Source organism: Cotesia glomerata, linkage group LG4 (assembly GCF_020080835.1).
Source record: "Cotesia glomerata isolate CgM1 linkage group LG4, MPM_Cglom_v2.3, whole genome shotgun sequence".
In the NCBI taxonomy this organism is placed as follows: Eukaryota; Metazoa; Arthropoda; class Insecta; order Hymenoptera; family Braconidae; genus Cotesia; species Cotesia glomerata.
The window spans coordinates 18,438,193-18,572,248 of record NC_058161.1 but is presented as its reverse complement, the minus strand read 5'-3'; the positions used below and the strand labels follow the sequence as shown (position 1 = coordinate 18,572,248).

The following is a 134,056-nucleotide window of genomic DNA, read 5'->3' as shown; positions in this document are numbered from 1 at the left end:
ATATATAAAATATATAAATATATGAAAAATTGATGTGGGTACTCAAATGAAAGGTCTTGATGAGTGTAACGTCGAGAGGAGCTTATATCTTTAAAAATGTTAATAGTTTACCAAATACAAGATTATTTCTAAATTATTGACATTTTTAAAGATATAAGCTCATCCCGATGTTACAATCATCAAGAGGTTTTATTTGAGTACCCAAACGCATTTTTGATATATTTTTCATATATCCATATATATAATACATATTAAATGTATAAAATATATAAAAAATTGATGTAGGTACTTGAATGAAAGGTCTTGATGAGTGTAACATAAAAATGAGCTTATGTTCTAAAAAATGTTAATAATTAAGAAATTTAATTGTATTTTGTCAGCTTATGACATTTTTTAAGATATAAACTCATACCGATGTTACACTCATCAAGAGCTTTCATTTGAGTACCCACATCAATTTTTGACATATTTTTCATACATACATATATATAAAATATATAAATATATGAAAAATTGATGTGGGTACTCAAATGAAAGGTCTTGATGAGTGTAACGTCGAGAGGAGCTTATATCTTTAAAAATGTTAATAGTTCACCAAATACAAGATTATTTCTAAATTATTGACATTTTTAAAGATATAAGCTCATCCCGATGTTACAATCATCAAGAGGTTTTATTTGAGTACCCAAACGCATTTTTGATATATTTTTCATATATTCATATATATATATATATAATATATATATATATATATATATATATATATATATATATAATATACATCAATATATAAAATATATGAAAAATTGATGTGGGTACTTAAATGAAAAGTCTTGATAAGTTTAACATCGAGATGAGCTTATTTCTTTAAAAATGTCAATAGTTCACCAAATACAAGATCATTTCTAAATTATTGACATTTTTAAAGATATAAGCTCATCCCGATGTTACACTCATCAAGAGCTTTTATTTGAGTACCCACACGCATTTGTTCTTACTTTTCATATATACATATATATAAAATATATAAATATATGAAAAATTCATGTGGGTACTCAAATGAAAGGTCTCGATGAGTGTAACATCGAAATGAGCTTATATCTTTGAAAATGTCAATAGATCACAAGATACAAGGTCATTTCTTAATTATGTATCTAGAGATAGAGCATTTTAGAATTCAGCCTAAATACTTATCATAAATATTGACTATTGATGAGAATGATATGAAACCTTGAAAAGGCACAACTTCAGGTAAAAACCCATTTTATGATATAAATACACTGGCCACAAAATTTTGCTTATTCTCTTAATAATATCTATAATAAATGAGACTTATTGTTATTATAAAGAAATTTCTTAGTTATTTTTTAAACTTTTTATTAAAATCTATATTCCAAATAAAAGATCTTTATATATTGTGGCTTACGCCATTGGGATACCCTTTTTTTCTGATGCATGATGGACAGTTGCGATTAGCAACCGAAAAAAAATTAATAGATATCAAATTAACAAATCATCTATGACGCTGCAAGAAATATGTTTATAGTCTCAGTTTCTCACAAATTAAATTACCTATTCAATCAAAGCTATCTGCCTCTTTAAGTTTAATAATTCACTCAATTGACGCAAGTGGGACGTAATAAAACAGTGATTCACTACTTTCATTTTATAGACGTACTGTTTTAACTATCATTCTTAAATTTATTTAACTAAAATTTACATTTTTGTCATAATCAATTTCGCGTAAATATATATAAATTATTTTTTTCAATGACGCAAGTCATCACTAATTTCCCATAAAAATAATTTATGGAAGCGCGCGCGTAATAAAAGTAAATACGCTATTTTTTATGTGAAAAAATCTATTAATTTCTTTAATATAGTCGGTAATTTTTCTCCAGTTGCGTCATAGCTGAGTAAATAAAAAATCTTAGATGCTATTATATTTAATATTGAGTTTATTTTTTTTTCGAGTTAATCTGCTGGGAAAAGAGTTAAACGCATAAAATTTTTTTTTTTAACTAATTATAAATTCATTAAGGAGAACCACGTGAAGTAATAAAATTTTTAAAACTTCCTGAAAATTTGTAAATTCTATCTACGTAGCCTAATAATTAATGAAAAAATTGAAAAACAGTAAGTTTCCAGGATATTTAATCAAATAATTAGGTTTGAAAATTGTAATTTTTACATGTAGGTAAATGGAGACTCCACCAGCCGTGTATTTGGTTAAGAATTTAATGCAATAAACGATTTAAAATAATTTTATTTTCATTGAATTTAATTGAAAAAATAATAAGCTTTCGATTAAAACAATAAAAATAGTAGCTTTCCGAAAGTATTACGGAGATATTTTATATTTTTTATGAAAAATTACTCGGAACTTGCGTTCTTTAAAGTCTTGTATTTGACTTGGCAACACCGCTTGCGCAGTTACCCAGCGCATAAGTAACCGCTGTTTTTTAAATGCTAGAAGATCTTAGTGATTTTAGTTAGACAGTAAACATAAATAAATTTTAAGGTTAGGGAACTCTTGCGGTGTTGTCAAGTGTATACCGGTAATTCAGAGTGCTATATTTTTTATTAGTCAATTAAATATTAATAATTATTTAATGAGTAAATTTTTCGGAAATTTACTCAAAAATGTTATTAATTAATTTAAAAATTAATGTTAAGATGCATAGCAAAAGTATTTCTTCGTATTATTTTTTTATAGACATTCTATACACGACGAGGGTGATTAGATCTCCTTAAGGAGATCCACGCGAAGGAGTCAAATTTTAAAACTTCCTGAAAATTGTAAATTCAATTTACGTAGCCTCATAATTAATGAAAAAATTAAAAAACAGTAGGTTTCCGGGATATTTAATAAAATAATGAGGTTTGAAAATTTTAATTTTTACATGTACACGGAAAAAAATAAAATGTAATAAATGACAGTCGATTTATAATAAGTAATGATCAACTGCTAAAAATTACCATTTCAAACAGTAAAATCGTGATTTTACTATTTACTTTTCAATATTTAGCATTTAAATGTTACAATTTACTCTTTACATGGAAGAAAATACTATTTCAAACAGTAATATTCACTATGTAAATGTCTAAAATGTTAAAATATAATAATTAAGAATTCAGAATTTAATATTTATCATTTTGTACCTAAGAAATGATCTTATGATATGTAAAAAGTATAAAATAAAGTTAGTAAATTTCTAATACAAGCGACGTCAATATTTACAAAGTAAAATGGTAAATTTTAAACATAACGCTAAAAATCAAACTGTAATTATTGACTTGCTTGGATTGGTAAAATGTATATTTTAAAAGTATAATTTTTACTGTTTGAAACTGTAATTTTTAAAGATGAAAGAGTCGTTATTTACTATAGTGACAGCTACTAATCACTTATTTTGGATATTAAATTATAAATTGTAGCTTTTCTAATTTCTACATTAAGTTCTGTAATATTTATATTTTTGCCACCCCGATGTCCGCTTTACTGTTTGAAACTATAAAAATTAACCAGAATCCGAGTAAATATTACAGTTTACTTTTTTCCGTGTAGGTAAATGGAGATTCCATCAGCCGTGTATTTGGTTAAGAATTTAATGCAATTAACGATTTTAAAAAAATTTTATTTTCATCGAATTTGATTGAAAAAATAATAAGCTTTCGATTAAAACAACAAAAAAACTAGCTTTCCGAACGTATTACGGGAATATTTTATATTTTTTATGAAAAATCACTCGGAACTTGCGTTCTTTAAAGTCTTGTATTTGACTTGGCAACACCGCTTGCGCAGTTACCCAAAGCATAAGTAACCGCGGTTATTTCAATGCTAGAAGATCGTAGTAATTTTAGTTAAACAGTAAACATAAATAAATTTTAAGGTTAGGGAACTCTTGCGGTGTTGTCAAGTGTATACCGGTAATTCAGAGTGCTATATTTTTTATTAGTTAATTAAATATTAATAATTATTTAATGAGTAATTTTTTCGGAAATTTCCTCAAAAATGTTATTAATTAATTTAAAAACTAATTTTAAGACAACAAAAGTATTTCTACGTATTATTTTTTTATAGACATTCCTTACACCAGGAGGGTACTTGGATCTCCTTGTAATAATTACAGGATAAAGGAGGAGCAAAATGGGGTCCCTCATAAATTTATTAAAACAAAATTGCTTGCGATTTGAAGGAAAAATAAAATTTTATTTCAAAAAATTAAAAAAATATTTTTTTCTGAATTAATTTTCAAAATCTTTTTAAATTTTCTTGTTGCAACTTTTTTTTTATGGATTTATTCTCCTACGTGCTAATTTTTTTAGCCTAATTCACGAATTCAAGCGTCAAAAAAACATCATTAAATAATTTATCAATCATACCTGCTAATGATAATGGTAATGATCTCTCCACATTAAGATCAAGGCCTATATTTATAAATTTAACTGCCTACAGCGATATTAAATATCAACACTTACTTTTTTATTACTCCGCCAGAAACAACGTTATATATTCCATAACTTGATATTAACAGAAGCAATTGCATGTATAGTAAGCCTCGGGGACGGCAATTTTTAAAGAACTTCCTTCCAAGTTATCTGACACTCGACATTGATAGTCACTTATAAGTGCTCATATATGAGCATGCTTAAGCCAGTAAATTATTAATATTCCGGCATTGTAAGAATTTTAACACTTAATAAATAAAAAGATAAATATTATTACCATTATACACTCATATAGGTATGTTAATAAATTAACTAAATAAAAATAAAGCATAAAAATTTTATTTATACGCGGGTGTTTTTATTTTTTCGTGGTCTTCTGGTCACACTTTTGTAAACAACTAATATTAATATTTATCAAAATATTTTTATTGAATTATAAGATCATAAAAGGAAAATTATTGGACATATATTTGTTTTTTTTTTTTTAATAATAACAATATTTTCTTTTTTATTACGATGCGATCTATTGATAAGCGATCGATTAAACACACTGAAAAAAAAGTGTATAGTTAGCTGAATTATAACGCCACAATTGTAAAAATAAATAACTATAGATAAATAGTTATAATGACTATATTTTAATAAATATTTTTTTATTGTGTTAAACAAAAAATTAAGGGGTTACATGGGTTTCCTCCGGGAAAAAATGACCTATTTTCAACAATTTTTTTTTTAATAGAAAAAATGAATTATTTTATTCAAACTTTTTACTGTCTTAAAGATACATGTTCAATAAGGGATTACTGAAATTGAAAAAAAAAAAATATTAAAAACTCTGCTAATGTGACGTCATTTCCGGCGAGCTCTCGGAAAAAAGATGCGTCCGCGTGGACAGCAGAACTCCTAGCAAGATTATTTGAAATGAAATAAAAAAAATATGTGCTCTAGTTAAGACTTCAAACTAGGTCTTGAACAAAGGAAAAAAAAAAAAAAAATGAAAATTGGATTTTTGGCAGAGGTTTTCACAAAAAAATTAAAAATTTGGCTAAAATTTTGCGGCATTTTTTTTTTTTTAATAGTTGTAATTGAAAAAAAAAATTAGGAAAACGGTTGACCCTGAAGGCCATCCCTGCAACTTCCCGCTAATTCCATACTTAGGCGCTTAAAATTGCACCAATGACGTTTTTGAGCTCTTCGAGCTCAAAAATACAATTTATGGGTTATTTTGAGCTCTCCGAGATTGCTTTTCTATGCTTTAAAGCTCTTCGAGCTCAACAGTCTGATAGAGATTTGATGACACTATTTTTTGAATTTTTAAACCGCAATAACTTTTGAATGAATAAACCGATTTTTACGCGGTTGGCAGCATTCGACGCAGTTTTTCAAGCCTCACGAAGAATCTTAAATTTCAAATTGATCGCGCTAGGAATTTTGGAGTTATTCCGAAAAAACACTTTTTTCGGTTTTCTTTCGTTCACGATATCTCTCGAACGAATCAACCGATTTTGACCGGACTGGTGGCGATCGACGTGGTTTTTTGAGGTTGAGAGCTGATTAGTTTCTGGAAATGAACCATCGAGCCGTTTAAAAGTTATTCCAAAAAAACCACATTTAAAAAAAAATTTTTTTTCAGTTTTTTGAAGATTTCTCAAAATCTATTGATCTGAATCGGTCCAAATAGTTTTCAAAATTTAAGTTTGGTCAAGCCCTTTCGAATGGCACCAACCATGATAAAATCAGTCGAACCGTTCAAAAGTTATAAGCGGTTCACATACTTTCACACACACACACACACACACACACACACCGTGAAAACCTCGCGGGAATAGTCAGGGAAGCTTCCTGTGACCTTCAAACGTCGAGATCTGATGAAAACTCGATTTTTGCAAAACGGGGTGAAAACAATAACTTCCCGATTTTTGAAAATCTTCGATTTTCTTAGCGGGAAGTTAAAAATCCTTCGTTCAAGACCTTGTAAATTATATCTCGAAGACTTGTCTAAAATTTCATCAAGATCGGTTGAGTAGTTCTCGAGAAATCTTGACAACCGTCTTTGAAAACATAGTTTTGAGAAAAACGCGTTCAAAGTTTTGAGTGACAATACAACAGCGCCTTGAGCGCGCAACTTTTTAAAACTGTATCTCCGAAACTATTATTCGGATCGATTTGAAACTTTAGGGCAATATTCTAGAGATGTTGTAGAATTTAATAAAACAAAAAAAAATTGATTTTTTGAAACCGTGAAACCCATGTAACCCCTTAAAAGACTGAAAAATTATTACCATGTCGCAAATAGCTTAGTTGGAAGAGTCCTTGGTACAAAACCAGAAGAACCGGGTTCGATTCCCGTTCCGGGGTGTCCAAATATTGTACGCTTCAAAAGTGAAGCGTTGAGGTAGTGCTTTACTCTCGACATGTCAAAAAATATTTTATGTAATTATAAATTGGAAATCAATATAATAAAAAATTTTAGATATAAGAACTTCAATGAAATAATTAGTGATGCTATTTAACTAGATTGTCCTAATTAAAAAAAACCAAATTTTTCTCTCAGTGCAGCAATTACAAATGAAATTTTTTTTTTTCCTAAATCATATAATTTATTAACTTGATATTCCAATCATTAATAAATTATTTTATAACCGAGGTTTTTATAGTTTAAGGTCGCTACAGAACCAGTTACTTCTACGCATCGAGTGTAATAAATATATTTTCTTCTTAATATATTCGCTATGACTTGGAACTTTTTTTTTTTTTTTTCATTGTGTATTGTTTGATTGTCTGATACTTACTTGTATTTTTTATCATCGCCTAAAGAGTTTTCCGAGATTGGGCACCGGATGTAGAAAAACTCACTGAGTTAACTGGATAAATTTAATAGTAAAAAAAAAGTTATTGATGTTATTAGTCTAATGGTGACTTAAAATGTAAAAAATTGGGAGAAAAAATTAATTTAAGTAGTCTGTTTTAAATAATAGGGATTTAATCGTAGACTGTTGAAGTTTTTATGATTGATAATTTTTATTTAAAAGGATGCACGAACAATGGTTCAAGCCTGAGTGGTGTTGAAGATTTTTTTATAAAAAAATAATAGAAGACTTTTTATAAAACGGTAATTGATTACCTTTTAATGAACAATGAGTGATAAATCATAAAATTTTATCTTTTTAATAATTTGTTTAAAAGTGCATGCCTCATAACGCTTATTTATTTTTTAAGAAAAAAATAAATTGTATAATTGATTTTTGAAAGAAAAAAAAATTATTAATTTCTTATAGAGTACTTCATAATTTTTTTTGAATTATTGCCGCCTAATTTTCTTGTCATATGCACGCGCCCAAAAAAATCTAATAATATAATTGGTTGATCTCATTTTAACTTGATTAAGTAGCGCCATAGTTTTCACGTGAGAGAAATAAGAATAGTTATTTTTTGTACGTGTGTATCATTGTGAATTTTAATAAAAATTCATTTAAAAAAAAACTACGTAAGCTAGGCTACTGATATTAAATACGGCAGCAGTTAATCGAATTCTGGAACTAATAAAAAAAGCCCGGTCTCGATACATCTATTTTTTCGGGAGTTATCGTGTTTACATACAAAATCAGCGTACAGACATCCGGATGTCCACGTAAAATTTTTTTCGAAACGTTTTTTTTTCAAAGTAGCAACATAATAATTATTTTTATAAACTATAAGATGGATTAATTAAAGTGTTTTCTCGATGTACGTCTACTCATATTATTGTAAAAGTTCAATATTGTTGTGATAGAGGCATTTGAAGCTCACAAAATTGCTTGACCTTGACGAGTCAAGAGTAAAGCACTACCTCAAGCGCTTCGCGCTATGAGGCGTACAATTTTTTTTTTTTATTCTAGTTGCTTTTACAATGTCTATCAATATGTTGATTTTTTTATTATAATAATAAAAAAAATAAATTGACCTACTTAATTAAATAACATTAATTTTTATATAATAGCAAATTTTTTTTTTTTTTTTGACTAAAGAATCCTTGAAAAAAAAAATATTTAATTTGAATAATAGCATAAATATTTATAAAAACAAATAATAGCGCTCGGAGATAGATATTTAGTATTTGTATTGGTATTTATTTATCTCAAGGAGTTAACGGTAATTTTGTTTTGGATTAAAAATTTTTTCAAGAGCGACCACGACCAGCGACTACATAACAAGTTACTAATCTCAATAAGAATTACCTAATATACATATACATTTCACTAATAGTTTTAAAAGAATGTTGAGAAATTTTGCTTACGTCTTTGCTAAATAAAAAATGCTAATATTGCGACGCTTAAAAATTTCGAATTTTATTCTCCGTTACAATAATTCTTTTTACAATAAAATATTTATTGCAAAAAATTCTTTTTAAAAAAAAATCGATTATTTTTGTAAGCCCTGACAGAAATTTTTAAATTAAAATTTATTGGTAAAATTTTAAAGATTGATTTTTTTGTCACCTTTTGATCGTCTGAAAAGTTTGTTTATTTTGTTCGAGATAAGTCGTATAATAATCCCATAAATCTCGGATTAATATTTATTGATATCGAGGAATAAACTACGTTAAATATTTTGTTTCGTTTAATCATCAACAATTTTGTGTAAGTACGAGAGTGTAATGAGCTGACAGGAATGCGGAACTAGGTTATAAATGTTGTCTGTCAAGGTCATCGTCGAAAATATTCAATGAGATGATTATTAATTATTTATGAAATTTTTCGAGAAAGTAATGACTTTTTTTTTTGAAAAAAAAAAAAAATAAAAAAATGGATTTAAAAAGTGCAGCTCAAGAATTTTTTTTCTATATACGAAAATGGAAATTTTTTTTTTAATTTTAAAATTAAAAAAATGTCAGCTTCTAAAAGTTCATTCATTAATTTTGTAGAAAAATTCAATAATTTTGTAGAAAAGATGAAAATTAAAAAAAAAAAAAAATTTCAATGCTTTTCATTATCTTTAAAATTTTACTTTCATTTAAAAATAACTCAAATTAATAGAAAAAAAAAAAATTTTTTTTTAAATCGATTTTCTTTAAAATATTTCTTAAATTTTACTATTTGTCAAATAATAGACTTTCAAGGCGATTCAATTTAGTAATAAAATATATGAACGTTGCAGTTGTTTATTTATAAATGATGTCATTTTTTAATTAATTAATGCCATTTTTCTCTCTTTTACGGTTCACTTTTCACAATTATTATTTTTCCTATAATATTTATTCCTGTAATTATTCCTGTAATATTCATTTATTTCAAGTTCTGTACTTAAGGAGGTTAGAGCGTAACTTATGAGTCAAAATAATGTTTAAATTTTTTTTAACTTTCAGTCTCCTCAATATTCGTCAAAATTCTGTATCTTAATTTAAAATAATTTGAACAATTTAATAATTGATGATTTTTGCTTATTTAATAAAATACAGTAATAAAATGAATTTCGTATTTATTAATTGCCGGATTAAATAAACAGATTTGGCAACAGCGCGTTTGATTATACCTATTACAGAGATGTGGATGAGTGTGTGAGTTAAATATTTCTCTCTCTATAACTATATTTCTATCTTTTTCTTTTTTCTCAGCTGTTGACGCGACGTTGCCAAATCTTTATTCGAATAAATAGCTGACGATAAACGAGTCAAAAACATTAAATTAAACTTTAAATAATTCTAAAATTATATCGGTAGTGTATTATTATTAAATTTTTTTATATTTTACAATAATCCAAGTTTCTTGTGTATAGTTTTTCATTCGTTAAAGTTGGGAGGTTAATATTGAAAAAAATTAGGAAAACGGTTGACCCTAAAGGCCATCCCTGCAACTTCCCGCTCATTTCATACTTAATGACTTAATCGAACTGCCTATCAGTAATCTCAAGCACTCAAAGCCCGGGAAAAAATGAATTTGCCTAATCATATATAGTTATATATAATCACTTATATATAATTAGACCTGAAAATTGGCCAGATCTAATCATACATAATCATATATAATTAGATGTAATTATATATAATTATTTCTATAAAAATAAAAAAAATTTAACGTGAGCAGGAATCGAACCGGGGACCTGACGATTTAAAGACTAACACACTACCCGATTGCCTACAAGACTTACTGGAATAGTAAAGTTTGAAATATCTACAACTAATGAGAATCGAATATATAATCGATTTTTATAAGTTAAATTAATTAATACCGTTCCATTATTTCATCTACAAAAAACTATAGTTTAAAAGATTATTAATCATTGGAGTAGCAGACTCTGAGATGAAAACAGAGAACATTTTATAGTAATCACAAAATGCATATATAATTATATATGATTCATATATAATTATATATTATTCATATATAGTTATATATGATTCATATATAGTTATATATGATTCATATATAGTTATATATGATTCATATATAGTTATATATGATTCATATATAGTTATATATGATTCATATATAGTTATATATGATTCATATATAGTTATATGTGATTCATATATTATATATGATTTCCATATAGGTACACTGATATTGTTAGAAGGATTTGTTTATATATTTAATGAGCTTCATTAACTGTTAATAAGTGATTTTTTAACATCATGGGATTTAATATATATTTATTACCAGTTTATAAATTATTTATTAAATACGATTTATTAAATGTTAATAAATATTTGTTAACAGTTAACAAATATTTATTTAAAATCAAAAGCAAAAATAGCAATTTTCTTTTGACATTTTTTATAACCCGACAACTGGGATACATAACTGTAACACATGATAATAATTCAAATCACTAAATAAATTAACGTTTAGAATATTTAAAAATTTAAAAGATAATTATGAGCTGTGATAGAATTCGGTATGTTACAATAAACGTTATTATAATGTAATATAATTAATGAAAATAATTTATAAAGATGATTTTTGTTTATAAGCAATCTTCATATCATATGACATTGCAAGTGAAACAAATTCACTCAACAAAATATTTATTAAATATAATCATTGAAAAATGCTGCATCTAATTATATATTATTATATATTAATAAATGTAAATTTATAATTTACATTTGATTAGATATTATCATATATAGATTTATATATAATCATATATAGCTCTAGATAAATCAGGTCTAATTAGATCTAAACATATATAGATTTATATATAATCAAATATAGCCCTAGAAAACTCAGGTCTAATCAAATCTAATTATATATAGATTTATATATAATCATATATAGCCCTAGGTAACTCAGGTCTAATCAGATCTAATTACATATAGATTATATATTATCGTATATAGACCTAGATAACTCAGATCTGATCATATAGAGACTTATATAAAATATACATACAATATTTTAGTCTATATATGATTATATATATTTTATATAAAAATTTAGATATAATCATATATAATTATATATAATTCTATATATTCAATATATAATCATATATAAATATATATGATTAGGCAAATTCATTTTTTCCCGGGAGACTGCAAAAGTAAATTAGAACTATTTACACTCTTTGATAGATAAATGACGACACATCCAACCAAAAGGATGATTGAAGTTACGATGATGGATAGCCACCCATAAAACTCAAACATTTTTTCCAAAGGCGTTGCTAATCCACGATTGTGCGTTACTATCTTCTCATAGATGAAAAAAAATGGGTACGACGGATGAATATAATTCATTGTATCGAATACTTCATTATCGTTGATTAAAGTAGTCGGTATAAGATCTATTTCAATAATACCTCTCATTGGAAGTTCCAAAGAGTCAAGATTAATAGATAATAGCATAGCGTGAGTTATTTCTATTGATACGTCCAAATAATATACTAATGCTTTGCTAAGTAGTCCTTCATCTAAAGCAAGTACGGCAGTGACTTGTCGAATATCAGAGGCTCTAGTAATTAATCCATCAGCTTTTTTAATTATTCGATCGTGATGATCATTTATTTTTGCTGCTGCTCTGATCCTGTAGCCATTGAGATTTTTAGTACGATCAAAGAACATATCCTTGCAAAGCTCGGAACTTGCTAAAAATAAAATCTATTAGTTATGATTATAGATTAACAAACGAATCGGTTGATATGAAGTGCACTGAGAGAAAAAGCTTATTTTTAAAATAATCAGCAATGTAATAGGAAACAAAATTGTTGGAAATTCGAACAAATTTATTTCTGACTAGCAACCTTGCAATCACTATATGTGACTGCTGTAACTTGTGAACTATAAATAGATAAAATTTTGCTTTATTAAACAATGTATTTTGTTAAATTGCATTGTACTTTCTTAGCTATTGACGTTTTTAAAGGTATAAGCTCATCCCGATTTTACACTCATCAAGAGCTTTCATTGGAGTACCCACATGCATTTTGATATATTTTTTATAAATGAGTGATTCTCTGTAAGGATATTTTTTGCTGTCCGAGGGATTTTTTTATTAGAAAAATTGTTATTTTGTTACTAAAAAAAATTTATTACGAAAGTAAAAAAACATTTCTATTTGGAGCATTGAAAACTAAAATGAAATAAATTTTGGTTTTTTTGCTATAAATTCGTAAACCACCGAAATAACAGTCCCCTGGGCTGTCCCATTCCCAAAATTAAAACTTTAAGATTAAATTTTAAGTTATTCGTCCATAATATATAGTTTGATCTATAATGTTTATAAACTTAATTAGTTAACTAACAATCTTCTTCAATAAAAAATACCGAAAATTAATTTGTTTCATTAAATTCATTAAACCAAAGTTTGTCCCAGGCATTTTAAGAACAGTCCCCTGCCAGAAGTTCAAAGCCAAAAAAAAAAATTCAGCGTGTTATTTTACCTTTTGTAAGGTTTATAAGGACCTAACTAGCCTTGAGTTAATAACCAAAGTGCTGTTGATGCTTTATCGGCATTTTATTTAGTGTCAAAGCACCGTTTGTGCTGGAAATCTGCGTCTGGACCAGTTCAAAACTCAGTCCCCTGGCAACTATTTTTATTTATAATTTATTTATAAAATTGGATCCATAAGTCTTAATATTATTCTAATTAATGTAAATATTCATTGAGAACTTGAAAAATTGAATGCATTGAAATAGTTTGCTTGATTTTTCTCAATTTGATAAAAAAAAAAACAGTCCCCTGGCAAACAGTCCCCTGTGATGTTATATGGCAAAAGATACACAAATATCGAAAAAGCAAAAATTAAATCGGCTGTTTATTTAGTATGATTAAGCTGATAGTTTTGTAGCCCTTGTTAATTTTTAACTTCCCGCTAAGAAAATCGAAGATTTTCAAAATTCGGGAAGTTATTGGTTTCACCCCGTTTTGCGAAAATTGAGTTTTCATCAGATCTCGACGTTTTAAGGTCACAGGAAGCTTTCCTGACTATTCCCGCGATGGTGTCCGTGCGGCTGTATGTACATGTGTGTGTGTGTATGTATGTAAACTACTTATAACTTTTGAACGGCTTGACTGATCGGATCGAAATACATAGTGATCCAAAGAGTATCATTGCTATTAAATTTCGTGAAAATTTGAATCAATTCAGTTCGCTAGATTTTGAGAAATCTCAAAAATAAAATTTTCAAAAAATCGTTTTTTTGGAATAATTTCTAAACGGTTGCATCGATCAATTCCAAAAACTATTCCGCTTTTGAGTTTGAAAAACCACTCGATTGTCACCAGTCCCGTCAAAATCGGTTGATTCGTTCGAGAGTTATCGAAAACGAAAAATTTCAAAAAAAGTGTTTTTTTGGGATTACTTCGGAATTCCTCGTTCGATCGATTAAAACTTAAAAATCTGTTATGAGGTTTCAAAAACTGCGTCGAATGCCACCAACCGCGAAAAAATCGGTTCATTCATTCAAAAGTTATTGCGGTTTGAAAATTCAAAAAATAGTGTTTTATCAAACTTCCATCAGACTTTTGAGCTCGAAGAGCTCAAATGAATAAAGAAGATATCTCTTTGAGCTCGGAGAACTCAAAATAACACAGAAATTGTACTTTTGAGCTCGAAGAGCTCAAAAACAAAATAAGTGAAATGTTGAGCGTTTAAGTATGGAGTTAGCGGGAAGTTGCAGGGATGACCTTTGGGGTCAACCGTTTTCCTAATTTTTTTTCTTTTTTTGCAACAAATTTAAACACTTTTCATAAAAACATAAAAAAAAAAACCACGAAAAAAAGTTGTTTTCTTTTTTTTTTTTGTTAAAGATAATGAGGGTTTAAGAGCAAAAACCTGATCTTTTAATTTTTTCAAAAATTCAGAGCTTGATTTTTCAAAAAGCCAGTAAAAGCTTTTTTTCTTGGTTTTTCAAATTCATGTAAAGTAGGAAAAAAATTTTTTTATCGAAAAAACAATAATTAATTCTCATAGAAAATTTATCGGTTTTTAAAACCAACCCTCAATTTTTTCTATACAAAGTCCTAGATCTCAATGAGAAATTGGTCATCTCAAGGCTTATACAGCAACAAATTAAGACTGAATGAATCAGTTATCTAGTCCGTACAATGGTTAAAATCGGAAAAATTTTTTACAAGTTTGTAGACAAGGAAAAACCGAAAAACTTTTGAAAATTTATTTAACTTATATTAATTTAAAAAAAAAGTTAACTTTATATTAATTATTATCTTTTTTTAACTGTATTTTTTGATTGTAATCGAAGAAAAGAGAATTAATAAATCGTAACTTTTAGTGTCTTCTTCGGCTTCAAAATAGACCTGGGAAAATTTTTATAATTAGTCTGGGTCTGGATGTATTTGCTTAGTCATAAGGATGGAAAAATTCCGGAACGATAAGGTAATTAAGAAATACGATTACGTTTTTTCAATAAATAATAAGAAAAAAATCCACAATAGTTAAAAGGGTCTTGTTTAAAGGAGTACACGGAGAGAAAACAATAGACTTTATTTCTGTGTAGAATGGTAACCATTACTATAGCTAAATATTAAATTCAGCTGAAAAGTTTAGCTGTTACTAATTTATTTATTAAATTCATAGCAATTGTTTATGAAAAATACTCCTGGAAAAATTTTATTTTTGCTTTAATGTTTAAAAATCTTATTAACTATTAAAAATATGACTACCTCATTCAAGCATCTCGTCATTCATTGTTCATTACTAAACATTTTTACCTTTTACATTTTAATTTCATTTATAATTGTCATTTATAAACTATTATAAACATCATAGAAACAGAACCTGGAAATAAATATCTAGATTAGACTGCGTCAGAATAAAAAAAATTTTTTTTTTTTTGAGTAAATACACCTAAAAAGTTTCTTTGTTAGACCAAAAAAAAACTCCTAAAAGATGAGCTTGATATCTTTAAAATTGAGCTGGCGCATGGGGGGGGGGGGTCCCTTTTCCCATTTAAAATACATTGAAAAAAAACTTTTTTCTGTATTTTCATTGTAAATCGTCAAAAAATTTTTTTTTTCAAATTTCCCTTTTTGTTATCTTGTAGAAAATTAAATTCTCTACAAAAAAGGTCTCTTTCATTTTTTCGCTAAAATGCATAGGAAAAAAGTTACAGGGCTTTAAAAGACGAAAATTATAAAAAGTCAAAAATAACTTTTTTTTTATGTTTTCGACAACAAATTATTTTATTTCGTAAAATTCTTTACTTAATTTATCTATATTCAGTCTGTCAATTATATCTAAATTTGATCTATATATAGAAGAAAAAAAATATATTTATTTATATTATATTTTTATATTATATATGGGGCATTCCATTCCAAATCGACCACTTTTGAACCCGACCCTTTTCGATTTTTCTGAAATTTTGGTATCTTTCTCTACCCTATTGAAAACAATTTCCAGAATTTTTTCAAATTTTTTTACCCAACCAAAAAAAAGTTACAAGTTATTTAAAAAAGACAGCTTTTTTTTGTTAAATAACCATAACTTTTTTGAAAATTAACTTATTGGGATGATTTTTTTATTGAAATTTTTTTTTTAAATGTACTTTTTAGAAAAAAAATAAAAATAATAATTCGCATTCATATTCAGCGTTTTTTTTGAAAATTTTCGAAAAAAACGAAAATTTCGGGATGATTGACATTTTTGATTTTCGATTTTTTTTTTTTTTATAAAAAACTTCAGTATTTTCTGCGAATTTCCTGAAATTTTCAAAGTGAGATTTTTTTCTTTCTATTTTTTTTTTTTAAAGAAAAAAAAAATTTTTTTTGAATGTTTTTTGTTATATCACTGAAAATTTTTTAGCAGATTTTGAAAACTTTAAAATCTGAGAAAAAAAAATAAAAACAAACATTAAAAGTGACAATCATCGATAACGTTTGATTAATTTCCAATAAAGTTAGATAAAAAATTAAAAGAAACATTGAATTATTTTTTCGTATTTTATTATTTTCGTATTTAAAAATTCTATAAACAATAAAAAATTCTATTGTTTTCAATAGGGTAGAGAAAGATACCAAAATTTTAGAAAAATCGAAAAGGGTCGGGTTCAAAAGTGTTCGAATTGGAATGGAATGCCCCATATATAATATAAAAATATAATATAAATAAATATATTTTTTTTCTTCTATATATAGATCAAATTTAGATATAATTGACAGACTGAATATAGATAAATTAAGTAAAGAATTTTACTAAATAAAATAATTTGTTGTCGAAAAACAAAAAAAAAAGTTATTTTTGACTTTTTATAATTTTCGTTTTTTAAAGCCTTGTAACTTTTTTCCTATGCATTTTAGCGAAAAAATGAAAGAGACCTTTTATGTAGAGAATTTAATTTTCTACAAGATAACAAAAAGGAAAATTTGAAAAAAAATTTTTTGATGATTTACAATGAAAATACAGAAAAAAGTTTTTTTTCAATGTATTTTAAATGAGAAAGGGGACCCCCCCCCCATGTGCCAGCTCAATTTTCAAGATATCAAGCTCATCTTTTAGGAGTTTTTTTTTTGGTCTAACAAAGAAACTTTTTAGATGTATTTACTCAAAAAAAAAAAAAAGTTTTTTTATCCTGACGCAGTCTAATCTAGATATTCGTAAATTTTTCTAATGTAATGAAGTAAGATTTTATTTAAAAAAAAATACCCCCTTTTAAACAGAAATTTTCTTGAACAGCTAAATAATAGAACTACATATTTAAGATATAATGAATTAGACATTAAATAAATAATAGTTTAAGCGAACAATGAGTATACAAATTTCAAATAAAAGGAATGAAATAAATCAATTTTGAACACTTATCTAAGGAATATGTTACTTAAATTAAAGTAAGACAAATTATCGTTTGAACAAGATATTTGAATAGAAATGGCCCTTACTTAAAATAAAAGTAAACTAATAATAATAAATAAAATTTCACTTACTTTTCAATATCCGTACAGTGAAGGATTAAACTCTCTCACTCTGACTAATTGCCATAAGAGAGGGTGTAGAGCAGGTAATTGACTTAAAATTTACATTGCATATTATGACGCTCAGGTCAAAAATGCAGCTGTGGCGCCAGCCTTTACCGTAAGAACCTCTTCATCCACCCACAATCCATTACACAGGTAGCCTCATGCAATAAAAGATGCAGAAATTAAATGAAAATTTATGGTCTTTAACATTTACTCACTAATGAGATATTCGATATGCATTGCTATACTTAACTCTCAATGACAATGACAAACATTATAGAATCTTTGAATTGCTATTGGCCCTATCGAAGCACCTTCTCCATCGAATTTTTCTAATAAGGTAGAATCTCAGTTGCAAAATCATTTCTCATCGAAATTTTGTCTCGTGAGCATCAAAACTTCAAAAAATCCAAGTTTCGTTCAGTCATTTTCAATTTGTAATAAATTTGTGAATCAATAAGTAAAAGAGTTTTATTTTTGTCAACCAAAATCAAATACTGTGTTGTTAAAGTGTTCAACACATTATTAAAAGCTAGTTAAACTTAGTGTTTAACTTAAACAGTGTAAAGCAAATATAAATATCTACGTTTGTGTAAGAAGATTTTGTGGTTTTTAAAAGACGAAAAGTGCAACTCATTTATTATGGCCACTAGCAAGGATTTTGTTGATGCTATTGTGTCAGGAGATGTAAAAACCATGAAGAAAATGTTGAAGATGTTGAAGTCAAACAAAAATCATAGAAAGTTCAGTGAAGATTTAATATCATTAGCAATTAAAAAAAATCAAGTAGTAATTGCAAAATTGCTGATCAAACATAGTGTAAGTACTAATAAAAATGTAGAAAGATCCCTCACATCCTCCTTGTTTTACGCCATTCGACATAAGAATTTGAAAATTGTGAAAAGTCTTGTGAGAATGGGTGCTGACGTGAATTGTAAATCAAAATCGGGAATGACTCCACTGATGGCAGCTGCAGAACAAAGCAACTTAAAAATTTTATCATTTATTTTGGAACAAAAGCCTAATGTAAATGATACTGACGCTTTGGGAAATACTGCTTTGCACTATGTATTCAATTATGTGAATAAAATAGATCGATCAAGGTATTCTTATTCTTATTCTCCGGAGGGTAGTAATGATCAAGATAGAATTATGTTGTTACAAGAAGCTGGAGCTGATTTAAATGCTAAATGCTCGTTTAAAAACCATCCACATTTACTAACAATTCTGGATTTGGCAATCTACATGGGATCCACTGCAGCAGTTACTTATCTTCTCTACAGTAGTCCTGTGGGTCATAAGCAGATAGACTATTCCAAAATAGAACTAGCTGCTTTTGGCGAAAACGTCGTCGACGTGGATCTATGGACCGATGCAGAGAGCGTCGAGATGCTAAAAAAACTGAGTTCAAATCTTCAGTTTACATTAGCATTATTCATTATCAATCGGCACGAAATAGGCATTTGTGCAACCGAAGATACCCTGCAAAAAGTTCATGACTTTCTTAAAAAGGCGGAAGAGGATAATCCAAGATTCTTTGAATATTACCGTAAAGAACAGAAATCAATGATGGAGCATCGTCAATTTTTAGAAGACAAAAAAATGGGATCAAACGATATCACATATTGGAAGTTCATCACCGGGAACCGAGAAGACCTAGTGAAGCTTTTTAACAATGATGATTTTCTATCTCAAGAATTATTGAAGGAAATAGAAGAAGAAACGTGGACGGATTTTCGATTTTTTTATTATCGAGAACCATTGATGGAGAATTTTTTTTATGCAGTTGGGAAGAGCAAAGCTCTAGGAAAACTTACTGAGGAAGTCAGCAATCTGTTTAGGGCAGTGTTACCCTATGATTGCTGTAGGCATATTGTTCATTTAATGACAAATGATGAAGTGAAGAGTTCTTTAAAAAGTCTCAATTTGACTGACATTTTAGACAAATTTTAATATTAAAATGTAAATTGAACTTATCATTTTATATTTTAATCGAACTTTATCAGTGGAATAGGCCTACTGGGGAAACCACATTAAAAAAAAACGCGCCAAGTACACTACCTCAAAGGTGGCGTGGAAACGTGTACATATTATGACGATTATAATAATTATAACTCTTTGTTCATTAATTGAACATATATAATATATATACGTGACTGAATAAAGTAGTCAGTATTTGTCTCGGATAGCTTAACTGGTAGAGCCCTTGGCGCGTAACCGAGTGATCTGGGTTCGATTCCCAGTCTGGGCTGTCTGATTATTTTTTCAATTACGGAAAAATTCCCACTGAGTAGGTCCCCCCTTTCCCCTATCCGTTCTTTCCCAACTCCCTTAAAATTTGCTTTGATATGGCATAATTAATTGTTCGATTATTATAACTCTTTCAACTTTTTGAATCGTGATATCTCAAAAGCGGTGGCTTTTAGGAGAGAAGAAGTATGTAAGCATTTTTTATAGATAATTATCTGATTTACAATTTTTGTCTAAGCTAATTTTATGATAAAACTTACCGTTTTTTTTTGTTGCAGGTCTCGGATCGATGAAAACATTCCACATTTCATTTATAATAGTGTTTTGAACAATCCTACCAATTTTCAGCCGAGTGTGAATTTTTGTAACCTGACTCCTATTTTTTGGTCTAATTTGACCGGACTATCCCTCTCTGAAGTGTTAATTAATGTAATAAGATTGATTTAAAATACAATAATTTTCAAAGTTTAATTTACGTAAAAAGTAATGGTTAACTTCTTAATAAACTTTATTTTTTTAACATAAATTTCATTTTATCACTAGCCGTGAACACCTGCTTCGCTGGGTCATTTCTAATAGTGCAGTTATTTGTTGATATTAGAAAATTTTTTGAGATGTTTTAAAAGTTACGAAAACAATCCAGCATATTTTCGACCGATAAGAATACACTTTGAAGTTTTCTACTTTACTCGGAGTCATTCTTGATCATTCTAGAATTTTCTAAATCACTTTCATTCAATCAGAATCTAAACGTAAATTTTAGAACTTCCCAGATTAATTTAGAATTTTCTAGAACATTTTCATTTAATCAGAATCTAAACGTAGACTTTAGAACTTCCCATATCATTTTAAAACTTCTCAGATCATTCTAGAAATTTCTAGATCATTCTAGAATTTTCTAGAACTTTCTCATGCCATCAGAATCTAAACTTAAATTTTATAACTTCCTCAATCATTTTAGAAACTTTTAGAACATTTTCATTTTATCAGAATCTAAACGTAGATTTTAGAACATCCTATATCATTTAACCCTTCAGGACATGGGTGTTTTTTAGTGTCTCACTTGCACTGCAGCGACATCCATTATGTTAAATGTTGTTGCGTGAGAAAAAATCTCATAACCCATGTCCTGAAGGGTTAAAAACTTCCCAGGTTATTCTAGAAATTTCTAGATCATTCTGGAATTTTCTAGAACATTCTCATTTGATCAGAATCTAAACGTAGATTTTAGAACTTCTCATATCATATCAGAACTTCTCATATCATATCAGAACTTCTCAGATCATTCTAGAATTTTCTAGAACTTTCTCATGCGATCAGAATCTAAACTTAGATTTTAGAACTTTCTAGATCATTTTAAAATTTTCTAGAACATTCTCAATTGATCAGAATCTAAACGTAGAATTTAGAACTTCCCAGATCATTCTAGAATTTCCTAGAACATTCTCATTTGATCAGAATCTAAACGTAGATTTTAGAACTTTCCAGATCATTCTAGACGTTTCTGGATCATTCTAGAATTTTCTAGAACATTCTCATTTGATCAGAATCTAAACGTAGATTTTAAAAGTTCCCATATTATTTAACCCCCCAACAAACGGAAACGGATTGGAGCTCAATGCGATCCAATCCGATTCAATACGTTTTTTGAAACGGATTGAATCGTATTCAAAAGTATTGAATCGGATAGGGCAAATTAGAAGTAGAAGTTGAATTTACCGACAGAGCCGAATTAGTTACCATTCCTAATCAAGGTACTTTGGATTTTTTTTTTTTAAATACTTAGGAAATAGTATATTACGACCCAAGGCCAGAAAGTTGGATTTCCTGGCGCATGTCTGGTCGAGGGTTGTATACTATTTTTCTTGCTCTCCAACCGAAAGTACGCAACCCCGGGGAAGGGGTTTTGCTAGGGGTGAGGGGGGACGCCGCCCGACTTTTGCAAAGCCGAGGTTTTGCTGGTCGGGGCGGGCATAATAAAAAAGTAAAAATTAATAAATAAAAAAAAAAACAATTAAGAAATGACCTTGTATCTTGTGAACTATTGACATTTTTAGAGATTTAAGCTCACTCCGATATTAAACTTATCGAGACCTTTTATTTGAGTACCCACATCAATTTTTCATATATTTATATATATTATACATATGTATATATGAAAAATATATCAAAATGCATGTAGGTACTCAATTAAAAGCTCTTGAAGAGTATAACATCGGGATGATATATATTTTCAAAAATGTCAATAATTAAGAAATGACCTTGTATCTTGTGAACTATTGACATTTTTAGAGATTTAAGCTCACCCCGACATTACACTCATCGAGACCTTTCATTTGAGTACCCACATCAATTTTTCATATATTTATATAGATATATATATATATATATATATATATATATATCTATATATATATCTATATATATATATATATATATATATATATATATATATATATATATATATATATATATATATATGGGTGATTCTCTGTAAGGACGTTTTAAATCTGTACAAAATTGTCCGACCAAATTATTTTTGATTTTATTAGAAAAAAAATTAACAAGAGCTACAAAACTATCAGCTTAATCATAATTAATAAACAGCCGATTTAATTTTTGCTTTTTCGATGTTTGTGTATCTTTGGCCATATAACATGACAGGGGAATGTTTGCTAGGGGACTGTTCTTTTTTATCAAATTGAGAAAAATTAAGCAAACTATTTCAATGCATTCAACTTTTCAAGTCCTCAATGAATGTTTACATTAATTAGAATAATATTAAGACTTATGGATCCAATTTTATAAATAAATCATAAATAAAAATAGTTGCCAGGGGACTGAGTTTTGAAGTGGTCCAGATACATATTTCCAGCACAAACGGTGCTTTGACACTAAATAAAATGCCGATAAAGCGCTAACAGCACTCTGGTTATTAACTCAAGACTAGTTAGGTCCTTATAAACCTTACAAAAGGTAAAATAACACGCTGGATTTTTTTTTTGGCTTTGAACTTCTGGCAGGGGACTGTTCTTAAAATGCCTGGGACAAACTTTGGTTTAATGAATTTAATGAAACAAATTAATTTTCGGTATTTTTTATTGAAGAAGATTGTTAGTTAACTAATTAAGTTTATAAACATTATGGACCAAATTATATATTATGGACGAATAACTTAAAATTTAATCTTAAAGTTTTAATTTTGGGAATGGGACAGCCCAGGGGACTGTTATTTCGGTGGTTTACGAATTTATAGCAAAAAAACGAAAATTTATTTCATTTTAGTTTTCAATGCTCCAAATAGAAATGTTTTTTTACTTTCGTAATAAATTTTTTTTAATAACAGAATAACAATTTTTTTAATAAAAAAATGCCTGGGACAGCAAAAAACATCCTTACAAAGAATCACCCATATATTAAAAATATATCAAAATGCATGTGGATACTCAAATGAAAGCTCTTGAAGAGTGTAACATCGGGATGAACTTATTTCTTTAAAAACGTCAATATTTAAGAAAGTATAGTGCAATTTAACAAAAGTCATTATTTAATAAAGCAAAATTTTATTTATTTATAGTTCACAAATCACGGCAGTCACATAGTGACTGCAAGGTTGCTAGTACAAATTAATAAAAAAAAAATTTGAAAAAAATTTTTTTTTCAAATTAAAAATTGAGTTTTTTAAAAAAATTTCTCAATTTTTTTTTTTATTTATGAGAAAATTTTTCCTTTTTTAAAAAATTAAGCAAAGGTTATTATCCTCAAAAAAAATCTCTCTTTGTAAATAAAATCCCAAAAAATGATCAAATTAATTGACAAAAAATTTAATGTGCTACTGGTTGGCACAATGACGTTATACCGTCGAGCCCAAAAACAGGAATAAAAAAAAAGCGTAATAAAAATGATGAATAAAAAAAAATGTAAATAATTCGAATGACGTCAAGGACCAAGAAATTTATATTATATATTTAGTACCGGATTTACATGGTGTGGTATTCCACGGCAATTGATGCCTTGTATTTATATCTTCTAGTATCGGATCTCGTATACACACCATATATTAAAAGAAGGAAGAGAACTGGAAGATGGTAACCGATATATACACAATACTATCCACACAACCGTATAATATGTACGAAAAGATCGTGGAATGAGAGATAGTTTTATTTTATTCTAAATGCGTAAACACGACGTCAGACGCGAGGTAGGTCGATGAAATAAAATTAAATAAAAAAAATATTTAATATACCTTACACACATATAAACGAAATTAAGAGGGGAGATGGATGTTACATGGGTCATCGGTACATAAAACCGAAGCTGCTAACGAACTCCGCTCAGTTTACATCCTACTGTTGTAATGAAATGATGATATTTATCCTTTTATCAAATAAATAATTATTTCTTATTTTATTTTTATTTAATTATTTATTTGTGTCAGTGTTAGTTGTTGTTTTTTTTGTTTGTGATTATTATTTATTAAAAGTGGAAAATATGCATTGCAAAAACTTTATTATTTTGGTCTTAGTGACGTTTTCGGCGAATCAAATCCACGGATCGGCAATTCCAATGTGGGAATTTCTGTCGAAAAATGAAAAAGTTAGTTGAATTTTTTTTTATTTATTAATAAATTTATTTTAAAAAATATTAAACAATGAAATAATAAAAGGATGCTTCTTTATTAATTTCTCACGACTTCTCTTTGGACTTTCTCCGTACAATCTAGAACATCTAAATTCATCTTAAAGAGATCCAAGTATTCTTCTAGTGTAAAGAATGTCTAAGAAAATAATACGTAAAAATACTTTTGTTATCTTAAAATTAATTTTTAAATTAACTAATAAAATTTTTGAGGAAATTTCCGATAAATTTACTCATTAAATAATTATTAACATTTAATTGAATAATAAAAAATATAGCACTCTGAATTACCGGTATACACTTGACAACACCGCAAGAGTTCCCTAACCTTAAGGGGGAACACCACTGTGACGATAAAAAAAAACAAGGTGATTTTCGAGAATTTTTTTGACAGGGAAAATAAAAGAATTTGGGGATCGCATTGTTTTTATTTTATTAAGGGTACATTAGAGATTATTACCCTAAATTTTTATTCAAAAATATTCAATTATTACAAAGTTATTAACAATCTCATAAGAGCACTAGAAAAAATTTCCCCCTCCATGGTCGGATCGATAACTCAAAAACGGATCATCTGAAAATAAAAACCCAAATTGCTTTTTAATCAGTAAGGAAGTAGTTATTGTCGCACGTACGGAATTTTGAAAATTTTTATTTTAAAGATTTTTTTAGCCGGGTTAAAACAAAAAAAAAAAGTAAGAATAGTGAGAAAATTTTCAATTAGTCGCCATTTTTTTTTTAATTAAAATTTTCAAAATTCCGTACGTGCGACGATAACTACATCCTTATTGATTAAAAAGCAATTTGAGTTTTTATTTTTACATGATCCGTTTTTGAGTTATCGAACCAACCATGGAGGGGGAAATTTTTTCTAGTGCTCTACGAGATTGTTAATAACTTTGTAATAATTAAATATTTTTTAATAAAAATTTAGGGTAATAATCTTTAATGTACCCTTAATAAAATAAAAAAAATCCGATCTCTAAATTACTTTATTTTCCGTGTCAAAAAAATTCCCGAAAATCACCTCTTTTTTTCGATCGTCACAGTGGTGTTCCCTCTTAAAATTTGTTTATGTTTACTGTCTAACTAAAATGACTAAAATCTTCTAGCATTTAAAAAACCGCGGTTACTTATGCTTTTAGTATAAATAATCTACTTTTTTATCGTTTTAATCAAAAGCTTATTATTTTTTCAATCAAGTTCAATGAAAATAAATTTTTTTTTAAATTATTAATTGCATTTAATTCTTAACCAAATACACGGCTGGTGGAATCTGTATTTTACATGTAAAAATTACAATTTTCAAACTTAATTATTTGATTAAATATCCCGGAAACCTGTTTTTTAATTTTTTTTATTAATTATTAGGCTACGTACATTAAATTTACAAATTTTCAGGAAGTTTTAAAAATTTTACTGCGTGGATCTCCTTAAGTTCGATGTACTTCACTTATTTATCTCAAAGCAAATGTAAATAATTTATTAATGCAAAAAAAATTTTTTTTTATAATTATCGTTTTTAATTAAAAAATTTTATTGTTGATGAAGATTGAGCAAAAGCATAATAACAATCGTAAATATAAAATACGATTGCAATCGGCTACGCACCATCAACAACGTGTGACATGCATGTTTAAATTGTCTTGTTACACATTGCCGAGTTTCACCGGACGTGAGTTAAATTAACAAACAATAATTCACTGCAGATATTGTGCGTACTCTCTTTATTATTCAACAGCAAAAATAAATAAAAAAAAAAAAAAAAAAATAAACATTAAAATGAGAACAAATGAAATTCAGTGACCGACATATCTATTTATAAATATCGATCTAACGGTTAACCGGTATTTAAAAGTTATTTATTTCGATCTGTTCCAGATGAGTCATCTGTACCGATTATTCAGCAAACAGGTCGCTAGTTATTGTGATGGGTCACCCATGCCGGATTGCACGAAAAACTACCTTGTTTGTGGGCTTCAGAAGTTGACTGGTATGGACGAAAATGAATTGGATAATCTTGATCCTTATCAACGAAATGCTATTTTTAAAAGTATGTTTTTTTTGCTTTTAATTTTTAGTTAAGCTAAATTAAGATCAATAATGTACGAAATAAATTCATTCAGAATTTCGTTTATTAATGCCAAGGCACAAGCCAAATGGCATATTTTAGTACATAGTAAATACATTTATTACATAAAGAAATATATAGTTATGAGTACGTAGTACAATTACACCCCGGGAAAAAAAGTTTAGATCTGCTCTGATTAAATTTGATCTGAGCAGATCAGATTTGATCTAAATTTAGATCTAAGAAGATATGGACAGATCTAATTTGATCTGCTTAGATCAAACCAGATCAAATTTGATCAAAATGAAATTAAAAAGTAGATATGAATAGATCTGTTCTAATCAAACTAGATCCGGTCAGATCAAATTAGACCAATCCAGATCAAGTTTGATCAAAATTAAATTAAAAATTAGATATAAATAGATCTGACTTAATCTATGCAGATCTAATTTAATCTGATTATTAAGCGGGAAAAAAAGTTTAGATATGATCAGATCAAGTTAGATCAAATCAGATCAAGCTTGATACATATATGTAATCATAAAGTGGATATGGATAGATCTAATTAGATCTGCTCTGATCAGAGCAGATCTACTTAGGTACGACTTTTTATACTTTATGTTCTAATAAATATCTCTTACAAATGCACTAACTTTGATCACGTTTTTTTTATTTAATAAAAATTATAACCAGATATTATTTTTTCAATAGAAACTTTGAGTATTCTTCTTTACAATCACGTGCATGAAACCTGGTGTTAAGTAATTTATTTATTTGTAATTAATCATCAAAATTGTTGAAGATCAAGAATTTTCAATTTTCAAAAATTTATAACTCAGAAACTATCAACTTACGGAAAATATTATAAGAGTAATTTTCACCTTACAATTGCCTAAAATATTGTAAAAAAAATATCGGATCTCAAAAAAAATTATTTCTCAAATAATTGTTTAAACAAATGGCTATATACAATAAATGGCCCGGGATTTCGCAAAAATGAGTGCGATATTCGGTTTCAGCGGGTCAAAATACATTACTATACTATTATCTGAATTACTATACTATTATCTGAAGAGTAACTCAGTCAGTTACTTCTAGTAGCTGAATGGTACGCTCTGGGACTGACATGCAGGAGGACCCAGGTTCGAATCCCCACCATCACAAATTATTTTTTAACGATAATTCGACTTTAAATCACGGAAAATTGATATAAAATACATAATTTCTAATTTGCAAGTAGAAATAAAATGAATTTTACTATTATTTTTATTTTATAAACTTTTTTATAAATTGATTATGTTTCAATCGAACCAGATCTGAACAGATCAAAGTTGATCTAATCAGATCAAATTTGATCTGGACAGATCTGGCCAAAATGCAGATCTGCTCAGATCTGATGAATTTGATCTGATTTGATCAGAGCAGATCTAAACTTTTTTTCCCGGGACAGTAAAAAATTTTGCGTTAAAAAATTTTGTGTTAAATATCTAACACTTTTATATGTAAATTTAACATTTATTCTGTTAAATCAACACAGAAAAGTGTTAAATATTTAACTTAAAAATTTTTACCACAAAATTTTTTGACGCATTGACGTAAAATTTTTTACTGTGGATATAAAGTAAGAATATTTTAAATAAATTTGGATAAATTTGGTTTACAACTACATTGATATTCACTTGGAAAATACTTATTAAAAAACAAGAATTTAAGTTTTAAAGTCTTAATTTCACTTTTACTTCATTCAACTAGTAATTTTACGTATTGCACTGAGTTTATTCTTATCACAATCACTAAAGAATAAAATTTTTGACTTATTATGCAGTATTTAAAATTTTATCAAATATTTATTGATAGTTACATACACAGAAATAAAAATTTACTTGAATCAAATAAATAATTTTGAGGAATTCCTGTTTAAAAATATTCATTGGAAAAAATTCACTATTATAAGATTAAAATTTTTTTTTCATAATTTCAATTTCTAAGTATATATCTATAGCTATATAATTTGCATGAAGTGAATTTTTTTAATAAATATTTTTGAACAGTTCATCTTCTTAATTTGAGTAGAAAAATTTTTAAATTAAAAAATTTTTCTTAGTTTGAGTAAATTTTACTTGATTCAACAATTTTTCTCTTGAATCAAATTAATTTTTTTTATTGTGTAAACAATTAATGTTTGCTTTGTTGATCTTCGTATGCGCTGAGAGAAAAGTGAATTATATCATCGAAAATTGGCCTACTTCAATTAGCTGTAATTTAAATTGTAATGCAAATTTTTCAAAATCGTCCAAGAACTTTTGACTCAAAATTTCCATCTCTATACCTCTATAAAAGCTCTTACAGTAATTTTGGGACACATTTTTTTATACTGGGGTTCAATATAATAAATAATTTTAAGCATAAGAACTTTAATTAAATAATAATAATGCTATTTAACTAGATTTTCCTAGTTTAGAGAATTAGATTTTTCTTTTAATATAATAAATTTTTTTCTTAACCATTCAATCGAAAGAAGCTTAAGCTAATACAAATTGTAATTAAATTTAGTAGACTTAAAAATAAAAACGCGCGTTTTATTTTTTTTACTATAAAAACTATGGAATTAAAATTAGATATGTTTGCAGTGATTTAAAAAAATTTTAAAGGTATATAATTAAAAATTTGATGTTTTTAAATTTTCGTAAAAAATTAAACCGTTATTATTTTTAACATCAAAAATATTTGTAAAAATATTTTTTTTATTATAAATTAAAGTATTGTTTTTAATTTTTTAAATAAAAAAAAATGGAAAGTATTTATCAAATTTCTATTAAAATTAAATATCTAATTAAATTTTAAATGAAAGAAAGTGAAATTAAGATATCAAGATCGCGTTTATCCTTACTTAGAAGATAATCGTGCTACAATTAACAATAAATTGTAATTAATTACTAAAGATTGAAATTTTGATTGCAGTTTGGAGAGCGTTAGTTCAAGAAAATCAATTCAATTCTAACGATAGACAAGATTTGGTGGATTCACATCAAGAAACTGATCCATTAGGTAAATATTTACTTACTTTTGTTAATAATTTTCTTTTGTAATTAACTTAAATCACTTACAAAGAGCCTAATAATAATAATGCAAGACATTGAAAACAAATGAGGTCACTTTTCTTGAAGAATCATTGACTCTTTCTTCAAGATCGCGGCTTTCACATTTTCTCCGGTGAATATGGTATACATATATGGTTGCTCACTTCGAAGAAAGAAAGAAATTATTTTATTGAATTAAAAAATTAAATATTAAAATTTACTTCGATTATTTTTGCCAAGGTTTTGTGTAATTAGGAAGTATGGAAAAATATTAAATATGTTGCTTACCTTGACCGGAATTATTTTGCGGAAAGGAAAAATTATATTTTTTTGCTAATTTCTTTAATGGTAATTAATTTTACGGGATCGTTAAATTAAATGGAAACTTTGGAAGGTTGATCTTTAAAGTTATTTCTTTAAAAGTGGGACGGTTTTAAAAATAAAAAATTTTTGGTTATTATAAAATAAAAATAAAAATTAATAATATAATTAAATTTTGTCTAAATAAAAATTTATAACAATTTTTTATGCAAAATTTGCGTATTTTTGAAATAATTCTATGAAATATTCAAAATAATTTTTAAAATTTATCGCAATAAACTGAAAATCAAAATAAAAAATTATTATTATTATTATTATTATTATTATTATTATTATTTTAAATAGTGAAAAATAATTTTCTATATAAAAAAAAATAATTTATCAATTAATAAATATTGAAAATTTGAATTTAGTTTTTTAAAATTATTAACACAACCAATTGAAATTTAAGTTAAATAAAAATATAATTGCTTAAATTTCTTCAGAAAAAAAAGGTTTAATTGAAAAAGACTAAAACTTTAATCCAACGATTTATTTTTTCGTAATATTTAGACGTATTAACACGGTAATAAATATAGTCAATGATATTTATAAATTTTTAATATCAAATCGGCGTGTTAAATGTTCGAAGATGTGTCGATTATTACAAGTAAAAGAATAGAAGTATTGAATATATAATCTATATTATTAAGAGAATAAGAAAAATTTTGTGTCCAAGATATTCATATGATAAAATCGGGTTTTCGAAAATTCTCTATCTCTAGATACATAATTAAGAAATGACCTTGTATCTTGAGAACTGTTGACATTTTTAAAGGTATAAGCTTACCTCGACATTACACTCATCGATACCTTTCATTTGAGTACCTACATCAATTTTTCATATATTTATATATATTTATATATATTATATATATGTATATATGAAAAATATATCAAAAATGCATGTAGGTACTCAAATGAAAGCTCTTGATGAGTGTAACATCGGGATGAGCTTATATCTTTAAAATATATATGTATATATGAAAAATATATAAAAAATGCATGTGGGTACTCAAATGAAAGCTCTTGATGAGTGTAACATCGGGATGAGCTTATATCATCAAAAACCTCAATATTTAAGAAAGTACAGTGCAATTTAACAAAAGTCATTATTTAATAAAGAAAAATTTTATTTATTTATATATTTAATAAGTCCGACAGTCACATAGTGACTGCAAGGATGCTAGTACTTAATTACTAGATCTACCGATCTACGTATGAAAACATAGGACTACCTCTCGCCACCTATCGTCTAAAGCAGACACTATTTACTGTTAAAAAAAAATTTTTTTAACTAAAATAAATCAAATCAAATCAAAACAAAATTTTTTTTTTCTTTAGCAATAAATCTTTTAATAAATTTATTTTATTATTTTTGGCTTAATTTAAAAAAAAATTTTTTTTCTTGCCTCTAATCTAAAAGTTTCTTGAATTAAATTGAATCTACTATAAATTGCATTAAATTAAGGAACCTATTGTGACAATTAGAGCCTAAAAAATAAAATACTCAATTGAAATAAAATTAATACATAACAAATAAATTGTTCCGAATGTTGATAACTTATTTTTTTCTTTTTTTTGCAGCAACAAGTGACAGCGACGCCAACGATCTAGGCGCAGAATCATCCCTTATGAGCGATTACGTAAGACCAATAGACAATGGTCCTTATTTGTCAGGACCAATGGTGATACGAGTGTTGCCAGACGGCCGTCCAGTACCAGGCGATGACAAGCGACCTCTGCCTCAAGACGAAGATCTCGACGATTTGCAGAACTTCAGAGTTCCTCTGATTTCCGAAATCCAGTCGGAGGAAAGACTTCCAGTTTACAATGTAAACAACAAGAAATTTTACGTTACAAGCATAAATTCCTTGCCAACAGCGTCGCCGGCTTCAAAACTCAGATTTTTGACTAAGCGCAACTACTACTACAGAAATCCTTTTGTATACAGCAGTGTTAATCGCAAACCAGAATCAGTGAGGAGTATCAGTTACCGATATTACTGAAGCTTATTTTAATTTTAATTATCGCGGAAAATTAGACGCACTGAAAGAAAAGTTTTTAATTAGCTAAATTATAACGTCACAAGTATAAAAATATTTTTAAACGTTTTTTGGTTAATATTTACAAGTGGGGTCAACTATTTTAATTTTCATTTTTTTGAACGAAATTCTATTTGATTTTATTGATAATTTTTTTTCTTGAAAAATGCATAAAACAATAAATTTAAAAAAGAATATTGATTATCATAATTTTAACAAATTTTACTAATTTAAAAAAAAATTTATAAATTGTGATATTCAACTTTTTTTTTAAATTTTTCATTTTTTAAAAAAAAAAAAAAATATATTTATATATATATATCAAAAAAAGATAAAATAGAAATTTTATCCATAAACATGAGACCAAAAATTTTTTCCAATTTTTAAAGGCAAAAAAGCTATAAAAATCTTTATTTTTTCTTTCATGACATTTTTTATTATAAATCCGCCGTAAAAATAAGCAAAATAAAAAAAAATTTTTAGAATGTTAATTTTTCACCTAGATATTACCAAAAATGGGGTTGACCCCACTTGTAAATAATTACCAAATATTTTTCTGTTATCATATTAAACAAAAAATTATTACTTACTTAGCTGGAAGAGCCGTTAATGCGTAACTAAAAAATCCGGGTTCGATTCCCGGTCCCGGCTGCCCGAATTATTTTTATGTTTTCTGAGTTAAAATTAATCAAGATGACTATAAAGCTCATATTTAACTAAAAATAGTTTAACTAAAATTATTTTGGGTATAAAAACTTTAATTAAATAGTAGTAAAGCTATTTAACTAAATTTTCTTAGTTCAGAAAACCAAATTTTTCTCTCAGTGTGATTGGTTAAAAATAAGAAACGTGCCAGAAAAATGATTTAAAAAACGCGACCATGACAAACTTCAGTGAATTAATTTTTCACTTATTTATTTATTAAAAATAAGTTATTTATAATGTCTATAATAATAATAAGTAATTTAAAAATTCTATTGATAATAATCTTAGTTTGTAGATTTTTTTTATTTTATTTTTAATTATTATTATTATCATTATTGTTAATTTCACTGTAAATATTCATTGATCACCAAACAATTATCATTGTAATTAAATTGATTATTAGGGTATTACGTTAATGTTAAATGTGATTGTGCTGGGGCTAATTAACAAGGTTACAAATTTTTTTTTTGATTCTGAAACAAAAATTTTTTTTAATTATTTATTAAAAAAAGAATGTTATTTAATTTTCAATTCTAAAATTTGGTGTCGACAAAATTTTTGGCGTGATTAACTTTAAAATATTTTTTTTCTGTTGCGTAATTTATCAAACTCTCTGTAATCGAAGAAAATAACCGCGCCAGCTTGTATTATTAGCTATTAAATAATTTTATATACTTATAAATATATTAACTTAAATTGATGGTTGTAAATAATGTAAAGTTTAAGATTTAAAATGTTTAAGTTTAAGAGAATGGAGTTTATGTAAATAGTGTGTTTATGTTTTTAATAAAAAAAAAATAAATTGTAAAAAAAAAACAAATATTAGAAATTGTTTATTAACTTACCGCTGAGATAATTTAAAATTGTTGGGTTTTATTTAAGTGCGTTTAATCTTTAAATTAAAGATTAATTTGGAAAATAAATAAATAAGAAAAAAAAAGAAATAAATTAAGTTCTGAATTTTAACTTTTATAATCTGGGAATAGAAATTTTTAAAGAAAAGCAATTCTTGAAAAATTCAAAGAATTATTTAAGAAAATTATGATACTTAAATTAGCGAAAGGTCAGCAATTTTTGATTTTTTTTATTAAATAAATTACAAGTAAAAAAATTGTACGAATAATTTTTGAAATTTTTTACAATAATAAAAAAACTATTTTCATTCAAGAAAAATATTCTTTCTCCAAGAAAATTATTTTGAAGAGAACTAGTTATCTTATTTTAAGAAATTCTTGTCTTGATTTCATGTTTCTTGGATTGAGAGATCTAATCACTCCGATCGATAACATTTTTACTTGATTCAAAACTATATTATCTTCGATCGATACAAGTGAATTCTTTGTTCAAAAATGATTCTCTTCAATAAAAAATAATTTTATTTAATTTCAAGAATTATTGATTGTTGATTCAAGAACAAATTTTTTTATTTATAATAATAAAAGTTTAAGTCAGAAAAAAACTTTGAAGTAAAAAAATTTTTATTTCTCTATATGCCGAAAAATATTTATTAATACAGAAAATAGCAAAAATACAAAAGTTTATATGCTTAAAACAAGTAAAATAATATGTTAATTTTTGAGTCGCGCCATACTTGGAACAAGTCGGTAATATCTTGAACCAATGTTACCGTCTATCTTAATCCAAGAGAAAGAAATTCTTGGGCGAAGTTGTATATATCTTATTTTAAAACACCCAAGCTTCTTTATTCGAGAATCAATTTCTTAACTTAAGAGAATTGAATTACTTAAAACAAGAATAACATTTTGAAGAAAAAATTTTCCTTGAATCAAGTCATTTTTTCTATCAGTGTACCAAATCGATAAATCGGAACTAAATTTTTTTTAATAGAAACTTTTATTTAGGCTCAAGACTTGTCTTTGTTGCTTGTACACTGATAAAAAAAAATTAGGAAAACGGCTGACCCTGAAGGCCATCCCTGCAACTTCCCGCTAATTCCATACTTAGGCGCTTAAAATTGCACCAATGACGTTTTGGAGCTCTTCGAGCTTAAAAATACAATTTATGGGTTATTTTGAGCTCTCCGAGCTCAAAGAGTTGCTTTCCTATGCTTTTGAGCTTTTCGAGCTCAAAAGTCTGATAGGGATTTGATAAGACACTATTTTTTGAACTTTTAAACCGCAATAACTTTTGAATGAATAAACCGATTTTCACGCGGTTGGCAGCATTCGACGCAGTTTTTCAAGCCTCACAAAGAATTTTAAATTTTGAATTGATCACGCTAGGAATTTTGGAGTTATTCCGAAAAAACACTTTTTTCGGTTTTCTTTCGTTCACGATATCTCTCGAACGAAACAACCGATTTTGACCGGACTGGTGGCGATCGACGGGATTTTTCAAGGTTAAGAGCTGATTAGTTTTTGGAATTGAACCATAAAGCCGTTTAAAAGTTATTCCAAAAAAACCACATTTGAAAAAAATTTTTTTTTCAGTTTTTTTAAGATTTCTCAAAATCTATTGATCTGAATCGGTCCAAATAGTTTTCAAAATCTAAGTTTGGTGAAGCCCTTTTGAATGGCATCAACCGCGATGAAATCGGTCAAGCCGTTCAAAAGTTATAAGCGGTTCACATACTTTCACACACACACACACACACACTATGACCCAAATTTTACTTTTTGTAATTGAGTATTTTAGTTTATTCGTTGTTAATTACTTAAAAATTAATAGAAACAATTATTGTTATTAGTGCGGCGATTATTATTTAATTATTGTATTTATTTAGTTAATAATTTTATATTATTGTTACCGAAGGTATGATTAAATTAAGAAAATAAGCGTGTGAGAAATTATTACGAAGCCGAGCGAATTAATTGTAAAAGAAATTAAAAGACTGGGAAAATTATTCTAAGTTCCGAACAAGATTTAGTATGGGAAAGTGATGAATGGATATAAAATGAAAGAAATGACGATTATTATTTTGTAAGAAATAAATTAGGTAAGCGAAAATTTTATAAGTCCCGAAGACAATTTAGTATGGAAAAATCAACGAATGGATATATAATGAAGGAAATTGCGATTAAAATAATAAAGAATTGTGAATTTGACGAAACGAATGGATAGAGAATGAAGAAAATTGCGATTAAAATAATAAAGATTTGAGTTTCAAAAATAAAAACTTAGAATTTGGCGAGACGAATGGATAGAAAATGAAGGAAATTGCGATTAAAATAATAAATAATTATTTTTGAATGCTAGTTCGAGAACACCGGACAGGTGTCTAAAACGACTCTTCCTTTTTGTTACAAGAGAGTTAGGCAAAAAATGATAAACGCCAAAATTTGGCTCGATAAAGGAAGCAATTCTTTCTCGGGAGAATTACTCGGGCGAATACTCTTCACCAAGTAATTCCAGAGGATTATACTCTACCTGGAGTCTGACCAAGGCCCAGGTAAGTATCATGAACCGACCGGATGAAAGTGCTTCTCCCCGTGCCGAAGCCTTCAGCTGAGGTACGGTAGGTGATCATAAGCCGTGTAAGTGGGGGCGAAGAGCCCCTTATTATGGACACTCTCCATTCGCTCTCGGGGTAGAGGTTTAGGCCCAGGGGTGACGGCTAGTCTCCTGGGGAAGCGGGGAACCAGCTTTTAAAGTTTAGTTCGCGATTTTGACGCTCACGGCGAGTGAGAGTATGTGTGAGAAGAGTTGTTCTAATATATTGTTAATATTGTTTAATTTGTTTATATCGTTTATTAACATGTTCAGGCCAATAAAGAGGTTTTCTTTTTTTCTTTGATTGATTTAAAATAAAGTGTTTTGTTTATTATTTTGTTATTGATAATGTAATCCCCGTTTATGACCCTGGACTCCGGCGAGCAAATTTCGAGCCGGGGACAAATAAAATAAATTATTTTATAATTTTTGGAAAACGTGGACGTTACAACACACACACACACACACACACACACACACACACACACACACACACACACACACACACACACACACACACACACACACATATACACACACACATACATACATACAGACACCGTGACAACCTCGCGGGGATAGTCAGGGAAGCTTCCTGTGACCTTCAAACGTCGAGATCTGATGAAAACTTGATTTTTGCAAAACGGGGTGAAAACAATAACTTCCCGATTTTTGAAAATCTTCGATTTTCTTAGCGGGAAGTTAAAAATTAGGAAAACGGTTGACCCTAAAGGCCATCCCTGCAACTTCTCGCCAATTCTATAACTAAACGCTTGAAATTGCACTTATGACGTTTTAGAGCTCTTCGAGCTCATAAAGACAATTTGTGTAATATTTTGAGCTCTTCGAGTTGAAAAAAATAGCTTTTGTATGCTTTTGAGCTCTTCGAGCTCAAAAGTTTGATAGAAGTTTGATAAAGTACTAATTTTTTAATTTTCAAATCGAAATAACTTTTGAATGAATGAACCGATTTTCACGCGGTTGGTGGCATTCGACGCAGTTTTTTAAGCTTCATGAAAAATTTTTAAGTTTATATTGACAAAGTGGAAAACTTCGGAGTAATTCCGAAAAAATACTTTTTTCGGTTTTCTTTCGTCAACGATAACTCACGAACGAATCAACTAATTTTGACTGGACTGGCGGCGATCGACGTGGTTTTTTGATGTTAAGAGCTGATAAGTTTTTGAAATTTATCGGTAAAGCCGTTTAAAAGTTATTCCAAAAAAACCACTTTTGAAAAAATTTTGTTTTGTAGTTTTTTTGCGATTTCTCAAAATCTACTGGTCCGAATCGTTCCAAAGTATATACAAAATCTAAGTTTGGTCAAGCCCTTTAGAATGGCACCAACCGCGATCCAATCGGTCAAGCTGTTCAAAAATTATGAGAGATTTACATACATACATACATACACACACACACACACACACACACACACACACACACACACACACACACACACACACACACACACACACACATACATACAGACAGACATACAGACACCATCGCGGGAATAGTCAGGGAAGCTTCTTAGGACCTCGAAACGTCGAGATTCGATGAAAATTCGATTTTCGTAAAACGAGGTGAGAACAATAACTTCCCGATTTTTGAAAATCTTCGATTTTGTTAGTGGGAAGTTAAAAATATCTTCATTGAAGAAAAATATTCTTGCTCCAAGAAAATTATTTTGAAGAGACCTAGTTGTCTTATTTCAAGAAATTCTTGTCTTGATTTCATGTTTCTTGGTGTGAGAGATCTAATTACTCCGATCGATAACATTTTTACTCGGTTCGAGACTATAATATCTTCGATCGATACAAGTGAATTCTTTATTAAAAAACGATTCTCTTCAATGAAGAATAATTTTATTTAATTCCAAGAATTATTGATTGTTGATTTTGAAAGCGGAATTTGAATTAAATTATCAATTAATTAAATTTTGACATTGTTAAATTGATATTATTCAAGTAATGCTTTGTATTATGAATTCTACAATAAATTCCGATGCAACCAAATATATTAACTGAACAAAACATAAGTATTTCAAATACAATTGTAAGAAATAATAGATAGCATATATCGTCTTCTTTGTCTTTTATCTTGTAGAATAATGACGCACTTACCGCTAAATTCAGTCTTGCTCTGACATTGAAACGCAATACTTATCTCTGTACATCAATAAAAATTCCAATTGCTGTTTCCTGCTAATATTCTTCAAAGTATTTTGCTTACCTGTTTTTATTACTCAAGTAATTTTTCAACAATTGTAAGTTTTGAATAAAAACTTTTATTAACAATTAATAAAATATTTAACATTTAATAAATTAATAATATTACATTGAATTCAACATTAGTATTAAAAAAATAAATTACTTATTAATAAATTAATAAATTAATCGAACAATTTTCTAGTCAGTTATAATTATAAAGTGCTTATTGATAACGATGTGCTAAATTAATCTCAAAATAAATTGTAGTTATAAATCAGAACTTGATGAGATGTACGAATAAATCAAGATATTAACACTGAGAAAAAAGAAGATTGATTCAAGAAAAATATTTTTGTGGGGTTTACATGCTTTGTAATACAAGAAAATTTTGGAAAATCCAAAAGTGCATGACTCATAATGCTCATTTACTTATGAAATAGTAATAAAATAAAAATTGGGAAAAAAATATAAAATAGCTGTAATAGGACGATAATTTTTAGGCGCCCTTATTGAGATAAATGTACATAATATATGTAGATATACAGTTTTTTGGTTTTTTTATTTTATTAATTGCAATTAAACGACACTGAATTACATAGCAATTCTCAATAGGGGGCCTGCAATTCCGTCAAATAATTAAAAAAAAAATAATTTGACTCAATTAATGGATTTTTTGACAAGCTACAGTGTTTACAAGTTTCATACTTGCACAGGAAAATTTTTTAAACTATTTTGATGTTTTTTTTTCTGTTTCTATTGCACTAAATAAGTATTTGAAAAGTATGGAATTAATCTCCATTAAATAATGAACAATAGTTCGCAACGTATGTTGATTTTGTGAACTAACAAGGGTATAATAATAAAAATATTTGCCAAAATGATGCGAAAAAAATCATTCGATCGTAAAGCACTTTTTGATGCTTCGCATTATGAGTCGTGCAATTAAAAAATTCTTTTTCCGTCATGACAACTGGACATAAAATAATTATCTCAAAAAGAACACTTTTCTCGAATCAAGACCTTATCAAAAAAATCCACATAAATTTATATGGGAAATCCACATAGGAAGTATGGATTCCTAAAGGAATCCACATACCCCCATGAAAAAAAAATATAAAAAAATTAGGAAAACAGTTGACCCTAAAGGCCGTCCCTGCAACTTCCTGCTACCTCCATACCTAAGTGCTCAACAATTCACTTATTTTTTAAGATCTTCGAGCTCAAAAATATAATTTATGTGTAATTTTGAGCTCTCCGAGCTCAAATAAATCGCTGTTCTGTGCTTTTGAGCTCTTCGAGCTCAAAAGGCTAATGGCAGTTTTATAGAACATTGTTTTTTGAGTTTTCAAACCGCAATAACTTTTGAATGAATTAACCGATTTTCTCACGGTTTACGGCATTCAACGCAGTTTTTTGAGTTCTTTGGAAAATTTTCAAGCGTAAACTGATCAGACTAAAAATTTCATAGAAATTCTGAAAAAAACTTTTTTTTCAATTTTTTTCGACAACGATATCTCACGAACAAATTAACCGATTTTGACCGAGCTGGTGGCAATCGACGTGGTTTTTTGAGGTTAAGAGCTGATTAGTTTTTGGAATTGATCGGTTCAGCCGTTTAAAAGATATTTAAAAAAAAACGAATTTTTGGAAATTTTATTTTTGAGATTTCTCAAAATTGATTTACTCAAATTCTGTAAATTAGTATCAAAATCCTAGGGGCAAAGGAACTCTTCAAAACGCCGCATATTTCGATCGAATCGGATGATCCGTTCAAAAATTATGAGAGATTTACATACATACATACATACACACACACACACACACACACGCGCGCGCGCGCGCGCACACGCACATACATACATACAGACACGGTGACATCATCGCGGAAATAGTCAGGAAAGCTTCCTAGGGCCTCAAAACGTCGAGATCTGATGAAAACTCGATTTTCGAAAAACGGGGTGAAAACAATAACTTCCCGATTTTTGAAAATTTTCAATTTTCTTAGGGGGAAGTTAAAAAATATATGTTGAAATACATAAAAAATATATTTTAAATATATTAAAAATCTATAAAAAATATATAAATTATGTATAGTAAATATATTTTTAATAACTAACTTTTGGCCGATTTTCATATATATTTTATATATTTCAAATATATTTTAGATATGTTTAAAATATATTTTTTTTATATTTTTAGCTATGTATTTTTTATGTATTTTAAGATATATTTTGAATATATCTAAAATATATAAAATATATATGAAAATCGGCCAAAAGTTAGTTATTAAAAATATATTTACTATATATATTTTTAATATATTTCTATATTTTTTATAGATTTTTAATGTATATTTAAAACATATTTTTTATATTTTTCGACATATATTTTTTTTTCATGGGGGTAGGAACCTGTGGATACATGGATACCTATATGGGAAATCCACATAGGAAATATGAATTTTTATAGGAATCCACATAAGAATCTGTGGGTTCATGGATTCCTGTATGGGAAATCCACATTGGAAGTATGGATTCCTATATTAAATTTATATAAGTGGAATAAACATAGGCCTTGTAAGAACGTGACTTAGGCCAGTGAGTAGCATAGAAGACTGTCAACCATGAGGTACCGGGTTCAAGTCCATCAGACGCGAGCAGTTTTTTCATTAGATACAATTACAAAATCAGTTTTTCAAAATTAATTTCAATTAATAATTAATTAATAGCAATTACTTCATAATTATTTTTAATTTTTTAAATAAATTTTTTTTCGCCTGATTAATATGGGAATCTATGTAGGATCCTACCCTGGATTCCTATATAGGAAGCCATATGGGAATCTATCCGAAAACGCCATTTGGGAATCCAGGCTGTTTTCCAATATGGATTTTTTCGATAGGGGAAATGTTTTTATCAATGTTCAATACTTTTTAGTTAAAATTATCGTGTAGCTACGTAAGCGTTAAGTTTCTTATCAGGTACACTATCCGAACACATTTTAGTCGAATACAACAGTACTCAATTTCAATAATCATTAAATAGTAACCATAACTAATGACTAATTTAATTAAAAGATATTAAACAACAAAATGACCAGAAGAAAAGTGAAGTGATCAAATCGCAATTTGAACCCCGCGCTAGGAGCAGTTCCGTCCATTTTGTTTTCATTCAACAACTCTCTCACCAAAGCTTTGCTGTCATGCGGACACTTAAAGTACGTGTACCCAATAATCCTAACTTCAAGAAATTGACGTAATTCTTGATAACACCTCCATTTAAGTGGATTGTTGCCGAATTCAAGGACTTTTAGTCTCGGCAATCTTCGCCAATTTTGATCCTGTTCCGTAAAATATCCAGTGTAAATGCACTGGAAAGCGTTGTCTTCAATATTGAGGTACTGAAGATGTTGCAAGTTGTCAAAAGCATCCGCCTCTATCTCCATAAGGTTGTTCTTGCTCAAATCTAGCCAATAAAGCGACTTGCAATCGCGGAACCAACTGTTGCGGATCACTGATAATCGGTTGTCAGTGATCACCAGTTTTTCGAGCTTGTAAAGGCCGTGGAATGCGCGAGGGTCGATATCTTCCAGAGAACATCCGCGGATGGTAAGTTCAGTTAGGTTTCTGAAGCGTGAAAACCACCCGGCAGGAAGATACGGAATATGACTGTCGTAAATTTCAATTGAACGGACGTAGGTAGGGATGTTGTTTATGATAAACTTATCTCCGTTGTTGCAGAAGTAGTGGGTACGCTCGTTTGCTGCAGAACATGTTCCAGTTACGTTGTAAGCTTCAGTTACTGGAACTTCTGTAGAAGTAATTGTTGGCGGGGAAATTGGTCGGGAAGTTGATGGAATTGATGAAATTCTGCAACAAAATTTTTAGAGATGTTGAATTAGGAATTGATTACAAGAATGAAATGTTTAAAATTGTATCAGAACTTTGCACAGAAAAAAATAAATCGTAAAATTTGATAAGATTCTGGTTAATTTTTACTGTACTAAATTGTACGTCGGACTCTCAGGAATTTTATTAAATATTAAAAAAGTATAAATCCATCATTTAGAATTTAATATTAAAAAAAAAGTATTTTTAGCGGTTACTATATTTAATAACATCAACGTTAAAAATATCATCAGTGAACAAAATACAACGTAATTTCTTAATTATTGACATTTTTTAAGCTCATCCTGGAGTTGCACTTATCGAGACCTTTCATTTGAATACCCACATGTATTTTTGATATATTTTTCATATATACATATACATAATATCTATTTAAATTAGAATTTATTCAGCCTATTTGGTCACAGTGACTACCCGGAAAAAAAAGTTTAGATCTGCTCTGATCAAATTTGATCTGAGCAGATCAGATTTGATCTGAGCAGATCAGATTTGATCTAAATTTAGATCTAAGTAGATATAGACAGATCTAATTTAATCTGCTTAGATCAAACCAGATCAAGTTTGATCAAAATGAAATTGAAAAGTAGATATGAATAGATCTGTTCTAATCAAACTAGATCAACTCTGATCAAATTAGATCAATCCAGATCAAGTTTGATCAAAATTAAATTAAAAATTAGATATAAATAGATCTGACTTAATCTATGCAGATCTAATTTAATCTGATTATTAAGCGGGAAAAAAAGTTTAGATATGATCAGATCAAGTTAGATCAAATCAGATCAAGCTTGATACATATATGTAATCATAAAGTGGATATGGATAGATCTAATTAGATCTGCTCTGATCAGAGCAGATCTACTTAGGTACGACTTTTTATACTTTATGTTCTAATAAATCCACAGATTCGGTAGAATCTGGCGCCAAGTTCCGTTCAAATCTGCTGTAAACGGAGCGCCAGACTACCGACTGTGTTTACTGTAAGCAGAACGGTATTTTGAGGTTGCAAAATTTTATTTAATTCTACGGTACTTTTTTTTCCTAAATTGTATATTATAACAGTAATTCATACTTTATTTGACTGTTATTAATTAATTATATTCACTTATAACAATTAATCTACTTGAAATTATTAAATTTAATCAGCACAAACTATAGCAACGCAAAAATTTCGATCCTGACTTTTTTCGATGGGCAAAGTGATCTGCCACAGACTAAATAATTCGAGAATGCATAGTAATCCTTCATTAGATGGGAAACTACAGTTAAAAATAGATATTTCACAGCTTGCATCTACACCCGCCAGGGTGCGCTGGAATTATTTTTACATAAACTGTAGTTTCAAGGGGATAGTTTGCTATAAAAAATGCAACAAACACAAGATTTAATTAAATTGGTACCAATTGTACTTTATTATAATTACAATACTAAAATCCGAACAAAAACATTTCACTGTAAAAAATCGCGATCCACGTTCATAAGATTATTAAGAAAAAAATTTGTATTAAATTATAAGAAAATCAAGTAACCGATATGATTGTTTATGATTTTCGGAAAATTAAAAAATTTTGTTATAAATTTAAAAATTAAGAAAAAAATTTTGGAACGTACTTGGTGTGCGTCATTGTGTATTTCAATTTTTTTAAATTTTGCAACCGCGCACACTAAATACGTTCCAAACTTTTTTTTTTAATTTTTAAATTTGTAACAAAATTTTTTTTAATTTCCGAAAATCATAAACAATCATATCGGTTACTTGGATTTTTTAATTTTTTAATTTTATATATTTTTGCAAAGAAAAATACAAATTTTTTTTTCTTAATAATCTTATGAACGTGGACTTGGCGCGATTTTTTTTACAGTGAAACTGTTTTTGTTCGGATATCTCTTACAAATGCACTAACTTTGATCACGTTTTTTTTATTTAATAAAAATTATAACCAGATATTATTTTTTCAATAGAAACTTTGAGTATTCTTCTTTACAATCACGTGCATGAAACCTGGTGTTAAGTAATTTATTTATTTGTAATTAATCATCAAAATTGTTGAAGATCAAGAATTTTCAATTTTCAAAAATTTATAACTCAGAAACTATCAACTTACGGAAAATTTTATAAGAGTAATTTTCATCTTACAATTGCCTAAAATATTGTAAAAAAAAATATCGGATCTCAAAAAAAATTATTTCTCAAATAATTGTTTAAACAAATGGCTATAAACAATAGATGGCCCGGGATTTCGCAAAAATGACTGCGATATTCGGTTTCAGCGGGTCAAAATACATTAATTAATCATATTTTGTACACCGACCTCAAAATTTTACGAAAAGATAATACAGTGCCTACACTATTATCTGAAGAGTAATTTAGTCAGGTACTTCTAGTAGCTGAATGGTACGCTCTGGGACTTACATGCAGGAGGACCCAGGTTCGAATCTCCAACATCACAAATTATTTTTCAACGATAATTCGACTTTAAATCACGGAAAATTGATGTAAAATACATAATTTCTAATTTGCAAGTAGAAATAAAATAAATTTTACTATTATTTTTATTTTATAAACATTTTTATAAATTGATTATGTTTCAATCGAACCAGATATGAACAGATCAGAGTTGATCTAATCAGATCAAATTTGATCTGGACAGATCTGGCCAAAATGCAGATCTGCTCAGATCTGATGAATTTGATCTGATTTGATCAGAGCAGATCTAAACTTTTTTTCCCGGGTAGTGAATCTAATTCAAGCCAACAGATGGACATTCCATCTTCCCTTTATTGTTTGAGAGTTTTATTCTCTTCTTCACGTTAGTTCGATGGAAATCCATCAAACTTGAATACTAGTAAAGCTGGAAGCTTGTGGTATCTGTTCGAGTTATAAAGATGTTAATTAAGTGAAAGATAGTGAAAGAAAATTTGAATGAGAGCAAAGATGAGCTTTGAAAAAATAAATGGGGTTGGTTGCCAAGCCAGGAATCGAACCTGGATCTCCCTGACATGTTATCAGTCAGGGTATCAGTCTGTTTACTAGTATTCAAGTTCGATGGATTTCCATCGAACTAACATGAAGAAGAGAATAAAACTCTCAAACAATAACGGCAAGATGGAATGTCCATCTGTTGGTTTGAATTAGATTCACTAGTCACTGTGACCAAATAGGCTGAATAAATTCTAATTTAAATATATACACGGGTCACTGAAAAAATAACTCTGAAAATTTGTACTAACGCCATAATATCTATACTAATTAATGGATAGCTGGTTTTTTTGTCCGGTTATACTGCGAAAACTACTGAACCGATCGGAATAATACTTATACCATAAGATGTAGCGTGTTTCGGAGAAGATTTTAGTATATGATATGGTGGTGATTACTTATCTGAAACCTGTATTTTTTTGACTTAGAAATAATGAATTTTTATTGTAACTAAATTTATTCTATTCGATTGTCATTTGTTTAAAATAAATTTTTGAATTTTATTGATTATGTTTATATACTAGGCAGATTTCTTCACTTATGAGACCTACGATTTCTTTAAATGAATCTTTTAATGCTCATTAAAAAATTTTTTTTTTCATATCAATTATTATTGATTTTTGTAAGAAAAACACGGGAATGTTATAATGATTGCACATTGAAAGTTACAATGAATATTAGCTAGAATAATTACATGGATTAAAGGTGCATGCCAATTCGATACACGGAAAGCAGTGTTCCCAGAAACTTTTGCTTGTCTGATCGACACAGTGCCGTCAAATTATCGGATCTTCTGAAAAATTATCGTACGCACAAAAAAAAAATTTTAAACTTAAGTTCTTGACTAAATTTACATAGTTTAAATTTTTTTTATGCCAAAATATTTTCATTTAAAATTCGGAAATAAATTTACTCTTGAAAAATATTTACAAAAAAAATGTTTCTTCATGAAATGAAATCAAATAAAAAAATAATCAATTTTATATATTGATTCATATTAATTTATTAAATATTAGCATAACAAAATAAACTGTGTAGGGCGATAGGGCACCCGCGGGGTGCTGCATACTTCGAGCAGGTAATAAATGAAAGTTAACCCGCATGGATAAGAATGAAAATCAAACATATCGAAAATTATCGTACAATTGCCGTACAAGACACATTTTATCGTAACTTTTCGTCACATAATCAAAGTCGGATGTACGATCGTATAATGCTTCAAATTATGTGACGTTTACGATAATTATGTGACGGATGGGAACACTGACGGAAAGAAAATTGTACGAAAAATTACAATGAAAACATCGTAATTTTTCACCCTCCATACAGTAGTTAGTCATCTTTCGGTGGTGGCGTCGCAAACTACTGGACTCTGTCTCTCTCTTATTAAAACATATAGTATGCGTCCTTATTCACTTGCTCTTGCGGCAAAAAAATTTACTAAATAACATCGTAATTTTCAATAATTCAAATTGTATTCTGTAGACGGCAGCATCGTAAAAATCAAGTTACTGAAAGTCTAGTCCTGGATTACGATGTTACTATTGTAATTTTTCATAGGATTTTTTTTCCGTGTAGAATTGGGAATCTGTGCAAGTCAAAACAATACTCTAATTAAATTTCAAGTCTGGATCTAAAAATGCAATTCTATAAAGCACCCAGCAGAGCGGGCGAGTAACAGCTAGTATTTGATACTTGTGAAATTTACTATCAATTGATTACCAATTTTAATCATAACTGAAATTGTAACTCACCTTGGACGATCTACATGACACCCACCCCAAGTAGACATTCCATTATCATACAACACTGAATCCAAACACCCATTTGGACAAGAAATCTCTTTGTTCTGAATGAAGCGTTCTAGTCTCGTTGCACATAAGCAAGTCCATGGATTACCAGTGATCCTTAGTTCTCGTAAATATCTTAACTTTTCAAGTTGCTCAACCCCAATGCAGTTCAATTTATTGTCCGAAATATCAAGACTTATTAAATTAGGAACGCAATCAAAGAGATTATTTTCTATTCTTCCAATATTATTCCTAGATAAATCCAAATGACGCAAATTTCTCATGTCGCGTCCAAACCAATCCAAGGTCACGGTCCCAATATTGTTATCACGTATGATAAGACTTTCTAGGTTATACAAGGTCGCAAATGCGCCGTTTTCAATTGTATTAATTGCACAATTCCGTATTTCGAGTCTTCGTAAGTAGCCATTGAATTTCCTCAAAAAATCATTTTCTAGAGTGTGCAATGCATTGTTGGTAATAATTATTGTTTCGACATTGGGCGGTATATTTTTTAGATCTGCTAGTGACCCTTGTGCGCAGGCGTAAGTTAAACCTTTCAGGTGATTGTATCGCGGGTTATGGTAGTATTGTTGCGAGGCAACAGGACGACAACCTCCTAGGTTAACTACTGGCGTTGACGGTCGATCTATGATAATAGGTGACGCTAGTGTTGTTGGTCGTTCTACTGGTTTTCGGGCTTGAACTTCGTAGCCCCAGCTCCAACGAATGCGTCCAGTGGATGATGCATTGTAATAAGTCTGGAACAATATTTTTTGAAAAGTTCTTAAATTGCTGTGAAATATGTGTAAGTTTAGCACACGTGATTAATGGAAATTTATAAATTAGAAAGGTAGCGTAGTTAATATTCTTCTTATATTGTATTGAAGAAAAAATTATTAGTTGACTGAAAGGTTATTACGGACGATGGCTCAGATAGCTTAACTGGAAGAGCGCTTGGTGCATAACCAAAAGAACACGGTTCGATTCTCGGAGGGGGCTGCCCGAATTATTTTTTCTGTTTTCTGAGTTAAGGAAATCCAAGTACTTTCCTAGTGTAAAGAATGTCTATAAAAAATAATACGTAGAAATACTTTTGTTGTCTTAAAATTAATTTTATAAATTAATTAATAATATTTTTGAGGAAATTTCCCAAAAATTTACTCATTAAATAATTATTAACGTTTAATTGACTAATAAAAAATATAGCACTCTGAATTACCGGTATACACTTGACAACACCGGAAGAATTCCCTAATCTTATTTATTTATTTATTTATTTATCAAAATTTTAGACCCTGAAGCCTTAGCTCCCTAAGGGCCTTACATATAAATTAATACATAGAAATAATAAAAGTTATTAACAGTAATGGAAATGATAATAATAAAGTAAAAATAAATAATGTTGTCTCAAAGCAAAGTCCATCAAAGTAATTAATTTAACATTTAATGCGTCTAGATCATAAAACAAAAGAGATGAAAAAAATATAAATTTAAATATAAATAATTAGTAATTTGAACAGTTATGTAATGACGATTATATAACATCTTTATCGACAAAAAACTTGTAACACTAAAAACTTCTAACACTGTTATCTTAAAATTAATTTATGTTGATTGTCTAACTAAAATGACTAAGATCTTCTAGCATTTTAAAAACCGCGGTTACTTATGTTTTGGGTAATTGCGCAAGCGGTGTTGCCAAGTCAAATACAAGACTTTAAAGAACGCAAGTTCCGAGTGATTTTTCATAAAAAATATAAAATATCTCCGTAATACGTTCGGAAAGCTACTTTTTAGTAGATTTAATAGAAATCTAACTATTGCATTGGTCCTCATGACGGAACTTTTGAAAAATTTTTCTATATTTCGACTCAGCTCGTCAAGCGGATTCAGAAAATGCATATGGTTCAAAAGTTTTATATATGTATGTATTTATATATATATATATATACACAATATAATCGGCATTGTCTCTTCTCTAACTCTCGTAATTCTATACGGATCTCAATAAAACGTAACATACTTATTCTTAGGACAATTTCCGAGGTTAAGTTCTAAGATGAGCCAAATCTGTCGATTAGTTTAGAAATGAGAGCAATTCAAAAATCGAAAAAAATCGAAAAAAATTTTCACTTATACCTTATTTCCGTGCAATAACAATGGAACGCGACATCCTATCGGATTTCTGTAAATTGCATTTGAAAGCTTATTTAATAAGCTTTAATTTTTCTACTTATTTATTTCTCCAAATTAAATAGTTTAGGAATAATAGCAATTCAAAAATTTTCAAAAATCGCAAAAATTTTCACTTTTACCGTATTTTCGTGCAATTACAATTGAACGCGATATCTTATCAAAATTCTATAAATGGTATCTGAAAGCTTATTAAATAAGCTTTAATTTGTGTACCTCATTATTAGTCTAAGCCAAAAATCACCTACTTTCTCAGACAGATATAATGAAATTTTACTTTTGCATTCGTTTTGACGTCATTGTTGTTTAATCAGACAGAAATTTATTTTTTTTTTTTTTTCGTATGTAACCCTAGTAGTATTTTTATTATTCATCATGAAATCTACTTCCATTTCGGCTGCCGAATGGCCTTTTTTTATTGTTTTAATCGAAAGCTTATTATTTTTTCAATCAAATTCAATAAAAATAAAATTTTTTTAAAATCGTTCTTTGCATTAAATTCTTAACCAAAGACACGGCTGTTGGAGTCTGCATTTACCGACATGTAAAAATTACAATTTTCAAACCTAATTATTTGATTAAATATCCCGGAAACCTGCAGTTTAAAAATTTTTTTTAATTATTAGGCTACGTAGATTGAATTTACAAATTTACAGGAAGTTTTAAAAATTTTACAGCGTGGACCTCCTTAAAGTTACTCAAGATAACTTTTAAGCCCATATTTAAATAAAAATAGCTTAAGTAACTATCTATTGGAGTTTAATATAATTTCAATAAATAATGCAACAATTCCAAAAACAACCATCTTCGAAAAATTTTGCAATCATTGTGTTTTTAAATGGTTCAGCCGATAGTTTGGAAGGTCACTCGAAAAACAATATTCCGTTACATTAAATAACACTTTAAAAATATAAATTATTTAAGGAAATACATAATTTAAAAATCCACGCTTGACATTACTATTTTGAGAGTGAAGAATAATCGTTGGTGTTTAATATTTAAAATGTAACCTACACGGAGAAAAATTAATTGTACTACCTACTATACAAAAATAGTAACTCCTACTATCTAAAATGGTAATAAAATAAATTAGTAACAAAATAATAGGTGGTATCATTGACAATTGTAATAGTTACTTTTAATAATGGTAACGATTACTATTGAAAATAATAATTGTAATTATTATAAATTATAACTGTTACCATCAAAGATGGTAACTGTAACCATCTCAGATTGTAAAAATTCTGAAGGAAAAAATAATATAAATTTATTTAATTAAATCCTTTATTTACATCCATATTTTAGCTAATGTACATTTTTTTCTTTGAAATATTAAGATATTTTAAATTCCCTTCAAAACTTTTTTTTGAAAATTTGATTTTTTTTATTTAAAAATTTTTTTTTGAAATTTTGATTTGAATTTTATTGAAAATTTTGATTTTTTTGGGAATTTCAAATTCTTTTTGAAAAATTTGGCGTTGAAATTTGTTTTAGACAAATAAAAATTTATAAATATAATTTCAATCCGAATTTAATCCCGATTTTTTGTGCACTACACTGCACTACAGCTGCTTTTAGTTTATTCAGAAATGCATCTACGGTAACGCAGATTCTTAATTTTTTTAATATTTTTTACTAGCTTAAATAGTAGTTATTATTATTATTACTGATGGTAACTGCAACCATCAGGTTATATTAGGAATTACGATTTTGATAACAGTAGTAACTAATTAAAATAATAACAGTTAATATTACTGATTACCATCATAATAGTAGTAGTTACCGTCAGGATGGTAAATACTACAATTCAGATGGTTTATTTAACTATTTAAATAATATTTACTACTATCGAATTTAGTTAATAAATTTTAACATAACTAGATAATAAACTCTACTATAAAATTTTCTCCGTGTACACGGAAAAAAGTAAACTGTAATAAATAACAGTCAATTTGTAATAAGTAATGATCAACTGCTAAAAATTACCATTTCAAACAGTAAAATCGTGATTTTACTATTCACTTTATAATATTTACCATTTAAACGTTACAATTTACTCTTTACATGGAAGAAAATACTATTTCAAACAGTAATATTCGCTATGTAAATGTCTAAAATGTTAAAGTGTAATAATTAAGAATTCAGACTTTGATATTTATCATTTCGTACCTAAAAAATGATCTTATGATATGTAAAAAGTATAAAATATAGTTAGTAAATTTCTAATTCAAGCAACGTCAATATTTACAAAGTAAAATGGTAAATTTTAAATGCAACGCTAAAAATCAAACTGCAATTATTGACTTGCTTGAACTGATAAAATGTATATTTAAAACGTATACGTATAGTACGTAATGTATATTCCCAACTCCCTTAAAATTTGCTTTAATATGGCTCTTTACCGTAAGATGGACGGTGGCGTTGTTTGCTCGGTGGGTCTTATATACGTGACTGAATAAAGTAGTCAGTACTTGTCTCGGATAGCTTAACTGGTAGAGCCCTTGGCGCGTAACCGAGAGATCTGGGTTCGATTCCCAGTCTGGGCTGTCTGATTATTTTTTCAATTACGGAAAAATTCCCACTGAGTAGGTCCCCCCCTTTCCCCTATCCGTTCTTTCCCAACTCCCTTAAAATTTGCTTTAATATGGCTACGTTAAGTATAATTTTTACTGTTTCAAATGTTAAATTCTCCCAGAGTGAGAATGAGACCCCCTTCTCTTTCATCTGAGTTCACCTTCTCCTCATAATGTGGACTATATATTAAAATGGCAATTTTTACTGTTTAAAACTGTAATTTTTTAAGATGAAAGACTCGTTATTTACTATAGTGACAGCTACTAATCACTTATTTTGGATATTAAATTATAAATTGTGGCTTTTATACTTTCTACATTAAGTTCTGTAATATTTATATTTTTGCGACCCCGATGTCCGCTTTATTATTTGAAACTATAAAAATTAACCGGAATCCGAGTGAATATTACAGTTTACTTTTTTCCGTGTAGATTCTAAAAAATTGACGATAAATTTTGATAATTTGTTTAAATTTACTAATAAAAATTCACACTAAAAAAGGATATTTTTCCAAGCAGGTGACTAATCGTCTAAAAATGGGAATAAACATGAAATTAATCACCATTAGTAGATAAATGACTCTACTCTTTTCAAATAATATAAGATATAATTTTGTCAAATATCTGAGTCATTATTAGTCATCAAAAAGCAGTAACCTTAATAATAAATAGTGATATAAGGTAAATGACCTAGTTTTAGACCAGTGATTCGTCAGCATAAATATATTTCAATAATAATATAATAATTTATTTTTGATTAATAATTAAGACAAAAAGAAATATTATTTTTAACTAATTCTTGTAAATAGATTTTCAAGGGCTTAAATTTTGAGGTTCATAAATAAATCTTCCATAATTACTACGCTCGTACTTTCTGGCCTTCACCATAACCTACTTAACGACCTTCAAGTTTTAATAAGCAGTTATAAAATTAAAATAAATTTATCGCAATGACGTTGATAGAAAAATTTTGAAAATTAAAAAAAAAAAAACAATTTTCTTTTTATTATAATTGACTTCTATAAAAAAAAAATTGTTTCCTTTCATTTTATTCAATAAGCGTAATTGGGTTACTAGCTAACTGATCTATTGATTGAACCACTTTAATTCAATTTGTATGATAGACTAGTCCCTACATAACACATTTTCTTTCTTTCTGTCGATAACATACATTAAAAGATTATATCTATGTATACATATAGAAAAACATTACGGAGTTAAAAGTAATTAAATATATTAAAGATGTTTTTAGTGTAATAAAAAAAAAAAAAAAAAAAAAACATGCTTCACTAAATAAATAAAAGAGAACTAATATTATTTTATTTGCTTTATTAATTACAAAGATGAAGTTATTAGTTCATGCGTAATGTATATATATTTGTGCATTCATAGTCGTAAACATTACGTAACTATCGCGCTTTTCTTTTTACCGCGCAACAACTTCTACCTATCCCACTCTACACTGCGTTCATACTTCCTTATTTATAAGTTAAATTAGAATTTTTGTTTAATGTTGATAAAGAAAATCTTCCTTTTGGAAATTAATTAAAAACTTGCAATCTTGCAGTCACTATGTGACTGCCGTGACTTGTGAACTATAATTAAATAACATTTTGCTTTATTAAATAATGACTTTTGTTATATTGCACTGTATTTTCTTAAATATTGACGTTTTTAGTAGATTTTATAAAAATCTAACTATTGCAGCCGTCCTCATGGCGCAACTTTTAAAAAATTTAGCCATTTTCTGACTCAGTTTGTCGAGCTGAGTCAGAAAATATATATAGTTCAAAAGTTCATATATGTATGTATATATATATACATATATATATATATATATATATATATATATTTCCTGAGATATTTTGGAGTGAGACGATGTATTTGATTTTCATAGAATTTTTTAACAGAAGCTTAGTTTGGGCATTTCTGGTGAAAATTCAAAATTTAATTTCAAGATTTAGCCCAAACACAACTCCAGTTAAAAGCGGAACTCAAAATTCCAATTTTAAAAGGTCCATCAAGGAAGTTACATTTTGGCACTTCCTAATATATATAATATATATTTCAAAAATATAAGCTCATCCCGATGTTACACTTATCAAGAGCTTTCATTTGAGTACTTACATGCATTTTTATATATATTTTTCATATATACATATATATAATATATATAAATATATGAAAAATTGATGTGGGTACTCAAATGAAAGGTCTCGATGAGTATAACATCGGGATGAGCTTATATCTTTAAAAATGTCAATAGTTCTCAAGATTCAAAGTGATGAATGTAAATACTTATCATAATAAATTGAATATCGGTGAGAATGATATGAAACCTTTAAAATGCACGAATTCAAGTCAAGACCTTTACAATGTCACTAAATTTCACTAAAAAAACCTATTATCATATGATTACCCTAGACACAAAATTTTTCTTAATAATATTGATTATTAACAAATACTCACATAATCCGTAACCGGACGAGCCACTGAAGTATCATTTTCATCCAAGCAACTGGTCCCCGAAGTTCTGCTACTGCTCATTGCATACCCAATTTGATTCCTCAGCAGCCAATTTTCCAGATTCCTTCTACAAGAGCAGTACCATGGATTTTCCTTCGCCTCAATTCGCTGTAGCAACCTCAACTGTTCCAAATTCTCAACCTCAAGACAATTAATCCTATTCCCCGTAAGATCCAACTGTCTCAAATTCCGAAGATGATTGAGCGCGCCAAATTCAAAAGTTTCTATAGAATCCCTTTCTATAACCAGTTCTGTAAGCCTCGTGAGATCTTGAAACCAATAATTAGCAACAACAGTTAACTGAGCCCCTGAAATAGCCAATCTTTCTAATTTATGCAGCCCAGCAAACGCTTCAGGTTCAATCTCCCTAATCCCACAATCCTTCAACAAAATACTCCTCAAACTATTTCCAAATCTGAAGAAAGTATAGCGTTTTAATTTAGGAATATGAACATTAAAAACTTCAATCCATCCACTATTATCCGGCAAATAGTCTAGATAAGAAATGCTATTGGTTGTCGATTCTCTCCACTCAATTCTGCTCTGATAAGCATCAACTGTCTTCACTGAGGGCAATTGTGGGTACTGCAAAACCGCCATGCAATCATAAACCCGAGTACTACTTTGATGAAAGTAACTCTCATTATACTGCCACTGCCACCGTTTTTGCCGAGCATAATCCCTCAAATCAACAGCACCTTCATGCCTAATTTTATGTTTGGCCATCAAATTCTCCAAAGCACTTCTGCAGTCACACAGCCATGGATTCTCATCAATTCTTATGGTCTTAAGCCTACTCATTTTCGCCAAATCATCAATTGGCAGACAATTCAGGTCGTTGTTCCTCAAATTAAGCGATTCCAATTTCTTCCCCAGAATCTGGAAGACCTCCGGCTCAACGTAGCTCAATTCCACCGAATCTAAAGTGAGTAGCTTCAAATTCTTCACATGCTTGAACATCGCTGCTCTAGCTACCTGCATTTTGGTATTGGACATTATCAACCATTCCAAATTATGCAACCCGCGAAACGCATCCTGATTGATATCCCTCAATTCGCAATTGTAAAAAGTCAATCGCTTCAAATCACTGAATCTGGAAAATGCATCAGCTGGGATTTGATGCAAATGTGACACCGTGAATTCAATCCATTCCGTGTTACTGGGCACATCTTGCAAATCCTGAAGATCTCCGTGGATGCAAACGTAAGCTATTGGCTGACGTATATGCCGCTCGGAATCTAATGGTGCTAAGGTGCACTTTCCATCAGACGGATTTAGATATGCCAAGAAAACAATCAAGGTCAAGTGTATTACTGAGATCATTTTAGCATTTATTTTGGTAGACACACACTGCACTACTCACTGCACTAATAACGTTAGAATGATTCGAGTTTAAAAGCAACTTAATGATCAACGAGATGCTAATTATATTAAATCGTTTCTAATTGATAGTCTGCACATAAAAGAGGCTTGTTGATATCAAGTGAAGGTTCTCCTAGAGAATTGTTGTTGTTGTTGTTGTTATGCAACACCACTTGCACCAAATTAGGTTGAATCAAGGCTGATCACCTTTTGTATTGGATCTTTGACACAAATCATCCAAGATTTTAGTCTTGGACAAAAATTGTTGCAGAATTAGAATTAGAACTCACTTTGGTCTTCTTGAATGATTTTTAAACAGAAAGCTCCGCATTGTTTGGGTGAGAGAGCATATTGTGACTGACAGAAGGATGGGCTTGAAAATAGTACGGCGCGCCTAGTTGATATTGGATTAATTAATTGAAGATGTGTTTTTTGACTAACTCAATATATCGACCCACTGACTGAGATCTTTTTGTGAGCACGCGAGATTATATAAACCCGTAAGGACAAGGTTAAATTTCCTCCTACATCACCGAGCGGCAGTCTATCTTTAGGTGGTTCATGAGAATGTGTTGGATATGTGTGATGTATGTTTACAGTATGTATAGAGGTATATAGAGTAATGATGCAGTCGCTAGAGTGCATAATGCTTATTTGGCATAACTACTTTTCACACTTGCTTAGGTTGAGTGTTTTTATTTTTCTTGCGTTGGTGTTTATAGGTGATTGTGATTTTTGAAAGGTTGGTGGGAGATTTTTGTTTTTAAAGGAAGATATATGTTTAATAGAGAAAAATTAAGGATAGAATTTTATTAAAATTTATACTAGCTTAGAGGTTTAATTGAAGTTTGGAAAATCTAAAAGTAAGCGCTTATTTATTAAAAAAAAAAAAAATGAATTGTATAATTTATTTTTAAAAGAAAAAAAAATTATTAATTTCTTATAGAGTATTTTGTAATTTTTTTTTAATTATTGGCGCCTTTCTTGTCATAAGCGCGCGCCTAAAAAAATCTAGTAATATGATTGATCTCATTTTAACTTGATTAAGTGGCAGAATAGTTTTCACGTGAGAGGAATAAGAAAAGTTATTTTTTGTACGAGTGTATCATTGTGAATTTTAATAAAAATTCATTTAAAAAAAAAAAACTACGTTAGCTAGGCTACTGATATTAAATACGGCAGCAGTTAATCGAATTCTGGAACTAATAAAAAAATCCCGATCTCGATACATCTATTTTTTCGGGAGTTATCGTGTTTATATACAAAATAAGAGTAATTAAGTTATTTTTTACAGAGTATTTTGTAATATTTTTTTAATTATTGCCGCCTAATTTTCTTATCATATGCGTGCGCCTAAAAAAATCTAGTAATATGATTGATTGATCTCATTTTAACTTGATTAAGTGGCGCCATAGTTTTCACGTGAGAGAAATAAGAAAAGATATTTTTTGTACGTGTGCATCTTTGTAAATTTTAATAAAAGTTGATTAAAAAAAAAAAAAAAAAAAAAAAAACTAGGTAAACTAGGCTACTGATATTAAATACGGCAGCAGTTAATCGAATTCTGGAACTAATAAAAAAGCCCGGTATCGATACATCTATTTTTTCGAGAGTTATCGTGTTTACATATAAAATCAGCGTAATTAAGTTATTTTTTACAGAGTATTTTATAATATTTTTTGAATCATTGGTGCCTAATTTTCCTATCATGCGCGCGCGTAAAAAAATCTAGTAATATGATTGGTTGATCTCATTTTAACTTGATTAAGTGGCGCCATAGTTTTCACGTGAGAGAAATAAGAAAAGTTATTTTTTGTACGCGTGTATCATTGTGAATTTTAATAAAAATTCATTAAAAAAAAAACTACGTAAGCTAGGCTACTGATATTAAATACGGCAGCAGTTAATCGAATTCTGGAACTAATAAAAAAAGCCCGGTCTCAATACATTTATTTATTTGGGAGTTATCGTGTTTACATAAAAAATCAGCGTAAACAAGTTATTTTTTACAGAGTATTTTATAATATTTTTTGAATTATTGGCGCCTAATTTTCTTGTCACATACGCGCGCCTAAAAAAATTTAGTAATATGATTGGTTGATCTCATTTTAACTTGATTAAGTGGCGCTATAGTCTTCACGTGAGAGAAATAAGAAAAGTTATTTTTTGAACGTGTGTATCATTGTGAATTTTAATAAAAATTCATTAAAAAAAAAACTACGTAAACTAGGCTACTGATATTAAATACGGCAGCAGTTAATCGAATTATGGAACTAAGAAAAAAAAACCTGGTCTCGATACATCTATTTTTTCGGGAGTTATCGTGTTTGCATACAAAATCAGCGTACAGACATCCGGACGTCCACTTAATAGTTATTTTCGATACGTATGCGCGATGGTAGGTATTTTGGTAAGCTTGAAGTGACGTCACGAGGCTGAGATTGAGTGCATTCTCAACAAAACCGAGTACGTTGTTATCGGTCGAGCGAAGCGAGAATGTATTTATCATCTCAGACGAGTGTCATCACTTTAAGTTTATTACCAAAATACCAACCTTTGCGGATTTGTATCGAACAAAATTTTTTGTAATAGCAACGGCGAACTCGGATTTGAGAGGATGCAAATAAAATGTTATTCATTTATGAACTGTCACACGTAAATATTAGCAAAATTGTTTACAAGAATCGACTTGTCGCCAAGATTTTTTTTTTCGATTCATACTTTCCCTGGTGGATGATTGTAGAAATAAACGAAACTAAATATCCTATAGTACTTTTTAGCATCCATGCGGGAATGTTGAGACAGATAGAGAGAGAGAGATGTCACTTATCCTTACGTGTGCGTAAAAAGTAGACTCAACTATAGATTACCAGATATCATTCATTTTACCCTCCTAATTTTCGAAACGTTTTTTTTTCACAGTAGCACCATAAAATTATTTTTATAAACTATAAGATGGATTAATTAAAGTGTTTTCTCGATGCACGTCTACTCATATTATTGTACAAGTGCTATATGGTTGTGATAGAGGCATTTGACGCTCACAAAATTGCTTGACCTTGACGAGTCGGGAGTAAAGCACTACCTTGACCGCTTCGCGTTATGAGGCGTGCAATAAATATAATCAATTGTTCATACGACTTATTTTCTCGTATACTTAAAAATTTAACGCGACTATTATGAATATGAGTTAAATTGTTATTTTAAACGTTTACAACTAATCTATTATTGAATAATTGATGCATGATGTAGTACACGTCCGTGGTGTATAAATTACCGATTCCAAATCGGAAATATAATGTAGGTAGATGAAGGTATGACGACGTATGCAATGTAGATACATCTATTACCTAGCAATAAAAAGGTCCTTGATCGAAATTATCAGTTGACGGTCAGCTGTATTTTATATTTCTATTTTATACAACTGAATTATTCATTTATGCAAACTAGTTCGCGTATACGATGAATTCATCCGAGTTCATTCGGAACTAATAATTAAGTCATTTTTTTTATGGTTATTAAATTATTATGCAATAGATTAATTTTTATTTTCCTTTTTTTTTTTTACAGGATTTGAAGTTTATAAAAGCATTTGTTGGTATTGAAGATGAGTAAGCTTGCTTTCCGCTTATTCATCGTGGGACTATTTGTTTTGGTGGTGATGGCAGTGATCGTTGAAAGCTGTCAAAAATTGGGATCACCGGTATGTTATTAATTGTAAAAAAAAAAAATTGAAGGAATTTAGAAAGTTATTGAAAATAAAATTTAAATAAAATCTTATGAACTGATAGAAGGATTTGTTTATATTTAATAATAAGCTTTATTAACTGTTAATAAATAATTTTTAACATCATAGGATTTAATAAATATTTATTAACAGTTAATAAATTATTTATTAAATACGATTTATTAAATGTTAATAAATATTTGGCAACAGTTAACAAATATTTATTAACAGTTAATAAGTAATTTATTAAGTACAATTTATTAACTGTTGATAAATATTTATTAATGGTTAATGAATATTTGTTAACTGTTAACAAATATTTATTTAAAATAAAAAGCAAAAATAGCAATTTTCTTTTGACACTTTTTATAACTCTATAGCTGCAATACATGATAATAATTAAATTCACTAAATAAATTAACGTTTTTAATATTTAAAAATAAGGTAAAAGCCCCAATTATTGACGCTATAAGAGACAAAGTTATGATTTCATTTTTTTTAAGCAATCAAATATAAATATCGATGAATTTTGTTTGTGGTAATGTCTTCAGTACACGGAAAAAAGTAAACTGTAATATTCACTCGGATTCCGGTTAATTTTTACAGTTTCAAACAGTAAACCGGACATCAGGGTGGCAAAAATATAAATATTACAGAACTTAATGTAGAAAGTATAAAAGCCACAATTTATAATTTAATATCCAAAATAAGTGATTAGTAGCTGTCACTATAGTAAATAACGACTCTTTCATCTTAAAAATTACAGTTTCAAACAGTAAAAATTATCATTTCAATATATAGTCCATATAATGAGGAGAAGGGGAACTCAGATGAAAGAGAAGGGGGTCCCACTCTGGGAAAATTTAACATTTGAAACAGTAAAAAGTATACTTTTAAAATATACATTTTACCAGTCCAAACGAGACAATAATTACAGTTTGATTTTTAGCGTTGCGTTTAAAATTTACCAATTTACTTTGTAAATATCGACGTTGCTTGTATTAGAAATTTACTAACTTTATTTTATACTTTTTACATATCATAACATCATTTTGTAGGTACGAAATAATAAATATCAAAGTCTGAATTGTTAATTATTATACTTTAACATTTTAGACATTTACATAGCGAATATTACTGTTTGAAATAGTATTTTCTTCCATGTAAAGAGTAAATTGTAACGTTTAAATGGTAAATATTATAAAGTGAATAGTAAAATCACGATTTTACTGTTTGAAATGGTAATTTTTAGCAGTTAATCACTACTTATTATAAATCGACTGTTATTTATTACAGTTTACTTTTTTCCGTGTAATGTTTTAACTAATCAATTTCTTTTTTTAAAATGATAATCAGTGATATTTACTAATTAATTTTAAATAATTAAATATATGATCTGGATACACCAATTATTGACGGGTTAAAAAACTGATTGATCTAATTATTGACGTACCGTAACCCCAATTATTGACGCCCCTACTGCACATGCGTCGAATCATTTGGTTATATTGTTATTTATCAAAAACTTGATATAAAGTAATCAATATTATTAAAGTTAATTAATAATAATTTCTATGAATGAATAATTATTATGAAAAATATAGCAATTTATTTAAAAACTTATTTAACACTAAAACACGCCGAGTTATTTGAGAGTTAAAAGCCTTGAATATAATCGCGTGTATAACCTATTTTATACTTAAAAAAAAAGGCATCATAGCGCTGTCGACTGGCTGTCAATATGGGATTCACCATAAAAATTATGAACTAGTTATTGACTCCCATTATTTAAATATCATAAAGCATACAATTAATTTCGATTATTTAATTTTATAAATATTTCATATATTGTTAATTAAAAAATAGATCATATAATTACATGAAAAAATTAATTTAAACTCGGCAGTTAAAAAATGCTTTTCTAACCAAAGTTGTTAAGAAAATAGACGCTCGTGTAAGCTGATTTGATGAACTGGTGCTAACTTTATTTTTTTAATAATTAATATTTAATATTTTGAACTGAATGTGCTTTTTTTCAATTTTTTAATTAATTAGAATTTAATAAAAATTTATTTGATCGTTATTCTTATTACAGATAATTTAATATATTTAAAAATAATTTAGAGTGTCAATATTTAGACCCCCGTCAATAATTGGGGCTTTTACCTTATAAAAGATAATTATGAGCTGTGATAGAATTTTGTATTTTACAATAAACGTTATTATAATGTAATATAATTAATGCAAATAATTTATAAATATGATTTTTGGTTATAAGCAATCTTCCTATCATATGACATTGCAAGCGAAACAAATTCACTCAACAAAATATTTATTAACTGTTAATAAATATTTGTTAACTATTGATAAATACTTATTAACTATTAATAAATGTACTTTCTTCGAAAATAAATATTTATTTATAATTAATTATAATAATTGTCTTCAAATAAATTAAATTATTAATAGTTAAGAAATCCTTCTATCAGTGTGATCAAACTCACTTGATATTTTTTTTCAGTGCCGATGGAATTTGGAAAATCCCCTAAATTGCTGCACAAACGCCAAATGTAAGATTAAACAAGGATCTGAAGGGATATGTGTTTCAATAGATCTGAAATAATCATTCTCTGCTGAGAAAAAATAAATGGTAATTATTTACAAGAGGGGTCAACTCCATTTTGGGCTATAACTAGATAAAAAATTAATATTTTCAAATTTTTTTTTATTCTGCTTATTTTTACGGCGTATTTATAATAAAAAATGTCATGAAAGAAAAAACAAAGATTTCGACGGCTTTTTTTGCCTTTAAAAATTGGAAAAAAATTTTGACTCTCATATATTTGGATAAAATTTCTATTTTATCTTTTTTGGATGTTTTTGATATACCACGTGCTTAATGCAAAAAGGGTGCATAAAAAATTTTTTTTTGTCATTTTTAAAATCACTCAAAACACAAAGATCTAAAAAAAAAATCGAGCATCCTAAAGCTAAAAGGGCACATTAAAAAAATTTGAGTTTTTATAAAAAAATTTCGATAAATAGCTTGCTTCACAAGACATAAAATAAAAAAAATTTAATGAATAAAAACAAATTTCCCAAAATTAAGTACTTAAGGGGGAACACCACACAGAAAAAAAGAAATATTTGCTCGAAATAAGATTTATTTGAGCCAAATATATAAGATAGTTGGATATGGCCAAATAAATATTTATTTCTGGTGAATATATAATATATTTGAGCGATTTAGTCGCGTAAAATAAATAGTTTATTCATGGTAATGATATGATTAAATTTAGCTGTCACTTGACCAATTTTTAATTTTATTTAACAAATAAATTAATTCTAAAAAATTATTTTTTTGAAATTGCATTTTTAATTTTTTAAAATTTCTACGTCAATTTTTTTCTCTTATTTTTTTTTGCCATAATTTATTTGTTAACAATAGTTCTACAAATTATTAAATATCTGATAAATTAATTTTATCAATTTTCAGAAATTATAATGGCTTTAAAATGAAAAAAAAATTATTTTTTATTCTTTTAGTTGAATAATGAAATATTTAATTGTATTTAATAATGAAAGTGTTAATAGTAGGTTAAGGATAATTTAGATTTGTTTTCGTAAAATATAATATTTTAAGCACCTTACCATATATGTTAGGTATGTCATAAAAAAATATTTTAAAAAACGACTCAAATAAATTGATTTATTTGAGACAAATAATTCTTTTTTTTCTGTGCACTGTGACGATCGAAAAAAACAAGGTGATTTTCGGGAATTTTTTTGACAGGGAAAATAAAAGAATTTGGGGATCGGATTATTTTTATTTTATTAAGGGTACATTAGAGATTATTACCCTAAATTTTTATTAAAAAATATTTAATTATTACAAAGTTATTAACAATCTCATAGGTTGACCCCACTTGTAAATAATTACCGAAATAATTGCCGCTGACGTCTTTGCAAGAAAAAAGATTTCTACAAACGCCAAAACATTCCAAATGTTTATTTCATCTTACCAATTTTTAGATACCTTTTAATTTATAATTTACTGGGGATTAATTCATAAAAATTATTCCTAAAAAATAATTACTTTATGTTCTTTGTTATTGATAAGACATTAATTATTTTAATCTATTTTTTCATTATCATAAAATATATAAAATACTATGCTCTAGGTTTTTTTCCTAATTTTTTTATAAGTCTCTTGTTATCTTAGTTGTTTTTAGAAATTTTATTGGCTTAGTTAATGCTTATACTGATTATTTCAATTGTATCATAATAATAATTATTTTTTGTAGAAAAAAGATAAATAAAATGTAATTAAGCTGGCATAAAATAATTATCATTTTTACTTACATCCAAAGTTTGTTTTTTCTTTAAAGAAATATAATAAAATTAAATCAATTAAAAAAACAAGTCAAAAAAATTTTTCAAGCAAATACTTGAAATTAACAGCTATTCAACTTTGAGTCATTTAATTACAATTAATAAAAAAAAAAAGAATTTTTTTTTCTCTCTATACACATGCGCGTTGTAATTTCAGCCAATACTTAGCTTAGTGAGTAAAAAAATACCGTAAAATATTTAAAATAAAAATAAGATTAACTATTGACAATAATTGAGTGTTTATTTATCATTTCACTTTAAAATGATTATATTTTTTTTTTAATAAAATATTGAGCATTATAAGTCACAGATATTTATAGATTTTAAAAATTTTTTTATTTTTTTATCACAGCACTAAGTCTTTACACACACGCACACGCACATGACTCATAAAAATTAATAATATTGCGTAATAACTAAATCGTTATTATTTCAAATGAAATTTCACACATTGACATAATGAGCAATCTCCCTACTATTCCGTCAAAAGTAAATATAGTTGACTCAGAATAATTTTTTGACGCTTTATCTTTACGGTAACAACTGGAATTTTTCATTACGATTAACAACTGGTACCTTGTACGGTTGTTTTCGGGGATATATATATATAACACGTGTAAAAAATTAGTGTAAGCATGTATAAATATTTTAATGTATTTATTTTTGCGATTTTGGCTGCTGGCATACAGGTAATTAATAATGTATTTTTTAATTTTTTTAATTTTCGTCTGCATTGAAAGAAAAATGCGTAGTTAGCTGAACTGGGACGTCACAAGTATAAAATAGTTTTCTGAACTATTTTTTTATAGTTACTCGAACTATGCATTAAGGGGTTATATACAGTTAGAATTTTCAAAAAATCAATTTTTTTTTTATTTTATTTTCTTAATGTACATATATTTAAGAATACACACAGAAAATTTTATATCGTTCCGGTGAATATTTTCGAAGTTACACGCAAATAAAAAAAAAAATTTGTATCCTATATAAAGTCTTTTTCAAACTTTAAACGCCTTTTTCTCAAAATGGTGTTTACAAAGTCGGTGACTAACATTACACTGTAAAAAATTTGCGGAGTGAATGCGGAGTGAATGAAGAGTGAATGATTTTTAATTGATTCACTCCCAGCGGAAGTGATATTTACTCCGAGGAGTTAATTTTTATTAATAACAAAATTCACTCCCAAAATAAATGAATTTAGAAATAAATAAATTTTTGTAAAGAAAATATTTTTATAAACCTTTTTTAAATTTAATTATTAAAAATTTAATTTATTATTTTTAATAATATTTCATTTTAATTATTATTATAATGTTTTTATTTATTTTTTTTTATAAATTAATTAATTATAATTAAAAATTGTCAAAAAAAAATATGTAAATATATATATATATATACTAGCGGACCGGACAGACGTTGTCATGTACACACGTCTTAAATTTAGAAATCTTAGGAATGAGCTTGTATAGTTAAGTAAGCCCATTCTGATATTATACTCATCAAGAGCTTTCATTTGAGTACCCACATGCATTTATGATATATTTTATATATTTATATATTTCACAAATACCATATATATAAAATATATAACAAATGTTATGTGGGTACTCAAATGAAAGAACTCGATGAGTGTAACATCGGGATGAGCTTATATCTTTCAAAACTTCAATAATTAAGAAATGAGATTGTATCTTGTCAACTAATGATATTTTTAAAGATATAAGCTCATCCCGATGTTACACTCACCAAGACCTTTCATTTGAGTACTCACATCAATTTTTCATATATTTTATATATATATATATATATATATTATATATATTATATATATATATATATATATATATATATATATTATATATGAAAAATATATCAAAAATTCATGTGGGTACTCAAATGAAAGCTCTTAATGAGTGTAACATCGGAATGAGCTTATATCGTTAAAAACATCATTAGTTAACAAAATACATTATCATTCATTAATTATTAACATTTTCATAAATATAAGTCCATTATGATTTTATACTCATCAAGACCTTTCATTTGAGTACCCACATGAATTTTTTCATATATCTTATATATATGATATTTATAAAATATATGAAAAGTGCATGTGGGCAGTCAAGGTCAACAACAATTTATAAATAAAAAATCTATTAAATAAACATTTTCTCGTGGACTGAATTGTGAATCTAAACCATTCTGGAATCCACCGGAAGACACACAAAAAATTTCATTAAAATCGGTCCAGCCGTTTAGGAGGAGTTCAGTGACAAACACATGCACAGAAGAAATATATATATAAAGATTAATTTTGAGATTTTTTTTGTAGAACGAAAATTCATCCTTATTTTATTTATTTTAAAAACTCCGAACGCGGATGTTTTTCGGAGTGAAATTCGAAATCACTCAGAAATCACTCCGCAAATAAAAACTCTGGATTCACTCCCTACGCGGAGTGATTAATTACTTCACTCCGGAACTCCGAGTGATGGGAGTGAAATTCACTCCCGATTCACTCCGGATTTTTTACAGTGTACTCGAAAACGGCTAAACCGATTAGTCTCAAATGTTAACACGAGCTTCTTAAATATATTTTTCAGTAATTAATCGAAGATTTTTTCTCACCGATAAATATTTTTATTTTTACACTGTATAGTATACACTACACAAGAAAAATAGCATACACTACACGGGCAGAAGTTTGAGAGCTCTGAACTGCGCGCCGTGATGCCCTCGGCTACGCCTCGGGCATCATGGCGCGCAGTGCAGAAATCGTTAACTTTCTGCCCTAATAGTGTAATATACTATTAATAAATATTTTTCTGTTATCGTGTTAAACAAAAAATAATTAGGTGACTAAAAGGTTGTTACGAACGGTGTCTCAGATAGCTTACCTAAAAGAGCCCTTAGTGCGTAACCAAAAGATCCGGGTTCGATTCCCGGCCCGGGCTGTCCGAATTATTTTTCTATTTTCTAAGTTAAAGTTAATCAAAATGAAATAAGCCCACATTTAATTAAAAATTCTTTAAGTAACTATATATTGAGGTTCAATATATAAAATAATTTTGGGTAAAACTTCAATTAAATGGTGATGAAAATATTTAACGAGATTTTCCTAGTTCAGAGAACTAGATTTTTCTTTCAACGTATTAATTGCTATTTTTCCATTAAAAAAGTGGATTTAATAATTTAGTGTGGATTTTTTAAGAATTAAAAAGCAATTTTTGAAAGCATCAATTTTAAAACTCGATTTATTTCTTAATCTCTTCATCTGTCTTATAGCAAGTTGTGGAATAAAAATTGCAGCTTAATATTGTTTTGTTTAATTATAATTAATCACCATTAATTAACAAACTACTAATACTCTCTTGGGAAAATTTCAGTGATTGCCTGCAAGATTAATCGTATTTCAGAATTTTTAAATTCTTCATTTCTTACTTATAATTTTTATTGTACTATTGTACACTACTTACTATGTACAATTATGTTTTGTATGGAACTCTGTTATTGGCCTTGCTATTGGGTTCATTGTTTAATAAATAAATAAATAAATAATTAATCTTATTTCTAGGATGTCTATGGAAATTCAGGAAACCATTCGCAACCAGTAGTACTTGAACTCAACGATAACGATTTTCCGGACTATGATATATTAAAGATAATTATTGAAGAAAAACCTAAGAATAATGAGTATCATAAGAAAATTGTAGTTTATATTAACGAGAAGATGTTAATTGTAGATTCTTATAACGACGGAATTGATGTTTCTTTGACTAGTATCAAGCCGACTTACAATGGCGTAAGTAATAGTTTGTCATTTATAAAATTTTTTTTTTAATTGAACATAAACACATTTTATCATGCTTGAAATTTGAATTGATTTAAAACAACTTCAAAAAGTTAATAATTTAAATTAAAAAAAAAAAAAACAAAATTTTTAAATATTTATGTTAAAGTTAATTAATTTAATTTTAATATATAAATATAACATTTATATATTAAAACTTATATTTTATAAAATAAATGCGTGTGGCTTAATGAATATAGAATAAAATGAAAAGAAAAATTGGTATAGACGGAGAGGTAGCTCGAATCGTAGAGCGGCTGACATTAATTCGAAAAGTAGTGGGTTCGAATCCCAGTCTGAGCTATTCGAATTTTTTCACATATATTCTATAAAATTCTATATCCCGTTATGTGAATGTGGAACAGTTCACGTAAAATTAAAAAATTATCAAGTACCTGCTAACTTTATTGTCATAGACATAATCTATATTATTAAGAGAATAAGAAAAATTTTGTCTCCAGGATAGTCGTATGATAAAATCGGTTTTTTTAGTGAAATTTAATGACATAGCAAAGATCTTGATTTGAATTTGTGCCTTTTTCTAAGTTTCATATTATTCTTACCGATATTCAATTTATTATAATAAATATTTAGGCTGCATTCAACGATGTTTTATCTTTAGATACATAATTAAAAAATGACCTTGTATCTTGAGAACTATTTACATTTTTAAAGATGTAAGCTCACCCCGACATTACACTCATCGAGACCTTTTATTTGAGTACCCACATCAATTTTTCATATATTTATGTAATATGTATATATATATATATATAAATATATATATATATATATATATATATATATATATATATATATATATATATATATGTATATATGTATATATGAAAAATATATCAAAAATGCATGTGGGTACTCAAATGAAAGCTCGTGATAAGTGTAACATCGAGATGAGCTTACATCTTAAAAATGTCAATAATTGAGAAATGACCTTCTATCTTGTGAACTATTGACATTTTTTAAAGATATAAGCTCACCTCGACATTACACTCAACGAGACCTTTCATTTGAGTACCCACATCAATTTTTCATATTTTTCATATATTTATGAATATTACATATATGTATATATGAAAAATATATCAAAAATGCATGTGGGTACTCAAATGAAAGCTCGTGATAAGTGTAACATCGAGATGAGCTTACATCTTAAAAATGTCAATAATTGAGAAATGACCTTCTATCTTGTGAACTATTGACATTTTTAAAGATATAAGCTCACCCCGACATTACACTCAACGAGACCTTTCATTTGAGTACCCACATCAATTTTTCATATATTCATATATAATATATATATATATATATATATATATATATATATATATATATATATATATGTATGTATGTATGAAAAATATATTAAAAATGCATGTGGGTACTCAAATGAAAGCTCTTGATGAGTGTAAGTAACATCGGGATGAGCTTATACCTTTAAAAATGTCAATATTTAAGAAAGTACAGTGCAATTTAACAAAAGTTATTATTTAATAAATCAAAATTCTATTTATTTATATTCCACAAGTCACGGCAGTCACGAAGTGACTGCCAGGTTGCTAGTTATCTTTATCTTCTTAATCATATAAATTATAATAAATTGCAGGGTTGGCCTCCATTGATTTCATCGGGAGACAAGGTTTATGAATTGATATACAAGAAGGACTCGTATTTTGATATACTGGAAATAATAATCAACAAAATAAACGGTGTAAGGAGCGAGAAGACAATTAAAATCTTCATTAATGACAAAATAGTTAGCATGAACACTACAGGAAATGCAATAAACTTGTATATCCAGCATCGGAAAGATGACAACACCACAACTTTCATCCAAAAGTATAATTTAAATGATTCCGACGGTGCTTCAAACAGTGTTAATTATTCAACGAGAAAATTTCATAGTGTTTCTTATAATCTTGATCAGTCAACTGAGAAGAACAAGGGTAACAATAGTAATGTCAAGAGAGTTAATGATATTATTCTCCTCTGTTTTGGTTTATGGAACTTAATTCCTTAGGTTAGGAAGTTGAAGGTGTTAAAGACCTTAATAAGTAAGATTTAATCACTGATAAAAAAAATAACTTGATTAAAGAAAAACTTTTTCTTCAAAATGTCATTCTTGTTTTAAGTAATTCAATTCTCTTAACTTAAGAAATTAATTCTCGAATCAAGAAACTTGGTTGTTTTAAAATAAGATATATACAAATTTTCCCAAGAATTTCTTTTTCTTGGATTCCCGCATGGAAAAATATATATGCGAAAAATATATGCAAATATATATTTTCACATATATTTTTTTTGCGCTAAATATATGTCCGCATATATGAGAACATATATGCATGCATATATGTTCAAATATATGTGCGCATATAAATGTCTAGAGATACACAGAAAAAAATTTAACTTGAATTAAGAAAATAATTTTGAAAAATTTAACTTTCTTGATTTGAGTAAAAAAATTTTCAAACTTAGAAATTTTTTTTTCAGTGTATACTTACATATATGTCTACATATATGTAAGCATGTATCTCTGCATATATGTCAGCATCGATGTGAAAAATATATGTTGACATATTTTTTTTTTGCGTAAATATATGCGGCATATATATTATATAAGTAATATATATGCCGCATAATAATTAAATATGCATATATATCTTCCTCTACAAGAAAACTTCTAATCACTGCTACTGTCATTCCTATTATTGAATACTGTTCTCTTGTCTTGGTTGATTCATCAAAAAGATTGGACTATAAATTACAATGTCTAATGAACAATGCAATCAGATTCATTTTTAATTTAAGACGTGATGAGCATACTACACCATACAGACGCTCTCTAAATTGGCTGAAAATCAAATCCAAAAGGTCCTACAGTCTCGCTTGTTTCTTCTATAAGCTCATAAATTCTGGTGAACCAAAGTTTTTGAGAGACCTTTTTATAGATGAATCTCCTGACATCAGACGATCTGATAGACTGGCTACAAAGTACAATAATGTGAATTTCAAAATTCCAATTTTCTCAACAAACTCATTTGAGCACTCCTTCACTGTAACTGCTATTCGTCTGTGGCGAGACCTACCAATCGACATCATAAATGCACTGAGTCTCGAGACTTTCAAAATTAAGGCTTTTGAGTTTTTTCAACATCTAGAATTGGAAAGTTCAACGTGCTAATAAATCTGATCTGAAAACTGATTTTTTAAAATTTTGAAATTAAAATTATATGCAAACTTAATGTCTTTAGGGGAGAAGGGGGTCAAATGAACCACGGGGCAATTGAACCACTCGACTTAAAAAATCGAAAAAATTGAAAAAACGCTTCATGCTCTTAGAATTAGATTCTAATATGTTAAACTTGGATATGATCAAAATTTGAAATCATTGCGATCGATAAATTTTGAAAAATTGAGATTTTCTTATTTTTAGGCATGCAAACTTTCTTTTCGGCTGGTGACAAATTGTTTAATAATATTTAAATTTTTGAATTAATTGATAAAATTTGAATTATAGTAGTTGTATATACTTATATTTTATAATCCTCAACTTTGTTTATAGTGATAGAATGGTTTATTTATTTATTATTTACTATTAATTGTTTTAAAATTATACGGGGTCAATTGAACCAGCAGTCCCGGGGACGATTGAACCATACGGAGAAGCATGGGACATGCGCGCGCATCTTGACTCGACGTGAAAAATACTCAGGAAATAACCCTAACAATTTGATAAACTCAATTTGTAATTAAAATTATTTTTAAATCGATTTTTAATTTATTAAATATAATATATGTGTATTAAAAATGTGCAACAGTAATATTAGAAAGTAACAATTAATATGTTATTTATTAAAAGTTCGGGTTTGAGTTATAAATGTCATTGGTTCAATTGACCCCGAGCAGTGGTTCAATTGCCCCCCGAGCGGGGGTCAATTGAACCATTCGACGCGTTTGGATAAATTAATAATTTTTAAAAATTCATGTTGTTTATTAACTAATTTATGTATTGATAATGATAGTAGACTTAATAAACTATCATTCCAAGAAAAAAAAAGTTATTATTTAGTTTTAATTCGAATGGTAAAAAATTACTAAACTTTTTTTGGTTCAATTGACCCCCTTCTCCCCTACACAAATAGCTAATATATAACAATATTTCAGGATCTTTAAATTCTTTAAATTTTATAAATTCTTTAAATTTTATAAATTTTTGATAAAATTCTCTTTTCTGTCATTTCTCTTTCTCTTTTCATTATATTTTGAATTTTAATTATTTATACGCTATGTTTCTCACTATTATACAAAGATGTAAATTGTTTCAATATGTTACTTACGCTGTTTCTCACTACTATACAAAGATGTAAATTGTTTCGATATGTTAATTACGTGTACCATTTCTAATACTGTAATTTATAACATTTGTCATTCGGCTCTTAGCCTTGGCATTTAAATATAAAATAAATAAATATATATGCGACATATATTTTTGACATATATATTTCTCCATGCGGGTTAAGATAGACGGTAACATTGGCTCAAGATATTACCGACTTGTTCCAAGTATGGCGCGACTCGAAAATTAACATATTATTTTACTTGTTTTAAGCATATAAATTTTTGTATTTTTGCTATTCTCTGTATTAATAAATATTTTTCGGCATATAGAGAAATAAAAATTTTTTTACTTCAAAGTTTTTTTCTGACTTAAACTTATAACATTATAAATAAAAAAATTTGTTCTTGAATCAACAATCAATAATTCTTGAAATGAAATAAAATTATTCTTTATTGAAGAGAATCGTTTTTGAATAAAGAATTCACTTGTACTGATCGAAGATAATATAGTCTTGAACCTCGTATAAATGTTATCGATCAGAGTGATTAGATCTCTCACTCCAAGAAATATGAATTCAAGACAAGAATTTCTTGAAATAAGACAACTAGTTCTCTTCAAAGTAACTTTCTTGGAGCAAGAATATTTTTCTTGAATGAAGATATTTTTTTTATCAACGATATTATGTATAAATTTTTATTTTTCACGACTTATGATAAGAAACTATTTTGTAATAAATAAAAATAAAAATAAACCGATGATTCATTTAATTATCGATTATGAGCTTCGAACACTCGTTTAAAGATTTTTCGTGAATTTCATGATTACATTTATGGTTAATTAATATTTATGATTAATTAAACGTTAATAATGTAATAAGTACACTTACCATTTGTAACAACTGTGTAATTTATGACTTTACAAAAATTATTCACTGAAAACAAAAACAGTTTAATTAAAAAAAATCAATTAAAAAATTTTTTACCTGTTTAAAATATATTTACGTTTTTTTATTCAAAATATTAACTTATTAATCAAGTTATTAATCACAAGTCTTATATTCAACTTCAAATATCTTATATAATTTTTATAATATGTACATGTATAAAAATATAAATTTCCAAGGAAAATTTCTATTTCTTTTCTTTTGATGTCATACTTTTTGTTTAAAACTATTTATAATTCGGCATATACAAGTAATTTATCACCAATTAGCATCATCAATGTTGAATCTTAGAAGATAAAAATATTTTTTTTAAAGATTCATATATAGTACCAAACACTTCTAATCCATTGTGAAGAGATTTCAAGTCCTTCATTAACTCCTGTAACAGAGAACAATTTTGTTACATTAGATTCCGCTACGAAAAAAATATATATTTGGATATATAATTTTATATGTGTAACTTATGTGGGGCAAGTGTGCGCACTTGAGCATTAAAACTACACAGTAAAAAATTTTACGTCATTGCGTCAAAAAATTTTGTGTTAAATATTTAACACTTTTATATGTAAATTTAACATTTATTGTGTTAAATTAACACAAAAAAGTGTTAAATTGATACAAAAAAGTGTTAAATATTTAGCACAAAAATTTTTAACACAAAATTTTTTGACGCATTGACGTGAAATTGTTTACTGTGTAGTGTCAAAATTAAACGATAGCATGAAAGGAAAATAAAAATATGTCTCAGAGTATTTATTTAGGTAATAGTTAAATTAATAAATAAAGTCTAAAACTTTAACACCGGAAAAAAAAACGGATTAATCCGAATGATTCTAAATGCGCACACTTACCCCGTACTAAGAGTAAGTGTACGCACTCGTGTGGGGTAAATTTGCGCAACTAAGGGAACTAAGTGGATTTTTAATGCCCTAAGCAGACTGATTTTAATAATACTTATATAACTTTATTGAAACATAACATAACTTCAAATGTTATGCTAAATAAAAAGCTCAGATACATTATTGACTGAAAAAAAATTAATTTACTTTAGTTACTATCCTTAGTACAGTGTGACAATCTTTGCCATGACAGAAAAATTAACCTTTATGCCCACCAGATTCTTAATATTTTATTTTTTAAGTAAACGAATGATACCATATGGGTTTTTCTTGCATAAGCTAATTTTTCACCAACAAACCTTTAATTTGCCTACACATATCACAAACTTTCCCCTCCTCATTCATAAATAAAGGGGTTGCGCACTCCTTTATTTTTCATGAGTAAGTTTTTAAAGTAAAGTTCCAAATTTCTTAATCTAAAAATAAATAAAAATTTTATTTTTAATACTTATGAGCTGCTTTCTTGTTTCGGATTATTAATCACTTCCAAAGGCTTAAGAAAATTACTCTTGTTCAAAACAATATTATCAATTTTAAATTCATTCTTGTTCAAAAACTCAATTGTTTTGTTTAAATATCTAACAGATTCATTGAACCGATTAACAAAATTTAATGACGTTTTAAAGTGCTTCTTAAGAATAACTTTAACTTTGTCAATTTCTCATTGAATTTTATCGATACATTTTTTCAATTTTTACTGAAAAGATCAAAGCATATATCGCGTGCCTAATGCCAAAAGGGCGTATTACAGCAGTTAGATAGGGTTCCATGCCAAAAGGGCGTATAAAAAAATTTTTTTTTGCGATTCTTTATAGAATCGCTCGAAACGTAAAGATCTGCAAAAAAAAATTTTTTGACCTACTAACACCAAAAGGGCGTATCTTAAGATATACGCTCTTTTGGCTTTAGGAAATTATCGGTCTAAAGCCAAAAGGGTGTATAAAAAAAATCAGGATTTTTCATAATTTCGAACAACAGTCTTCAAAATTGTTCGGAGAAAGTTAGTGGAAAAAAAAATTTTGAAAAAGTCAACATTTTCGATAGTAGTAAATTTAAATTTCCATCATTTTAAATACTCTAATGATTAAAGAAGCATATGAATTAAAAATTTTTTCGCGTATTAAAATTTTATATTTTTTATAAATTTTCTTCTTATTCGTTGCATAAAATTGTCGTTAAAATCCATAATATGTATATATAGAATGACAAATATCTTATTATAAGTAAGAAATTATTAACTAATCATTAAAAAATTTTTTGAGCTGAGTATAGCTGAATATAGATCTGATGAAAACTCTATTTTCAAAAAACGCGGTAAAATCAATAACTTCCCGCTTTTAGAAAATTTTTAATTTTATTAACGGGAAGTTAAAAATTATATGCCCTTTTGGCTTTAGATCACTAAATTTTCAGTGTTCTAAAGCCAAAAGGGCGTATAACTTCAGACATACGCCCTTTTGGCTTTAGAAATTTTTTTTTCATTTTTAGGCTTAGAACATGTTTACAAAACGATTGGCACTAAAAAAAAAAAATTATACGCCCTTTTGGCTTTACAAAACCAAAAGGGCGTATAATTTTTATCCGCCCTTTTGGAATTAGGCACGCGATATGCTTGGATTTAAATAATTGCAAAATATAAAATTATATATCCAAAAATATATATTTTTTCATGGGAGATTAAGGTTGCTTTTTTCACTTACTTTAGGATAAATATCCTGACAGTTTAAATCAATAGTTTCATCATCCATAGTTTTAACACTGATATCACATTCCAATTTGGGAAATCCACGTTTGATAGAAAACTGATCGCGAAGTTCTTTCTTTACGTTCCATTTAATTTTGAAATTATAGTATCTTTTTCTATTAACAACGTGAACCACTGGGTCTTCTATCGACCTATTATCTATATCTTCAGGTTTCAAAAATACCAAATATTCTTTAAGAGTCGGTAAGTACTTTTTGAGCGCTTCATCCGCGAAAAATTGAATTTCTTGATTACTATTTTGAAGATTTAGTACAAATGACTGTGTACTATTTATTTGTTCAAATATTGTGACACACAATACACAAAAAAATAGTATTTTATCCATTTTCTAAGTTCTAAATACTTGAAATTACTTTAAGTTAATACAAAATAAATTGTAGTGAGTGATTTGAACACAGTTTTTAATTTATCTTTCAATTTAGACGAACAATGACAGTTGTCATTTAATAAATTGATTAATTTAATGAGTAGAAAAATAAATTAGATTTATTAATGATATCAAATTGGTGTCATTAAAATATAATTAATTTTCAAATACTAATCATCTAATCTATGGCGTGACAAAAGTCACGGAGGCTCTATATCTATTTTTGAACATAAAAAATTATCGAATACCCGAGTAAAAACAGAATTCCGCCGCACCACCGCCGCAACACCACTGCACGGCTTTTTAAGCGCCGTACCACCGCTGCACTACAGCCGTGAAAATTTTGGTTATTTTACAAGTGCCGTATCACCGCCGCACCACCGCCGTAAAAAGTAAAGAATTTATCTATTTGCCGCACTACCGCCGCACCAGCGCCGTGACAAGTAAATAAATTTCTATTTGCCGCACCACCGCTGCACCACAGCTGTGACGCGCCCGGGTAAAAATAAAATTATTAATTTTTACGAAAAAATAATAAATTTCGTTCGACCGCCGCACCACCGCTGCACCACCGCCGCACCATACCACTGTTTGATGGTATATACATTGAAATAATATATTCGTTGATCATTCAAATAGCTTAACTGAATTTTTTAAGTTAAGTATGGCTTGCAGTGCAGTTGGCAATGTTCGAGACTTCCATGCAGACGATCCAGGTTCGAATCCCATCACAGTTCAATTTTTAAAATTCTTTCAGAGTATTTCAATAGGCGTACCGCTTCTGTGCAACCCGAGGACGAAATTAAAAATCTACATTAACAATACGACTAAAAAAATCAATAATTTCGCGGTGCTTTGGCCTGATTTAAAAAAAATTTTTTTTTTTAATATTAGGCATTCAATTAAAAGGAGGTTGATCAATAGGTCTTACATAAAGATCAATAGGTCTTACATAAAGATTTCTAGTCGCATTATTTATTAATTAATTATTGCGTGATAAATTAATTATGATACCATTTTTTGTGAAATTGTAGGTATGATTTAGCATTGGTGCGGCGGTGGTGCAGCGGTAGTGCGGCGATGCTAGGGGGAGTAAATTTTTAGCGTGCGGCGTAATAGTCCGCCAAACGGCGGTTGTGCAGCGGTATGGTGCGGCGGTGGTGCAGCGGTGGTGCGGCGGTCGAACGAAATTTATTATTTTTCCGTAAAAAATAATAATTTCATTTTTACTCGGGTAATTTACTTATCTCACTTTTTATTATTTTTATTATATAAAATTATTTTAAACGGTTAAATTAATGTTATGTCCAGATTGGACAAAAACGAATTTAATTTATTTTGGTTCTGGTGAGTTATCACCACTAGACCGGGAACCCAAAAGACTAGAGGAACAGAATTTATTAATAAAAATTATTATTCATTTTATTTAATATATATTGAACATAAACTAGATTGATACAAATTTTACTTAATTGTAAATTAACATTCAAATTTTACATTGGAGAATTACAAAAGATAGACAATACCTGAAGTTGTTTAATCGACAATTAATTATTTTAATCACTATTTATTCTTCGATTTTTAATTTACTTTATTCGGTTCAAAATTTAATTTGCTCAATGAATTTACTTTTGTTTACGCAATTTATTACTATTACACTGTATTCTTTTTTATAAATAATCAACATATTAAAGAAAGGATTTCTCGACGGGAGTCTCTGGTGAGACTCCCACACGAGAGTACCTCCTAGCCGAGGACTTAGGATTAGACTACTCTACTACTCTCTAGACTGATTAGAACTGGACAAAAAGTTTGGGTCTTTGATTTTCTGGGCGGTTTAGTAAAGTTTGGGGAAAACACTGTCCAATAAGATCTTGTTTTTCCAGATTCTTAGCCCTCTCCCTAAGGTTGCCTCGGGAAAGTAAGGGCCTCACCCCACTCTAGTCAGGATCCATGAATGCGTTCTCTCTTACTCTCACGTTCCTAGTACTTCTTTAATTATTATTATTTAATTAAACCATACTATTATTTGCTATCTCGATTTATTAGTTATTTATTGTTTGTTTATTATTTATGAAATTCTGGACTATGTTGCAATTTAAGCTAAACAATTTATTTGATTATTAATTATTCATATACTACTAATATTGCTGCTAAATTTAAATATTACTGCTAATATTGCTACTGATATACTGCTAAATTGGATTAGCAATTACCGTATAAAACTACTAACATCTTGTCATCTATCAATATTCTGAGCCTAAATATAAATAGTCTCTCTGCTCATTCACCGCAATTCGAAGCTTTAGTAAATGAGTTAAAGCTTCATATTATCACTGTTGTTGAAACATGGCTCACACTAAATAACCATGTCACTTTCAAGGATTATGTTATCCACCGTCGAGATCGAGGTCTTATTAATTCAAATGGACAGTATATTAGAGGTGGAGGTATTGCTTGCCTTATACACAACTCTTTACAATCCAAGTTACTTTTCTCATCTGAGGTACAGGATATCAACTACCTCAGTCAGCATCCAAGTCAGAAAGATTTCAGTATGAAGTCTTTTTTTAAAAAACTTCTTATAGAAGTCCTAATGTGACGTCTTAAGTGAGCTCTTTTACGAGGTCAGAACTAAGAGCTCTTAATGAACTCATAAGTTTGGAGTCAATTTTCTGACATCTAACTGAGTCCCTTTTTGGACTTCTTTTTGAGTTGCGTATAATGAGCTTATAGACATTATAAACAAAAACACAAATTTCTTTTTTTAATATAAAGCTGTCAAAATCTTATTCATTTTTCATTTATTACTTTCCTGATTGAGAAATTAAATTGAAAATGATTAAAAAATAATTCGAATTAAATGATTTAAAAATTTGAATAGATTAATATATAGATATACACTTGGCATAGGTTAACTCATTTCTCTTAATCCAGGTTAATTAAATTTTTCAAAATTTTAAATTATATTATGAAGTAATAGGCAATAATGTTAAAATCTGGTTCGTAATCAAACTAATTTAGATAAAATAATAAAATTGGATTCTAATCTGAAAAAAATTATGTGAACTTTCTATATTTAAAGGAGTACTTTGCATGTATCAATTTTAAACATTTTATTCGAATTTAACGATATCTTATAACCATATACTTATTAATTATTGTTGAATTTTTAATATTCATTAATTTATCTATTAGATTTTATATTATTGAAAAGTAAACAAAATTTATATAGACTATTTAAAAAATATTACAGGTAGACTTTTGAATATTTTTAGTATATAAATATTTGTAAAGTTACTTTTCTCTATCGATACACAGTATCAAATAGAATAAATAATATAGACAATGATCGCAACATTTCATCACTATATAAACTTATAGCTTATAAGAATAATGAGATGTGTAGCGACATTTCGTTTGAACAGCGTAGGGGGTTAGGTATCGATCTAGCACGCGCGCGACTCGGGTTCGAATCTTAGTTACGGCAATTGTGATTTTCACTTTCTCTTTAAACCGACAATATTAGGGTCTAACTAAAATAATAAACATTCGAAATCAGCATCGGTGCTTCATGAAACTCTGAATTATTTTTCATAATTTATTTTTATTATTATTATTATTATTATTATTATTCATATTATTTTGTTGTGTTCTTATTATTGTTATCATTATAATAGCGTATAGAGATAAAAAATCATTCATTTGTGCGAGTTCAGAAAAAAGAGCTCTTCAAGAGCTCGTTTTGATTTCTTAAAGTCTACAATAAGCGGCGCTTTCTGACCTCTTCAGACGGTCTTAAAGACGTCTTTTAGACGTAGACTCTGACGTCCAAATCAGAAATCTGAGCTCATTCGGAATAACTTAATACGTCATTTGCTATCTGGGTATACTGACAGAAGATCTAAAACATTATCATCATCTTATTAGAAGAAGATCTGACAGAATTGCAGCGAAATTTAATAACATTCTTTTCAAAATGCCAAATTTCTCGACTACAATCTACGAGCATTCATTTGTAATCTCTGCAATTCGAATCTGGAAAGAGCTACCCACTGAAGTCATAGAATCACTCAGCCTAGACTCTTTCAAAAATAAAGCTTTTGAATTTTTTGTGAAACTAGAACGAGAAAATGTACTATAAATGTCAAACAGGCCATTTAAAAATTTAAAATCAAAAATTTATATTCTAAATTACTAAAGCATCTAATATGTTACCATTGAAAAAATTAGCTTTCAAATATTGCTCATTGATTCTATTGTTGTTCTCATTCTTATAAATAGTACAGTACTATTAAATTTTGCAACTATGTTATTAAATCATTCAAAATTATTAACTTCCTTAAAATATGATGATGTTAGTCTTATATATTTAATATTGTTATACGTGTACTTTATTATAAAAATTATGTATATTATTGTCATTCGGCTAGTTTGCCTTGACATAAAAATTGAATAAATAAATAAATAATATGCCTTCATTATTAATTTCATCAACTTAATATTTTGGTATTATTTATTTATATAAATAATAATTGATAAATAAATACGTTTTCTCAAAGTGCGTATGTTATAAATTCTTCGAGCGTAATTTTTAATGTTGGGAAAATATATCCACAGATTCGGTAGAATCTGGCGCCAAGTTCCGTTCAAATCTGCTGTAAACGGAGCGCCAGACTACCGACTGTGTTTACTGTAAGCAGAACAGTATTTTGAGGTTGCAAAATTTTATTTAATTCTACGGTACTTTTTTTTCCTAAATTGTATATTATAACAGCAATTCATACTTTATTTGACTGTTATTAATTAATTATATCCACTTATAACAATTAATCTACTTGAAATTATTAAATTTAATCAGCACAAACTATAGCAACGCAAAAATTTCGATCCTGACTTTTTTTCGATGGGCAAAGTGATCTGCCACAGACTAAATAATTCGAGAATGCATAGTAATCCTTCATTAGATGGGAAACTACAGTTAAAAAAAGATATTTCACAGCTTGCATCTACACCCGCCAGGGTGCGCTGGAATTATTTTTACATAAACTGTAGTTTCAAGGGGATAGTTTGCTATAAAAAATGCAACCAACGCGAGATTTAATTAAGTTCCCGGGAAAAATATTTATATATAATTATATATATTTATATATAAATTGGTTATATATCTATCTAATTATATATAACTATATATAATTATATATAACAATATTTAATTATATATTTATTATATCTAATTAATTATTGGGTTAATTTTATGGATAGAATATTTAATATGGTTCTACGCAATTTTGTGTAACCAATTAAAATTCAAAAAAAAAATATCTAGATATAATTTTATAGCTATAACACCAGCGGTCACCCATCCAACTATTAACCCTGCTCAATGCTGCTTAAATTTGGTGATCTCCGTGCGTCTTGAAGTGTCTGTCTGCTGTGCTGCTGTCTTAGATAATAATGATTCTATGATCTACATAATGTATCATATGAGTTTATCATAAATGGAATATAAAAATTGATTTTAATATATATTTGGATAGTAATTATTCATAATTTAGTTATTTTACCGAATTTCATTATAATATAACACTTATTTAAATAATAAAATAAATAATGATTTTACTATTAGGTAATAGCAGAGCAGACCAAAACATCTCATAGAAAATGTGACAAATTTTGTATTTCAGAATTATTTAAACGTAATTATAAACATCATTTTACACTATTTGTGATTACCAAAAAAAAAATTTTTTTTCAAAGAAAAAATTTTTATGTCTGTTAATTATATATAAGCATATATAATTATATATACCTATATATAATTATATATGGGACTATATACAATCTTGCATGGCTGTATATTGCTCCATATATAATTGTATATGATTATATATAACCTCATATACAATTCCATATATAATCATGTATGATTATATATTATTCTATATACTTATATATAATTGTATATGGAACTATATATAATCCTGCATGGTTGTATATTGCTCCATATACAGTCATATATAATTATATATGATTATATATAACCTCATATACAATTCCATATATAATCATGTATGATTATATATAATTCTATATACTTATATATAATTGTATATGGAACTATATATAATCCTGCATGGTTGTATATTGCTCCATATACAGCCATATATAATTATATATGATTATATATAACCTCATATACAATATTGTTGGCTGTATATTGCTCCATATATAGTCATATATAATTATATATAACCTCATATACAATTCCATATATAATCATGTATGATTATATATAATTATGTATGATCATATATAATTGTATATAATTATGTATGTGATTCCATATATAATCATATATGATTATATACAATTATATATAATTATATAGAATCATTTTTTCTCGGGTTGGTAACAATTGTAAATTTTTATTATAATTACAAAAAATACTAAAATCCGAACAAAAACAGTTTCACTGTAAAAAAAATCGCGCCAAGTCCACGTTCATAAGACTATTAAGAAAAAAAAATTTGTTTTTTTCTTTACAAAAATATATAAAATAAAAAATTAAAAATCAAGTAACCGATATGATTGTTTATGATTTTCGGAAATTAAAAATTTTGTTATAAATTTAAAAATTAAGAAAAAATTTTGGAACGTACTTGGTGTGCGTCATTGTGTATTTCAATTTTTTTTAAATTTTGCAACCGCGCACACTAAATACGTTCCAAACTTTTTAATTTTTAAATTTATAACAAAATTTTTTTAATTTCCGAAAATCATAAACAATCATATCGGTTACTTGGATTTTTTAATTTTTTTATTTTATATATTTTTGTAAAGAAAAAAACAAATTTTTTTTTCTTAATAGTCTTATGAACGTGGACTTGGCGCGATTTTTTTTTACAGTGAAACTGTTTTTGTTCGGATTTAGTTTAACTTAAAACGTTTAAAATTGAAACGGTTACATCTTATTGCACGCCTCATAAGCGGAGCGTTGAGGTGATGCTCTACTCTCAACATTTCAAAAACACCGGTCTTCCGGAACTTAAAATGACTTTTTCTTACTTATATAACACTTACAGGATAATATGAGTGCACTAACATCAAGTTAAATAATCTATCAAGCACATATGATATATTTTAAAAACAATTATTTTTGTTTAATATAATAAATAAAACATTAAAACTAATCAGTCTTGGACGTCCGTGTGTCTGTGTTTACGGATCCGTGTATGTGACAGAGAAATTGGACGAAAACATTATCTTATCGGAAAAATTTTTTTTTTATTATATAAAGTCATTCACTGTGCTGATTCCTAGTTAATATTAGCGTTTTTATTACTGTCGTTTAATTATAATTTATAAAAAACTAAAAACGACTGTGTACTTTGTATATCTATATATATTTTTAGTTAGTATATTTTTTTCTCACCTTAGAATTATGGCGCCACTATTTTATTTTTATCTATATTTATTTACAAAATAAAGATTAGCCTTAAGCCATATGGAAAAGTTGAGATCGGCGCATGCGCTAAGTAAATATCTCACGAAATGGCGCGAACTTTGAATTTGATTTAAAAAAATCTTTTGCAATCCTAATATAAAATTCCTAATATAAAATTGAGATGAAATCTATGTGGCATCAAACTATTCGTAACGTGATTGGTCGAATATATCATAAGCATGAAAATATATGCAAATGCTACAGTCAGGCGCGCGCTTGCGCGCGCAAATTCAAATTCTAGTGATTTAAAAAAACTGATGAATTTAACTCCAGCTGCAATTTTTCGATGGTACTAAATGCCTGGGGTGATGTCAGTACAGTAAGGCTGGTAAAAGCTGTGAAAAGTAACTGTAATTACTCAGTTTATAGTTTTATTGCAAAACGCTAATGAGAACACAACAGATAATCTGACACTTTTAACAGTTTTTTGCACGCGTCATAAGCGAAGCGTTGAGGTTGTGCTCTACTCTCGACATTTAAAAAAAAGCAGTTTTCTCGAAACTGAAATTGATTTTTTGTTATTTATATTGCACTTACAGGTTAATTTGAGTACACTAATATCAAGTCAAATAATTTGTCAGGCACATAAAATATATTTCAATAACAATTTTTTTATTTAACATAGTAAATAATAACATTAAACATAATCTTTTCTTGACGTCCGTGTATGGATGGGTGTATGTGGCATCAAAATTGGTCGAAAAAATTATCGTACCGGAATAATTTTTTTTTAATTATCTAAAGTAACACGACCTTATGGTTCTAGTAACGCGAATTATTTAATGAGTAAATTTTTCGGAAATTTCTTCAAAAATTTTATTAATTAATTTAAAAATTAATTTTAAGTTGCATAACAAAAGTATGTCTACGTATTATTTTTTTATAGACATTCTTTACACTAGGAGGGTACTTAGATCATCTCTTTAATATATTATATAATCAATTTTGATTTTCAGGTGGACTTTTTTTAGAAATCTAGCTAATGTAGGCGGTCTTATATCGCAATTTTAAGAAAATTTTGTCATAATATATTTTATTTCGTGGAGTTACGCCGAAAAATAGCGTTGGCTCAAATGTTTATGTATATGAGTGTGATATAGCGCGGCATGTAAGCAAGATTGCGTCCACAATTCTTAACCGATCTTTATGAAATTTTGTGGAGTTATTTTATGAATCAATACCAAGATCAAGTTTGAAGACGAGCTAAATCGGCCGGTTGGTTTACGAATTGTGGGTGTTTGAAAATTTTTTTCATTTTCAAAAAATTTTTTATTTTGTCAATTTTATGGAAATTATTTTCTAGGTGTTAAAAAAAGATTAAATCTATTAAATTTATCTTAAAGTTCATATAATTACCTTCAATTTAAGCTATTATTTGTCTTATTTTGATGATTTTTTTAATTAATTCCGTGATTTTGAAAATTTGAAAAAATTTTTTAATTAATCTATTTCGGGCGCTTTTCTTTAAAAAATTTATCAGCCGTAAAAGATAGCTCAATTCTATTAAATTTATGTCAAAGTTCACATAATTATCTTCAATTTAAGCTATTATTCCTCGAATTTTGATATTTTTTTTAATTTATTTCGTATTTCGGAAAATAAAAAATAAATTAATTTTTGGATTTTATCGTCAAATAACTCATATATTTTAAATCCTATTTTTTAGGTAGATTTTTTTAAAAATATTCTTCTCAGAAATCTACCGTGTCTCTTGATTACAATTTATAGATAAAAATAATTAAGAATGATTTTAAAAAAATTTTAATACAAAATTTTTATGAATAAAAAGAATATAAAATTGATAAATTTGATCAATTTTAGCTAAAAGTTTATTAAATTATTTTGATCTTTTAATTTGTTCAGATTATCTTATAATTAGATTTTTTTTTTTAATAAATACGTAATTGCTTTTTTCAATTTTGTATGTTGGTTGCATAAATTTATAAATATATTTTTTTAATTTATGAAGTATTTTTTAATAAAAATAAAACAATAATTAAATTTTACATAAAGTATTGTATTCAAAAATAATATACAATATTATTTGTTGTTATTATTATCATAAATGTTTATATATACTACATATCAATAAAAGTACAATAAATTAAGAAAAAGAAAAGAAATGCATTGACAAAAAAAATTCATTCACTCAAAAGCTTAATTCATATATATATATAGAAATATAATATTATATAATTATACCTATAATATATAAAATTAAAAAAAAATGTATATAATATTTAAATTTTTTCCACGCGCCATATTTTAGTATTGCAGTCTTGACCAACAGAAATAAAATTTTCTTCGTCCAGCCACACGAGCCGCGTGATTTGACTTTGAGGGTGCGCATCTGTAAATAATACAAACAATAATAAAAATAATTTAATTTAATTACTTTAATAAATAGTTAATATTTACTTTTAATAATAGTATGTTTAGCAGGATTTGTCACGCTCCAAATAATAATAGTGGTATCTAAGCTTCCACTTGCAACCAATGTTGAGTCTGTGTTCCAGGCAACTGTGTTTACTCGAGCATTATGGAAGCCCCATTCTCGATTGTGGGCAAGCTAAAAGTCAATGATTTTTTTTTATAGTTATTAAAAGTACAAAAATTTATACAAAAATCATTTGTTCGGATAATTCATTTGTAAATTTATTTATCAAAATTTTATACTTACACCCTAATTATCCATTTGGAAGAATTAAAATTTAAAAATTATTTAAGATTAGACAACCAATTAATTTTAATTTATTAGATAAATAATAATTATAATGATAAATAGCAACCTTGCAGTCACTACGTGACTGCCGTACTTGTGAACTATAAGTAAATAAAATTATGCTTTATTAAATAATGACTTTTGTTAAATTGAACTGTATTTTCTTAACTATTGACAGTTTTAAAGATATAAGCTCATCCCGATGTTACATTCATCAAAACCTTTCATTTGAGTACCCACATGCATTTTTTATATATTTTTCATAAATAAATATATGTAATACTCATAAATATATGAAAAATATGAAAAATTGATATGGGTACTCAAATAAAAGGTCTCGATGAGTGTAATGTCGGGATGAGCTTATATCTCTAAAAATATCAATAGTTCACAAGATAAAAGGTAATTTCTTATATATTGACATTTTTAGAGAGATAAGCTTATCTTGATGCTACACTCATCAAGAGCTTTCGTTTGAGTACCCACATGCATTTTTGATATATTTTTTATATATACATATATGTAATATATAAAATATATGAAAAATTGATGTAGGTACTTAAATGAAAACTCTTGATGAGTGTAATGTCGAGATAAGCTTATATCTTTAAAAATGTCAATAATTAAGAAATAATTTTTTATCTTGGGAACTATAAAAATTTTTAAAGATATAAGCTCATCCCGATATTACACTCATCGAGACCTTTCATTTGAGTACCCACATGCATTTTTTATATATTTTTAATATATACATTTATGTAATACTCATAAATATATGAAATATATGAAAAATTGATATGGGTACTCAAATGAAAGGTCTCGATGAGTGTAATGTCGGGATGAGCTGATATCTCTAAAAATATCAATAGTTCACAAGATAATAGGTAATTTCTTATATATTGAAATTTTTAGAAAGATAAGCTCATCTTGATGTTACACTCATCAAGAGCTTTCATTTGAGTACCCACATGCATTTTTGATATATTTTTTATATATAAATATATGTAATATATAAAATATATGAAAAATTGATGTAGGTACTTAAATGAAAACTCTTGATGAGTGTAATGTTGAGATAAGCTTATATCTTTAAAAATGTCAATAATTAAGAAATAATCTTTCATCTTGGGAACTATAAAAATTTTTAAAGATATAAGCTAATCCCGATATTACACTCATCGAGACCTTTCATTTGAGTACCCACATCATTGTTTCATATATTTATATGTAATATATTTATGTATATATGAAAAATATACCAAATACGTAAGTGGGTACTCAAATGAAAGCTCTTGATGAGTGTAACATCGGGATGAGCTTATATCTTTAAAAATGTCATGAGTTGACAAAATATAATATAATTTCTTAATTATTGACATTTTTAAAGATATAAGCTCACCCCGACATTACACTCATCGAGACCTTTCATTTGAATACCCACATCAATTTTTCATATATTTTATATATTTATGTATATTATATATATATATATATATATATATATATATATATACAGGGTGTCCCAGAAGTAACGGACGCCATTGTAGCATCTGATAAACAAAATAATTCTGAGACGAAAAGTCCTTAGCTATTTTTTAATCAGACGCATAGATAATTAATTATTAATTAAAATAACGTCCTTTTATGTGTTAGAGAGAGAGCACTAGTGTCCAGTCAAGTGCGTTCAAAACGAAGACGCTTGCACGTGTAAATGTGTAAGTAAATGTGTGACTACGTTAGCTATAGAAGCTAGTTAGTCATACAGTTAGTTGTGTCTTTGTTTGGCACGTACTTTACTAGACACTGGCGCTCTTTCTCTAACAAATAAAGATACGTTATTTTTAATTAATAATTAATTATCTATGAGGTTAATTAAAAAATGGCTATGGACTTTTCGTCTCAGAATTATTTTTTTCATCAGATGCTACAATGGCGTCCGTTACTTCTGGGACACCTTGTATATATGTATATATGAAAAATATATCAAAAATGCATGTGGGTACTCAAACGAAAGCTCTTGATAATTGTAACATCAAGATGAGCTTATATCTTTAAAAACGTCAGTATTTAAGAAAGTCAAATGCATTTTAACTAAATTCATTATTTAATAAAGCAAAATTTCATCTATTTATAGTTCACTAGTCACGGCAGTCACATAGTGACTGCAAGGTTGCTAGTAATAATAATAATAATAATATTTAAGGTATTTAATATATCTATATGTACATATATATATATATATATATATATATATATATATATATATATATATATATATATATATATATATATAGCATATATATATATATATATATATATATATATATATATTTGACTCGAAGATCAGTGTTTATTGATAAAGATAGATAGTTATTATTCTAAGCCGAATACTCCCGATCCAAATTCTTGAAGAATGACTAATTTTTTATTATTCCCTGATAGCCACAGTTTCAGACCAACCAAGTTGGTGTCAGATAGTTGCCACCAACTTAGCGACAACTTACGGTCAACTTCCGAATTTGTAACTGTTGGCGTCAAGTTGGCTACAAGTTTCTAAGAAAAACAAGACCAATCTACTGCCGCAATATGTCGCCAAATTTCTTGAGAAACTTGTCGTCAACTTGGTGCGAAAGAGTTTCGAAAGCAATTTTTGCCGACAACTTGGTGAACAACCGAGTTCATTTCCAAGACTTGCCGCCAACTTGGTGACAAGTTGCGGCAGTAAATCGACGGAAAGTTGCGACCGACTTGGCTATCAGGGTTACTTCTTCACCATAATATTTTATCGGTATGAGGTCTTATACCATCAGAGAAAATTTAGGTGAAATTCACAATTAAAATTCGTTTATCGACAATTATTGTTAGAGAAAGATGTAATTTTTTACTCAGTGTAACTTTTTCAATAACTGAAAAAATAATTCAGACAGCCCAGACCAGGATACGAACCTGGATCTTTTGGTTACGCGCCAAATGCTCTACCATTTAAGCTATCCGAGACACTGTCCGTAACTACCTTCCAGTTACGTATTAAGTTCCACTGAGTAAGTCTCTTTTGGCCAAGGCTTTTAATATTTAAGGTATTTAATATATATATATATATATATATTTTTGTGGAGGGGTGTGCTATTTCTTATAGTAGCACTGTAAAATACCTTGGGGTGACTATAGATAGTACTCTCTCATAGGAGAATCAAGTAACAAATTTGTGCAATCGCGCTATGAATATTCTAGCACAACTAAAAATAAACAATGAAATATTTAGTGAAAGTTTACGTATTAAGCTAGTATCTACTTTAATAATTCCTCTCTTTGATTATTGTTGTGCGGCGTATACGAATATGTCAAATAAATTATTATTAAAGATGCAGCGTAAATTGAATTCATGTGTTAGATTTATCTATAAAGTACCAAAATATGAACATGTTACTCCATATTTCAAAAAGTTAGGTTGGCTAAAGCTTGCAGCAAGAAGAGATTATTTCATTGCTTGTCTGTTTTATAAGGAAATTCGACTAAATTATCGGCAGCTATTCGGCTCAAAACTAGACTTTTTGCCTGTAGCACTGCGTAGAGGTGATGTCCGACAAGACTATCTTCGTATACCGCAGGCTAATTGTGTCATGTATGATAATTCATTCTTAATTTATGGCATACGTATCTGGAATGCACTGCCAGCTGAGACTGTGGCTGTAGATAATTTGGTTGAATTTAAAAATGCTTGCTTCAATCACTTTTTTGAACATGACAATTAACAATTGCAATCTTTATTTTGGATCTTATTTAAATATTTTTTTTTGTAGAATTATTATGACTTTAAATTAAGTTATTTGTTTGTATTAAATAATCTATTTGGATTTTATAACATTTGAAATTAAATCTAATTGTAAACCTTTAATTAGTTAAGTAATCTTGTAACCTATGTAAACCAATGTAATTTAAATATTGATGGCTTTGAGGGAGCTTAGGTTCCAGAGCCAAATAAATTTTTTATCTATCTATCTATATATATATATATATATATATATATATATATATATATATACATATACAGGGTGTCCCAAAAGTCACGGACGCCATTGTAGCATCTGGTGAAAAAAATAATTCTGAGACGAAAAGCCATTTTCAATTAACCGCATAGATAATTAATTATTAATTAAAATAACGTCTCTTTATTTGTTAGAGAGAGAGTGCCAGTGTCCAGTAAAGTATGTGCCAAACAAAGACACAACTAACTGTATGACTAACTAGTTTCTATAGCTAACGTGGTCACACATATTTACTTACATTCACGCGTGCAAGCGTCTTCGTTGGAACGCACTTGACTTGACACTAGCGCTCTCTCTCTAACGCATAAAAGGACGTTATTTTAATTAATAATTAATTATCTATGCGTCTGATTAAAAAATGGCTAAAGGACTTTTCGTCTCAGATATATATATATATATATATATATATATATATATATATATATTCATATATATATATATATTTATTTGAACGAATTTTAATTGTGAATTTCACCTAAATTTTCTCTGATGGTATGAGACCTCATACCGATAAAATATTATGGTGAAGAAGTAATAATAAAAAATTAGTCATTCTTCAAGAATTTGGATCGGGAGTATTCGGCTTAAAATAATAACTATCTTTCTTTTAATAATAATAATAATAATAATAATAATAATAATAATAAACTTTACCTTATACTCAGGAACAACGTAGAGGATAACCTTTCGATTAGCATCACAAGCGACAAGATATTTATGATCAGGACTGTAAGCAACATCAGTAACAGGTCCAAGATGCTCTAATTCAGTCTTAAAAGTCAGTGAGGTGCCTGATTGGTTGTAGATGTAAACTTTATTGTCTGATGATGATCCAACAGCTACATCACCATTGCTTGGATTTACACCCACACAAGAAGCTTCATAGTCGATCGGAAGTTTTGAAATTTTCCGTCCGTCTTGGGTTAAGTTGATCTTCAAAAAACAAACATTAAGATTATCAAGAAATTTATTTAGTTATTTAAATACTAGACAATAAAAAATTTTGCGTCAATGCGTCAAAAAATTTTGTGTTAAAAATTTTTATGTTAAGAGGCACACCTAGGGTGAAATTTTTAAAAAATTGATTTTTTTTTCGTTTCATATTTCGATAGGTTATACCTTTAAAAATAACATACTAAAATTTTTAATCGAGATTTTTGTCAATTTTTTACTTTTCTTTTTGGCCGTCGGTCATTGTACGGACAATATCTTCTAGTTCAACGAGAATTTTTTTTTTTTTATGTTTTATCCACGGAGAATGCCGGAATCACTGCAGCAGTGAAAGACCGTTTTTTTTCTTAGCGCCGTCGGAGATCGCGTGTAACTCGAAAAATATTAAATTTTTTTTTTCAAAAATTTTATTGTGTATTCTTAAAATATGTATAAATATACCCTTAAAATTTTAAAACAATTGATACAGTAGTTTTTTTTTTAATTTCCAAAATTCGCTTTTTTTAGGCTATCACACTAGGTGTGCCCCTTAAATATTTAACACAAAAATTTTTTGACGCAATGACGAAAAATTTTTTACTGTGTATTTTGATGAGTACCTACCTGCCTGAGGCATGCGGTTATGACGATGTTATTATAGATATCAAGCCCACGGGGTTGTGAATCAAGTTTGATTGTCAACGATTCTGAGTAGGCGTTTGTCGCAATATCAACAGCGCGGATTGTATCATCAATACCGGCGGTGTAGAGCAAATTTTCGGCGGCTTTCATCCCGTTTATCTGATTGCCATGACCTTGACCTGATACGCGGTCATTTTCACCGGTTTTTGCGTTCCAATTAGTGATGTATCCATCATGTGAGCCGGTGTAAATTGTTTCTCGGTCGGGACTCAATGTTAGAACAGTGATTGGCTTGTTGTGACCCTGCAAGTTATCTATGTTAGATACATACAAGAAATGACCTTGTGTCTTGTGGCCTATTAACATTTTTAAAGATATAAGCTCATTCTGATGTTACACTCATCAAGACCTTTCATTTGAGTACCCACATCAATTTTTCATATATTTTTTATATTCATATATATTATATATATGTATATATGCAAAATATGTTAACAGGCATGTGGGTACTCAAATGAAAGCTCTCGATAAGTGTAACATTAAAATGAGCTTATATCATTAAAAATGTCATCAGTTGACGAAATATAATATAATTTCTTAATTATTGACATTTTTAAAGATATAAGCTCACCCTGACATTACATTCATCAGGACCTTTCATTTGAGTACCCACATGAATTATTCATATATTTTATATATTTATGTATATTATATATATAAATATATGAAAAATATATCAAAATACATGTGGGTACTTAAATAAAAGCTCTTGATGAGTGTAACATCAAAATGAGCTTATATCTTCAGAAATATCATTAATTGACAAAATAAAATATAATTTCTTAATTATTAACATTTTTAAAGATATAAGCTCATTCTGATGTTACACTGATCAAGACCTTTCATTTGAGTACCCACATCAATTTTTCATATATTTTTTATATTCGTATATATTATATATATGTATATATGCAAAATATGTTAACAGGCATGTGGGTGCTCAAATGAAAGGTCTCGATAAGTGTAACATTAAAACGAGCTTATATCATTAAAAATGTCATCAGTTGACAAAATATAATATAATTTCTTAATTATTGACATTTTTAAAGATATAAGCTCACCCCGACACTACATTCATCAAGACCTTTCATTTAAGTACCCACATGAATTATTCATATATTTTATATATTTATGTATATGTTTTATATATTTATGCATTTTTATATATTTTTCATGCATACATATTTATAGTATATATAAATATATAAAATATATGAAAAATGCATGTGGGTACTCAAATAAAAGCTCTCGATGAATGTAACATCATGATGAGCTTATATCTTAGAAAACGTCAATAGTTAAGAAAGTACAGTGCAATTTAACAAAAATCATTATTTAATAAAGCAAAAAGTTATCAACAACTTACCTTAACTATTCTCAGTGGTTTCGACGGATCATTCACGTTGAGATAATTAATAAAACCACTCAACGACACTGATAATAAATGATCGCCTTGCCAAAGACAACTAACTTGTTGATCATCAACCGTAGATCCCATATGAAATTCCGTGATAAGAGTACGGGTTTCAACGTCCCATAATTTACAAGTTTTATCACCTGATGCTGTTAAAATCTGCGTGCCATCCGGTTTCCAGGCAACCTAATTAAAAATATTAATTAATTTTTTTTTCAAGTCCTTATTTATGAATGAAACATTAAAATAATGGAAATAAATTTACCCCGTAAACACCGCCTTGATGCGCTGGTGAACCAACTTCGCCAACAAGATCAGAAGTATTGCCATCGTAAATAAAAACTTTACCGTCGAAGCCAGCTGACGCAAATAAATTACCGGTTGGTGAGTAACGAACTGCTTGAACAAATCTTGAATGTTCTTGTTTTGTCATCCTAAAGAAAAAATTTTTTTTGTTAATTATAATTGTTGCTCAAAAAAAAAAAAAAAACAATAATTTTTATTATTTTAATAATTAAAAAAAAAAAATAATAATAATAAGAATAATTTACTTGAATTTAAATGGAGGTCCTTCGAATATTGCAATTGTATTGTCTTCACTGCCGGTAATTAATCTGAATGGTCTACTGGGCTTGAAGTCACATGAGTTTATTGGTTTACTTTGCCCAGATATTTCTCCCACTGAAGTTCCGGTATCAGCCATAAACACATGACCAAATCTAAAGAGAATGAAAAAAAAAAAAAATAATTTCAATAATTATTTCATTAAAATATATTTATTTTATAGCTCGTTTAAATTTTTCGGCGAATATTGTTTGTTTTTATACAAATTGAACGCCCTCTTTCGTACCAATAAGTGAATGATAAAAAAATAACCAATTGAAGCCTTTTAGCTATCAATAATTTCTGAGGATTAATGGTTATTATTTATTATCTATCTAAAGAAAAAAATCCATCAATCAGAATGAAATTGATTTATTACTGCTTTCATTAGTCAGCGACTCATACTGCCATTATTCATTTAAATTCATATTGAAAAATTTTCTTATATATTTTAGACATTAATCTTATTTTTAGGTAAAAGTTTGGAAAATTCAAAAGTGCACGACTTATAATGCTCATTTAATGATGAAGTAATAAAATAAAATAAAAAAATGGGGGAAAAAAAGTGTAAAACAGCTGTAATAAGACGATAATGCTTAGAGGCGCCTCTAGTGGAATAAAGTATTTTGGTATTTTTATTTTATTAATTGCAACTAGCAACCTGCAGTCACTTCGTGACTGCCGAGAATTGCGAACTATAATAAATAAAATTTTGCTTAATTATATAATGACTTTTGTTAAAGTATACTGTACTTTCTTAACTATTGACATTTATAAAGATATAAGCTCATCCCGATGTTACAATCATCAAGAGCTTTCATTTGAGTACCCACATGCATTTTTTATATATTTTTCATATATACATATATATATAATATATATAAATATATGAAAAATTGATGTGGGTATTCAAATGAAAGGTCTCGATGAGTGTAATGTCGGGGTGAGCTTACATTTTTAAAAATGTCAATAGTTCACAAGACAAAAGGTAATTTCTTAATTATGTATCTAGAGATAGACGACTGCCCAATTTCAAAACACAGTAACTAACATTTAAAAATTTTTTTCAATTTTTCTTCTTAAAAAAAAGTTTGCCCACCAAATTGATGAAAAATTTGATTTGTGAGTAGAAGATACTTGAATATAAATATTTTTAAGAAAAAATACTTGAAATTGAGGTCTAAAAGTTATAAAAAATGCAGCAATACTAGAAAAAAACAGGTATAAAAATTTTGCAGTTAAGGTAAAAGCCCCAATAGATGATCATGTACCAGTATATGATCACTCCATGTATTTGTATACCTATATTTGTGAATATAGATATACAAATACATGGAGTGATCATATACTGGTACGTGATCATCTATTGGGGCTTTTACCTTACTGTGTTTTAAAATTGGGCAGCCGTAGAACATTTTCGAATGCAGCCTAAATAATTATCATAATAAATTAACTATTGATGAGAATAATATAAAATTTTGAAAAGGCGCAAATTCAAGTCAGTACCTTTGCAATGACACTAAATTTCACTAAAAAAACAGATTTTATCATGTGACTATCCTGGAGACAAAATTTTTCTTATTCTCTTAATAATATAGATTAAACGACATTGAGTTACATAGCCATACGCAATAGGGAGCCTACAATTCCTTCAAAGAATTCATTAAAAAAAAATTTGACTCAATTAATTGATTTTTTGGCAAGTTATAGTGTTTACAAGTTTCATACTTGACGGACGGGAAAATTTTTTTAACTATTTTGATGTTTTTTTTCCGTTTCTATTGCACAAAATAAATTTTTTAAAAGTATGGAATTAATCTCCATTAAATAATTTTGACAATAGTATGCAAAATGTCTGGATTTTGTGAACTAACAAGGGTATAATAATAAAAATATTTGCCAAAACGGGGCGAAAAAAATTTTTCGATCATAAAGCACTCTTTGATGCTTCGCATCATAACTCGTGCAATTATAAAAAATTATAGTATACTATCCGATTAGAAAAAAATTTTTTATATCAATTGTAACAAATAAGATAATTTACTAGCGAAATTTTAACTTAATTTTTCACTAGCGCTATATCCCTCACATCATTATTTTAATTTTATTTTTTCTTTTAATTTTAATAACTCTGAAATTTCAATAACTCTTTTTTATAATTTTTTTTATATATTACCAGTACAGCGCATTTAGTCTTAAGATACTATACTATTTGTATAATCTTACTTAGAGACCCTGTTACTGGCCTTTAGGCTGTTGGGTCGTTTATAAGGAAATAAATAAATAAATAAATAAATTTACCGTTCACGACCTTCACCAACGACAACCATCCTCTGACTATCAGGTGACCATGCAATATCTTTAATTGGTCCGCCAATTGGATGGAATTCATTCTTCAAGATATGCTCTTTGTTCACAGTATCCCAAATTCTTACTTTACCAGATTGATCTATTAAATATTTGACATATTAATAAAATAATCTCATTAAATATTTATTAAGCAGTTAAATTATTAATAGAAATAAATTACCTCCAGACGCGATGTAAAATCCGCTGGGCGAGTATTTAGCAACATTTACCGCGCATGAATGCTCTGTATAAATATCAGCTATCGCTGGGTTCTGAAAATAGTTTATAATTAATTAGTAGAAAATTTTAATTAGAACTTTAATTGTACTAGTAGTATTTGTAGTATTCTTACATTGATGTTCCTTATAATAACACTATTTCCGTTGGTATATAAAAAATTATTTCCTTTTGGGTCGCCACCGAGAACTAATGGTGCTCCTCGTTGAGTACGTGGTAATGTGGAAAATATGTACCCTGGGAATAAAAGTACAATTAAAGAGGCATTTTATAAAATTTTTATAATCTATATTATTGAGAGAATAAGAAAAATTATGTTCCAGGATAGTCATATAATAAAATCGGTTTTCTTATTGAAATTTAGTGTCTTTGCAAAGGTCCTGATTTGAATTTATGCCTTTTCATGGTTTGATTTTATTCTCACCGATAATCAATTTATTATGATTATTTAGGCTGCATTCGAAGATGCTCTATCTCTAGATACATAATTAAGAAATGACCTTGTATCTTGTGAAATATTGACATTTTTGAAGATATAAACTCACTCTGATATTACACTCATCGAGACCTTTCATTTGAGTACCTACATCAATTTTTCATATATTTATATATATTATATATATGAAAAATATATCAAAATGCATGTGGGTACTCAAATGAAAGCTCTTGATAAGTGTAACATCGGGATGAGCTTACATCTTTAAAAATATCAATAATTAAGAAATGACCTTGTATCTTGTGAACTATTGATATTTTTAAAGAGATAAGCTCATCCCGATGTTACACTCATCGAGACCTTTCATTTGAGTACCCACATCAATTTTTTATATATTTATATATATCATATATATGTATGTATGAAAAATATATCAAAAATGCATGTGGGTACTCAAATGAAAGCTCTTGATGAGTGTAACATCGGGATGAGCTTACATCTTTAAAAATATCAATAATTAAGAAATGACTTTGTATCTTGTCAACTATTGACGTTTTTAAAGATATAAACTCACTCTGATATTACAATCATCGAGACCTTTCATTTGAGTACCCACATCAATTTTTCATATATTGATATATATTATATATATGAAAAATATATCAAAATGCATGTGGGTACTCAAATGAAAGCTCTTGATGAGTGTAACATCGGGATGAGCTTACATCTTTAAAAATATCAATAATTAAGAAATGACCTTGTATCTTGTGAACTATTGATATTTTTAAAGAGATAAGCTCATCCCGATGTTACACTCATCGAGACCTTTCATTTGAGTACCCACATCAATTTTTTATATATTTATATATATCATATATATGTATGTATGAAAAATATATCAAAAATGCATGTGGGTACTCAAATGAAAGCTCTTGATGAGTGTAACATTGGGATGAGCTTATATCTTCAAAATCGTCCATAGTTAAGAAAGTGCAGTGCAATGTAACAAAAGATTATTACAAATTTTTATTTCAACTATCAATAATAATTATTTTCAGTCAAATAAAAATTAATTAGCTTCATTGTTGTTCGAATTTTATCTTATTTTATGAAAAAGATAAGTTTATAATCATTCATTTAATAGATAATAATAATTTTTTTATGTTTGCACTAAAATGAGACATTTATTTGTTTAATTATGAAAAAATAATTTGTAAATATTGTAAATTTTAACATTGAATAATAATAACAGTAAAATTAGAATTCTACATACTAACAAAATTAAATTTTATTTTAAAAAATTTTTTTCAAATTATCACATTTGCTTAAAGAAGAAAAAAATTTTCTATTAAAGGTTTTTTTATCAGACTAATTTTTACAATTATTCTTTTCTAATCAGTAATCAGAAAGCTTTCTTGCTAACTTGCCGGGTCTATTCTTAGTCATACATTTTTTTTATTTTTTTTTTTTTTGAATACCAAATATTCTAATTTAATTATTTAAAATTGTATTTATTTTTTTATTAAATAACTTAAAAATAAATAAATAAGAATAGTAATAATTAAAATTTACTCACTAATTATTTTAAAATGTAATAATATAAATTTATGACAAATAATTTATAATATAAATTGGCGACAATCCAAAAATATATTTTGAGATTTTACGCATTTTCTTATAAATAAATTTGAGTAATTTTTACATTTTACAATTTTAAATTTACCAAATTAATTATTTAAAAAAATGTATACAAAATTATCAACATTTTAAATAAAATAAATTTCAAATTAAAAATTTCTTAAATCCAAAATTAATAAATTACAATTAAAATTATTCTTAAAAAAAAATTACCTAATAATAGGGAATATAAAAAGAAAGTTTAATTTTGTTGGTATATTTAAGCGTCGAGGGCAATGACACAGGAATGTAGAGTAAAAAAGAGTAAAAAAATTTACTCAGATATTTTAGTAAAAAAAAAAAAACAAAAAAAAATTACTTTTAAAAAAAATTCTAATTAAAAATCCGAAAGATTAAAAATTACTCAGTTTTAATTTTTAAGTAATAAATAAAGTGTAAAAAAAAGTGAAGAGAGTACTTACGCGTTTCGTATGACATTTTTCCCGGCTTTGTTTTAAGGCAAAAAAACAGCTAGTAAAAAAATCCCTGAAAAATTAGTAAATAAAATAAATTTATTGAAAAAAACTTTTTTTAACGAGTAATTTAATTTAATAATTATATTTTTTTTTTTTATAAAGTAAGACACGCAATCGCAATTTGACGATTACTCACTATTCACACTCTTTTGATGTTTGATGGGCTGCTGGTGACTCTGTACTGTGTATATTGGTATGTAAGCATAGAAAGATAAATATAGATATAAAATAAATGTGTATTTTTATTAAGTAATATGTGTATAGTATAGATATAAAAGTGTTGAGTTGAAGACTACAGGCTACAGAAATATAATCCGCCCTTTCACGCTTAATCACAAATTTATATCATAGATTATTTTTATATTAGATGTTCAATTCTTAGTTTTGTAAATATAATAATATTTCAAATTATTATTGTTATTTTAGAATTCAAAATTTATTGACAGCTGGTAAGTTTTTGTTTCTAGGGTTTTTTACAAGATGGCGGTAAGTGGAAGTATAGGCGCGTAATTTAAAATTTAAAATTTTATCATCTTTATTTTATGGGTGATTCTCTGTAAGGACATCTTGAATCTGTATAAAATTGTCCGACCAAATTATTTTTGATTTTACACTGTAAAAAAAAACCGGTGTGAGTCCATGCGGTGTACGGTGTTAAAAATTCCGGTGTTAAATTCAACACCGAAATGGGTGTAGCAGTAACACCGGTCGCGGTGTAAATATTTTTTTTCGGTGTTAAATCGGTGTTATAAATTTTCCGGTGTTGATAATATTTTAAGTAACACAATTTTTATAATTAAACTTTTTATGTTTAATAATTAAAGATAAATAATCAAAAAAAGTTAATATTTAATTTGGAAAGTTTAAAATAATAAAATATAAAGTAGATAAAAGTTTATGATTAAAATAAATACACTGTAAAAAATTTCGATGTAGAAATGGACCTAGAGCACTTTACATGGCCGTGTAGTGTGAAATAATGGTGTGAAATTCTCTCGGTGTAAATTTTCGATCCGTGTTACTTTAACACCATTATTAAAACACAATTTTAGGACATCATATAGATAATCGGAAACTCTAAAATAGTGGATTTTAGTAATTATTTCATAACTTTTAAGTATTTTTTTTAAGATTTTCGGAATACTTCTAAGATAATTTTAGAATCAATGCAATTTATTTGAAGCAATTTAGTTGAAATTTTGTCCTTAAATCTTATGTGGAACCTTTTTTGAATAATCTTAAAACATTTTTTTAACTATTTGAGAACGAATTTTGAATACGATTGAGACATTTTTCGGATATTTTTGAGACAATTTTGGAACATTTTTTGGACTGTTTTAGAGTGTTTTTACAACAAATTTGAAACATTTTTAGAACAATTTTACAACAATTTTGAATGTTTTTTAAATGATTTTCATATAGATAATTTGTTTTTGCACATCCGTAGATTCGTCATGTTTAAAACATCCATTATATTATGAGAAACATCATGGTTACGATAAAAATAATTATTATATTGTTCCTAAACATTTAATATTGTAAATACTATTTAACTTGTTGTATAACATTCATTAAATCGATTTCTGCGTAATTTTATAAGTTGAAAATTCTTAAATAAATGTTACTTGTCTCATTTTGATAAATATTGAATATTAATTGTGTTTTATGGATCATGTAATATTCATATTCCGATACAGTGTAAATTTATTCTACTGTTACACCGGTATTACACCGGTTACACTGATATTACACCGGTCTAACACCGGATTTTTAACACCGCAAAAAAGCACCGCTACACCGGTGTTAATACACAGGTGTTACATAGCGGTGGTAAAATGAGTCCATTTTAACACCGCTTTTTTTAGTGTATTAAAAAAAAAATTAACAAGGGCTACAAACTATCAGCTTAATCATAATAAATAAACAGCCGATTTAGTTTTTGCTTTTTCGATATTTGTGTATCTTTTTCCATATAACATGATAGGGGACTGCTTGCCAGGGGACTGATTTTTTTATCAAATTGAGAAGAATCAAGCAAACTATTTCAATGCATTCAACTTTTCAAGTTCTCAGTGAATGTTTACATTAATTAGAATAATATTAAGACTTATGGATCCAATTTTATAAATAAATTATAAATAAAAATAGTTGCCAGGGGACTGAGTTTTGAAGTGGTCCAGATACATATTTCCAGCACAAACGGTGCTTTGACACTAAATAAAATGCCGATAAAGCGCTAACAGCCCTATGGTTATTAACTTAAGGCTAGTTAGGTCCTTATAAACTTTACAAAAGGTAAAATAACACGCTGGATTTTTTTTTTGGCTTTGAACTTCTGGCAGGGGACTGTTCTTAAAATGCCTGAGACAAACTTTGGTTTAATGAATTTAACGAAACAAATTAATTTTCGGTAATTTTTATTGAAAAAGATTGTTAGTTAACTAATTAAGTTTATAAACATTATGGGCCAAATTATATATTATGGACGAATAACTTAAAATTTAATCTTAAAGTTTTAATTTTGGGAATGGGACAACCCAGGGGACTGTTATTTTGGTGGTTTACGAATTTATAGCAAAAAAACCAAAATTTATTTCATTTCAGTTTTCAATGCTCCAAATAGAAATGTTTTTTTACTTTAGTAATAAATTTTTTTTAGTAACAAAATAACAATTTTTCTAATAAAAAAATGCCTGGAACAGCAAAAAACATCCTTACAGAGAATCACCCTTATAATAATAAAGTTAGTTTAATTTTTATATATTTTGATTTTTTTTTTTATTAAATAAGGACTAAAAAATATTTTAAAAAAATTGCACTTACAGTTTTTAAAGTTTTCTACGAATGACATTTTTAATTTTTGTTTTTTGTAACAATTTTTTCAATAAAAAAAACTCTAAAAGTTTTTCGATGTCGGCTAATTTAATTTTCATCCTCATTTTTTAAGATTTTTAATAAAAATTAACTATAAAAGAAGTCTTAAAAATTTGCATGTATTTTTATTTTTATTTACAGATGGGGAATTTTATTATTTAAACTTTTTGATAACAATTTAATAGCTATAATTTTATTAATTTTTTTTTTTTTAATTGTGAAGTAAATAAGTTTTTTTATGAAATTTCTTTTTTTAATATAATAGAAATTTTATAAGTAAATTTTTTATAAAAAATTTTTTTAACAAATAAATTACAATAAAATTATGCTTCTAAAAATTTTCACTTGTAATTTTTATTAATTTTCACATGTGGAACTTTTTAATTTAATTTTTTTTATAATAATTTAATTACCATAAAATTCTAAAAAAAATTTTAATGTCTGTCAACTTCAGTGTCATAATTAGAGTCTGATAAGAAGAAATCATTAAATAAAATAATAAAAACATATTTTAGTATAAGAAAAAAATTATAATGGTTATAAATTACTTTAAAAATAAAAAAATAAAATTTCTATATTAATTAATTTTGTACGTATAATTTTTCAAATCTTCTATAAGTGAAATTTAATTAAAAAAAATTTTTTTTAAATAAAAAAATTAATTAATTTTATTATTTTTTAATTATTTTTTTTTTTAATTTTTTCAATAAAAATAATTATAAAATTTTTCAGATGTCGCCTAATTTAATTTTCATAATAACAAAATTAGCTGACATTTTAAATTTAGCTTCATTTATTAAATTAAAATTAAAATATATTTTTTAAAAATCGCGCGCAAAATTTTCAAATTTTCTATATGTGAAAATTAAATTTTTAATTTTTTTTGTTATAATTATTTGATAAAAAAAATTATAAAAATTTTCCCAAGTCAGCTAATTTGATTTTAATAAAAAAATGTATCTTATTTTCTTAATTAAGGTAAAAGCCCCAATTATTGGCGCTATAAGAGACAAAGATGATTTCATTTTTTTTAAGCAATCAAATATAAATATCGATGAATTTTGTTTGTGGTAATGTCTTCAGTAATGTTTTAACTAATCAATTTCTTTTTTAAAATGATAATCAGTGATATTTACTAATTAATTTTAAATAATTAAATATATGATCTGGATACACCAATTATTGACGGGTTAAAAAACTGATTGATCTAATTATTGACGTACCGTAACCCCAATTATTAACGTCCCTACTGCACATGCGTCGAATCATTTGGTTATATTGTTATTTATCAAAAACTTGATATAAAGTAATCAATATTATTAAAGTTAATTAATAATAATTTCTATGAATGAATAATTATTATGAAAAATATAACAATTTATTTAAAAACTTATTTAACACTAAAACACGCCGAGTTATTTGACAGTTAAAGCCATGAATATAATCGCGTATATAACGTATTTTATACTTAAAAAAAAAGGCTTAATAGAACTGTAGACTGGCTGTCAATATCGAAATCACCATAAACATTATTAACTAGTTATTGACTCCCATTATTTAAATATCATAAAGCATACAATTAATTTCGATTAATTAATTTTATAAATATTTCATATATTGTTAATTAAAAAAAAAAAATCGATCATATAATTACATTAACAAATTAATTTAAACTCGGCAATTAAAAAAAAATGCTTTTCTAACCAAAGTTGTTAAGAAAATAGACGCTCGTAAGCTGATTTGATGAACTGGTGCTAACTTTATTTTTTTTTAATGATCAATATTTAATATTTTGAACTGAATGTGATTTTTTTCAATTTTTTAATTAATTAGAATTTAATAAAAATTTATTTGATCGTTATTCTTATTACAGATAATTTAATATATTTAAAAATAATTTAGGGTGTCAATATTTAGACCCCCGTCAATAATTGGGGCTTTTACCTTATATCTTAAAAATTAATAAATTAAATAACTCATAAAATTTAAATAAAATTTTTTTGGCGGGAATTTCAAATCAGGGATTCCCCCAAAAACAAAAGCGCTAAATTATCAAGCGTGCAACCGTTCGCTACCTATCCAACAAGTATTCGTCTTCTTACCAACATAAAGTAAAAAAAACTAAAAAATGGCCGCAACAGATCACATGAGTAACAACACTACATTTATATATATTTTTTAATTTATAAATATAAAACAAAATTTGTCCACGCGTATAAAACTCACCACATGTAAACCAAAATAATCTTTATAAAAACGAGTGTGTGTATCAGTGCCTAACCAATCAAAAAAAAAAAAAAAAATCAAAATTACCGTAAATAAAAATCAACTCAAACGATGAATGAAAGGTTAAAGACTAAAATATTTATTTATTAGCATTACTAATTACTTATATATTTAATTGTTTTGTCCTTTTAATTATCATAATAATATTATAAATTAAAATCTAAAACAAAGTCAAATAATAGAATGACGTGTTGTATATATGCGAGCCAAAATGTCTCGTCTGAGACATTCTTGTCGTAGCCTCCAGCCATACCTGAAAAGACAATAATAGATTTGGCTGGAACCTACGGTCTGATTAAATAAATAGGATTGTCTCAACACACATACACATACGCATATACTTATTATCTGTCTCTCTCTTTCTCTTTAAAACTTAAACTTAACTTTAACTCCTCCTTGAGTGAACTGACATGACTAAGTAAAGAAGCTAATGTAAGAACTTATAAATTCTAGTATCACACAGTCACGTATTAAATCTCTTACATTAAGCGTGCACTCAAAATTAACTATTATTCTTCTTTATTTATTTATTTATTTATTATTATTAATTTTTTTATCAGGAAAAAAGTACGTAAAAAAATTAACTAACATTATTTTACTTTTGGGTTAAATAACCTTTCATTCAGTAGTTTTGAGGTGTGTTTATTTTATTATTAATTTAATATGTTGGGAATTTTTTAATAATTGTAGGTAGAATTATTTAATTATTAATATTATTATAGAGTTGAATTGAAGAATAGTTTGTGACTAGTAATATTTATTAGAGAAGAAAAGAAAGTTTTATAATGGAAGGGCAACAGTTTTGTTTGAGATGGCATAATTTTCAGAATACGTTACTTAGTACATTGCCTAAATTATTGGATGGTGGTTACTTGACAGATGTTACACTAAGTGCTGGTGGTAGGCATATACGTGCTCATAGAATTATTTTATCTGCTTGCAGTTATTACTTCAAAGAATTGTTTAAGGTATTAATGTTCTTTTTTTTTAACGCTTTATTTATTTTTTTAATTAATTGATTATTTCAATTATTATTTTTCAAAGTTCTGGATTAATTTTAAAAATGCGAAGATAAATTTATGGCCAATTTAATTTTTAAACTTGAAATTTTGAATTATATCATTCAATTTTTATTCAAAAAAATTTTTTTGGTAATGCAATTGTGGTATTTTTTGTTAGAAAAATTTTTTTTAGCGCTTTTTCTATTTTTTTTTATTATTTAATTTTTTTTAATTAGTTTTTGAAGCTCTGGATTAATTTTAAAAATGCGAAGATAAATTTAAGGTCAATTTAATTTTTAAACTTGAAAGTTTAAATTTTATCATTAAATTTTTGTTAGAAAAATTTTTTTTAGCGCTTTTTCTATTTTTTTTTATTATTTAATTTTTTTTCAATTGTTTATTTATTATTAATTAATTATTTGATTGATTATTTATTTAATTTTTTTTTTAAATTATTATTTTTTAAAGTTCTGGATTAATTTTAAAATTGCGAAGATAAATTTATGGCCAATTTAATTTTTAAACTTGAAATTTTAAATTATATCGTTAAATTTTTATTCAAAAAAATTTTTTTGGTAATGCAATTGTGGTTTTTTTTTGGTAGAAAAATTTTTTTTAGCGCTTTTTCTATTTTTTTTTTATTATTTAATTTTTTTCAATTGTTTATTTATTATTAATTAATTATTTGATTGATTATTCATTTAATTTTTTTTTTAATTATTAGTTTTTAAAGCTCTGGATTCATTTTAAAAATGCGAAGATAAATTTAAGGTCAATTTAATTTTTAAACTTGAAAGTTTAAATTTTATTATTAAATTTTTGTTAGAAAAAATTTTTTTAGCGCTTTTTCTATTTTTTTTTATTTAATTTTTTTCAATTGTTTATTTATTATTAATTAATTTTTTGATTGATTATTCATTTAATTTTTTTTTTAATTATTAGTTTTTAAAGTTCTGGATTCATTTTAAACGTGCGAAGATAAATTTATGGTCAATTTAGATTTTAAAGAAAAAAAAAATATTAAAGATTTTTTATCAGACTAATTTTAACAATTATTCTTCTTTAAAAGGTCTAAAAATTGTTAAATTAAATATTTGTAATAGAATTTTTTAAACTGTAATTTCTTAACTAGAAAAAAAAAAAAAAACTTTAATTTTACTTTAAAATAATAAGACTTTTTTTTTAGTATATTTTCCAGGAATTTTCTTCGCATTTTAAAATTAGTCTAGCGGCATAAGGGCAACAAGTAAATATTTACTTGCATTTAATGTTTAACTTACTTGCAGTAAGTTTTTATTTATTATTTTTCAGAGTTCTGGATTGGTTTTAAACGTGCGAAGATAAATTTATGGTCAAATTAATTAAAAAAAATTTATCATTTTTTGGATTGATAAATTTTTATAAAAAAAAACTGATTTTGGTTTTTTTTTATCTAAATATAAAAATTTACCTGAAAAAAAAAAAAAAACGTTTTCTATTGAAAGTTTTTTTTATCCTTTCTATCTTTATATTTATAATAAAAATTTTTGAACTGTAATTTCTTCACTAAAAAATTTTTTAATTCTAATTTAAAAATTTTTTTTAGTATATTTTCCAGGAATTTTCTTCGCATTTTAAAATTAGTCCAGCGGCATAAAGGCAACAATTAAATAAACAAAGAATTTATTAAGGATGATTCTATGAAAATTTTGAATCCAGGAAAAAATAGACCCGGAAAAAATTTTAAAGTTATGAAAAATTCATATTATTTCATTAAAATTGTTATAAAAAAAAAATTATAACAATAATATTTTTTTTTTTATTTTGTAACAAAAAGTGGAGCGATCATTCTGGGGATGCTTGTTGTGGTTGTCACATCAATAAAATTATTTCAAATATGGATACACAGAAAAAAAATTTACTTGAATCTCGTAAATAATTTTGAAGAGCTTCATCTTCTTAATTTGAGTAGAAAAGTTGTTAAACTAAGAAATTTTTAAGTAAATTTTACTTGATTCAAAAATTTTTTGTCCTCATTCAAGACAATGAAACTTTTTAAAATTATTTTCTTGGTTCAAGAATTTTCCTCTTGATTCAATTTTATTTTTTTTTCTGTGCATATAAAAAAATTTTAAAGTTATAAAAAATTCATATTATTTCATTAAAATTATTGTAAAATAAAAATTATAAACTTATTAAATTAGTATTAATATTTTTATAGTTTTTTATTTTATAATAATTTTAATAAAACAATATGAATTTTCCATAACTTTCAAATTTTTTCCGGTCTATTTTTTCTAATTACCGAAAATTTTTTAGTATAAAATTTATTCTGATCTTTTGAAACAGAAAAATTTCCTCGGCTGAAAAAAATTTTCCTTCAATCATACTGAAGTTAAAAGACATCTAATAATTTTTAAAATTTTTTTAACAAATAAATTATGACTAAAAATTTAGCATGCATAAATTATAGAAAAAATATTAATTTAATTTTTTTGAAATAATTTTCTAGACCTAATTTATCTGTTAAATAAAATCCTAAAATAGTCATCTGTTAATTTCAGTGTCACTTCCTTTGACATAATTTTTGTTCTCTAAAATATTTTTTTAAGTAAAAAAAAAACTTTTTTGATAGACAAATTTTTAGAAATAATTTTGCCTTTTATTACACACATTTCACTCAGGATCTTTTTATTTCTCAAATAAAAATTTTTATTTTTTAAAGCTGATTAATCAATCTGAGATACTTTTTTACTGAGTAACATTTATAATAAAATAAATTTGAATTTATACTCTAGAATTTAATTTAATAAAAAAAATTGATGATTTTTTATTTAAAAAAAAAAATTTTTTACTCTATAAAAGTTACTCAGATACCAGCTTACGTACACTAATTAAAGTATTTAATTAATCAGTAATTAATTTAAGAGTTCCAATGCTTGGTATAAAATTTTTTCACACTAATTTTTGACTCCGAAAAAACTTTCAAATTTAAATGAAAAAAATTTATTATTTTTATTTAAACTTTTACTAAAAAATTTTTTTGATTCCAGGATTTAAGTACTCTGCAACATCCTGTAATAGTATTACCAGGTATGGAGTACTCAAATTTATGTGCATTAGTAACATTTATGTATAACGGCGAAGTAAATATTTATCAAGAACAATTACCAGCACTTTTAGCAATGGCAGATACATTGCATATACGAGGACTCGCTGACATTGCCGGGGTAAGACTAAATAAAATATATTTTTAAAAGTTACTCACAGTATTATTAAATCAGTAATAAATAATAAATAATAACTATCATAGTTGCTTTTGCTACACCCGCTCCTGACATTAATAAAAATAAAGTTTTGAATAATAAATATTTTATATTTAGTTAAAGTCGCGAGAATTTTTCATAGGACTACTAATAAAATGCCCTTAACTTAATTAAGTATTCATAAAACGATAAGACTTATTGTTTAAGTACTTTTTGTAATTGTGGTATGTGATATACTAAGGAAAAAAAAATTTTAGGTGTTCTTTTTTAGAGATTTTCAAAGGATTGTCAATTGGAGAAAAATTGCTTTTGATCCCAAAATTAATTTACAAATTGTTAGTCAAGTAAATTTTTATTAATTAATATGAATACTAGCAACCTGGCAGTCACTATGTGACTGCTGTGATTTGTAAACTATAAATGAATGAAATCTTGCTTTATTGAATAATTACTTTTGTTAAATTGCATTATACTTTCTTAAATATTGACGATTTTAGAGATATAAGCTCATCCTGATGTTACACTCATCAAGAGCTTTCATTTGAATACCCACATGCATTTTTAATATATATTTCTTACATACAGATATATAATATTTATAAATATATAAAATATATGAAAAATTGATGTGGGTACTTAAATGAAAGGTCTCAATGAGTGTAATATCGGGGTGAGTTTATATCTTTAAAAATGTCAATAATTAAGAAATTATATTGTATTTTGTCAATTTATGATATTTTTAACGATATAAGCTCATTTTAATGTTACACTTATCGAGACCTTTCATTTGAGTACCCACATGCATTTTTGTATATTTTTCATATATACATATATATAATATATATAAATATATGAAAAATTGATGTGGGTACTCAAATGGAAGACTTAGATGAGTGTAATGTCGAGGTGAGCTTATATTTTTAAAATGTCAATAGTTCACAAGATAGCAGTTAGTTTCTTAATTATTGAAATTTTTAAAGATATAAGCTCATCCCGATGTTAAACTCATCAAGAGCTTTCATTTGAGTACCCACATGCATTTTTGTATATTTTTCATATATACATATATATAATATATATAAATATATGAAAAATTGATGTGGGTACTCAAATGAAAGGTCTCGATGAGTGTAATATCGGGGTGAGTTTATATCTTTAAAAATGTCAATAATTAAGAAATTATATTGTATTTTGTCAATTTATGATATTTTTAACGATATAAGCTCATTTTAATGTTACACTTATCGAGACCTTTCATTTGAGTACCCACATGCATTTTTGTATATTTTTCATATATACATATATATAATATATATAAATATATGAAAAATTGATGTGGGTACTCAAATGAAAGGTCTCGATGAGTGTAATATCGAGGTGAGTTTATATCTTTAAAAATGTCAATAGTTCCCAAGATACCAGGTCGTTTCTTAATTATAGACATTTTTAAAGATATAAGCTCATCTCGATGTTACATTCATCAAGAGCTTTCATTTGAGTACCCACATGTATTTTTGATATATTTTTCATATATACATATATATAATATATATAAATATATATATATATATATATATATATATATATATATATATATATATATATATATATATATATGTATATATAATATATATAAACATATAAATATATGAAAAATTGATGTGGGTACTCAAATGAAAGGTCTCGATGAGTGTAACATTGAAATGAGCTTATATCTTTGAAAATGTCAATAGTTCACAAGATACAAGATCACTTCTTAATCATGAATCTAGAGATCGAGAATTTTCGAATGCAGCCTAAATACCTATCATAATAAATTGACAAGCGGTGAGAATGACATGATATCTTGAAAAACTATAAATTAAAGTCAAGACCTTTGCAATGACACTAAATTTTACTAGAAAAATCCGATTTTATCATATGAATATCCTGGTCACAAAATTTTTCTTATTCTCTTTATAATATAGATAACTTATTGCAAAAAAATAGCCGGCGTTGAAAAATTTTGTAGTAAAAATCCAAAAATAGTATAAATTTTTCTCCAAAAGATACAATTCTTTGAAAATCGCTTAAAAATTTAATAACTTATCAAAACTCCTCACTTTCCGTAACAAAAGTATAAATAAAACAGCACGCTTTGTTAATAAAATTTGTCTAATAATTTTTCGTTATTATTGTTATTATCCTATGATCGTGTTGTTTTGTTCAGGTCACTTAAAAACACAATCATTCACTGTTCCTCACACGGTTGACTCCACTGAAGGAACTTCGAAACATTTAAACAAATAAACTAATAAAAAATCTAAAAAATATTCAAATGAAAACATAGATAGTCCCGATGTTTGTAAATTTGTTTCGACTTTTGCTTCCTCTAAATAATCAAGTTTGAACGTCTTTCCAACAACATCGGCAATACTGAAACATTGACGACGTGACAAAAAAAAAACAATTAAAAAATAAATTAAACTATTTGAATGAATATAAAAACAATTATAATATTAATAATAAAATAAGTTTTGAACAATATATAAACGATATACATGAGATCAAGATCGTTGTGTGTGTTGCAACTAAATATGCAAGTGGATGCATCAATCCCGTGGATCCTTACCCCATAGAAATGAAAATTTGAACCAGGTATATTTATATCAATAAAAATTAGCCTTTCATTATATTAATATTTTTATTTTTGTTTTTTAATAAAAAGAAAGCTGGTCATTTGAATTTAATATTTTTATAATTTATTAATAACGGGCTTAATAATTTTATTAACATTTCTTTCATTACACAGAAAAAAAGGTTCACTTGAGCCAAGAAAATATTTTTCTTCCTAATTATTTTCTTGAGCGAAAAAAAAATTTTTTTTTGACACAAGAAATTTCACTTATACCAACAAAATTAATTCTCTTGCTTCAAGAAATACGTATCTTGATCCAAGAAAATTTAAGTCAAGAAAATCTTGTTGTTTTGAGAAAATTCAGCCTCTTGCTCCAAAAAATTTAGTTCTTCATAGAAGTAAATTTTCTTGTCTTGAGAAAATTTCTCTCTTGCTCCAAAAAATTAAATATAAAGATAGAAGTAAATTTTCATTAATATTTTTATTGATTAAAATGTCAAATGGGAAGATCAAATAATATTTCATCATTTTTTTTCATTCAATATGTATAATTGCACGCTAAAATAATATAAAATGGGTATCAAATATTCAAGAGAAAAATTTTTTCTCAGCTGAAGTAATTGGCGCTGCTTCCCTAAAGTATCTAAAAATCTTGATCAAATATAAAAATTTATTGTATCAAGTATTTATGATAATTTGAATTAAGAAAAAATGACTTCCACCAAGAAAAGAATTCAAAGAAAAATTTTTACTTCGGCCAACACAACTTCGGTCTTCCTTCAGGCACCCGAAAATTTTCTTGAGCCAAGAATTTTGTTCTCCAGTCAAGAAATTTTTCTTTCTGTGTAGCTGTCGCTAATATGAATTAATTTTGTTTGTTTTTCATTAAATTAACATTATTTCTCCCCTCAGATCTCTCGCGACTTTAATACGCTTTTTTTTTGTAAAGCTAGAATTTTATTTCAATTTCGACGATCACAACATAAAGTACATATGTTGTTTTACTTTCCCTAATGGTAGAAATAACTTTGTTCTTTCTATTGTAAGTTTTCCTTGTGGAAAGGTAGACATTGTTCATATTGGACGGCAAAAGTATATGCGATTTGGATTTAGTTTTAACTTTGTACATGACACAGTGAATCTAAACTAGTCACTGGTGATGATATACATTGAATAACTTAATGACAGTCATCAAATCTATTTCTGGCTATCCATCTTTATCCTTTACCAAACAATTTAACGTTTTGAAATCCAGTTGAATACGAGTCGCCATTTAATTTGTAAAACAATTTCACCCAGTAGAGTTATGTGGGGCAAGTTTGCGCACTTAAGCATTCAAACTAGTGTCAAAATTAAACGATAAGCATGAAAGGAAAATAAAAATGTCTCTGATAGAGTATTTATTTAGGTAATAATTAAATTGATAAATAAAGTTTAAAACCTTAACACTTCGGAAAAAAAAAACGAATTAATCCGAATGATTCTAAATGCGCACACTTACCCCGTACTAAGAGTAAGTGTGCGCACTCGTGTGGGGTAAATTTGCGCAACTAAGGGAACTAAGTGGATTTTTAATGCCCTAAGCAGACTGATTTTAATAATTCTTAGATAACTTTATTGAGACATAACATAACTTCAAATGTTATGCTAAATAAAAAGCTCAGATACATTATTGACTGAAAAAAATTAATTTACTTTAGTTACTATCCTTAGTACAGTGTAACAATCTTTGCCATGACAGAAAAATTAACCTTTACGCCACCAGATTCTTAATATTTTATTTTTTAAGTAAACGAATGATACCATATGGGTTTTTCTTGCATAAGCTCATTTTCCACCAACAAACATTTAATTTGCCTACACATATCACAAACTTTCCCCTCCTCATTCATAAATAAAGGGGTCGCGCACTCCTTTATTTTTTATGAGTAAGTTTTTAAAGTAAAGATCCAAATTTCTTAATCTAAAAATAAATAAAAATTTTATTTTTAATACTTATGAGCTGCTTTGATGTTTCGGATTATTAATCACTTCCAAAGGCTTAAGAAAATTACTCTTGTTCAAAACAATATTATCAATTTTAAATTCGTTCTTGTTCAAAAACTCAATTATTTTGTTTAAATATCTAACAGATTCATTGAACCGATTAACCAAATTGGATGATGTTTTAACGTGCTTCTTAAGAATAATTTTAACTTTGTCAATTTCTCGTTCAATTATCAATACAATTTAGATTTAGATTTAGATTTAGATTTATTGGTTTATGCCAAGGCAAATTGCCAAATGACAAAGTTAAATTACAAGTTTAATTGATACAGTAATTTATTTAATCTAACTTAAGTTAAGTGTTTGGTATAAAAATTTATAGAGTAATTATTTATTGAATAATTTTGAGTTTGAGTTAACTGAATGTACAATAGGTAAGTGTGATAGAGTAAACACATATGAATAGATTATGATATCGATCAACAATGAGTGATTTACAATAATGGTTAGTTCAGATTTAAAAATTTACAGTAGCTTACAATTTCACAGATTAATACCAAGTAATCCTAATATTATAAATATTATAAACACTTTGTACAGAATATATTCAGAGACATGAAACTAAGATTTAAGAAATACATCAATGAATTCAAAGGTAAAGCTCATACATCTATATTAAATAAGTAGTCGTACAGTTTATTTTTAAAAATTTCAATACTGCTTGCATATACAATTTCCGATGGTAACTCTTCCCATAGTCGAATTGATGAAACTACAAATGAATATTCAAAACAGGATGTTAAAAATTTCGGCATTGTGAATTTCACATTATTTTTCTTTGCTGCTAAACGATCGGCACGCCTTACTCCAGTAATATCAGTAAACAATTCTCGTAATATCAGTAAACAATTTCTCAATTTTTTACTGAAAAGATCAAAGTTTAAGCTAAGTTTCCACCAAAAAACCTTTAATTTGCCTACACATCACAAACCTTTCTCTCCTCATTCATAAATAAAAAAATTGCGCACACTTACTCCACGTGACTCTAACCATATTTGTTACAAATTTACGAATCGCCACTCTATTATATATACCTAAAATAATAAGCCAGTATAAATTTACGATAAATGTCTACCTTTCTTCCAAAATGGAAAACTAATCCAAGAAAATGATCTAAGAAAACAAGAAACCTGAAAAACAATGTTGGTCTTTCAGAAAAATTCACACCACGACAACGGATTATTTATCCATCCTACGATACCAAATGACGATCCAGAAGTACCAAATGAAACGACAATAAAAGAAGAAAAACTAGAATCATCAAATTCAAACTTAGGATCATCAATAACTTCAACTTTAAATACCTCAAATACCTCTACAAAATCAACTAAAAGCGACATACTCGATTCAGTATCACAGTTGCTGCCTAACCAGCTCGCAGATGATGATTTACTTAACGATAATCCCCCCGACATACCTTGTAGCGTTAAAACGAAGCCATACTACTCAATAAATGCAAAACTAGCTCAACGCGAACGGAAACAACAACAGCTCACTAATTACCAAAACGGACCACATGCTAAGGACATAAGTAACTACAATAACAACGACGCTGTTAATGACGATCAAAATATTACGATAGATGATATAAAGAACAATGTTATAAGCGACTCAAATCTACGATTTTTGACGACAAGCACTGCTTCAGCCGCTGCGGTTGCGGCTGTTGCTTCGGGAAGAACCAATCAAAATTGCAACAAAACTAGTGTTACTTGTCTGATTTGCGGCAAACAATTGAGCAATCAGTACAACTTACGCGTTCACATGGAAACACACAGCAATAGTTCGTACAGTTGTACTGCTTGTTCCCACGTATCAAGATCCAGAGACGCGTTGAGGAAACACGTGTCTTACAGACATCCAGTGGCAACTCCGCAAAAACGTCCGCGATATAGTCTCAATAAACCTGAAAATTTTGTGTGATTTAAGCTTAGAATTACTTTGTTCGTTTGTTTAGCCAATTTATCTTATTGTTAACCTTTATTTTTTGTTTATTCAAATATTATTATGTTTAATTGTTATTTTGTTCAACGATATGTTGGATTTTAATGCCAAAATTGGTTAATTGGTTTGATATATTTAATAACTAGGTAAATTTTATATTTTTATCCTTTTGTTTAGAATTTTTAGATATTTATTGTTAAAATTCTGTTTGCCGAGCAAAAGTAACCTTGATAAAATATAACCTCTGATCTATTGACTGTATACAGTATTTTTGTAGAAATATTGGGGATTCCCCGCCACCTATGCCGGGAAATTTGAAAAATTCAAAATTTTGTGAAGAAATTTAAAGTTTTCTTTTTAAGGAGATCCACGTAGTCAAATTTTTAAAACTTCCTGAAAATTTGTAAATTCAATCTACGTAATAATTAATAAAAAAATTAAACTGTAGGTTTCCGGGATATTTAATGAAATAATTAGGTTTTAAAAATGTAATTTTTACATGTAAATGGAGATTCCACCAGCCGGATTTGGTTAAGAATTTAATGCAATTAACGATTTAAAAAAAAATGTATTTTCATTGAATTTCATTGAAAAAATAATAAGCTTTCGATTAAAACAATAAAAAAGTAGCTTTCCGAACGTATTACGGAGATATTTTATATTTTTTATGAAAAATCACTCGGAACTTGCGTTCATTAAAGTCTTGTATTTGACTTGGCAACAGCGCTTGCGCAGTTACCCAAAGCATAAGTAACTGCGATTTTTTAAATGCAAGATCTTAGTCATTTTAGTTAGACAGTAAACATAGATAAATTTTAAGATTAGGGAACTCTTGCGGTGTTGTCAAGTGTATACCGGTAATTCAGAGTGCTATATTTTTTATTAGTCAATTAAATTTTAATTATTTAATGAGTAAATTTTTCGGAAATTACCTCAAAAATGTTATTAATTAATTTAAAAATCAATTTTGAGATAACAGAATTATTTCTATGTATATTTAACTTCCCGCTAAAAATACTGTAAATTTTCAAAAATCGGGAAGTTATTGGTTTTACCCCGCTTTTCAAAAATCGAGTTTTAAACCACTCATAACTTTTGAACGGCTTGACCGATTTGATCGCGGTTAGCGCCATTTGAAAGTTCTAGACTAAACTTAGATTTGTAATACGATTTGGACTGATTCGGACCAGTAGATTTTGAGAAATTTTGAAGAAACTACGAAAAAAAAATTTTTCAAATGTGGTTTTTTTGGAATAACTTTTAAACAGTTTTACCGATCGATTACCAAAACTAATCAGCTGTTAACATAAAAAAACCACGTCGATCGCCACCAAGCCGGTCAAAATCGGTTGATTCGTTCGTGAGTTATCGTTGACAAAAAAAAACGAAAAAAAGTGATTTTTTCGAACTTCGGTTTGAAAATTCAAAAAATAGTGATTTATTAAACTTCCATCAGACTTTCAAGCTCGAAGAGCTCAAAAGCATATAAAAGCTATTTTTTGAGCTCGGAGAGCTCAAAATAACACATAAATTGTATTTTTGAGCTCGAAGAGCTTAAAAACATCATAAGCGCAATTTTAAGCGCTTGGATACAGAATTAGCGGGAAATTGCAGGGATGGCCTTTAGGGTCAACCGTTTTCCTAATTTTTAACTTCCCGCTACGAAAATCAACGATTTTAAAAAATCGGGAAGTTATTGTTTTCACCCCGTTTTGCAAAAACCGAGTTTTCATCAGATCTCGACGTTTGAAAGTCACAGGAAGCTTCCCTGACTATCCCCGCGAGGTTGTCACGGTGTCTGTATGTATGTGTGTGTGTGTGTGTGTGTATGTGTAAAAGTATGTGAACCGCTTATAACTTTTGAACGGCTTGACCGATTTCATCGCGGTTGGTGCCATTCAAAAGGGCTTGACCAAACTTAGATTTTGAAAACTATTTGGACCGATTCAGATCAATAGATTTTGAGAAATCTTAAAAAAACTTAACAAAAAAATTTTCTTCAAATGTGGTTTTTTTGGAATAACTTTTAAACGGCTTGATGGTTCAATTCCAAAAACTAATCAGCTCTTAACCTCAAAAAACCACGTCGATCGCCACCAGTCCGGTCAAAATCGGTTGATTCGTTCGAGAGATATCGTGAACGAAAGAAAACCGAAAAAAGTGTTTTTTCGGAATAACTCCGAAATTCCTAGCGCGATCAATTCAAAATCTGAGATTCTTTGTGAGGCTTGAAAAACTGCGTCGAATGCTGCCAACCGCGTGAAAATCGGTTTATTCATTCAAAAGTTATTGCGGTTTAAAAATTCAAAAAATAGTGTCATCAAATCCCTATCAGACTTTTGAGCTCGAAGAGCTCAAAAGCATAGGACAACAATCTCTTTGAGCTTGGAGAGCTCAAAATAACCCATAAATTGTATTTTTGAGCTCAAAGAGCTCAAAAACGTCATTGGTGCAATTTTAAGCGCCTAAATATGGAATTAGCGGGAAGTTGCAGGGATGGCCTTCAGGGTCAACCGTTTTCCTAATTTTTTTTTTATAGACATTCTTTATCCTAGGCGGGTACTTGGATCTCCTTAAATATGAAAATAGTTTTCATTTTTAGTGTTGCAATTCATATTTACAGAATATATTACTAAATCCTTGAGGTTAGTTTGTTATTTTTCTTTGAAGTTATTTTGTGCTAAGGATTAATATCAAGTTACCAAATCAAGCAATGCCAATGAATTCAATTAAAAAAAAAAATACTTAGATTAAATGGTTTATTATTTAAATTAATGGGATAGTTTGAATTACTTTTAGTGGTTAAAATATATAGTTGTGTTGACAAAGTGCCTATATAATGAACAATAAAAAAAATATATTTAATACTACAAAGAAAGTAAGAATCAAAGTTGAAAAAAAAATAAATTAAAGACAATTTTAATAAATTATTGATAGGATATTTTTATGGTATCTTTATCTTTAAAAAAAATAATTAATTACATTTATATAAAATACTTAACGATTTAATAATGAATTATAAAAAGTCAATTGTACATAGCTCAACGTGACCTGAGATGACTGTTTGGATATCTAGTCCATAATGTTTTTTGGGGAGGGGGGTAGGAAAACAAATGCCATATAATTAATAATTTATATATATATATATATATATATATATATATATATATATATATATATATATATATATATATATATATATATATATATATATATATATATATATATTAACAAATGAAAAAGACAAAAAAATTAATTAATATAATGATTTATTAAGAATTATGTAGAAAAAAAATATTCTGTTTAGAATATACTCTTAATTATTAATCAAATATTATTACTTTGTTGCGTAGATTATAATTCAATTTTATTATAATTATTATTATTTGTTTTTTTTCTTGAGATTTTATAAAAAAATATTTTTTATCTAATCAATTTTTATTGATTGTAAAATGTTTTTTAAGAGAATCTCAAAAAGATTATTTTATGGCGGGATAAAATACAAACATTTATAAAAATATGTTTAGTTAAATGATTATAAATTAATATATATGTATTTTAAAATTGTTCAGAGTTGGAGAGAAGAAAAAAAATAATTGTTACGTGTACTTTTTAATAAGTACTTTGTTTAGTGTTCAAATTGTTATAGTACCTTTTTCTTGTTGTTAAATAGTTTTAATAAAGACATCTTATTAAAACTCTTGTAATTGTGTTTTTTTGCTTATATTTTTATCCTGATAATCCGTATTCGCAATTTCAAGAAAATTTTGTCATAATAAATTTTATTTTGTGGAGTTATGACGAATAATAGCGTTGGCTCAAAAGTTTATGTATATAAGTATGATATAACGCGGCATGTAAGCAAGATTGCGTCCACAGTTCTTAACCGATTTTTATGAAATTTTGTGGAATTATTTTATGGATCAATACCTTGATCAAGTTTGAAGATGAACTAAATCGGCCGGTTGATTTACGAGTTGTGGGTGTTTGAAAATTTTTTTCATTTTCAAAAAATTTTTTATTTCGTCAATTTTATGGAAATTATTTTCCAGATGTTGAAGATAGATTAATTTTATTAAATTTATCTTAAAGTTCCTATAATTACCTTCAATTTAAGCTATTATTTGTCTGATTTTGATGATTTTTTAAATTGATTCCGTGATTTTAAAAATTTGAAAAAATTTTATAATGCATGTATTTCGGGCGTTTTTCTTTTAGAAATTTATCAGCCGTAAAAGATAGCTTAATTCTATTAAATTTATGTCAAAGTTCACATAATTATCTTAAATTTAAGCTACTATTTCTCGACTTTTGATAGTTTTTTCAATTTATTTCGTAGTTTGGAAAATAAAAAATAAATTAATTTTTGGATTTTATCTTCAAATAACTTTCATATATAACAAATCCTATTTTTAGGTAGATTTTTCATGAATTCTGACTAATTAAAATGACAAAAACAGAATTCGTGTCTGATGTAAATAACTTTTAATGACATAGAATTACAGATGCGTGATGTAGCGATGCAATTCAACCTAGACTTGGAAGCAGTCGGTAGGTTTTTCTGTCACTTTCAGTATGAACTTCGTAAGACTAACTTTAGTGATTTTTTTCGCGGCAAAAATAACCGCGTCCTTTGACGTTGAGTCCCCAAATTCCATCGAGGAAATAATTGAATTTGTCGCGGAGATTACTGATTCCATTAATGGAGAGAAGTTAAATGCAACCGAGGAGCTGGTGGATAATTTTAGGATCGACGGGTACCGAAATTACGGAGAAGTTGTCAGGAAATATTTCGCTGAGTTTCTACATTCAAAAGTGACCGATGAACAGATCGAGGAATTGAAGAATTGTATCGACAAAATAGACAAAGCGTGGATAAAATTTAGGTCTGAAGAGGGTGAAGCCGAGTTACGCGAATTCGTGAAGCTGTTGCCGAAGATTTTGAGCAAACTGTACAGTATTTACGTCGGAAATGGTCGAGGTATCAAAGGATTCCCAACTCGAGTTGCAACAGTAAGTTATAACTTAATTAAGACCACAGAATATTCGCATTCTAAGATAAAATCCCACGTGGGATGTGTTCGAATGTTTTTCCATTAAAAATTCAGATGATTTAACAATAATTTCAGGATTCGCGACCTTCGGAATGCGAAAGAACAGAAAACGACCAATTGCGCCTGCGAAAACTTCATCAAATTTTGATACTTTCAGAAATCCGCGGATTTATTTTATCCCTAAAAGCTTCCGAAGACCCTCAAAAGGCAGCAGCTCGTGCTATTTTTCACTCCCAACAATATTTGCAGGCTACTTGCCAAGGTTTCCTGAATAAATTTATTCATCATCGAAGCTGTGACCCTCCAGAGGACATTAAAGGTAAGCAGTAAGAATTTTTCTAACAATTTTTGAGCTTAATGGGCGTTTCTAGGTGAAACCTTTTCTAAATTTCTGGGCCTTTTTCAAGGCGTGGTAGTCAATGAGCTCCAAATTGACACCGTCTCCGACTTTAATCATTGCCGAGGGGATTGCGACCATGTGGACTACTCGAAAATTGTAAAATGTTACAATGTTTTTTTTCGGGGTAAAAAAATCACTCACTGCACGGAAAGAAATACAGTAGCGCTCAAAAGTATTTTGACAACATAAAATTTTTTAATATTTTTTTAAAATAAAAGCCTATCGGAAAATGTATTGAGTATAATGTAGAGTAGTGTAATTGCGACTATTTAAGCGTATCAAATTACAACTTGTTTGTTTACACACCGCGCCACCGAACGTACTTGACTTACCGTGAGCTCAAAAGTATTTTGACACGCATTTGACTTGAAAAACTCGCAGATTACTTGTTCCTTAGTTTTTATTATTACATATATTTACTTGCTGTGGTTACTTCAATATGCCTAAGTGCAAGGAATATTCTAGTGATTTTAAAAAAGCCGTTATTAATGCATTAAAACAAGGATTGAAACAAACAGAAGTTGCTCGTTTGTTTAAAGTGTCTCGACAGTTAGTTAGCTTATGGAATAAAGTCTATAACAAAAGAAAAACTGTCGAAAGTAAGCCTCGAACAGGCCGCCCAAGAAAAACTTCTTCTTACATCGATCATATTATAAAAAAGTTATCAGCAAATGATATACGGATGTCCGCTGTAATGATAAAAAATGAATTAAAAGAAAAATATAACGTAGATATTCATATTTCTACTGTTAAACGACGCTTAAAGGTCCTAGGGTTATATGGCCGAAGACCGGCTAAAAAACCTTTAATATCGAAAAAAAACAGGAAGTCTCGTCTTGAGTTCGCGAAACAGCATATATCGTGGTCAAGTTTAGAGTGGTCTAAAGTTTTATGGAGTGACGAAAGTAAATTTAATTTAATGTCACCTGATGGTATCAAGTACATTCGGCGTCCAGTAAACAAAAAATACGATTATCGGTATCAAATACCCACAGTTAAACATAGAGGTGGTAGTGTGATGGTTTGGGGATGTTTTTCACGGTCTGGAGTTGGACCATTAGTTCGAATAGAAAGAAAAATGGATCAGTTCATGTATGCAAATATATTAAAGTCTCAGATGTTACCATAAGCTAAACATCACATGCCAGCTAAGTGGTATTTTCAACAAGACAATGATCCCAAACACAGATCAAAGCATATTAGTGACTTATTAAATCGTGAAAAAGTTAAAGTTCTTGAGTGGCCAAGTCAAAGTCCCGACTTGAATCCGATAGAAAATCTCTGGGAAGAATTGAAACGTAGTGTAAAAACCCAAAATTATTCAAACAAAAACGCTTTGTTTGAAACTCTAAAAAATGAGTGGGATCAAATTCCAATAAGTCGATTACAAAAATTAATCGACTCAATGCCGGAGCGATGCAAGGCTGTCATAAAGGCCAAGGGATATGCTACTAAATACTAATATATTTATTGCTGTAAATTATAATTATGCGTTAAATTAGTTTTTTTTCAAAAATGTCAAAATACTTTTGAGCCACCATTTTCCTAATATTTTAAAAATTAAACTTTCTTTTATTACGAATAAGAACCTCTTTGACACTATTCTGTAGTTTATTCAAAAGGTGTTAAAAAAATAAATAAATGATTATTGTGTTTCATATTTATTTTTAATTAAACCATTAAATATATTTGTCAAAATACTTTTGAGCGCTACTGTATATTGCGGATATCACTATGTCACTATGGGTGTGAACACTATACTGTATGGTTTAGAAGATTTTGATTCGATATAAAAATCGTCAGCATAGATGATTTGGCTATGGTGGGAATAGTAACATCAACAATAGTTATAGCTGATACGCCAATGTCACTATGGGCGTCAGACCCATAGTGACTGGCGACATTTACGATGCTCCTGGCAGAACAGTCTATCCGTTATTGTTATATCTCTTATGCTGATATTATGAGAGTAGTAACAAAATTAGTTTAATTAATTGAATGGGTTATGCACTGATAGAAGGATTTATTAACTGTTAATAATTTAATTTATTTGAAGACAATTATTTAATTTATTAAATTTTAATAAATATTTTTTAACATTAAATAAATATCTATTTGGGTGGAAAGTACATTTGTTAATAGTTAATAAGTATTTATTAATAGTTAAGAAATATTTATTAACAATTAGTAAATATTTTGTAGAGTGAATTTGTTTCGCTTGCAATTTGCAATGTCATATGATATAAAGAAAAGATGGCTTACAAATAAAAATCATCTTTATAAATTATTTTCATTAATTATATTACATTATAATAACATTTATTATAAAATACCAAATTTTATCATAGCTCATAATTATCTTTTATATTTTTAAATATTAAAAACGTTAATTTATTTAGTGAATTTAATTATTATCATGTATTCCAGCTATAGCGTTATAAAAAGTGTCAAAAGGAAATTGCTATTTTTACTTTTTATTTTAAATAAATATTCGTTAACAGTTAACAAATGTTCATTAACCATTAATAAATATTTTTAACAGTTAATAAATTGTACTAAACAAATTATTTATTAACTGTTAATAAATATTTGTTACCTGTTAACAAATATTTATTAACATTTAATAAATAATTTATAAACTGTTAATAAATATTCATTAAATCATATGATGTTAAAAAATCATTTATTAACAGTTAATAAAGCTTATTAAATAAAAACAAATCCTTCTATCAGTGTGTTCGATGAAAAATATTTAAAAATTTTGTATTAAACTAGTTTAATGTTACAATTAATTTCAAAGTAGTTTTACTAATTTATGAATTTTTATGTCGGTACAGTAGTTGTACCCATGAAATATTGGCCGTAATTCGATAGAATTATTGATTGTCGCGCTAAGTAATATCGCGGGAAAAACTAGTTGCATTGCGACATCTGCGATGCACTATGGGGCTGGCGGCAATGCTGTCACGTCAATCCTCCTACGCGGAAAGAAAATTGTACGAAAAATTACAATGAAAACATCGTTATTTTAGTATAGGACATTGCAGTGCCGGACCAGAACTCAAACATCGTAATTTATACGATGCAACATTGTAAATTTCTATCACCAAATTAAAAAGAAGTGTAGGTCACCGAAAAATAATTCTGTATCATCCAGGAATCGAACCCTGGTGTCCCTCTCCGCCTCAAGTCCAAGGTTTATCCCCTCACGCTATCGGAGGGAATATCTAAAGTTTCTGTTCAGTCACATAATAAGACCCTCTATACAGTAGTTGGTCATCTTTCGGTGGTGGCGTCGCAAACTACTAGACTCTGTCTCTCTTTATTAAAAAACATATAGTATGCGTCCTTATTCACTTGTTTACGGAAAAAAATTTACTAAATAACATCGTAATTTTCAATAATTCAAATTGTATTCTGTAAAAATCGAGATACTGAAAGTCTAGTCCTGGATTACGATGTTACTATAGTAATTTTTCATAGGATTTTTCTCCGTGTATGCGCCCGTGTAATAGACGCAAAGATTTTGGTACCATACAGTATAGTAGATAATCCTATATGCATAGGGCTTATAGCAATGCAATACAACGACATAGGGATATCCGCAATGTATTTCTTTCCGTGTGCCATAGAAAACCCTGCAATGGGATACTTATTGATTGCATCTGGTTGGATCATACGAAAGCATGTGAATTAGTAAGTTTGTTAATACTTTTTGATAGACACCTCCTTGTAACAATTGACATCTCAAATAGTCCAGCATTACGATAGTTGTATTAGAAATTTTTGTGTAATTTTTTTGCTGTGTAGAATGAACACTCGGACAGACGATTTCTGTGGAAGAGGTTTGTTGCCACCAATACTTCTCACCTTCATTGTCCAGGAGAAATAGTTGGACTTTTCTATCTTAAAGTAAACAGGGTTACAACGTGTAACACATGCAGCTGTATATGCGCGGAACAGGAAGGAAATTCGACAGCTATGAGAACTATCAGTCTTATCCCGCAATTGGCCGACATTCACAGAAACATGCAAGTGTAAGCACGAATTTAAAGTGTTTCATTTTTGGTAACGATGTTAAAATTTCATCAGGGTGATGACCGGAGTGCGATTCACTGAAAAGGACCGAATGTTCCATCTCCAAATCGAGCAGGCCGAATTAGGCCCTTTTGGAAAAATTGTTCCAGGAACCGCGGAGTGGAAAGTACTGAGGGACTTTCAGTATGACCCAGCAGGCGAAGGCAGTTTTTCGATGAAGAAAGGAGAAGAGTTCGTTGAATTAACGGAGTTCGTAGACTTTTCTTTTGTGGCTTTCACTCAGCGGACCATCAACCTGGACGAACTCTTTGCTAACCACGGACAAGTTCTTATCGGAGCCCGGTTCTTTTACAATGACGTGGACGATGCCTTCGAGCTGCAGATAAAGTCTTGGCCAGTCGATTTAAAAACCGGTGAGTTGGCGGATGGAAATCTGTCAGATAATAAATGGATTGGATGGAAAAATTCTCAGATGCGCTCAGAAAACTACGACAGGCCTGGGTAAGTTTTCTTTGTGTTCAAGCAAAGAATTAACTGATTGTTGCTATTTATTACTCTAGAAGGAAATTTGAAATCGGAGAAACCGACGAAACTTTGAGAACTGACAAATTGAATGAACCCTGCTCAGTTCCGAATCAAAAACTGCGGATACGAGCGACAGGAATTGACATTGATTTGAGCCAACACACGGTTCCTTATTTGGACCTTCAACCTGTGACCTATTCTACGGCTAAAATTCCTCTGAATGGGCTTGAGATAATTTACAAGGGAGTCGAAGGGTTTGGAGGATTTTTGGGCTTCAGAATATTTGCTTTTGATTTTACTGAGGATTTTAGATGGAAAATGCCCATTAGTTATTACAATAAATATCGACCTTATTTTCACGAAAATTTGATCTTGCAAGATTCGTTTAAATAATTACATCTTAATAAGATTGTAATTAAATTTTAGCTTACTATTTTTTTTTGGCAAAGAAAAAAAGAAAAAAACATGCAATTCTTTTTCTTTACTTTTAATATTTTTGCAAATAAATCTCGTCAATTTGATGGAAATTATTTTCCAGATTTTAACCCTTCGTTGGTCGCGCCATGAGCGAATCGCCGCCTAACAACTACTCAACCTATAGAGATTCGCTATAGTGCGAGCGAGAAACTAAAAAAGACGCGACCAACGAAGGGTTAAAGATAGATTAAGGTTGCACGGACAGTACCCCGTAAGTCATAATAGAATCTAAATTTTTTTTTCATTAAAATTAAAAATTTGAATACGAAAATTCATTACTATAATTTAACCGTTACCTTACATTATTATTAATTGAAATAATTAAATAATTTCATTCACAAAAACAATAAATAGTCAACTTTTGACTCAAGTATTTTTTCACAAAACTCAGACCTGGCAACACCGCGCATAACAGCTGTTTATATTTTTCTAGCTGTGTAGTGTTGAGTTGAAAAACATAACCCATAAATATACACAGAAATTATTAAAATTCAAAATTTGCGCGTTCTGTTCTGTGCAATGTTGCCAGACTGCGCTGAATCACGTGGTTTATTTATTTTTAAATATGTCGGCCTGAAATTTTCGTGAATTTCTCATCTTTTGCATCAAAATATCTTTAAAAGCTTTCGTCAGAAAATTTTCATTTTATTTTTGACGTATTCTACGAAAGTTGATTGACTGAAATACAAGTTTTTTGTTTTTTAATCTTCCTATGAGGTAGTCAAATAAATCGATATATGTGCAATCCGCCAATAGTCTCTATAGGCTAGATGTTAAATTTCAATTTTTTAATTATCTATTAAAAGATAACCTTTCGTCAGATCTAATCCAAAAAATTAATTTAGACGTATGAGATAGCAATTGATAACATATCAAAAAATTAGCTTTTGATATTCACAAGTGCATTAGTGTCCAAACAACCTTAATATATTAAATTTACATTACATTGAAGTTCACCTAATTTCCTTTAATTTTGTTAATGTTTTGTTAAATTTAAGTTGATGATTATTGCACGCCTCATAGCGTGAAGCGCGTGAGGTTGTGCTTTATACTCGACTCGTCAAGGTCAAGCAATTTTGTGATTTTTAAATGTCTCTATCACAACCATATTACACTTATACAATAATATAAGTAGATGTACACCGAGAAAACACTTAAATTAAACCATCTTTTACTTTCTAAAATCATTTCATATAGCTATTTTGAAAAAAATTTTACGTGGACGTCCGGATGTCACCCCATTTTGGATGTACCAACGATTACTCCCGAACAAATTGATATTTCAAGACCGGACTTTTTTTATTAGTTTTAGAATGCGATTAACTGGGTCCGCATTTCATATCAGTAGCCTAGTTTACGTATTTTTTTTTTAAATTGAATTTTTATTAAAATTCATTACGGTACAATCGTACAAAGACAAACAAATTTTTCTTATTTGTCACGTGAAAACTATGGCGCCACTTGATCAAGCTAGATTTTTTTAGATTGCGTGCGCATATGACAAAAAAAAAGGGCGCTGATATTTAAAAAAAAAAAAAATACTCTGTAAGAAATTACTTAATTATAATTTTTTTTTTTTTTTTTTTAATCAATTACACAATTTTTTTTTCTTAAAAAATGGATGAGCGTTATGAGGCGTGCACTTTTGGATTTTCCAAACTTTTTTGACTTCTTGTTGAGTAAAATCTACCAAAAAGTCGACATTTTTTTTGTGACGATTGGGTTATTAAGATTGTTGTTAAATTTTTGACTTACTGCCTTTCATTTTTGGCAATGAAAAAAAGAAAAAAATATGCAATTCTTTTTTTTTTATTTTTTCGCTGTATTTTTTATATTTTTGAGAATAAATTAAAAATTCTTCAGTACTAATTATAGCTTTTTTCATCAATTTTGAGCTTAAAATAAATAAAAATTTTTTCTAATAATAAAATAAATGAAAATTTATTAAAAAAAAAATCTTTCTTTACTAATTAAAATTCGATAATTTTTAAAAAATAAGCGCGCTCTTATTTGAATTTTCCCGCGTGATTAAATAATTTTCAGTTGATAACTTACCGGTCCAAAAATTAAGAGTGTTTTTGACTTTTTTCAGAGAATTAATTCAATTAATTGATAAAATTATAAATTAAAACAGTAATTTTTAATAAAAAAAATTTTTTCATTGTTTTTTAATAAAAAAAATTGCAATTTAAAATAATTTGAAAATATGAGGCCATCTATATGACATAACGCAATTGACGTGGAAGCATTACTGTAGAGACTGTGAAGTGGATATGTTGATGTTATGAAACGAAATAAAACAATAATACACCTAGTGAACACATAGCGTATAAATAATATAAATAATTTTAATCTAACTTATTAAATGTTATAATGTAAAAATGTTGTGAATAATTAAAAATTAGTTATATTTTATTTAAATTATGTAGTTTGTAATTAACATCAGAAATTAAATTGGCTGTTATATGTGATTACTTAAAGTGTCTTTTAGGTTATTAGAATGATGAAATTTACAAACAAATTTATTTCATTTTATATTTTTAAAAATTAAAAAATGTTTGAGCGTTAAAAGTTAATTTCAAAAAATTATTTTTTTTTTTTTTCTATTTTGATAAATTATTTTAACCACTATGTGGCCGACATATATTAAACAAAAAATATCATTTATATTACTTTTTTTGATCACTCCTAATGTCATTGGTGATGATAATAACCATGACATTGAGCCTTTACGGGTTTGTGGATCATCAACGCAGGATTCTCCGTCCTCCAGGTGATTTTCGTTCTTTTAATTTTACTGGAATTTATTTCATGGAAATTTTTAATAATACATTTTTTAATTTTCAATTTACACCTTTATAAAATTTTTAAATTAGTAAAAAAAAATTTTTCCGAACTTTTTTATCCAAAAAAATTAAAAAAACTACACGTGCAATTTTTTTTTCTTTGATCATTATTTAATTAATGAAAAAAATTGAATTTTAATATTCATAAAAATTAATTGAATAATTTAACAAAAAAACTAAAAAAATTTTATGATTTTTTTTTAACTAATTTATTAGAAATAAAAATTTCTAAAAAATAATGAGCGCAATTTTTTAAAAAATAATTTTGAGTAAAAAAAATTTATTTTAATATCGGAAAATTGATAATAATTTTCAAAACATTTTCAGATAAAAAATTCATTTTAATCAGCAAAAGTATGACTATTGATTTATTTTAATTAAAAAATTCTTTTTTTATTTTAGATTGGTCTTCATAAGCACATTAGATGGAAAGCTGACCGCTCTGGACATTCTAAATAAGGGAGAAAAAAAATGGTCTATGGATTTTGATAATGTTCCTCTCGTTTCTTCAAGTATTCACAAGAGAGAAGTAAATATCTCTTTTTATTTATTTATTTATTCATAAAATGAAAAAATTAGTAGCTAGTAAAAAAAAAACGCTTTTTATTTCTTAAATTTTTTAAATCAAAATTATTTTGCAACGTCCCATTAGAGAAAGAAAGACAAATAATACTAAATTCAATTACTAAAAAAAAAAAAAATCCATTTGTAAAAAAATTAAAAAAGTCGGCTAATTTTATCTTGATTAAACAAAATGATTTGATATGATTAATTTTCTAATCAATTTTAATCCTGTCAAATCATGTAAATCATTTTAAATCATATCTCTTGTGGGTATTTAACATTGTAAAATCATTTTTGTTCATTTTGATTAAAGAGGTTCGAGCAAATCTAATGTGAAAAATAATTTCCAACTTTGAGCTTTGAAATTAAGCATACGTATAAATAAATACGTCATTTATCTAATCCCAAAAATTTAAAAAGATTCACCGTTTAGTTACTTAGATATTAAATTTCAAAAATCACATTTTTTATCTCCTTATACACGGGCTCTTATGGCGGACAAACTTTAGTCGAGACTTTGATTATTTTTTTCAATATTAACCTCCCAACTTTAACGAATAAAAAATTAGACACAAGAAACTTGGATTACTGTAAAATATAAAAAAAATTTAATAATAATATATTACCGATATAATTTTTGAAATATTTAAAGTTTAATTTTATGTTTTTGACTCGTTTATCATCATCTATTTATTCGAATGAAGATTTGGCAACGTCGCGTCAACAGCTGAGAAAAAAGAAAAGGATAGAAATATAGTTACAGAGAGAGAAATATTTAACTCACACACTGTTCCACGTCTCTGTAATGGGTATAATCAAACGCGCTGTTGCCAAATCTGTTTATTTAATCCGGCAAGTAATATATACCAAAGTCATTTTATCACTTTATTTTATTAAATAAGTAAAAATCATCAATTATTAAATTGTTCAAATTATTTTAAATTAAACTAAAAAATTTTGACGAAAATTGGAAAGACTGAAAGTAAAAAAATATTTTAACATTATTTTGACTCATGAGTTTCGCTCAAACCTCCTCAAGGAGGTTTGAGTGAATCTAATGTGAAAAATAATTTCCAACTTTGAGCTTTGAAATTAAGTATCTGTATGAATAAATACGCTATTTATCTAATCCCAAAAATTTAAAAAGATTCACCGTTTAGTAACTTAGATATTAAATTTCAAAAATCACATTTTTTATCTCTTTATACACGGGCTCTTATGGCGGACAAACTTTAGTCGAGACTTTAATTATTTTTTTCAATATTAATCTTCCAACTTTAACGAATAAAAAACTATACACAAGAAACTTGGATTACTGTAAAATATAAAAAAAATTTAATAATAATACATTACCGATGTAATTTTTGAAATATTTAAAGTTTAATTTTATGTTTTTGACTCGTTTATCGTCAGCTATTTATTCGAATCAAGATTTGGTAACGTCGCGTCAACAGCTGAGAAAAAAGAAAAGGATAGAAATATAGTTACAGAGAGAGAAATATTTAACTCACACACTGATCCACGTCTCTGTAATGGGTATAATCAAACGCGCTGTTGCCAAATCTGTTTATTTAATCCTGCAAGTAATAAATACCAAAGTCATTTTATCACTTTATTTTATTAAATAAGTGAAAATCATCAATTATTAAATTGTTCAAATTATTTTAAATTAAACTAAAAAATTTTGACGAAAATTGGAAAGACTGAAAGTAAAAAAATATTTTAACATTATTTTGACTCATAAGTTTCGCTCAAACCTCCTCAAGGAGGTTTGAGTGAATCTAATGTGAAAAATAATTTCCAACTTTGAGCTTTGAAATTAAGCATACGTATAAATAAAAACATTATTTATCTAATCGAAAAATTTTAAAAAGATTCACCGTTTAGTTACTTAGATATTAAATTTCAAAAATCACATTTTTTATCTCCTTATACACGGGCTCTTATGGCGGACAAACTTTAGTCGAAACTTTAATTATTTTTTTCAATATTAACCTCCCAACTTTAACGAATAAAAAACTATACACAAGAAACTTGGATTATTGTTAAATATAAAAAAAATTTAATAATAATACATTACCAATATAATTTTGGAAATATTTAAAGTTTAATTTTATGTTTTTGACTCGTTTATCATCATCTATTTATTCGAATCAAGATTTGACAACGTCGCGTCAACAGCTGAGAAAAAAGAAAAGGATAGAAATATAGTTACAGAGAGAGAAATATTTAACTCACACACTGATCCACGTCTCTGTAATGGGTATAATCAAACGCGCTATTGCCAAATCTGTTTATTTAATCCCGCAATTAATAAATACGAAAGTCAATTTATTAAATAAGTAAAAATCATCAATTATTAAATTGTTTAAATTATTGCACGCCTCATAGCGCGAAGCGCGTGAGGTTGTGCTTTATACTCGACTCGTCAAGGTCAAGCAATTTTGTGATTTTTTAATGTCTCTATCACAACCATATTACACTTATACAATAATATAAGTAGATGTGCACCGAAAAAAAACTTAAATTAAACCATCTTTTACTTTTTAAAATCATTTCATGTTGCTATTTTGAAAAAAAAAAAACGTTTTGAAAAAAATTTTACGTCGACGTCCGGATGTCACCCCATTTTGAATGTACCCATGATTACTACCGAACTAATTGATATTTTTTTTTTTATTTGAATTTTTATTAAAATTCACTACGATACAACCGTACGAAGCCAAACGAACTTTTTTTATTTGTCACGTAAAAACTATGGCGCCACTTGATCAAGCTAGATTTTTTTAGACTGCGTGGGCATATGACAAGAAAAAAGGGCGCCGATATTTAAAAAAAAAAATAAAAAATACTCTGTAAGAAATTACTTAATTATAATTTTTTTTTTTTAAATCAATTACACAATTAATTTTTTTCTTAAAAAATGAATGAGCGTTATGAGGCGTGCACTTTTGGATTTTCCAAACTTTTTTAAATTAAACTAAATAATTTTGACAAATATTGGGAAGACTGAAAGTAAAAGTGAATTTAAACATTATTTTGACTCATAAGTTACGCTCGAACCTCCTTAATAAGTAGTAGTATTTCTTTATAATAGACTAAAATAACTAAAAAACAATAATTTCAGTTGAACGAAGATGGTCATTGGGTAAAATTGATCCCATCATTAAACGGTGGCTTATACAAATTTAATGGCGACACAGTAGAACAAATTCCCATCACAACCGATCAATTGCTCTTATCATCCTTCCGTTACTCAGATAACCTAGTATTTTCCGGGGGTAAAGAAATTCAAACTTACGGTATCGTTTCAGACACGGGAAAGCTTTTATACCATTGCACCAGTAGCGGTTGTAATAACAACACCGACGGTGATAGATTGCACAACGACGTGTTGGTAATCCAACGAGTCCAGCAAACAATTCGTGCTGTCGAACCAACAACCGGTACCGAAAAATGGAATTACAGCGTGGGTACCCATGAACTAAATTTAATCCCTACCGAAAAACCTTGCCATAAACATCCAGGTCATCACACTAACCACGACAATGACAATAATATTGATATCAAAGTAGTGATTCCTCAGGGCCTAATTTGGGCGGTTGATAAGAAAAATCCCTCGGAAATTCTTTGGCGTTACCAATTCGATACCCCAATTGTAACCGTATGGCAGCAAACGCATGATTACTCCTCAAATGGACATTACTATGACACTGTTAAGGAACTAAATTTATTTGATAACAAACAGTGGTCCTGGGGTCAAGATTACCCAATTAACCCTTCGATATACATCGGAATGCATGAACGCCAAGTCTATGTCCAAGAGAGTAATGTTGATAAATTTTTCGCGCTAACCGATTTAACCAACCATAAAAGCATTAAAAACACCAAAAACCAAATTAATAACAACAACAACAATGTTTATCCCTGGAGACCACATCCAGCTCATGAAAATGCTGTTTTGCGCGTTGAAAATAATCCCGAAAACGTTGAAATTAGTAGCATTAACGTTGACGATTCAACGGCTGCTGGTTTGTCAATTTTGTACAATTCTGGGTACATTGACGGCAATGGGTACTATTTATACGCTAAAGAACAATCTAACAATTGCAACAATTCCACTAGCAATAACTTATTGAATGACAGTGATGATGCGATACCTTTAAAAGATTCTGGGTCTAATTCTAAAGCTGATGAAGCAGAAGATGAAACTTCTTTAGAAACCATTATTGAATCCCTTTGGGTTTGGTGGAAAGAGATAGTGCTTCTTATAATTGCAACAATTCTGCTAAACATACTTACCCAACAATTAATAACATCGAAATTCGATAACTTACGATGGGGCTACTCCCCGCCAATTATTGTAGAAAAGTACGCAGACCCTGTAACTCCGCCAAAAGACACGGTACCGGTTAGTTGTGAGAATAAAAATGTAGAATTTGACTCTCCGTACTCAGCTAGGTTTGAAACGATAAATTGTTTGGGTAAAGGTGGATACGGTGTTGTGTTCGAGGCTAAGAATAAAATTGATGATTGCCACTATGCTATCAAACGGATATCCTTACCAGATACACCAACTTCGCGTGCTAGAGTAATGAGGGAAGTTAAAGCACTTGCTAAATTGGATCATCAGAATATTGTTAGGTACTTTCATGCTTGGTTTGAATGTCCTCCCCTTGGTTGGCAAAAGCAGCATGATTCTGCTATCAAACAGCTTATGTCTAATTCGATGTTTTCGTCCGAAGATT

At 27.7% G+C, this 134,056-nt stretch overlaps 9 protein-coding genes and 1 long non-coding RNA gene across 13 annotated transcripts in view; 7 read left to right on the top strand and 3 right to left on the bottom strand.

Annotated features, from left to right (window-relative positions):
- Positions 1-24,521: 24,521 nt before the first annotated feature.
- On the top strand, positions 24,522-32,359 carry LOC123263718 (rhythmically expressed gene 5 protein). The gene is made up of 4 exons (XM_044726661.1): positions 24,522-24,695; positions 26,619-26,790; positions 29,770-29,856; positions 31,836-32,359. Exons 1-4 carry the CDS (start codon positions 24,591-24,593, stop codon positions 32,255-32,257), a joined length of 786 nt encoding a protein of 261 aa, XP_044582596.1. The 5' UTR covers positions 24,522-24,590; the 3' UTR covers positions 32,258-32,359.
- Positions 32,360-38,568: 6,209 nt separating this feature from the next.
- On the top strand, positions 38,569-62,493 carry LOC123262707. 2 transcript variants are annotated; one of them, XR_006509021.1, is made up of 3 exons: positions 38,569-38,714; positions 59,563-59,695; positions 62,241-62,493. It is a non-coding gene; the product is annotated as an uncharacterized LOC123262707 (long non-coding RNA). The 2 variants fall into 2 exon arrangements; XR_006509020.1 differs by lacking the exon at positions 38,569-38,714 and adding an exon at positions 56,649-56,734.
- On the bottom strand, positions 41,415-56,447 carry LOC123262705 (slit homolog 3 protein-like). The gene is made up of 3 exons (XM_044725050.1): positions 54,574-56,447; positions 47,300-48,096; positions 41,415-42,526 (listed from the first exon to the last, which is right to left on the bottom strand). The coding sequence occupies exons 1-3, from the start codon at positions 55,951-55,953 to the stop codon at positions 41,728-41,730; spliced, it is 2,976 nt and encodes a 991-aa protein (XP_044580985.1). The 5' UTR covers positions 55,954-56,447; the 3' UTR covers positions 41,415-41,727.
- Positions 62,494-64,458: 1,965 nt separating the features above from the next.
- On the top strand, positions 64,459-73,271 carry LOC123262706. The gene is made up of 5 exons (XM_044725051.1): positions 64,459-64,800; positions 67,686-67,913; positions 69,586-70,001; positions 72,093-72,114; positions 73,003-73,271. The coding sequence occupies exons 1-3, from the start codon at positions 64,747-64,749 to the stop codon at positions 69,997-69,999; spliced, it is 696 nt and encodes a 231-aa protein (XP_044580986.1). The 5' UTR covers positions 64,459-64,746; the 3' UTR covers positions 70,000-70,001; positions 72,093-72,114; positions 73,003-73,271.
- Positions 73,272-73,535: 264 nt separating this feature from the next.
- On the bottom strand, positions 73,536-76,250 carry LOC123263915. The gene is made up of 2 exons (XM_044726961.1): positions 75,861-76,250; positions 73,536-73,640 (listed from the first exon to the last, which is right to left on the bottom strand). Exons 1-2 carry the CDS (start codon positions 76,248-76,250, stop codon positions 73,536-73,538), a joined length of 495 nt encoding a protein of 164 aa, XP_044582896.1.
- A 9,752-nt stretch (positions 76,251-86,002) lies between these two features.
- Positions 86,003-99,737, bottom strand: LOC123262682 (actin-interacting protein 1). 3 transcript variants are annotated; one of them, XM_044725016.1, is made up of 13 exons: positions 99,528-99,737; positions 99,338-99,401; positions 96,918-97,039; positions 96,747-96,837; positions 96,518-96,665; positions 94,165-94,332; positions 93,879-94,047; positions 93,566-93,799; positions 92,122-92,442; positions 91,222-91,500; positions 86,480-86,482; positions 86,218-86,368; positions 86,003-86,149 (listed from the first exon to the last, which is right to left on the bottom strand). In XM_044725016.1, exons 2-13 carry the CDS (start codon positions 99,351-99,353, stop codon positions 86,040-86,042), a joined length of 1,812 nt encoding a protein of 603 aa, XP_044580951.1. In that variant the 5' UTR covers positions 99,354-99,401; positions 99,528-99,737; the 3' UTR covers positions 86,003-86,039. The 3 variants fall into 3 exon arrangements, with proteins under 3 accessions (XP_044580951.1, XP_044580952.1, XP_044580953.1); XM_044725017.1 differs by having other exon boundaries at positions 99,338-99,412; positions 99,530-99,737; XM_044725018.1 differs by lacking the exon at positions 86,480-86,482 and having other exon boundaries at positions 99,528-99,736.
- A 4,671-nt stretch (positions 99,738-104,408) lies between these two features.
- LOC123262683 (protein tramtrack, beta isoform-like) lies at positions 104,409-115,790 on the top strand. Its single transcript, XM_044725019.1, has 4 exons — positions 104,409-104,613; positions 105,274-105,519; positions 108,585-108,761; positions 114,616-115,790. Exons 2-4 carry the CDS (start codon positions 105,337-105,339, stop codon positions 115,381-115,383), a joined length of 1,128 nt encoding a protein of 375 aa, XP_044580954.1. The 5' UTR covers positions 104,409-104,613; positions 105,274-105,336; the 3' UTR covers positions 115,384-115,790.
- Positions 115,791-119,921: 4,131 nt separating this feature from the next.
- Positions 119,922-121,987, top strand: LOC123263914. Its single transcript, XM_044726960.1, has 4 exons — positions 119,922-120,417; positions 120,534-120,777; positions 120,830-120,954; positions 121,625-121,987. Exons 1-4 carry the CDS (start codon positions 119,980-119,982, stop codon positions 121,985-121,987), a joined length of 1,170 nt encoding a protein of 389 aa, XP_044582895.1. The 5' UTR covers positions 119,922-119,979.
- A 2,429-nt stretch (positions 121,988-124,416) lies between these two features.
- On the top strand, positions 124,417-125,814 carry LOC123263913. The gene is made up of 4 exons (XM_044726959.1): positions 124,417-124,554; positions 124,669-124,889; positions 124,951-125,397; positions 125,457-125,814. Exons 1-4 carry the CDS (start codon positions 124,417-124,419, stop codon positions 125,812-125,814), a joined length of 1,164 nt encoding a protein of 387 aa, XP_044582894.1.
- Positions 125,815-128,487: 2,673 nt separating this feature from the next.
- Positions 128,488-134,056, top strand: part of LOC123262874 (eukaryotic translation initiation factor 2-alpha kinase-like) — an 8,387-nt gene continuing 2,818 nt past the window's right edge. Inside the window, exons 1-3 of the mRNA XM_044725352.1 lie at positions 128,488-128,671; positions 129,147-129,273; positions 132,436-134,056. The exon at positions 132,436-134,056 is cut by the window's right edge and continues 953 nt beyond it. Coding sequence (XP_044581287.1) covers positions 128,529-128,671; positions 129,147-129,273; positions 132,436-134,056 — 1,891 coding nt within the window. The 5' untranslated portion in view covers positions 128,488-128,528. The remainder of the gene's footprint in view (positions 128,672-129,146; positions 129,274-132,435) is intronic.

Bases quoted from the DNA above. Each gene is read 5' to 3' on its own strand.
- LOC123263718 (XM_044726661.1), top strand. From the start codon at position 24,591: ATGCATTGCAAAAACTTTATTATTTTGGTCTTAGTGACGTTTTCGGCG. The intron at 24,696-26,618 runs GTTAGTTGAATT...GATCTGTTCCAG, and splicing joins TTCTGTCGAAAAATGAAAAA to ATGAGTCATCTGTACCGATT. The intron at 29,857-31,835 runs GTAAATATTTAC...TTTTTTTTGCAG, and splicing joins TCAAGAAACTGATCCATTAG to CAACAAGTGACAGCGACGCC.
- LOC123262705 (XM_044725050.1), bottom strand. From the start codon at position 55,953: ATGATCTCAGTAATACACTTGACCTTGATTGTTTTCTTGGCATATCTA. The intron at 48,097-54,573 runs GTGAGTATTTGT...ATATTGTTCCAG, and splicing joins CTCGTCCGGTTACGGATTAT to ACTTATTACAATGCATCATC. The intron at 42,527-47,299 runs GTGAGTTACAAT...ATTTTGTTGCAG, and splicing joins TGTCATGTAGATCGTCCAAG to AATTTCATCAATTCCATCAA.
- LOC123262706 (XM_044725051.1), top strand. From the start codon at position 64,747: ATGTATAAATATTTTAATGTATTTATTTTTGCGATTTTGGCTGCTGGC. The intron at 64,801-67,685 runs GTAATTAATAAT...TCTTATTTCTAG, and splicing joins TTTTGGCTGCTGGCATACAG to GATGTCTATGGAAATTCAGG. The intron at 67,914-69,585 runs GTAAGTAATAGT...AATAAATTGCAG, and splicing joins TCAAGCCGACTTACAATGGC to GGTTGGCCTCCATTGATTTC.
- LOC123263915 (XM_044726961.1), bottom strand. From the start codon at position 76,250: ATGGATAAAATACTATTTTTTTGTGTATTGTGTGTCACAATATTTGAA. The intron at 73,641-75,860 runs GTAAGTGAAAAA...TCTCTGTTACAG, and splicing joins GTCAGGATATTTATCCTAAA to GAGTTAATGAAGGACTTGAA.
- LOC123262682 (XM_044725016.1), bottom strand. The intron at 94,333-96,517 runs GTAAATTTATTT...CATTCTCTTTAG, and splicing joins GTTGGTGAAGGTCGTGAACG to ATTTGGTCATGTGTTTATGG. The intron at 94,048-94,164 runs GTAAATTATTCT...TTTTTTCTTTAG, and splicing joins GGACCTCCATTTAAATTCAA to GATGACAAAACAAGAACATT.
- LOC123262683 (XM_044725019.1), top strand. From the start codon at position 105,337: ATGGAAGGGCAACAGTTTTGTTTGAGATGGCATAATTTTCAGAATACG. The intron at 105,520-108,584 runs GTATTAATGTTC...TTTTGATTCCAG, and splicing joins ACTTCAAAGAATTGTTTAAG to GATTTAAGTACTCTGCAACA. The intron at 108,762-114,615 runs GTAAGACTAAAT...TTGGTCTTTCAG, and splicing joins GACTCGCTGACATTGCCGGG to AAAAATTCACACCACGACAA.
- LOC123263914 (XM_044726960.1), top strand. From the start codon at position 119,980: ATGAACTTCGTAAGACTAACTTTAGTGATTTTTTTCGCGGCAAAAATA. The intron at 120,778-120,829 runs GTAAGCAGTAAG...GGGCGTTTCTAG, and splicing joins CCCTCCAGAGGACATTAAAG to GTGAAACCTTTTCTAAATTT. The intron at 120,955-121,624 runs GTAAAATGTTAC...CGACGCTTAAAG, and splicing joins ATGTGGACTACTCGAAAATT to GTCCTAGGGTTATATGGCCG.
- LOC123263913 (XM_044726959.1), top strand. From the start codon at position 124,417: ATGCATAGGGCTTATAGCAATGCAATACAACGACATAGGGATATCCGC. The intron at 124,555-124,668 runs GTAAGTTTGTTA...TTTGCTGTGTAG, and splicing joins ATACGAAAGCATGTGAATTA to AATGAACACTCGGACAGACG. The intron at 125,398-125,456 runs GTAAGTTTTCTT...TTATTACTCTAG, and splicing joins GAAAACTACGACAGGCCTGG to AAGGAAATTTGAAATCGGAG.